This window comes from Pollicipes pollicipes, unplaced genomic scaffold, assembly GCF_011947565.3.
Source record: "Pollicipes pollicipes isolate AB1234 unplaced genomic scaffold, Ppol_2.1 Scaffold_7261;HRSCAF=8764_pilon_pilon_pilon, whole genome shotgun sequence".
NCBI lineage: Eukaryota > Metazoa > Arthropoda > Thecostraca > Pollicipedomorpha > Pollicipedidae > Pollicipes > Pollicipes pollicipes.
The window spans coordinates 57,399,311-57,543,489 of NW_023597054.1; the positions used below are offsets into that span (position 1 = coordinate 57,399,311).

Genomic DNA, 144,179 nt, shown 5'->3' on the forward strand with positions numbered 1-144,179 from the left:
CTATCACTAGCTGAGTCTGCATGAGGAGTCAAGGGACTTGACAGCGTTCGTCAGACACGGCGGACTGCAGCGCTACATCGGGTGTCCGTACGGTCTCAAGTCGCGCTCCAGTGTTCTCAAAAGATAATGCAAACGCTGCCTCGGGGTCTGGAGGAGACCCACGTGTACCTGGATGGCGTAGTAATCGAGGGGAGAGCCAGAGCAAAGCACGACGCCATAGTAGGGGCGCTGTTGGCACGATTCCAGGGGCACCAGGTAACTCATAACAGAGACAACGGTCGCTTTTGGAGTCGACTCAGTGGAGCTCTTGAGATTCTAAATCTCTCAGAAGGGCACTTCCGTAAACCCAGCTCGTGTTCAGAGCGTCAGATATCTGACGGCGCCATAGATGGCGAAGGAGCTGCGATCTGTTCTGCGGATGTTCGATTTCTATAGCCGTTTTATCAGAGCCCACAGATCCGGATGGAGGTGCTGCGACGTCAGCTGCAGAGGAATGCTGGACCATGCCGCGCACCTGCAGAGATGGAGTCCGCCTTCCAAGATCTTTCCGGGGCTATCTTATCGATTTCAGCGCGCGCCATGTTCGACCTAGCCCTCTCGGCGTTCGTTAACACCGACGCGAGCAACGTCGGATTCGAAGCTGTGCTCACTCAGCGTCACCCAGACAGTGAGCGCGTGGTGTCTCGTGCCTCCGGCACACTCACATCTTCTCAACGGAGGTACAGCGTCACAGAGCGCGAGGCCTTGGCCCGCGTGTGGGCTGTGGAGTGTTGGCACGAGCGCCTGTGGGGAAGGGCTTTTGGGCTGCGAACCGATCACCAGGCACTGTTCTCACTTCTCACCACCAGGGGCGTCGGACGCGGCGGTGTGCTCTCGCTGGGCATCCAGGCTCATGGTCACGGTGGAGCACATGGGGGGGGGGGGGGCGCTACGCCTCCACATGCAGTGAAGGCGTCCGACGGCGAAGGCCTGACCGTGGCGGCGGTGATGGCCCGCCTGCAGGTGGTTGCGAAGAAGGAGGTGATGGAAGCAACACGGTCAGACCCTCAGCTGCAGCCGTTAGCCGAGCGATTTCTCGACCCTGTACACGTCAACACCACAGCCTCCGGTGATGCTCAAACCGTTCTACCGATGCAGGAAGGAATTGAAAGTAGCAGACGGTGTCGTCGTTCTGGGAGAGAGGCTGCTGGTTCCGGCCAGTCGACGGCCGCGTTGGATGACAGCAACTAGCGACGGACGCCAAGGTGATTTAACAGCGGACCTGACAACAATTCTGGTGGCCGGATCTGGACGCCGCAGTGAATAAGCACGTGAAAGCCTGCAAGATTTGTACGCCTTATGGCAAGTCGGCAACCCAAAGAAGACTCCTCTCCACCCTGTGCCACTACCTGAGGGCCCGTGGGAAAAGGTAGGGATGGAAGTCATCATCGATTTCGAGCAGAGGACAGCGGCGGTGCTTCACAATCGTCCTCGTTGGCTATTTTTCCAAGTGGCCCGAAGTCCAATTTTGCTCAAGCCTCCCGTGGCAGGCAGTTATTGGGCTCCTGAAATTTGCGGCTAGCAGGGAATGCAATCCGTTGCAGTTGGTTCCTGATAACGAGAGTCTCTTCGTCTCCTCCGAGCGCACGGCGTCTTTGCGGGGGGGGGGGGGTCGGTATCCGGCGGGTACGAGTAACAATCATCACAGGGGCTCCGGAGCTGTGGAGCGGATGAAACGGGTGGTTAAGGCTGCACTGCAGACGGCCTCCACGGGGAGGAGGGTTGGACGCAAGCCATGGGTCAGTTCATCATAACGTACCGTTCGACCCCTCGTGCTACCACAGGCCGTAGCCGAACAGAGCTGCTGCATGGTCGGTGGCTCGGAAAGGTGCTGCACGCGGCGTTGCGTCCACCAAAGAAGGTGGAAATCGACCACAGTCGCACCAGGAAGTGTGTAATCAAGCAGCAGCGCCGTCAGAACGCCTGCTGGGACAGGATAACGGAAGTCCCTTCGCCTCTGCCGAGATCACGGCGTACCCGCGGCGGTCGCTATTCAGCGCGTTCGGGTAACGTTCATCCGAACGGGCAGTCCAGCCGACCCACTGAGTCGGCGAGTCGGCGAGACCCTCAGAGTGAGGTATGGGATCATGCCTCGTCCCAGACAAGGTAGAAATCAGCATTCTTTAACCCACAGTATCATCGAGCTCAGCGGTCCGGTGGCGGATCGGCTGGACTGCGGTACGCCGGTTCACGACGGGAGGCTGAACAGATGGGCTAGGCCACACCCGGCTGGACCGGGAGCTGACGGGAGGCCGGGAGTGGGCATCTCGAAGGATCGGACCGTCCTCCAGTTGCCGCTCGAGGCCCCCACGAGTCGCTGGTTGATCGGATGCTAGCGTCGTCACCAGAGCCTTCTCGTCGGAGCGAAATACCGGACCCGCCTGCTGCAGACGGCGTGCTGGACGGGGCGGCGGCTGCGGACTCGTTTGCTAGTGAACGGAGCGGCACGGAGGCCGAGAGCACTGTTCGTAATATGTACCGCAGCCGGGCTGGGAAAGGTGGTGCGTGCCCTTCCTGCTTTTTTGTAGGCGAGAGTGTAGTGTCCGAGAATGTACAGAGTTTGGAGCCCGTATTGTGTTCCACGAGACGCGGCCGGGCTCTGCAGATGTGCTCGGCGATGCAGCGTGCTGCAGGGTGGCTCTGTCACGATAAAGGGAGTGATCTACCTTTATATGGATTTTTCAACTGAAACAGCCATCTTGAACACCTTCCGGTGCTGCTCATAGCCCAGCCCTTCATAAGACCCAGTCCCTTTAGTTTCTGCGCTACACGCCCGTGAAATTAGGGAAAGTGTTTCGGGGAGAGCATTTCAAAGACACCATGGCATTCATGACGTCATAATAACGTCATTCAAATCCTGTCATTCCATAAGCCATGCGGCAATCAAGGCCAAGAAATAAGAATTTGTCGGGTCATTAATATTTGGCGTTCGTGAGCACAATTTCCACATAGAACGGCCATTAAATGACTCTCAATCAATTTTGTGCAGGGTATGATGACATTATCAAACCATGACGCATTGGGGAGCATTTTTACTGAACAGAGAGTTTTTCTGTCTAGAGCCGTGTTTCCTACTTAAAAAGTATACCAAAAGCTCAAGTGAGCTTGCTTCATCACATCTGATGCTTGCTCCAATATCTTGAAAGGTGGAGTATTCTCTTTCAAGCCAATGTACGACCGCCAGGGCACGGTCACCAGCAGGGCGGTGGGGACCGGGTCGCTGGGCCCGGTCGGGGAGTCGAGTGTGGACAGTGGGCCGAGACGGTGCAAGATCTACTGAGTGATGCTGCGTTTTTTCGTATTTGTTGACCTCGAATTTTCACGCACTATATCGAGCTGCTGCGTTTGGCTGAGACATGAGCGGACGCGGAGCAGAACGAGGTAACAGCTCACGCACGCAGGACACGATTCACCTGATAAAACATGACATAAGTTTCCTTGACCTTGAACTCTACTCGACCAGTGAGATGCAATTAATTGCTTGATGTTTCTTTGGCGTCATGCAAGCCTGGGTGGCCTTGAAGTAGTCTGCACGAAAAGTCTGAACAAGTTGGCGTGCGTCAAGCTCAGAAACCAGGGAGTTTACAATCTAAAAATAGGACAGATTTGTTGACTGCACTGAATGAACTTGGAAATGGCTATCTCAGTTCGAAATACCATGCAAATGTGGAAAGCACGCTCTAAGAGCATACCAAGACCATTATTCAGTGCACTCCAGATATAACTGTGTAAGTTGTGCTGCGTTGGGTGGGAAAACACACAACTGTTACGTTCTTTTGATATACCATGTGGCACGCATGCATTTTAGAATTACATATTATTCTGACTTAGACGACCATCTGCGTAGAATGCAATGCCATTAGTTGAAAAAGTACACTCAAAAGTACAAATTTTCATGCCAACATATCTGAACCCCAGAACATTCATTACCCAAGAATGCATGACAAATATCCCTTGAAGTTACGAGAAAACACACGCGGCGCATAACAATAAAATAGTTTTCGTTTTATGCGTGTGCATAACCATCACGAAGAGGTTTAGATCACATATGAGATATTTCACGTGGTCTGAGAGAAATTTCGGCAATTTTTCGGTAGGAAAACAACGAAAGCACTGTTTTCAGAATGTCAGAAATTATGTCATTGGCCACATCTTCGTTAGAAATGGCGCAGTGCGCGCTGGTTGCCGCAGCTAGCGCTAGGCGGCCGGCGGCAGGTTGTCGAAAAGTTCCTGCGTCGGGAAATGATTGTTTCGAATATTTTATAAAACCGGTTCGTACTGGCTTGGGTACTCTGAGTGGTATTGGTTTCACCTGTGCCATTTTTAAGTTAAGCCCCGCAACCGATTAGTGATTACATACATCAACAAGAGCAAACAGGATTCCAGCATTCCGTCAGTGCTTATCAGCCAATGTAAAGAGGCGGTTCGGCGTAATCTCAGGGGACGCCATTCCGATCGTGGCCGGTACCCCACTCACCCGTTACGGAGAACCCCAAATGGCATGGCTAAACAAGCCACCACAACTGCGACCTTATTAAGTACGAATCATGAAATACTGCGGAAGTGACGTAAAACTGAACATAACGCATGTGTTTTCTCCAATCATTAAACAAATCAAGACATGTAGCTGTGGTTAGGCCGGTACAAAACAATGAATTGTTGAAATAAAAAACGATCTCTCTCAAATCAACTGATCATAAACCACAGTGATGAGCATAAAGGCACAAAAAACATGCAATCAAATCGAATACATAATTCGGTTACATCAGTTTCTGACCTCCACCCGTGCCAGGTCCCGTGTGACACGCGGACGAGTATATTGGGCGTCTACAGGTGGTGCCGCCATCTGCCGCGCAGATTACAGTGCTGCTGTCAGCGTTCTGTTTTGGAAAAGTTTCGTTTTGATCAGGAAATCTTATAACAAATCGCTTGCTTTGCCTCCATCCAAAGCACTTCAATCACTACCATGGAGCAGCATTGTCAGTATAGCGAGAGAAACGTGGCACGATTTGAATAACTTTTCCGAAAAGCTCCCAGCGAAGCATTTCAAAAGGGAAACAATTCAGAACGAAATGTGTTGCGTCCTCGCTCAGGTTGTCACACCCACAACTAACGGTAGGGCTTTTCATTTTGCATAGACAAGAACTGATTATTGCGATAGATAAGAATTGATAATTTTGCATAGATAAGAATTGATTATTGCGTTTTTTGCTTCATTAGGGAAGGTAGCTGCATCGAATTTGGGAAGCCATTCCTTTTCAAAAAATTTGGAGCAGAGCCCGGTTTTTGGCCGCTCTAATAGGTGGCTTTATGTGCGCGACAGAGAAACATATGCATACACCTAACGAATACGATTAAGGCTAATTTGGTCCTCTTGACAGCAAAGCATGGGCTTGCATCCTCCTTATTTCATTTTTGGCGCATTTCGGGTTTGTTACTAATTGGGATTCACGCATAACTTCTATCGGGAAAAGGGTCGTGGTTGGTTAGACCTAGACATTTCCTACTCTGCCTGTCACAAACATTGACATCCCGAAAGCTCAGAGAAGCCGAGGGTCTTTCGGGCTGGACATTAGTAGCATGGCATTTGAGGCTGTCATACGCCACTGCCAGTGTGACGGCAGTGTGGTGCCCAGGGACTGCTCTGCAGGTGATGCCCGATGCTGACGGTGATGTAAAATACAAATACAAAAATGTCGCTGGTGGATTGCACATACAGCATCGTACGCCTGCAAATTTTATAGGTAAGGCCCGTTGGGTTATGCGCTCTATTTCAAGGGAATAAAGGTTGCAGCATGGGCAAACAGATTATGGTGCCTAGTGTAAATGTCATCTTGTTCCGGAAAGCTATTGCATTAAAGATGGTATCGCTAGCACAGCCCGTGCCGGCCGTTTCGCGGCGTCGAAATGTTGGACTAGCCGTTGTCCGAGGGATTACGGTGCAAAACTTTTTTAAAGGCAATTCAGTCTTTAATTGCTAACCACACACCCTTTGTCAGAAATTTTCGGCTATAAATGTTGCGCAGAGATATAAAACATGTTTGTAAAGACACGTAATTTGATAAAATTGCAGTTAACCGGCTCTAGGCAGGATCATGCTTTTATGGACAGGGATTAGGTCAGACACCTCCCAATCGAAACTTTTCAACACTTATTAAAAACATTCGTTGTTATCTCGAACGCAGACGTAACAAAACAAACTCCGATATCCTTGTAGCGTACCTGTTCATAGATAAGTAGTTCTAGCAGAGCTGAGTTCCAGTACTTGAAGAACCTTCTTACATTGCGTACAGAGCTTACAGGGCTTACAAACCTTAACATGCTCCAAGATATGCAATCCTTGCGCAAGATAATCCTCAAATCCGCCTTGCTCAACACAGCACTGATGTAAACTACAATGGTGCAGCCGGCATGCAACACCCTCGACGGATGCGCATCGCTGACTGTCGGGCCTGGTATTTTGCTAGAATGAGGGTGAACTAAAGGCACGGGTTGAAGAAATGTCTACGAAGGGTATCCTGATATCCAAACCTTGTTCTTAGTTTGATACATGAGGATTGCCTATTGCATGTACATAGGGTTGCATGAAAATATGTTTTTGATTGTCAGTGTTTATTAGATACTAGGCATTCATAGAGCATTTCCTAAATGCACCGAAAAGTTTTTAAAAAGACTTTCAGTGCATTAACCCATCGTGAAAACGGCTTGAAATTTTGACGTTTACCTTCTGAACTAATTAGCAGTCCCACCATTACGTAGTATAGTGGGACTCTTAATTGGCAATTGTCTGGGCAATTAGCACTTCGAACAATGCAACAAGTTTATATCCTTGATCGTGATTAGATCATTAGACATGAACCTACATCGGTACGAAACCTTAACAGATACCTTATCAGACCTGAACCATGAACTGGCGAGTGAGTGACAAAAAACATAACATGACACGTGTACTGTCTGAGCCAGCGGATTTACGACACGCAATCGTGGTAAGATCGGTGCGAAACGTCGGTCCCCTCGCGGACTTTTTCTCGCAAGCTAAAAAATTGTTGACCTGTTTGTTGGACAGCTCAAGTCCACGCTGCGGCGCGCGATGTGTGACCACGCATCAGCGACGCGCGACCCGTACTGGCACATGACCCTATCGATCCCGTCCAAAGCGGGCCAGGTGCAACTACAGGACCGCTTTGGCCTTTTCGGAGGCGTTTGGTGGGAAAGGAAGGTCGTGTGCTCCATACGCCAGATGCCTTAAAGACTTCCTGAATTAGGGCTGATGATAATGGGAGCCGTCGTCTTTGCAGTACAGCTGAAGCGGTTCTCACTGCGAGCAGGACCAGTACTACCGTGGACTTCTCCGCCAGTGGTTTGTACCTGTCGCCACACTCTGCCGTGTTGGTACACTGCAAGTACAACCTGTACAGCGCGACCAGCCATTCTTGGGCGGGGCAATCAGGCCACAACACGGCCCACGGTAAACATCCCCATTTTAACAGTCTGGTACGAGTATGATTCCAGAGTCCAGCCCATTCGCATGCGCGCGCTAACGGCTGCGTGGCATGCCTGCTGTTTTCCGAGCTGGCCAGTGACTGACGCAGTGCTGACCTGACTGCCTTATCTGGGGGGTGCTCCGAGAGGGCTGTTCCTCCTCTAGTACCGCCGGCCGATGGTTTTTGCAATGATGATTTAATTAGTGTTTTGCGACTAAATAAGATAAAAGATTGTCGTTGTTGTTGTTAATTCCTTTAAGGCAAGACAACTCTCGATATCAGCCATGTCCGTTATCTTGTGTCTGTCGTGGCCCCAGGCCCGTCATTTGTCATCTGGCCTGAAGTTCGAGAGTGGCCTGGCATCGTGTCTTTTTGTTGGCGCGCGCTGTACACCGGCTAGTAAGGCTCTGGAGATATCTCGCGTGGGGGCCTTTCCACATCGCATCTCCTCATTATTTTTTCCTTTTCTTTCTTCCCTCATACCACACGCCTCTTCTCCATACCTTCTCTTCCTTTTCTTTTCCTCTCTTCTATTTTTTTATTATTTTCTTTTCTTCTCTTCTTTTTTTCTTTCTTCTCTTTTATTCCCTTCCTTCCCTCTCGCTCCCCTTTCTCTTGCTCCAGGCGTAACGATGTCACTATCATTGTTTTCTTCTATCATTATTATTGTCAGCATTATCTCAGTTACCCACGATAATCTTCGTCCAGCCTATGGCTTTTGTTTTTGTATCAGTTTGTTTTTGTATAGGCTTTTATTTCATTTTTTAGCTCATTTTAGTTCTTTTTTATTTTTCCCCTTCCTTCTTCTTTCTTCTTCCCTTTCTAAAATGAAAATGATTTTTTCGCCCTTTTGTTCGGCCTTCTCTTTGCTTTAGGATGTTCAGGTTTTACACAACTGCTTAGGTCAGTTGGTAATAAGCCTATCGCTTCAAAATTTTAAGAATTTACCATAGTTTTGTTCTCGTTTTACTTATATGTATGTTTTATTAGCTGAGCAGGTGGGTGGAATGTCAACCACAGCCGCAAAGATGACGGTTTCTGCCTGCGTATGAGATGTTGGCCATAGCGCAAAGATTACAACCCCGAGAAAGCTTATAACTTCGGCGAATATGCTAATAATTTTGCTTCATATGATATGCTAGTAATTGCGGTGAATATATGCATGATATGGTGGATGTAATTTACATGTAGCTGCATAAACTACCGCAGTGCGCGCAATGCGCCCAAATGCGCTTAAAACCCCCAATGCATATGTCGAATAATGGAAATACGATACAAACATGCAGCACAACAAAGAACAATACATTTACAAAATTCCGTAGGCGGGGAAAGCATCAGTAATACCAAACGGGTCGATAGCAGTGAACAAGCAAAGTGTCAGCATTGACCTGTTTGATGGACAGCTCAAGCCACCGCTAAGGTGCACGGCGTGTGACCAGGTGTTCGTGACCTTCGACCCGTACTGGCACATGAGCTTCACTCGATGCTGTCCTCTTCGAGATGCACAGAGCTGCCTTTCGAGCCTGTGTGTTCAAACCAATTGATAGACTCACGATGCAGTCAGGAAGGCGTCTCGTTTACGCACTAGAACTAGGCTTCCGAGAAACGTGCTCATCAGCTCCGGGAAGCGTGCCGGGACCTGGAACTTGATCATGCCCCTCCCCCCTCCCCCCGCATCCAACCAGCGCAACGATGAGTAGCTGGCTCGTTCAGTCCAAAACTGTTACCACCGGTTAAATGTGTCCACGTGAACTAAGCGGTGACGGTGCTTCTATGAAAAGAAGCGTTCCACATTTGTCTGGGGTCTCTAACCGAAATAGCCCCGTTGAAGATCATTCGGTCCAGTTCACAGCCCCGCCTCTCTTACAACATTCCCGCCTCTCGTTTGTGAGCGACACGCCCGCGAACATGTGCAGACTATTTCGTGCTGGTACACAAACGCGGCGCTCGTTTCATTCTGAGCATATTTATATGTAGTTTGGTGTGTTTCCGACCTGTATGTACATTAAGGGGCTCAATCAACAAAGCAGTTGATATCCCGCTGCCCACGATCGGCGGGTTTGCCGGTCGCCGTCCGCCGCCGGCGCCGGCCCGAGATCGTCGTGCAGTGTTCCTAAACATGGTCACTTCAAAAGCCAGAGGCTACACACGTGTCGGTGTCAAAACACGCGCAATGATTACCCCAGAGATGCAAAAAAACTTAGGCACGATGGCATGACATGCCGGAAAAATATCCTCGGAAGCCCTCAAGGAGGGAGGGGGCGGGCGCCGCGACAGTAATCTCCACCTCTATGACCCTCCTGCAAGGAGAGGCGTTATTGGCTTGAGAGCACGTGAAAGGGAAACGAGCGTAAGCCACAGCCATGCATCAGCCTCGATGATCACCTCCCACTTCTAAGCTGCTACAGGGCCTGGTGCCGCCGCTGAAACTACTTCCTTTGGAGGAAGACGAAATGGCCGGCCAAACCTGTTGACAGCCTCATGCTCCGAGCCTATGGTACATATCGACACCAAACCCTCACCATGTCGCTTACCATGTCGCTCGATGTCGCTTAGTCAATAGCATGCCCTCTCCAGAACATGGTGACCTTGGGTCAGGTCAAAGGCCCCCCAAAATACAAAAAAACTAAAAAGTAGGTTTGCAGACAACCCAATGCTCCGCGCCTGTGCGACCGACTAGCATAAAACCTGAATCAATCCATGTATCATGGTCGATATCCTATCCTTTTCAGAACATGGTAACCTTGGGTTAGGTCAAAGGTAAAAAACGTCCATGGCGCGGAGCATGGGCCTCCGTGCAGTAAACTTTGGAGTTCGGATTTGTCGGGATTATCGGATTTGGGTTTATCCCGATGTCGGATTTGTCCTACCCTGTCGGGGCTAGATAAAAATATCTGCAATCTCTTTACGTGCGATCTAATCACTGACCCTTTGTGTTGATTAAGACTGCCTGACTGCTTTCAAACAGATCCAAACAAACCATGCAGCTGCGTTAACAATAGTTATGAGTTGATGTGTGTGACATTAGGATTCCTGAACATTATACATTCTAGAACTAGCCATGTGAACTAATACCAGATTAATATACTGGACAATTTTGCAGTTAAAATATACTGATTTTATGGTCGTCGAACATGGTCTTACAATTACTTGTCAAGGACAAAATGAGATCAGTGATCTGTTACATCTAAATGACACTTTAAGAACAGCTGCTACCCCTTTTAATAACTGACGGGACTTTTTGGTACCACACATAAATGTATCGTTCTTGCTGCTCAGTACTTGTATCTCTTCATTGCTCTGCATTTTTACAAACACGTCCCATCATTTTTTAAAGCATTCTGTGCACAACAGCAACAATTGTCTGCTCGCATCTGCCCATGTTTTGACGAATATCGACGCACTAACACACGTACGGAACAGCACGAAACCGGAGCGCAGTGTCATACGACATCGCATTGGCGTCTACAAAACACGAAATGTTTAGAATAGAAAATGAGTAAGAATCCCATTTCCCAGTCTCCAGTTCCATCCTCTGCGTATCTCACGTAATTCGGACTTTTTAACAGGCCCTCTTGACATTTCGTGGATGCTCAGGTGCATTTGATCAAATGGAACGCACCCGATGTGCTGTTGTGTACTGTCAAATACACGATTGCATGAGTGTATCTTCTCCTTTGAAGGGGGTGTACCACACATGGGGTTTGGGTTTTGAACTGAAGAAGCCAGCTTGGAGATCATTCAGTGGAGCTCACAACCATGTCCTTCTAAGACCGAAAACCCTTTAGTTTCTGAGCTACACGCCTGCGAACATGTGCAGAATGCTTTGTGCCGACCATTGCAGGGTTACCCAGTCATCCACCGCGGCATAATAACGTCATTCAAATCCTGCCATTCCACTGCTCTAGCGGCGCTCAAGCCCAATACAAATATATCATCAAATATATCATATCAACAAATGCATCACAAAGATAATCATCTATTCGTTCTTGTCTGGCGTTTGTGAGCACAATTTCCAGATAAGCCGGCCTCCAATTGGTTCCCAGCCGATGTTGCGGAGGCTATGGAAGATTGCAAGCTTACACAGTTGGTTGTTTGGATCAGAGCCCTTTTGACTAGACACGATAAGTCCAGGGTCATGGGATGAAGGAAAGTGGAGAACGGTGGGGCAGGACTACATGCGCTTGGGGTGCCAACCGCCAAGCCTTAACCCGCGCAGGGACCTTCAGGGACACCCCTGTGCGGGGTGTGCGCTGGGCACCCGGTCGGGGTCCCCTTCCAGGGGGCCTCTCGGCCCACCCGTGGCTGACGCATGCAGACTGCCCGGACAAGCGGGGAGGAGGGGGGGGGGGGGAGGAATCAGGATATGGCAGGAAGGAAGATAAGAGGGTCGGAAGGCTAGCATGAATGACGTTTTGAGCTTCATAACACACGAAGTTGTACATTCTCCCTAATTGTTACGGAACTAAAACCTGTAATCAACAACTTAAGAATACCGCTATACCTGTGTATGTGAATACAAGAAAACATTTTAGATTTACAGATAAGTATTCAAGAACACCACGAGAAGTGGCCAAAGACGACCACATAATTTTATTTGGCTCAGCGAACACTTCCAGCACGTGCTTCCATCTTTTTGGAGATTGAGGAACTACAAATGATGTTTGTTTTGTTCGATGTTTGTTGTTTTATGTTATATGTTTGACATTTATATGTTATATGTATGTTGACATATATGTTATATGTATGACAGTTTTATGCTAAATGTTTTACGAACGTCCCATGGCGCAATTAATCAGTGCGTATTGAGCAGCATGCTTGCTAAATATATAAATTTTGTCGACAGAGCCGTTTGTCCACCTGAAGGAAAACCAATGGTTTGAAGTGAGCTTATTTCGCGACATGCAATATTTGTTTCAATATATTTGTAATGTGCAGTTTTCCCTTAAAGTTGTTCCTTGTCTCAGGCAAGACAGCATCAGCCCGCCCTGAAGGAAAACCAATGGTTCGAAGTGAGCTTATTTCGCGACATGCAATATTTGTTTCAATATATTTTTAATGTGCAGTTTTCCCTTAAAGTTGTTCCTTGTCTCAGGCAAGACAGCATCAGCCCGCGAAAGTAAATATTTTGCAAAGGATTCCCACACAACAGGCCTAAACTCCTCACCTCCAGACAGTTTTGACGATCGACTGAGGTAAAGAAGACAAAAATATCCCGGGGTCAAATCAGCATTAAAACGATTCCGGATGAGATGGCGTTTGGTACTCAACTATGGAGATGAGCAAGAAATAGCCTTGGACAAATTTAAGCGTAATTCCAGCTTGCAGGTCGACTGGCATGGCTACTACATTTCTTAAGTTCGATCTCACACAAATCATTCCACTTTGCTATTCCTCGACAAATTTTGGTAATTCTTTTATGGAAAAACAGGGCTATCTGAAAAAATAGCTGGCTAAGATAGTGCAATGGGATTTGTGTTCTAGCTTTTTGCCTGGGCTTTACTTTTCGTTTCTTTATATCACGCTCTCATCCCGAAGACGACTGTAGGCCGCTTAAAATGGCTACATTGCGATGTGTCAAGCCCCTGATTGCCAAACCACGTTGTGATGTCATGTTTCGGATTACGACCGTTTTGAAACAGCCACATTGTGCTCTGGCAATTTACGAAATGATGCACGGCGATGTAGAGCTCTATTTGCAGTGTGGCTGACTCTCAAATGATCATTTTGTAGCAAATCTCAAACGATGCGTATGTGAAAAATTGCACCTGCTTTATCACTCTCGGGCCATTTATTCACCTCGCTTTTTTCGCCTTACCTTAAAGTATGTTGGCTGGCACAAATAGCTCACTGTTCATTTTACTTAAATCAAAGAGCATGACGGAAGTTGAATTAAATCTGTGGGCGCATTGTTCCATCTTTACAAATAATGATCCAGATCATACTAACAGCAACGCACTTTTACCCCAGCTTCAAGTTCTGACACATCTGGATGTCATTGCAAACACCGGGCTGGGTTAGTTTTTCTCCCTTTCAAATTTATGTTTAAGAATGGCTTTAGAACAACCGAAATGTGGTACGAGGACAAAGAACAGGTGAAATGCGGCATGGGAACAAACAATCTTGGTAATATTTGTCTAGGAACACCATCCTGAATCGTCTTACATCATTATACGTCATGGTTCATACCTTGCACCCCCAACCCCGACCTAACCATCCCCAATCACAGCCCAACCCAAAGCAATTCAAGGCACAGGTCACAGCAATATCAAGTGAGAGCGCCGCAGGCTATGGTCCTCTACACATGTGTCAACTACGTCAGGTAGTGACGCGTTTACAAACGACCACGTCGCAAGGTGGCAAAACACACACCGCATCGTGATGCGATCTTTGAGAGTCGGCCAAGCCCGAAAACGGATCTTTGTCTCCGTTTGCCTTTTGGGAAGCATCTAAATCGCGATCCGACCGTCACAAAACAAGAAGAAATATGACGTCACGTTCGGAGTTTGCCACATCGTGATGTGGCCTTTTTAACGGTCAGTGGCCGTTTCCGTGGATGAAGGTTATAGATAAACATTTAGAAATTAAGTCCCGTGGGTGCAGAATATGGCCCAAATTTGTACAGAAAAGGCCATTAGAGATTTTGAGCCAATTAAGTATTCAAATGCGCACATTTATATACATTGTATATGGTTTTTCGACGAGTAATGCACGAAGCGCAGGCGAGTGAACCGAAGAGTTGCAATGACCCGTACCAAGTGGCGTCCTGGACTTCCATAGTGTGCGTAATGTTAGTGTGATATTCCTGGTAAGTAAGCTTTTAGCTTTATGCTCGTTATAGGTCATTGTATCCTTTCACCTATCCGCCTGCGTTTCGTGTCGTCCTCAGCATAATGTCGTGAATCGGGTTTTAGGATGTGGGAGCTCAAGGACTTGATAGTTTTTAGATATGTCTGATAACATTGCCATCACCGATTTGGAGTTCTTTTGTTCAGCGGTCTTTGGTTTTAAATGTCTCTTATTTATTTAACCACGTTCGTGCAAAATAGCGAGCAGGGCTTTAAACATTGCCTGTGGTCAATATAGCCAATGTTTGCTTGATATTATTTAACCAGTACGTTCTGACAAATGGAAAATCAGCCATCGCGAACATAGGAAGTCCTAACTGAGGGCCCAAAAATTGAGCATCGTAACTTGATTAGCACACATTAAAAGCTTTCATTACAACGGCCTACATTTCATAAAATTGATAGAGCTTTGTGCATGCAAAACTTGGGAACACCATCAAACAAAACAGTCAGAAACGTATGTGTTTGAAGTTCCGTAAAGTCCCGTAGACTGACCACTGCCTATATAACGATACACAATAGGAGCCAGATACCCAACGACATTATTAGTGGTTTATATGCGCTCGGGTTGGCAGGCGTTAATTTGGTCCGCTAAGCAGGGTTTTCAATAATGCTTTCTGAACGGCACAGTGTAGCCGCGCCAAATTTTGCCTGACTGTAGACCATTGAATAACGGATCGTTTGGCATCAAAAATTTATAATTACTTTAAAAGGTCACTGACCTACAGCGGGTCAAAGTCAGACCATGGATTCAGCGGAGACTATTTCTAAGGAAATGTTCAATCTGATACAACAACGAAGTGTTACACAAAGCCATACATGTCTAAGATAGTTTGTTAGGCACCATATTAATTGAATAAACAAACTGCATTGACCTAGGGCCAGCCATGGAAGTCCGACCAAGGCCAAAACCAACTTGCTTTAGTACTCTGGAGATCGTTGTATGAGGTAGTTTCTGACGCTCATTTAAATTTGTTGGTAACAGCAATCACATTATGCAATGCGTTCGTATTTCACCATAGGTCAAACGAGGATCAAGATTCGGCCATGACCATCGTCCCCGGCCCTGCTGGGCCGCCGTCGAACTAGGCCCACCTCGTATGCCGTGTTGGTGCTGGTTCACGAGCGACTTGCGTGGGGGCACCCGTAGTCCAGCTGATTTCACAATCCCAGCGACCGAACGGTGCCGCATGGGGGTACCCTGCCTCCCCGCGCGAGTCGCGCAGGCCCCGCACCCGGAGCCGGTCTTCGCCGCGTCAGACCGGGGTGCGTTCCTAGTCCAGTTGCGTTTTGCCCGTGGCAGACCGACGTGCACCACGGAAAAAAAACACCGGACTGCAGTCGAGTACCCAGGATCTCATTCTGCAGACGCCGTTGCGGACCGTGTGTCAGACCGGTCTGCGCCACGGACTCGGCTCGGCGCAGCCCGCACGACTGTCACAGGACATAGTCGCCTGGGTAGACGGCGTGCTGTCAGCCACTGGAGCCTAAGGTCAAGTTGGGCAAGTGACCTATGACGACCACACCATGTCATTGGAAGGTCGAGGAGGAGCTTGGTTATGGTAAACAAATTATGAAGATCACAGGAAGGCCAATGGAAAATCAAGAGGGTTGATAGATTTATGGGCCCCTTCGGCCCATAACCTCAGAAGAAACCCACAACCGGCCGAACGGGAACCAGGTTCCAGGGGACTATGAGCAGCCGCTGGCAAAAGCGAAGGGCCTATGAGCAAAACAAACTAATTATTTGCTGATTGAGGCAGTATTATTGGAGATGTGTTGAGGCTTATTGCGCTGACCAGGTACCCCTACGCTGCTACCGATTGCCGGAATTAATTCGATCCCTGAACAGCATTTTAGGCAGCTGCTCTTGATTTTTTAACCTTTATTCGCAGGCCTCTACTCTGTTGTCGGGGTCCTAAATGCTAACGTGCCGGGACACTGAATCGATAATTTACGCGCAAGGTAGTAGCGTAGGTAGAAACCACAAGGGGTCTTCTCCCTCTCTTTGCTCGTGAGGGGCCCTTTGGGCCCGCCGGGGCAGACGATCAAGGGCCCGAAGGGGTGGCTCGAGATCTATTAAGAGGTCCCAGCCCGCAGGGCCAGGCCCTCAAATGCCGGTCAGATGGCCTTCTGCGCTGATGGGGCCCCTGAATCAATGAGGGCCCCTATCGGTCAGACACCACCAGTACCGAACAGTCCGTTCCGTGTCACTTTTGAGCCTGATAGACTATTTCCTTAACAGTTGCAAGAGCGGGGCCCGCGATTTGCTTGGTCGGGGCCCCGAGTCATTGAGGGCCTCCTGTGTTGGCCAGGGGCACGCAGTGCTCAAGTGCCTAACAGTGCCTAATCCTGTGTTTGCAAGGGGCCCGGAGAAGCCAGGGGCAATGCCCCAGGGGGTTCGAAGAAGACTCGAAGATCCCCTCAGAACTGAGGGTTAAGGGCCAGAGACCGCCACCACCGAACAGTCCGCTCCGTATCGGTCTGAGCGCTGAGGTTCCATTTCCCAAGCAGTGACAGGGTCTGACTCACGATTTGTATTTGTCAGAGCCCCTTCACAGGGGGCTCTGACAAATGACAATGGCAATCAGTTAATGGAAGGGCCCTGTGTCAGACAAGCATCCCAGCACTGAACAGAGCCCCTCCATCCCATTTCAGCCGAGGGCCTGTTAGGCCGAACTGGAGGCTCCGTGCAAATTTTTGGATCAACGGCGGGGATAAGTGAATTCTTGCGTCAATGAGGGCATGCGTGTCGATTTGGGGTCACCGGATCGGACCAGAGGGCCTCTTACGACTGGAGGGGACAAATTCATGATGCATCCTTCTAAGAGACCCCGTATCGCCGGAATGCCACCTGACTTGAGCCCCCAATGCTGACTTGAGCCCCCCTCGTCAATGCTCTTCTCGGCCCCTCAATTGACATGAGCAGAGGGAATACTGGGCCAAATAAACACAGATCAGCTGTTGGTGCATTAGGTGGTAAGTATTTAAACACATCACTGCTAGTCTCGTGCTGATCTTGTAGAGAATGTTATCCTGGAGGTGCCTTGTGTTTTTGCCATACTAACTTTATACATTTTAAGCAAGTCTGCAAATGCATAACATTTTTTTTTAAATGAGGATGCCTGGATCTGAACATAGAACGTGTATTTGCCGCATAATTGTGCGTGTGGTGGTTATACAGCGCGATCAGTGACAACGGTAGCATTAGTGATCTCTTACTAAGACTTTCAACAAAAAGGCAGCTCACATGGAGTTGAACTACTGAAAGGTCATTCCATCGCAGGAAGGCAGCTTTAGTGTACAAAACATTAAAAAGTCTTGTTAATGTGAATTTCCTCAATGTCAAAATTAGCACCGAGGAGGCAAATTCATGTGGCCAATACCCGGGGAAAAACAGGTTTTGGAGTAGGTTACGTCAACCTCTCAGGCCGAGGCCCTAAGCGGTTTTAAAAAACGACACTCTTGCTTCAGACATTTTGAATGGTAGCACATTATTTACTGCTTTAACACACTCAATTAAAAAACTCTGCATTGGCCATTAACCATTAAATGATCACGTCGACTAGCCGGGTAGCCACCCGGAAACCTGTTAGCCATAACCAACCTTGGAATCAAATGTCTTGGTCGATTTTCATGGTCTTTAGCAGCCAACCTTAACTCATTTTGCCAAATCCTCTCCGAAATGCTTAGCCTCAAAATGGCACAATCTTCCATGATCTGGAGAAAGAGAGAATCGCGCTGCGCGTATGTACATATCTCTCCTGGCAGAAAGTTTTCTAGGGCTGGCGGGAGGTCGCATATATAGGTCACGTGAGGTCACAATAGGTCACACGAGGACGTGTGCGGTAACATGAGGCCATCTAACACCAATATTACTTACATTACCCGTAGCAGAGCCACATGAACGAGTACGACGTATGAAGCCACCTCTTTATTGTGCTTGTGAAGCTGATAACGTATAATTTCACGCACCAACGTAAATGGTCTTTCTCGCAAATGGGGCGCAAATGGTAAGTGGTAATTTTTTTTACACATACATTGCCAAGCGTCGAGAGGACTATGTGTTATGTAGACGGCCAGCCATGCAATTTTCAGTAACTGTATATGTACAGTACACTATTTCTGACCACAGGAAATCATTGTACTGGTCACATATACCCGGGGAGCATTTCATTTTTTGTTTGGATGGCTCATGAATTTGGCATGAGTTGGGCTCGGATGACATCGAGGTCAGCCTAAACAGTATGTTTGTGTCTGAAATACTTTTGTCCCACAGCTGCACCCGACAAAATAAACCTAGTCAGGAGCACGTTGTGGAAGCGCATCGTTCTTGTGGGCTACTGGTAGACCAATCTGGAAGGGTGACCTGACCTGACCTGACCGATGTAGAAGAACAGAAATGGTTGGAATGGACTCCCCGCAGTCTTAACGCTTTTTTGCGCCCTGAATATCCGCCTTCACGTGTTAACAAAGATTTTAACTGCATCTATAGGAATAACTGTTTTTGACCTTACGGCGACCTTTAGTGATCTAACGTTTGACGCAAGGCTAAAATTTGGTGCGCATTCTTCATGATTCGACGAGGCCTTCACAGCGGTATCTAAACAACTTCAAAGTCTACGTGGAATTGGTTGCAAAAGAAGGCATGACAACTGCAGGAAACTATCGCAAGTCGTTCGCCAGCTACTCCCAAATGTAAGGTCATGGTGAGCTAAGAGCTAGCGGATAATGGGATTTTAACACTGTGCCCGTTCGGCCAGTTATAGTCCCAGTTGGGGGGCCGGGAAAAGTGGGAGGGGGGAGGGGGGGCATAGCATCGTGCATTCCTTCCCTGGACCCGCCCCTGATTCGTCACCACACTGTACATCTGATGTTTCCTCTCGATCACAATGTGCGGAAACGTAACATAAGCTCAGAGCAATCATAACTGCTTGGACTTTCCTCGATATGAAGCACAAGTATTTCCCAAACATTCTACAGTTGTTTTTTTTTTCTTGTCGTGACTTATGTTATCGCACGAACGTTCCGTCTCTATCTTGCTCAGGTGATTGGGAACAACAAAGCTACTTTATAGATAAGGAGGTCTTTCTTTTTATTCAAATAAAAATTTAACTAAATCCATAGAAATGTTGTATTTAAGACCAATTATGAAAAAATAACCAGAGGCTTAGTTCGGTATATTAAATAAGTGGTTGCAAACTTGTAAATGTAATGGTGCGCCGCTATTTCTCTTGGGTGCGCCGCGCAAGTTTACGTATCGATTTCTTGTCCGCCCGCTTCCTCCGCTGGAGTCTCATGCTGTAATGACAGATGATGGCTATAGGAAGCGAATTGATTAGTTTTTCATCGGTCCTTTAATCCGGATTAGCCTACAGTTTCAGGATGAAGGACAGGCTTGCAGCCTTAAAAGCGGTGAGCTCCTCACTTTCATTGTGGGAACTGCATTTGAAGTGCAACATGTTTTGTATTTTTACTGTTGGTGATGGTAGTTGTTGGCAAATAGCATAAATCACCAAACTTTATTGTATGCATCATGCCCAGGAGATAGTGATAATGCTGCATTGTTCGTGGACTTGAGGGATGAAGGGTAGAATGTGATATCTGTTATCTGCATGTCAGCCCCAATGTGCAAAACTGGGGGTAGAATGTAAATGTATGGTTCTATGGTGGCCTCAATTATCCTCTGATTGGGGTGGCAAACCATCCAGGTTGGGGCTAGTTTTTGATGTGCTCAAGCATGCATATGGATTTCTTGTTGGATCTGGGTCATTTATTTTTCAAAGCTGTCACCAACATCTATTATTCTATATTTGTGATAATATGCAGGCTTTTCTTGATAATATGAGTGAAATATGGAAGCAACAGAAGTGGTAAATTGTTTTAAAATGATTCAATATATTTGAACTGACCAATTTCAGCAATGCCACATCACAGTGAAAACTTTGGTTGCATGTATTCTAAATCTAAATGCTCAGATTTTGGTATGGGGTTAACACAGATTTCAGCATATGAAACAGTGCCTGTATGAGAGAACTCTTTGTTTGGTGGTTTAGTAGATTCAAATCATTTTTTGAGAAAAAAAAATATAAAAACTAAACAGTTTGGCCTGGCCCGAGTGTGGTACACATTGTGGCATTAAGAGCACTGATGTCATGTATGTTTTTGGCCCAGTAGACCATTTTTTTTTCAGACTGGCTCATGAGTAAAGCTGGTAAGAATATAATTTGGGAATTAGTTTAGATGTTTCAATGATAAGGCAGGGTCTATAATGCCAGTCTACAAAAAATCTATGCACTACACCAGATGCCTAAGTCGTAATGGTTTGTTTAACCTCATGTTTGCTTGCACTGAACTCTGGGCAGACTAGAGCCTGGTGAATTTTCCTCCTTTTTAGTCAAAATTCCTAGCATGTTATTGCCAAGATTACCTTTACCACATTACAATACCTTACTGCATTAGCTCCCCATGCACTGGCATTGGTGAGAACCATATGCTAAACTCGGAGACCTTAGATTTATTGGTGCACATGAGCTGAAACTTTTAGGACATGTTCAGTGCAACATAATTTCTTCCAATCTGGCCCAATATGACTCAGCCCTGTCATAGAAGTAGCAGTGTGAATGAGAGCAAATGAACATGCAGGCCAATTAACATTAATAAGGTGAAGGTGAAGAGTTTGGGCAAGTGATGAAACTATGATTATGACATTGATTTTGGTGAAACGGCTATTAAGGAAATCAGTGGCACAGTGAAACTCACTGGACAACCAAAATATGAGATAATGTAGTTGCTCAGGGCCCCCAGAGATACATAGTTGCACACTCCTGAGCCACTTCCTATGTCAAATACCCTGGCTGCAATTGTTTAAAGGGGATTTTTTTCAAAAGGGTCAGCTTGAGACTGCTAAATCAGAATAGTTAGTCATACCTTAGATTGCCATGATTTGGAAATAATTCCAGTCAAGCACACTGATAGCTGATAATTTTTTTCTGGTAGACTGTGGTGCAATCTTTCAACTTGATGGGCACAGACTATGGCTATGTGGGGCCTAGGCTTTGCCTGCAGTATAAACAATGCTGCCCCAAGCCTGGTCATTCAGCTGCTCCATGGGTGTAGAAGGGAGTAGTATGATGTCAAGCAATGACCTTTTTGGATCAGCTGAGAATGTTGCATTTTGGTGCAAGAAAATGCTTAGGAATATTGCTGCTTCAAGACTCCATATTTCCCCTTACATATCCCATTGTATCTTATCCCATATTTCCTTTTTGTGGCAGAGTGAGTGGCAATTTTTTAATTTAGCAGTGAAGCCATTACTTGATCAGATAAGATGATTCATGAGATGGCTGATGAGATGGTTGCTATAGAAGGATTGAGGAGTAAAGGCTTCAGATGAATAGCAAATGACCTGAGCCTAGGTAAAGGAAGAGGAAAGTCAAGAGCATAATGTCTCTGACATTCAAACTTGCAGCCCTTGAAGAACATCACTACTGGACCAAGGTGCTAACTGCTTGGTCTTGGCCACAGCCATGCTGTTAAAGATGCTGTTCATCTAGCTTCAGATAACATCTGTGTTGACAGGGGGAAAATGCAAATTCATTTATGTGCATAACAAATTCAGCTCTGTGTTTGGCATCCCCATTAAAATAATTGCACAGTATGACAGCTATCCATACAGCTCTGTTACATTTTCATTGGAAGCTAATAGTGTGCTACAGTCATTCAAAAATAAGGAGCGGTGTCGTTTTAGCACCCTTCAGATTCAGTTTGTCATTAAAAAACGTGAAGGCACTGACTTTGACTTCACAGTTCCAAATTTTGAGGCCACTGGCATCAGCTTCGGAAAGTGGTCTGTGCATGCTGAGAATGCTCAAGCATGACTTAATTGAACCTCCTTATTTGCAGGATACTTACCATTGTGCCAATAAATTGATTGGTTAGAGTCAAATTCCCAGCCTAAACATACTAGACTCCCTTTAGGAGATGTAACAGGCCAATTGGTTTGTGCATAGTGCACTGAATTTTGAGGTTGTGTGTTCATTGCCTGCTACAGGAGCCTTTCACTCTGCTTTTATTGGGGGTGTGGGGAGGCTTATACCACTAGCACAGTGGTTGATCTGTGAACATTGTGAAATGTGTGCTGCAAAAATTTTATGGAACCTGCAAAGAAACGTCTTTATTTTGTACCACTCTCTGATATGCTCCAAGCTGTATGTTGTCTTTTGTATATGACGGTGCTCCAATTTCTATTAAAAATACCTTAAACACGGTAAGTCATGCTGCGCTGAAAATCATCACTGGTGCTTTTCGGACGTGTCCAGCAGCCTAGCTTACTCGTTGAAGCCGCTGAACCCCCGTTAGCGATCTGAAGGAAGCTGTTAGCATTGAGCTAGTGCGCTAGTAAACCGGCGCAATTCCCCAATCACCCAGCACAGTGCTGTATCTTTACGTCAAATGTGATATGTCTTCCCGAACGCGAAGCGCCGCGTCTTTGTGCCAGCGTCTCTTTGCGTCGTCTTCGCCAGCCATCGACGTGTTTCTGGTGCACACTCGAAAACAAGATATGCTGCTGTGTGTTGCTAGAGCTACAGCCTGACAACGTATCGAAGCGTATCAGGGACGCAAAACCACGTATACGGACGGTTCTAAAACTGATGTGGGCGTTGGCTGTGCCTTTGTGTGCGGCCAAGACACACAGTCATTCACGCTAGCAACGTATTCGTCTTTATATATGAGGTCGTCGCGATTAGTAAGGCACTCAGTCCGATTTATACAGGATGAGGAAGATGCCTTGTACGTGATTCTGTCAGACTCACCAAGTAGTGTTTTGGCATTAAAAACGTGTTATTCCCACAAATCCTCTTATGCAGAACATTTTATGTCTTCACTTCATATACCAGGCCGGAAGACCATATTACTGCGCTGGATTCCAAGCCACTCAGAGTCGCAGGAAATGTGCTTGCCGTCGCCGCAGCAAAGCGCACTACGATTCGTTCATGCGCAAGAGCATAGCCATAGCCGCGCGCGGACCCATGCCCAGATGTTTCGTCTTAACGAGGCCGGTGGTGGAGCACATGAGATGTGATGAGCACCAACCAGCTGAAAATAATTAGCTGGCGATTCAGGACTGGCAGTCATCGTATCGGGCGTGAAGGCGAGAGGAAGTCGTTCTAAGTCGCTTGCGGATCGACCATACTTCGCCAGCCGAAACTACCTTTTGTGTCGTGATGAACCGTCTCGGTGCCGCCAATGTAACGCAACGCTTACTGTGCGCCATGTGCTCGTTTCCTGTCCCGTATTACTTGCTGAACTTCCGTGGTACTTCGGCCCGACTGCACCGTCTCTCACGCTCTCTGATTTACTCGGTAACGACTCAATGCTCATTGAACGTCTCCTTAAATTCCTGCCGTGTGTTAACTTCTGCTCTATATATATATACACTGACTCAGACCGTTCGCAGCACATGATAGGTCACTTTGAACGTTTCGATTAACCTTGATTAGGACATACGCTGTGGACGCTAAATGACCGCGCCGTCGGAGCGCCCCTGAGCCCCAATTACTGCCACAGTGACTGTCATCGATAAGTGCCCTCAAACGCCGGTGGGCTTTCCGTGCGCAAGGAGCCGGAGCGGGGTGTCGGTGCTGGGGAGAACGTGGGCTTCGGCAGATCGGTTGTCCCATAGGCACCGATCTTAAAAGGATTTCAGACGGGACTAGATGGATATCTCGGCAATCATGCACGTAGAATAGCTAAAGGGGGGGGTAAATATGAGACAGGTGTGAAGTGGATAATACTGGGTGACCATGGCCAAGTTTTAGTTGGTGGGCTTCAGGTTCGTTGACGCAGTTGTGACGGAACAGTTTGGGCACAGGTACGGGAGTTTTTTCCCTGAAGAGCTGTCAAGCACAGCTGGTAAATTTTTGATGTGATGGTCACACCTGAACCATTTTTCTTGTCTCGTCTCTGGTTGGCTGCTATTTCTGTCTTCCATATAGCTTATACCTCAGTAAAAGGCTTGTGCCTGGTATCACGGAGATGCTCTATTCGGGCGGCTCCAGGCTGCCACGCCACATGCCCGACACCTGGGCCGACTCCTTCTGACCATTGAGGGCTCTAGGGCTTGACGGCCTCTGCAAGTGTCCAACGATAGTGGCCAGTAGGGTCCTGGGAGGACCATCACAGGGAAGGCATCGGCCCCTTGTTCGGCCTCATGCATGTATTGGCGATGGTATCGGGCATGAGCATGCCCCATATTCATACAGATGGAGCATGATCTTTAATAGATCACTTGATATAGATATTTATATTGTCATCCCAGAGATGACAGCCAGGCAAATGAGCCTATCCTTGTGCTGCAGCGAACGAAGATGCTGACGTAGCTTGGCTGGTTGCCTCCCAATCCTTTTGATCAGTTTCTGGTATCGCTTTTAGAAGAAAGCGCTTATACCACAATTAAACTACTGGAGTAGGCACCAGAAGAAGACAAGACCGCCACAACGGAACGAATGGTGCTAAGCCATGTTTCCCGTTGCGCTAAGCAATTTTTCTCCCAACCGTATGAAATGTCCGTCGGTTCGACCCAGATCGTGAAAATTTTGACTGTATTTCACAAACTTTTCCGGTTGGAACATTCGAGTGAGCTTGACTGAAGACAACCTATTTTCCAGCTCGACTTTGTAGGTAGTCTCACAGAGATTGCACGTGTGCTTGCAGGCCCAGAGCGACGACGACGATGGCCCGGATGACGTCACGGTCAACGTCGACAACCGCGAGGGCTTTATGGATGACTTCTTTGCGGAGGTAAGTCTTATTTTGCTCACGGTTTGTATAGTCATGGTGTTTTCAGGTTTCAGCTGTGGCTGTAAAGCGTGCTTGGCTTCCACGTGGGAGGGCCGAGTTCGAATCCTGACTGACGCTTTGACGTTTGGGCGCTTAAGTGGTCATTGTAGCACGCGCTTCGTTCAATGCTGCATGACGACGTGCACCGCGTTTCTTTTGTGGAAAAATTATGTTGAGGCAACGCAGGACTGTTAGGTTGCATGTTTTTAGTGGAAGCTAAAATGGACATAGTCTATTATGGCATTCATTTCTGAACATTCGCACTCCAACTTTGGGTTATTCGTCTGTTTTGGGCGGGTTGCCGAAACCCCTATGGAAGTGTGGTATGGTAGTTGTTTTGCTGCTGGTGCTATTGTCCGCCAACTGCGTATGTTTGCCCAATGCCACTTAACTCTGAAAGTGGTGCATCTTTTTCACAAGTGCATCGAATGGTAATGGTTTCATGGTGGCTGGCTCCATATGGGTCGGGAGAATGGGTTGATCAACGTCTTTTACGTCACTAAGTTCAAGCCACGGTCGTAAAGCCGGATCACGTCCAACTTCAGGTTATGACTCAGTTGTGGACCATTTTGCTATTTCGATCCGGTTGTCTTTGTGGTCGAGGTTTTAAAGGCCCCGGATGAGCAGTGTTTACAGCCGTGCAGGCTGTTGGCTGCCGGATTTTGGAGCTTTCAGGGGCTCGTATCAATCAGAGATCCATGGGCTGAGTGCAGAACTGTCTGCAGAGGATGACTGCGCTGTTGACTTTCCACGTCGTTTTTAAGCCTAACAAAGCGCAGATTAATGTAACGGCTCACCATGAAGCAATGCTCTGCGAATTATACATCTCCCGTTGTTACCGTAATCAGTTATTCATTTCGCTGCCCTGAAAGCGAAGTCGCGTGGGAAATGTGAAGCATGAAATTTGGCGCTGTCTGGAATAGAGAAGAGACTACTGCTGCGGCGAATTGCTAAATGCTTTTGAATGCTTTTTTTCTCAGGTGGAAGAAATACGCGAAAACATAGACAAAATTCAGGCCAATGTGGACGAAGTTAAGAAAAAGCACAGCGCCATCCTTGCATCGCCTACAACAGATGAGAGTAAGTATGCCCTGGTCATTGGCACGTGCCGTTGCCATTAAGACTAGCAAGCTAGTTGAGTTGTCATGAACATACCATCACGCGCCCTGGCTGGACTTTGCGGTAACAGATGCCAAGGGACTTGAAATCTTCAAGATGTGCTGCTCAGATAAGTGAGAGAAGGTGATGTGAGTAAACCCTTTATTATCGTTAGTCATTGATCTCTCCATCATTGGGGGTATAGAGATATAAGGCATGGAGAGTGCTGTGCATTGAGACATGAGTCATCATGCATCCGGTCGGTTGCGTGCTTGCAAATGTTGCACTTCGTCAGTTGCCTTCGCGTTCCGTCAGGTGTCTTCGTCGTGTACCTAAAGGAGTTGATATGTTTAAAATGGCATTTGACTTTCCAGAGGTTAAGCAAGAGCTGGAGGACCTGATGGCGGACATAAAGAAAACAGCGAACAGAGTGCGAGGAAAGTTAAAAGGTAAGAAATTGTGTGAGTTAGTATAGCTATGGATGTGTAGCCTGTTGAATACCATTACAGACGATATGAGGTGATATGCTGGGGCGCTTTCAGAACATTTGATTTTTCCTGGTGCATGGGACGACCCGTGGCATCATTTTGTTTTTACGCCAGCTCGGGGTCGAACTGTGGACTAACTGCAGAGATGGCGCATTTGGTCTGGCGCGTGTTGACCTTGCGCAATCGGGACCGGCCAAAATTATTGCGAAGGACTTCACGTCAAGCCAGCATTGGGTCACCGACTGGCCTTCTGGGATATAATGGGGCCCGCCTAGGCTATGATCCATCGTGCGTTTTGATCAGTTTGGGCATGATCCCCTCGTGTGCATCGATTTGGACGAGGATCGTCCGGATCGATAGCGCATAGAAATAGCATCCCAAAATCGGGTACGTGGTCGGTGCGACGCCGAACCCCGGTACACATTTTAGAATTTAATGGCTGGATCCAAAACCTGGCATGCAATACCGTGATGACTAAACAATATGTAACTCGCACTGAGACTCCGAGCTGGTTTGTTTTCCGCTTGTGAAACATGATGGTGATGTTCTAGAAGTAAAAAAAAAAATAAGCACGAGCATGCAGGTCTTTGACTGTGGTTGGATTTCATCCGTACCGTACGCGCCGTCGCATCAGCTTTTGGCACAACTTTCAGCTTGCTAGAATGTTAAGTGCGCATAGTTTTTCTTATTCCAGGTTATCCTGAGACCCGCGGGTAGGGAACCCGCATCACAATTGACATTGTTTTTTGGACACCTCACTATTTGTGGGGTGATATTATGTCATGTAGCTACATATAATGTTATATATGTATATCATGTACTATAAGTAGGCAAAATTAAAATGCATTGTGCTTGCATGTAAATGCACGCACAAGTAGTGTGTGCATTTATTTGCGAGATAGTTACTTGCGAGTATCGTTGCGCTTTGTCGGCCAGAGCTCAGCTTGTTGAACGCAGTCATCGCTCTTCGCCTGATTGCAGGTGGGTTTTCGTTTGCTGATGGTAGTCACACACACTAAAGCCCAGGCTTGTTTGGCAGGCATTGAGCAGGGGATCGAGCAGGAAGAACACACCAACAAGTCGTCTGCCGACCTGCGGATAAGGAAAACGCAGCACGCCACGCTGTCGCGGAAGTTCGTGGAGGTGATGACCGAGTACAACCGGACGCAGACCGACTACAGAGAGCGCTGCAAGGGCCGGATCAAGCGGCATATGGACATCAGTGAGTGCGGGGTCGGCGTCCAGACGGCGGCTGCGGCTGCGGCTGGAGGCTGGAGGCTGGCGCCCCGTTCAGCAGTACAGATGAGGCGCTGTCCCAGCTCTCGCGAAACTCGCAGTGATAACTGTGATTGTTTTGAAGCTTGAGCCCCGGGTTATGCGCTTGTTATCGTGCGCATGGCAAGCGTTACGTGAGCGAGTTAGCAAGGCTTTGCAGAAGGGAGGCCGGGTGGTGAAGGAAGTCCATTTGTAGTGTACTTCAACACTCCCGTATCCTACCCACTTGTTTTGTTCAGAGCGGATCAGTTGGCAGATTCGTGACTTCAGTCGCCTGTTCTGACCAATGGCCTCATGTTTTTTTTTTTTTGCTTTTTCAGCTGGAAAAAATACAACAGACAAGGAGCTTGAGGACATGCTTGAACAGGGCAATCCTGCCGTTTTTACACAAGGGGTGAGTACATGCCTGCCAGGGAAATATTCAGACCTATTTCGCGGTGGTGTAGCTTTGCGCATAAAGGAGAATATATGCGTCCTTTATGTGTTATCATTTAAAACATAGCTCAGTTACAACAAAAATAACAAAACGTTGCTTTGTGCTGAACTATATATGTGTCGTACAACCATTCCACCTCTAATTTCCTTATATGGCACAAGGAGATGAAGTAATCAAAAATCCTCCGATTATGGGCTGATTGATCGGTGCACACCGTTTGCTTGGGGTAGCATCCCGGGCGCTTTTCAACTCCAGTGCGAAAATTTAGCATCTCGTGGAGGCAGGTCGCTGTTGTTTCGCGCTTCCCATATTTGCATCAGCTTTCTACCGTAAGCATGAATCAGAATGTTGGTACGCAACTGGTAGGGGTGCCAAGTATAACTTTTGCAGCTACAACATACTTAAAGATAAATGCAGCTGACAAGCCATCGTGGTTGCGTCCACCACGTCTTCACTTCCACCTCCTCGCTCCTCGCTCGAAATCATGTATGCTCAGTACGTCGGGGAACGGGCTGCATAGCTGGCTGGGGCCGCCCGCGGTGGGCTCGGCTGGGAAGGTGGCAGGTATTTTAGGCCTACCGATGATGAATGCTTTTCGGTTGTAACCCCATTTTCATGGCACGTTTGTGACGTTGGGGCTGACGTTCGGACGCGTGCTGCTCCCCCAAATCAGGGGATGCAACCCCTACAAATTTGTGTCCGAAGCAGCCGGAGGCAACTTCGAGGGCGGCGTTGGGAGTCTGTCAGCGTTAATCTTGGGCTCTTCACAGCCCCGGCCGATGTCTGAAAAGAGTTAAAACACGGTATTTTACATCAGGGTTTGGAACATTTAGATGATACGTGATGCATGCGAACTGCCAGGATCCAGCCCAGGAGTATTGGGAGTAAATGAGTATTTAGCTGTCGACATGAGCCAGGCAAACCACTCCGTGAAACAATGTTATTCTGATCGTAAATGCTATGGAAGATGTTCGTAATACATGACGTGCAGCAATCCCATCATGACGCACAGATGACAAAGTTGCGTGTACAGAGGCGACGCCAGACCATTAGGCTGATGGGGCTGGAGTGGGCATTGTTTTGAGATTTGTCAATGAGCAAAATGGTTACGAATGCGTTCTTTTCGGACCGCTGACATGTGTATCGACGATAGTTGTACTCAGTAGGTCTAGTAAATCTGGCTCAGTAGATCGTAAGGGTCGAAGTCCCCCCTCCCCCCCCCCCACCTCACGCAGTGCGGTGCGTGGGGTACTGCGCAAAGCCTTCCCCCCCCCCCCCTGTATGTGGTATACTCATCGTTCCTAAATGACCTTTTTCGCGGTGGCATTATCGCCAGACACTATGCCGATCCGTTGCTTGGGCTCATTCTCGTGTGCACGTATATGGACGTGCTATCGAATTCTTAGCGCCCGGCTCTTTTTAATTTGACCTGGACACTAGTTAACAGGCAAAACACGACGTATGGATGGGTAGGCAGACCATCCCCATGCATAGTTGACGTAACAGATTGAAACACTCATAATGTCCTGACCGAAAAGCGTGGGCTGGTGCCGTCTTATGAAGCCTCAGCTTACAACACGTTTTCTGTTGTAGATAATCATGGAGACACAACAGGCCAAGCAAACGTTGGCGGACATTGAGGCGCGTCACGCTGACATCATGAAGTTGGAGAACTCGATCCGAGAGTTGCACGACATGTTCATGGACATGGCCATGCTGGTGGAGAGCCAGGTAGGTCCACCGCGCCGGCGCTGCGTTGCATGGGCGGGTGTCGTGCTCAAATGCTTCCGTTTCGTTCTTTTGTTGGCGTGCTTGATTATGAAAACAGCGCACTAGATGCTTTGGTTTCCTGGTTGGTCGCGTGGTGTATTTATTTCATTAAACGTTCATCTTGCTGAGCATCCAGGGACACGGTGGCGAAGCAAGCGTTTTTGGGCATCGCGGCTCGGCGAAGGACAGGATGGAGATCGGCACGTCGGTTGGGGAGCGGCACTGAGCGCACGGGTTTATTATGATTTTCTGTCGTTGGGCGGGAGTCGTGTTGTGACGTATCGTCCACCGGGAACCTTTGTCGGTTGATACGCATGTCGGCTGACCGGGGCGGAGACGTGTGCGTGTCGGCCGGCGACCGTTTGACACTGGGTGCTGAGGTCAGCTGGGAGAGCGCTGCCCGACGCGCACGTCTGCGGCTCTGTGTGGGTGTGCGTGTTGGGGAGGCCGGCGGTTGCGTGCGGCGGCACCATCGCGCGTGCTGACATGCCGTCTGTCCGTTCTGCCAGGGAGAGATGATCGACCGTATTGAGTATCATGTAGATCAGTCGGTCGACTATGTGGGCAAGGCCATGGAGGACACGAAGAAGGCACTGAAGTACCAGCGTGGAGCACGAAGGGTGAGTACGGCGCCGCCGCTGCCGCCGCCGCTGCTGCTAACCGACCTGTGTCTCTGTCTCCTCTCTCCGCTCCCGCGTGGCTGCTGGCTCGGCCAACTTCCGCTGGCTCGGCGCTGCGCCTGACCGCGTCCCGTCGGATCGAATCGGCGCTGCTCGGCGGCCGCAGGGCGAGATGATCGATCAGGTCCTGTTCAATGTCGAACACTCGGTGGAATGGATAGAGGAGGCGAAGAAGGACACGAAAAAGGCACTTAAGTACCAGAGTAAGGCGCGGAGGGTAAGTGGATGCGTTTGCGGGTGGGGCGTGGTTGTCCCGGTCAGGTGTTGGTGGCGCCGGGACGCGACGGGCGCTCCTCCCTCTCCGCTTGCCCGCACTCTTCTGCCGCCGTCCGCGTGCTCCCAGTTAGGCGACGGTCTCCACCCCTCGCTGATTCGCTGGCGGGCCTGACCCGTGCTGGGCTAGTTTCGTCGGTCGGAGGCTGCTTGCGTTTTGTTTATTTCTCAACATGCTTCCATCCTATCTTTCCTGGTTTGTGCGTTTACTCACGATTTATTTGTTGTGCTGGGGTTTCTAGGCTTGTGCGGTTCCTTTGTGTAGTTTTAAATCATTTGTGTCATACATGCTGTGGTGACAAGATTGTTTCCATTCTTAAACATTTTGTGCACGAGTTGTACCGCATAATTGGCAAATCACGTCACGTTCAGTGCGCACGCTTAGTATCGGAAGGTATGCTCGAAGATTGTATACCGCTACCACCCGCTTTTATTTGTGTTTAGTAAATCGCTAGTGCTTGATTGGTTGCTTCACTGATCCTGTTTTCGTAAAGTTTATTCGGTTCTCCCTTCTGTTTCAGAAAAAAATAGCGATCATCATTTGTTTGTTAATCGTGCTGGTGATCATCGCCATAGTATTAATAGTCCAGTTCACGTAGAGTGATCGGCGTCGGCGGCGAGCCGGCTGGCCGGCGCGCGGTGTGACCGGTGGGGAGGAGGCACACCGGAATGACTGCTGGGCACTGTACTGCCGTCGATGTCCACCGGCGCCTGGCTCTTGCGCCGCCCAGAGCGCGCGACGGCGAATTGTGGGCTATCTTGTATCGTCGCTATGAAATTACTGTGTCCAAAGACGAGGAACTCCTTGATACATTGTATTGTGATACTCTGGGGTAATTTGATGCGTTTGCGGTGCTTGTACCTTTGTACCTGTATATTTGCATCCATTAGATTGTTGGGGGGAGGTAGTTCGTGGTAGTGCCGTAGTCCATCACTCGCCTTGCTTTAGTCTGTGTCCACACACAAACACACAAACACACGCTTGTCCGTCAGTCTCGCCCTGGCGACGGCAGTGGTCACTCACTGAAACCAACGACATGTTCCTCCGCTTTCGGTCCGTGCCCGGGCGCCGGCGTCCCGGACTTCTGGTGGCAGGCAGACGTGTCTGCGCCTTCAAGTCATCTACATCGTTGTTTGGGCTTGGTTGAGCGTATGTGCGCCTGCGTGAAGTGTATCCGTTACCAGAGTCGGCCCACGAGACATCTCCCGGGGCTGGCGGCCTGGGTGTAGTTCCCGCTACACTGGCGGCCCGGCCCGTGACGTGCCCGCCGCCCGGCCGGCCGGCATTTGCCAGCAGCCAGATTGTACTGCGATGGCTCGTTACCGGGAGATGCTGTGTGTGATGAGCGCCCGGAAGAAGTGTGCTCTGGAGCGTTGTTGAGTTTTATTTTTGGATACTTTTGGGCGAGAAAAGCTAGCAGGTATACATATATTAGCTACTAGTAACACGGACAGCGATTGGGGAGGGGTGCCACAGCATCTGTTGTCGAACTAGGATTCAGCTAATCTTGGACGGGCATTGCCGATCGCAGAAGGTGCTTTTTTTAAACCACTTAATTCGAAGAAAGTTGCAGATCTCATATTTGAAACGAAGTCTTCCTCTCAGCTTGCCTCTGAATGCATGGCGGAAAAGCACCGTATTACGTCGTTTGTGGTATTCCATGCCGTCTGCCATTGCCACTGTGGATCTGATGAGGACTTACATGAAACACGAAAGGCCGAAGCGTAGGCAAAACGACATGCTGTCAAAGCGACAGGTTACCTCATGTAAGCGAGAGAGGACAATGCGACTTAAGACCCGTGCACATCATACCAGTTATTTCCTAAGCGACATTGAATTAGAGCGTGGAGTCGTCATCGTTAGACAAGCAGGCGGGCGTGAATCCGTGCTTGCTACACCGGGCTACAGTGCGGCGCTGCGTCAGTCCGGTTGGCCCTGGCCCTTTCGACCCAGGCGGGGACGGGCTGTGGCGAACTCCAACATGTGGTCGCGACCTGCGACGAGCGCCCCGTGGTGGTGGAGCACTTGTTCGTCTATATTTGGCCTGCCTTGCGGTTTCAAACGCTGTGGTTGGAACAGAGGCTCACGGTCGGCATTTGGCGGCGTGCTGGTCCGCCGACTGTGCCATGCCTCCGTGCGAGGGTGTGACCATCCTGTGCGGGGTATGGAGGACTCCAGCCCCATACGCGTTCGCGGAGGGATCTTGCGTTTTCTGTCGTACTCTTGTCCTGTGCTCCGGGCGCTCTGTACTGGTGCGGGCCGTCGACTTCCTGTACCCTAGAAGGAATGCGTGGGTCTCCTGTGTGCAGGAATGTTCCGGCTCCCTGCAATGTGCAGGATTTGTGTCATGTCCTGCGTGTGGGCCTGCCCTATCCTTTCCGTGTGTCGGGGTCTGTGGGTTCCCGTGCATTCCGTCGTGACAGTATCGTCCGTTACGCCAGGCGGCCAGGCAATGCGTCTTCCCAAGTTTCGGGACCCAACTCTGCGACCATGGCTACTGGCTCAAAGCAAAAAAAGCAAAACTGACATCGAACATGACATTTTTAAGAGATGCCGTGGATTGATAAAGATCTTAAAAATCCCATGCCTAATTTCCCCGTAAATGGACACGATTGGTGTGTGTCACCACAGAGGACCGTGACCAATCAGAATTGACCTTGTGTCGGCGCGCTCTTGCGGTCTCGGACTGGGGGGGGGGGGGGGAGCGGGGAGGGGCGAGAGATCTGACTTCCATGCCGCTGATCTTGCCTGGTGCTCTGCAGACGGCCGAATAGCTGGAATATGGCGCTCGTGAAATAATGGCTACACGGGTAAAGATGATCCAGTCTTTGGTTGTGGCCAGGCTTGTGTGACAGCAAAAAGTTTGAGGGATTTTTCTTGCCAAAAGTCATTTTTGCGGAATAAGTAGAAATTTGTCATCTACTGCCCTGATTAACACGGCCTCTCCCTGGTCCTGGGTATTTCCCCTACGCCTGACATTACACCCGAACACAAGGCGCGAACATGACATGATCTCGGAATTTACTGGTTTAAAGACCGTTCTGAAGTCAGAATTGTCCGCTTGTTTTTTGAAAAATAAAGTTGAATCCCTTTTATTGACCCATTCTTCAGTAGTAGTGTAGCATAGCAGTGCAGTAGGGGCAGCAGACACGCGTGTGTGTGCGTAGTGTCTTGAGGATGAATGGAAATGGACCCTATGAAGTAACAACTATTGAGCTGCATCTATGTGATCCTTACGAAGCAAGCATGGGACATTTGTGTTAGTTCAATGTAAGTAGCTAAAATGGCTTCCTTTTTGAGGACATGTAAATATGACAGGGGCGCCGCTCAGGGGTCGATGTCGCGCGCGCTATGCAAGCAGTGGTCCAGCCATGGTCTATCACATTGGTGTTGCGCAGTTGATGAACTGGAGAGCCAGGCGCTCGAAGAACGATCTCGCGCGGCCACCAACAAAGCCCAGTTAGCAGAAAGTAATGCAGTTGATGAGCGTTTCACATTGCTTGCAAAAGACATGCAGCCGGCTCATTCACGAGGGCACGGATGTCCGAGATCACCGAAATCCCGGACGGGGCAATATTGAGTGGAAATACATGAGGTATGTCCAGCAATGCATGCCTCCCACGGTGGTAAATGATGCTGTAAAATACAGGGAACCGATCGCAGAATGACTGGTGCGTGGCTAATTCGTGTTTGTGGTGTCCGAATGAGCGCAAATCGTAAGAGTAATACGTACAGCTCCATTGTAATCCATACGCTGGGAACACTTGCAACACGTGCGATGCTGATGTCATTTTCTAATCTATAACTCTTGCTGTGTGATCAAATTGATCTCTGGTCTATTCCATTATTCATTCCCCTTTCCCCAAAATTTCTTAACATCTCTTGCTCCGTTTGTACGTGTTTCGGAACGAGAGGGAGACGCGCCCCGCGTGAGAATGACTTGGTTGACATCCGCCATAAGCTCGCTCTGAAGGACTGAAAGACAGACGGAAGGAAGGACGGTTCTCGCTCACTCTATGCAGTTGATGATAGTTATGTCCATCTTTCGAAATGTTTCCACGAAAACGTTAAGCGTTTAACGTGCTGTTTTGGAGAGTTAATTGAAGATCTGCCAGTTAACGGTGGTTCGCTGAACTCAAAGCTAGCACTTGTGCCCGGCTTTTGACGCGGGACGTCCCTTTCTTTGGAGCTTCTATCCGTCAACACGAGGTGGCTTGGACGATCAGCCCGGCACAGGGGGTACTCGGCTGATCATAATGCCCGTTTAGAGTGGACTTTCCGTCGTTTTCTGTGGTCTATAGATGATAACCAGATATACCGAACACTTGTCAACCAGCGCTGGAAAGCCCGGTGGCACACGTGGTTAGCAAAAGTCGTTTTTCACCATGACATCAGAATGCATACAAAAGTTCGGATCCGCTGCGCCCGCCTTTCATGCCACGGTGGGGAGGCAGGCGACTCCGTTTAGCCGAAGCAGCTGAGTGTGTCGGAATCCCACCCCACCCCCGCCCCCTTTAAAGGCAGAATGAAATGTGTTTTTCAACGACCAGCAAACTTTCGCATGAGGCCGTACGAATCCTATATTTCACTTGTACGAGGTTTGGCTCAACCGACGCCCAGTTGCTTGCTGACTCTCTGGACCCTGCCAGAAACGATGCTGCAGGTCTGTGGCAAAACGCATTCACCAACGCAAGCTCCATACACGTGTGTGTATATATGCCTACGTACATTGTTGTACCGCGCAAATAGAAAACCATTCTTCAGGGGCGGCGCTCGTGCTAACCCGGCCAATCAAACCCAGCTCGTGTTGTTCCTGCCAATCGGGCTCAGGTCGTGCTGACCCAACCAATCGAACCCAGTTCTTTCTGTCCCGGCTAATCAAACCCTACCCATGCTGACCTGGTCAATCAAACCCGGCTCGTGCTGACCCGGCCAATTGAACCCAATTGTGCTGACACGGCTAATGGAACCTGGCCTGTGCTGACCCGGTCAATCGATCCAGGACCGATTTCATGTCAGTCATGAGGCCCTCAGCCAAATGTTGTATTTATGCAATACGATTTGATCATATCCCAACCTGGCTACGAATGTGGACTGGAAAAAAATTTGCAATATTTCCGTACACCTTGTCCGCCAGCCTTGAATATCGTCACTGATGCGGCCCCAGTCAGGTTTGCCAACGCCGAATCTGTTATGACACGGGTTTATTAAACCGCCGCTGTCTAGTGTGTCGGATGTTCTTATTCGATGAATGAGCCTACGTTGCGTAGCGCGAGGCAGTTGTCACAGTAAGCCGATTACCTGCGTGATTTGAATCGCGCCGACGTGCTCCGTACCACCTCCGACATTCCGTTCCTGCCTGACCTGTCCTGACCTGTGCCGCCCTTGTCCTGGCCAGCACAACGTCTGGTGTTACGTGTGCCTGGGCGTCGCCGCAGCCGCCGCGGTCCTCGCCGTCCTCGTCTTTATCTTCGTGGACGTCGATTGGGATCCTTAGCGAAATCCTGGCCAGGCGCCGGCCGCCCGAGCCACCCGCCTAAAACCGTCTCCTGACTCAGCGCCGCCACTGGGACCGTCTCCTGCCCCAGCGCCCCGCCTGGGACCGTCTCCTGACCCAGCGCCCCGCCTGGTGCCGTCCCCCGGCCTCGGCACATGGCGCCAGGTGGCCAGAGCCTGCACCGGGTGGCCGCCGTTGGGCTGTGTGTGCCCGCGATCGACCCCGTTGCCTCGTCAGTAGTGATGGCAGCGCTGGCCAGGTGCGGCTGTTGTGCGCTGCTGAATGGACCGTGACGTGGTACGTTTATTGCTGCAGTGTACTAGCAGGGCTACCCGCTTGTTGTGGTTCGCCAAGCACAATGGTTGGGCGATTATTATCCGCCATTGTTGGAACCGGCTTCGCGGTTTTCTTTTGTTTTTCGTTTTGTTTTGTGTTCGGAGACACGTCGGCAGATTTGGGGAAGCGTTTGGTTTCTAGCCTTTTGCGATACTTACCACGTCCCTCAAAGTTTTCCTTTGTCAGATTGTCGCCCTTGCGACCGCCTGCCGTACGCACTTCGGCTGTGGCGGTGTTCGACCACGCTTGTCGGAAAATGTGAAACCAAAGCACGTCGTATGCGTGGTCGGCTTTGCGAAGCGCCGTGCTGACGACACGGTTGAAACGCCCGAAGTAGTTCAAAGTGCTTTGTTGTGGAAGACCGAAACTGATTTGGGCAGAAATCTAATCGCAGATAACGGCTCGTGCCTGCGGTCATGATGCATACGATGAAATCATGAGGAGGTTTGAGGCGTTAGATCCGGATTATTTTGTCGTCTACGCAGTGCTATTCCTACTGTGTATGTACTGTATTTATTCCGTATATCGTTTTGTTGGTTGTGGTGATAATGTAATTGTATCTTTTGTGACCACCTCATCGAAAATACACAATATAGTCTCTCATATCAGTATTTTTGCGTTTATCCCATTTCTTGTGGAAACTGACTTACAAACGGGCTATGTTCGTGCTGCGGCATTTCAGCCGTACGGGCCGCTTTTCCATCGAACTCCTTTTCAGAAGCGCCCTTAGTCCCGTGCGGGCGTGCCGTTTTGTGCTTTCACCGCTCTGCCCATCACAGCTGGACGCCAGCGTCTGAGTCGTCCTGTTCTCGGCTGTCGCCCAGAGCCGCCTGAGTTAAGAGTCGTCGGTCTCTGCCACGGGAGGACTTAGCCGCAGAACGGCCCCAAGCGGCCCCAAACGGCCCCAACGGCCCCAAGCGGCCCCAACGGCCCCAAACGCACAGAGGCGTTTGGTGCGGGGTGCCCGCTCGTTTGGATTGGTACTGATTGTAGCGGAGACATAAATAAGCACTGGTTGAAGCGGAAATATAAATATGCTTTGTAGTTGAAGCGCTTGCACTTACATGTTTATGAACGGAGCATCAGGATATAGGAAAACAAATGCTCTTAAGAGCGCGCCGAGCGTTTTCAAACTAAGAACGCAGTCAACTAATGGTAGTGCACTAGCGTAGGTATTGCGCATCGCAATGCGACGTCGTCGATGTCAATCCTGTCATTTTTCTCGTTCAATGCCTGAACTTCGCAAGCGTCATATGGCTGCCGACATAATACCCCACCGCTGTGTGTATTATGTCGACAGCCATCGAAGCACGCAATGCCCATAGCTATTGCTGTTGTCAACGTCATTGCCGACGCATCACAAACATGGCCTAATTGGTCGGAAGCATTTGAATAATGTTTATGTAAAGCATGGTAGCACACATCAAATCATAAACCTCATTAACCGGCTTAGTATCGAACGGTTAAGGCTGTAAAGCGGCCTGTCCCATCATCTTATTTTTGGTAGATATGTATGTTCAAGCACTACCTGGAATGAAATGAAGACTGGTTTCGGGATGGCGGTGCTGCAGGTGTATCGATCGGGACTTATATTAACTCTGTTTAAAGGGAGTGTTCCACATTTCTATGATGTTTTGAACTGAAAAAGCCATCTTGGAGATCAGCTGGTGCAGTTCACAGGCTTGCCCTCTGAAGGTCTGAAGCTCTCTAGTTTCTTAGCTACGCGCCCGCGAAAATGGCGAGATTGTTTCGGGAGAGTATGTCAGGGTCACCCCTTTAACACGCGCCGGGTGGCCGGCTAGATATCCTTCGCTCGGGTGGGGGTCAATTTGACCCCCTGAGATCTCGGAAAGTAAGAGAGCTAGAGACACCAACTTTACAGGGTGTGCTGACCTGTACGTGAACTCACTTAAATGAAAGTTCAAGGTTCCTAGGTCATGACCTTCGGGTCAAATAAGGTTAAACTAGGTAAAATTCTAGGTTGGGCTCTTAAAGTGCCCCAGAACATATCATCTAGCTGTTTCTAGGCAAAATATCGCATGCTCATTCAAGGCCAGTGACCTTGCTTGACCTATTGAAGGCCATGGTGACAGATCATTCTAGACTGCTGGGTTTTGCTTTTGAACAAGCGAAAAGGATTACACCAGGTAGTATGTCTAAAACAAGATGTTGACCTGGGCCATTTTAGGCCAATGGCCTATTCTGACCTCTAAGAAGTCCATGGAAGATATATAATGCGGGTCCTGCCATCAATAAATTCGAAATGAGCACCAGCAACTACCCCATACAGCAAGCCCTAGAGTAATAAAACAGGTTGGTTGTGACCTTGGTCTGACCTTTATATCTGACCATAGGTCAACGTTATTTGCTCATTCAATATTTGTGTTGCCTAAGAAAGCATCCTCAGAGGTGTATGGCTTCGTCCAACACTCCGTTGCTGCATCAGACTAAACGATTCCCTGGAGGTTGAGGTCAGCAACCTTACAAGGTACACCTAAATGTTTATACCAAACGATCCGCTATTCAATTGTCTACAGCTATGCAAAATTTGGTGCGGCTGCGCCGCGCAGTTCGGAAAGCATTCTGGAAAAACCTTCGGAGCGGGGTTAATTTGACCCCCTCCCCCCCCCCCCAACCCAAGCATGTGTTAAAGATTTTATCCAAACCTTTTGAATGGATGGATTTCTGGGAGCAAACTTCACGCTAAGCAGGGTGAGCATCTGCTGCACCGCGCAATCTGCTGTGTGAGCCCTGGACCCCCAACATTCGATCGAGCAATTCCAGGCAACGTCCTAATTATGTGAAGCGTCCCTGTGATCAAGACAGAAACATATCTAACAAGGTCATTGTCAGCCGCACGTGATGACGGTCATTGAATATGTCCGGTCTGTGTACGCTTGTGGGCACACTCCGTTTGGCAGATCGTAAACGTTTTGCTCCCGCTGTGTGCACCTTCACCTCCGTCCAGGTCAAGCTGTTGTACTGTAATGCGGAGACTGTGACAGTCGACAGATGCCGTCCAGTTGTGGTCGGACTGTTTTCCGAAATCGTGGCAGACCGTGCCCTTAGTTCCGAAATTTATGTTGAGCAAAATTTTTCACGACTGCCGGAAAGCGACAAAGCAAGATATTTGACACCGACAGCGCTCCCCGTGCCATGCAGGACCGTGCGATGCCGTATCCTCCTGGGCACTCCTACTGGCGGCCCTGCCAAAAATTGTGGCCGCCGTATTGATCGGGGCCCAATTGGACCGGACGCACGCGGGGCGGGGCGGCTGGCTAGAGGGCGAACACGAGCCGCGGCGCGCCGCGCCCGGCCAGCGCGCGCGGCGCGGCGGCGGACGGCCCCGCGGCCAGCCGGCTCGCCGCCGCCCCGCCGCCCCAGCTGCCGGCCGTCAACTCTCGGCTTTGGTTGAGTGCCGGCGCCGACCCTGCCGGAAATAGCCGATCGTTGTGCCTAGATGAGTGTAACTGCGCGGTGAACTGATGATGTCTGCTTGTGCATATTCGGGCACAACGTCCCTCGTGACTTTGTTCATGTGATGTAGTTATCGTGAACTATCTTACAGACAACGATCATTCACACACCTACACAACACAACACAACGCACAACAAGCACGCACACGCCACGCACGCGCGCACGCACGCACGCACGCACGCACGCACGCACGCACGCACGCACGCACGCACAAACATAAGATATTCGTGATATAACGTTTCGGGCACATCGTCTATCCATTCTCAAAAGAAATGTCCGGCTCTTCAATTCGTATCGGCAACTGGCACCATAGATATGTTATACCACTAGGTCGGCAGCATCCATGCTAAATTACTAGCAAGCATGTGTAATCGTAATGGCATAGATTCGCTGGCACACTGGACAGACTAATGTAAACCGGACGGGGTACGAGTGGTTCAACGTTCGGAAGGGAAATCACTAGAATATAGGACACCTGACATGTGTTGGGGACAAATCCGTTGAAGGTGTGTTTTAATGTCCTGTAATATTTCATAATACAGCACATCTTCGACGGATTTGCTTTCGACCCATGACAGGTATTGTGTAACGCCTGTGGAACTATTACAGGACATTAAAACACCATGATTTGGTTTGCACGCAGCCCTCCGCCCGTCACCTACCAACAGCTATGCGGAAGTGCAGCTGCAGTGCATGCTCTTAGTCGTATTTAAAGCACATGCAAATGCAAGGCCCCGTATACCTGTATGCCTTTAATATGATGAGGCCCTGTAATATCTGGGGTATCGGGATCTTAAGTTCCGGGCGACAACGGCCACGGTAAAAATCGGAACACAAAACACGAGCATAAAAACAACAATGAACCATCTTAGTGCCAATCTGCACCACCTCAGAGTTATTGAGCCGGACAATGAACTGCTAACTGGATAACACTCACTGCCGTTGGCAAAAGGGGCAACCCGGCAACTGTTGCACAGCTCGCCTCGGTATATACGAGTTACACTGGCCGGTGTGATATAGCATACAGGTGAGTCGTATGACTTCAGTTCATATGCAAACCCATCAGTCAGAAGCCTTTGTCAAAGAAACCAAGACTAACAGCCGGCTAGGGGATTTAAACCAGGCCCCCCTGGCTGTTGGGGATTTTCCGTAGGATGTGGATCTTTTTTATCGGACGGGCATCTGTACATCTGACATTTGTACGGACGGACATCTCGTTATTCATGTACAAAACGCACGGGCTATGGGATAAGTCGGTTATTATGATGCGATAATGTCGGATGAGGCCTTAACACCATCCCACACATAGTGTCGTATTTTCGCGCCACGCATCACACATTCCACGGAGAGGGAGCTGGAAGTGCCGCGCCGTTCTGCGCGCGTGTCCCGCGCCGTTCTGCACGCGCGTTTGTGGTGTCCGTGAGAGCGGCCTAATAAGGCTTCGGGGTGGGGCGCGTGCTCATTGTCCGCCACTCCGTCCGCGGACGCTAGCATCGCCAACCGATGACATGTCATTGGCACAGAATCAGAAGCAGAATAGGCCGTCGTGCGTTGTTAGATCGTCAGCCTTGCAGCCCACTGCATTGTCGGGGAGGTTGCAAATACAGAACCACATACGCTGACGGTTCGGATACCGGTACGGTCGTTGGTTGTGCCTGTGCGCGCAACCAAGACGCCCAGTTATTCACACTGCCAACGAGTGCGCCCATATACGCGGCGGAGCGGGGAGTCATAAGTAAAGTACCGCGTTTTAGGGAGGTGGCCGAAGATATTTTGCACTAGATCCCTGTCGCCCCTTCAGCGGCCTCAGGGCCACGTATTCCACGGACGTCATTAGCTTGTGTCCAATCAGACGGCTCCTGCGCACCTCATGGCGCAGTTCCCAACCCAACATTACGGGCAAACGATGGCGCCACGGGACCGCGCAACGTAACGTTCAGATCGCCAGATGCTCGCGCCTGGTAATTGGTTTAAAGGGCCTTGGTTTGCACATCATTGCATAGGATCCTGAAATCAGGGAGGGACTAAGAAAGCGGTTTTTCCGATTGCTTTGGAACCATCATCACTAGGTCAGCGTAATGAATTGGGTATGGGGTGGCATGCCGTGATGTGACCAAGGGTCAGACACCTTGACGCGAAGCGAAAATTTGACATGCGGAAGCAGGCAAGTGGTATCTCGAAGCCTATTGCTCCAATGGTCACGAAATTTTCACCGGTCACCGGACATTACTTGATTCCAATTTGTAGTTACGAATATGCTGACCGTAGGTTAGGTAAAAAAGCATCCAATTTCATGAAGTCCCAAATTTTTGCTCGTTGGCAACTCAAACATCAGAACGGATTGCTCCGATCGCTGTGAATTAGGTGTCATCCAGTGCGCCTTATCTTATTTTAATTTGCACATGCCCATATGGTGGCCTTGGGTCAGGTCAGAAGTCGTCAGTTTTCACAGATCCATCGCTGCGAAACTTTCACCATTTGATGCGCCATACCTGATCCGTATTGCATTGAATGGTAAGGCCTGGCGGTGATCGGAGCAATAGGTCATGAGAACTGAGTTGTGCACGAACAAAAATTTGGCAATGTAAAAAAGTCGATGACTTCCTGGACCAGGGTCACCATATTCGCAACTGCAATAGGGAATGGGGTGGGCATGGCGCGTCGACTGGCGATGGCTGAGTGGCGACCAGAGCAAAAGGTTCGGAGATCTTCATTGTCTGCAAGCAATAATTTTATTACGTAGAAATTTGGTGGCTTGACCTGACCCAGGATCGCCATATTTGCAACTGCGTGAGGAAATCGGGTGTGGCGCATCGAATGGTGAAGGTTTCGCAGTGATTGGAGCAATTGGTTCTTAGATCTGCATTGTCTGTTCTGCAAGTGAGTTCTCCCTTTGCGTTGTTAACGTCTCTGTCAAATCTTGGTATTCCCACCGGCATACCTCACTATGCTGAATCGACTGGTAACGGTCCTAGACCGATCCCATGACCGCTTTCGGAGAACGAGCATGTTTGTTCTTAATATGGCGGTTCTTGAGCCCCTCCCATGCGATGTCTGCAAATCCCTCATACAAACTGTATCACGTCATGATACCCGCTACCAGGCTGGCAAGACCTACGCGGTCATATGCTGGATTCTAAGCCACGTAGGAATGGCTGGGAATGGGCTGGCCGACGACGTCCCAGAGCGTGCTTCACTCCGTCCATGCGCAAGGGCGTTTTAGTGCCCGCCACGGACTTAAATCCAGCTATCTCCGGCTTTCTGCGAGGCAGATAGCAGAATGTATGGGACGTGATGGGCACCAGGAAACGGAAAAGCTGAACCCGGCTATCCAGGAATGGCAGTCATCCTATCGAAAGGCAAGGCGGAGGAAGTTATCTCAAGTCGCTTGCGGATTGTACATGCTTTCGTCACCCAGCGATACCTTTTGTATCGCGGCGAACAACCTCGGGTGTCTTTACCGTAAAGCAACTCGTACTGTGCGCCATGTTCTCGCCTGCTGTGTCTGCCGACTATCTCAAGTTACCTGCTTAACGTTACCAGTGTTTTTGCCCTATTGCGCCGCATCTCACGCTTTTGGAATTACTCGGTAACGGCTTACTACGTTTCAAACAGCTCATTCGATATATTTTGCATCCAAATTTTCTTCATTTACACCAAGAGAAACATTTTGCGCGGCGTAATAAACATTTTGACCGCTCTGTCGAAATGTCCAAAACTCTAACAGCTAACTAGAGATGCATGGCGCCAGGATGAATAGAAGTCACCCATTGAATCGAACAGTTCTGGTTGACTGCTGTGGGCGGATAGACAACCTGAAGAAGTATACATGATACCCGAGTTTCTACGAAATCTGTGAGTGTGATCGCTGCTTCACGTTATCATTTGACTCGCATCACCGTGTGGCCGGTTGAGTACCCTTCGCTCGGGCGGGGTCAGTTTGACCCACCTGAGATCTCAGAAAGCAGGAAAGCTGGACACACAAAATTCACGGGGTGTGTTGACCTGTGCGTTAACTCACTTCCGCCAAAATTTCAGGCTCCTAGATCATGACATTTGGCTGAAATAAGGTCAAACAAAGTCAAAGTCCAGATTAGTGTCAAGTGCCCCAGACCCTCTCCTGCAGCTGCCGTAAACCTAGATATCCGTTCTAAACATAAGATCACTGGTGCTCATTTAAGGCTAGTGAACTTTATGATACGGTTCCTAAGGCTACAATAAGGTTATGATACCGTTCCTGTCCTTGATAAATTAAAAAAACACCCGAAACCGCCCCATACGGCAAGCTCTCGAGTCGAAAAAACAGACTACTTTTGACCCTGGTCTGACCTCCATACCTGGCCCTATGCCAATGAAATTGGCTAATTTAATTGTTGTGTTGCTTAATACATTAACTGAGAGATGTATGGCTTCGTCTAACACTCCGTTGTTGCATTAAATTGAACAGTTCCCTAGAAATTGCCTCCGCTGAAATTAAGGCCTGACTGACCTGCTGTAGGCTAGCGGCCTTACAAAGTTCATCTGAATTTTTGACACCACACAATCCGCTGTCCAATTGTCTACAGCTATGCAAAATTTGGCGCGGCTATGCCGTGCTATTCGAAAATCACTCGGAAAAAACCCTTGGGGTGGGTCAATTTGACCTCCACCCAAGCGCGTGGTAAAGGGCATACAAATTTAATATTAACGAATTTGATGTCTAAAGACAGCTGTAGATTTAATTTAAGCAATGTTTCGGTATTTGTTATTGACGTCCAGAAATCCCTGGTCATTATTTCCTAGGAATAATGTCACCTTTCGTATTGGTATTACATGGACTCTATTATTACCTGGAAAGCCAGCCGACGTGTCACCGAACTTGCTCTGTCCGTGTCACCTTACTTCGGCGGAGCATGGAGGACTTCATCAGACCGGCGCAGGTGGCAAGAAGTTATACCTCAACACCCCAGCCAGTCAGATGTCGGAATTAACAACTATTCAGGCAATTGGCGGGTGGTATGGTAGACTGACGCCAAGTTCACCCAGCGAAACACAAATTGTGTTCGCGCCATTCCAATCGTCAAAAAGGGTTCTTGGAGCTTCTTACAGCACGACGGCAGGGCAGTGAGTGCGGCGCGGCGAGAGATGTCTTTAACGACGCGGATGCGGCGAAAGTGGTCGCAAAACAGCTAACAGTCACAAATTATGCAGAATGTGGAGTCGTTTTCCTGGTGGCTTTGGATGGAAGCGGGCCACATTTGATTGTCTGGATGGATATGGGCCACTGCAGGCCTCGCCCAAAGGCCCTTAAGGGACCCCGGCGAGGATGGCGCAAGCCCCCCCAGTGCACCGCCACGTCTCGGATTCAGTCGTCCCCGAAGCCGTTGATATAAACCCCTATATGTGGATACAATATCAAACCCAGTCAATGACCGATAGAATGTGAGGTTCATCGGCGACGTCGATGACGTTGCTTCGAAAGTGGCCCTCATGTTTGCGTGCTTGCACGCTGAGCTCGAAGGGTGAGTCGCCCGAGGTCAAGGTGCAGTTATGTGCAAGCATTTGCATACAGTGGTGAATGATATGACTCGATGCACCTCCATGATATGGTTTTTTGCCGTCTTTGTGTTCACGACATCTGAGGTTCCTGTTTATGGTCAAGGATTGCTACATTGACTTGTTGCGACAATATGTAGGGCAGGGGGCAGTGAAGACGCGTGCTGCAAATCACCGGACACAAATGTATGGTTTTTGCTTATACCTCGACACGATTGGTATTTTCCGTGGTGACCCATTAAGCAAATTGACAAGGATCAGGGTCAAATGAGTTCGACCCGTTGTGGGATCTCACGGCCGATGCCGTCCAAGACGCCGTGCGATTGCGGGCCTGTGTCGGCTTTTCACTAAGGAGATGGTTGACGAAGTCGAAAAGTTAACGTGCCCCATGTGCCAAAAGTGTCAAAGGTCCTCCAAGATTCCTCCCGATTCGGAAGTTCCTACGCATTCATGTGGTGCACCTGAAACGGTTCTTGCCGCAACAGAAACGGCATAGACAACTCAGCTTCGGTTCCAAATTACGTAAGTTGTTAGTGCATTTGCGAGGAACATTATTCACGTTGATAAGACAGTGGTAATAGCCTTGTTGACAAGTGAACAGACATAAGACAGTGGTAATAGCCTCCTTGAAAAAGGAGGAGGATGGAGATATTAGACGCGCTGATGTTTCGATACCATGCCCTTTCGAAACAAAACAAAAAACGAAAGCAATTAGCAGTAGGGAATTCAAAATGACCTGCCGGCGATCATATTCCGGCCATTTTTTAAAACAGCGAGCCACAGTTTTTACAGGGCACCAGCATTTGGGGGCTTAAACTAGGAGCAATCGCCAATTATTATACGATGCAGTGCATATCTAAGAATTAGAGCACGCGATTAAGAAGCAGAATACGCAAACACGCATAAAAAATCGCGTCACACATCGCGCATAAAAAACCTGAAAATCGAGTAAGATCATCAGCAGGCAATTTTGAATTCACTTCTGCTATTCGTTTCGATAAAGGCATGTTGCCTAAATATCAACGCATCTATATCTACATTCTCGTTTGTGGCCGGGGAATAAGGCTACTGCTGTTGACCTACCAAAGTTCAGCTTCACTGTGGACTTCTCCGCCAGTCATATAGGCTTCCCGCCTTGCTCTGTGGTACTGGGAGACTGCAGGTACAACCTGTGCGGTGTGCGGTGTGACCAACCATTCTGAAGGGGCGCACGCAGGCCTCGACACGACCGCCCGCCACATCTGCATCTTGGAGGCCGGTGCGAGTATAACGACTCTAGAGTCTGTCCCATCCCTATGCACCACACCAACAGCTGCGAAGCGCACTGTTCTCCGGCCTGGCTAGTTGCTGACCGGGTGCTGACCGGAGCGCCAGAACTCGAGGGGATTCGAGAGGTCGTCCCAGCTCTAGCACCGTCGGCTGACCGTCATGTGGGCCATGTTGGAAGTGTAGGTAGCACTCGCGAATGAAAACCAAAGTATCCAACTTATCCATAGACGTTCCTCACGTAAGCTTAAGAGCTCAAAGTGGACAAGGCTCGCATACCCCACTCATTCGTCTGCACCAATAACCTTTATCCTAACATTTGTCTACTTCACTTCCTGCCATTGCTAATTGGTCATACTCATAGTCATGTACACAATATTAGCCATGATGTGGGGTTCATGTGTCTAGTAGTCAAATACAACGACAAGGCTCATTCTATACACAGATGAAGCTTTTTTAAAGGCTCTACAGACCACTCCAGCCACATACGCATGGGACGTTTGCTATGCTGGTGGTGTCGCGGTCTGCTTCCTCCTCCTCCCCGTCCCTTCTGACCTCTTCTGTTTTTCTGCAACCGAAGGCGGCGACCGACAAGACTGCTGAGGAGTTTTTTTAAATGTTTTTGGTTTATTTTACCGCATGCTCATCCAGTACCAGACGTGCACAAGCGTGCACACAGATTCTTTCAAATCTGGAGACGCCCAGAATGCGGCGTTGTCTAATAACTGGGTGAAGTTGCCGTCGCCGTGGCACGGAGGAAAGATGCTGGACCACAGTTATCGAGCGGCACTGGGCACGAGGCCCAGGTCGGGCGCCTGGTCTGGTCGGACTGACAGATCAGCTGCCAGCTGGCCTGCCAGTGTCAGCCGAGGCCCCGAGTGGCCGTGCCGCAGCGTTGTATGTTGTGTAACGCCCTCCGCAGTCCCCTGTGGCGGAAGGGTGGAGCGAGGAGGTCAAATGATTCGTCGAACCGGGCGCTATAATTTTGGTGTGTTCGGGGAAAGAGTGTAGGTTCAGGGTGTGCGCGACAACCTCGCAGTGCGCGCAACACCCATGTACACTTTGAACCCGAAGCCGGCCGTGTGAGCCATCCGGAATACATGTATAAACAAGTGTTTCACACGGTCCCACCACTGCTAACCTTTGCTGCCGAACCGTGTGCAATCGGGCAGGCGCTGTCCCACACAGGAGAACACTGAGCTGAGCCGTCTTTGTTGGGTTATATCAGGCTTCCTGGACAGCATGCTAGCTACCCAATATCCGCAAACCGAGCCTGTCTCAGTCGATCACAGTCTACGGCTGGTAGTGTTTTGTGAGCGAGTGCGCAGGCGGATGGTCTTTGTATGGGTGCTCGAACCCATCGAGCAGGCTGGAAATGAGCGACCCGTTATCGATGCTGTGAGGGAGAAGCGGGCCCTCGACCCCTTTCTGCTCAAACGTGCGAATCGTGGTGCAAGGAGCTGCTCTTCACCCGCCTGAAGTCAAGCTGGGAGTGGCATGGAACCAGATGGGTACGGTGCCCGCGGTAACGCAAGAGCAAGCTCGGGCGGAGCGCCATTGGCACCCGCAGCGCGGACACCCAGTCCCATTAGGCGTCCTCGCGCCAAGACGGCTGAAGGGAAGAGGTCAATACCTGTCGCCTCCACACAGGCCACACTTCCGGAACGCGCGGTCTCACCGTCACGAGGCACCAGACACCTTCCTGCCCCCGTCGCGGTTACGCTTTCAGCTTCTGCTGTCAGCTGTTCGCGCGTGTGGTGCTCATGCCTTGTCATACAGCTCGATCTAAGTCAGTCGCTGTACGCGGCGCACGCTGCGCTACTGTACTGGCGCGGCGGCTTTCACTGATGCCAGTCATTGCAGCGTTTTTAAACGACGCCGATCTCAAGGTCATACGCTCATTGATACGGTACTGTCCGAAGACTCGACGGTCGTAGAAGCAGGGGCGGATCCAGAACGCGTTCTTAGGAAGGAGGGGGCTGTGCCCCCCCCCCCCCCCTCTGGTCTAGGGCCCAAAGTAGAAAAGAAGTTATGATTTTCGAAAACGCATTGCATCTCATGTCTTTCTACCCATATGAGCAGCGGCGTAGCCGGAGAGGTCGCAGTGACTTCTGCATTCTGGGGTACGTCAAGCCTTGGTGCTTTGTGAATGCCGTCAGCCCGCCTGTGCAATAGATGCTTTACCTTCCTATGTGATCTTCAACACTTAATCACGTGTTTTTGTCTCTTTGCATTTTTTGGCTAAGAACAGATATTATGATGGCACAAGGTCTCGACTTCGGTTGTAGGGCAAAAGTACTATGAAAGAAGTACGTGCGCGTAAAGCGCGTACGCAATTGTACGTAAGGTGTCAAGTTCGTATGGTAGAAGTACATACGCTTAAGTTCGTAAACGAATGATCGTCTGGAATAAGATTCGTACTGATAAAAATTCGTCTGGGAAAAGATCGTCTCCATAAAGGCACGCCATGGTTCGTAGGCAATTGAACGTACATTTAGATGCATGGAGGAAATTAACTTCCGGATGGTCGATGTTGCGCTTGTGGGGAAGTGGTCCAGGCTGGACGGACCACCAGGGTACCACATTGTGCACCGACATCTCTTGAATTTCGTCGTGATGTGGTGTCGGGTATGATCTGAGTTATGAATGGGAGCGAATAATTTCTGGGTTTAGGCGGCGTCCGGTTTAAAAATAATCTTCTCAGACGGTACTGGGGTCCTTTCAAACAGCGCGCATCAAAATTGGTCAAGCCAGTGCATCATTCTCTCTAGAATTTTGTTGCCTTTATATTAGCGAGCGTACAGCTGGTGTCATTGACACGTCTTCCCAGCGTATTCCACAAGCCAGGTGATGCGCCGCGTCAGTCAGCTGGCAACAGATGCGCGCTCAAGGGCGTCAGGCGAAGTAGTCGACGGAGACGTCGCCATGGTGAGGGATAATGGCCGAGCACAACAAACTCGGCGGGTGATCTGCAGTGGACGTGTTCTTTCACCCCCAGTCCCTTCCATCCCTGGGTGATCTGCAGTGGACGTGTTTTTTCACTCCCAGTCCCTTCCATCCCTGGGTGATCTGCAGGGGACGTGTTTTTTCACCTGCAGTCCCTTCCATCCCAGGGTGACCTTGCACAGTCCCAATTGATTCGAGTTCATTTACTGATCGTCTTAAAGGGTAAGTTTCAAGTCGTGAGGAGTTCAGTTAGTCACAGCTGTCACCGTCCACGACCGTCTCTCGCCCGCTCCTCTCCCCAGTCGACGTGTCGTGGGCCCCCGCAGTGGCCACTCACCCGTCCACGACCGTCTCCCGCCCGCTCCTCTCCCCAGTCGACGTGTCGTGGGCCCCCGCAGTGGCCACTCAACCGGCACGTGACACGGAGGGTAAATACCTGCATTCAAACGTTCAGTGCATACGTCCATACGAAGTGTTGCGCACGTACTGTCGTCAAACGAACTTAATCCCTAACGAACAAGCTGGGTGTGCTGACATCAGATATTTCAATGTGAACCTTTGTTTACGTTATGTTGTGAAACGAACGTTGCGTCTAGCTGACATGCGCGCCTGAACGTTTGAGCACTAATGATCGCTTCGTTCCTTCCTTCCATGCGAATTTTTGCCCATGCGAGAAGTTTTGTCACGAAATTTTCTTGACGGCATTCCAACCATAGCATTTTTATTCATACGTACTTTGTCAGTACGAGCTGTTGTCGTCACGAACTCTACATTCTAGGTTCTTTATCCAGACTAACATTTGATATACACACTTGATGCTGCGAAAAACTGCCTTGCGTACATTTATACACGTATATACGCAACCCCGAAACTACGTCTGGAATGCGTACCCCTCGGTCCTGCGCGGTAAATAGGTGGCGCCACTGTACGCCGAGCACGGCGGAATCCGAGGCCGACACCCAGGATAACGCTGTTTGAAGTCTAGGAGGGACGGTGCTGACCCTCTTAAAATTTTGGGAGGACCCATCATGCCGGCAGGAGGCCCTAGATGACTGAAATATCCCGTCACCTGCATTGGGCCGAGTCCTACACTTTTTGGAACCTGAATAGCACGACACGGATCGGATGCATGTACAAATGCAGGAGGCGTTATTACGAGATGCGAGATGCAGAAGAATGCATCGACCAGCGAGCTTGCACTCAGAGGCTGGAGGTGTGCCAGGGTGGAAAAATATGCGTTCTTGGTGTCAAGATTTCGGCGTATGATGTGTTCGGCGATTAGTTTTGAGAATGCGGGATAGATCACTCCCGTGTTCAGTGCTCTATCCCTTGTCCACTTACATGCTCTATAATGGGGACCATGGATGCATATGACAAGTGGACAGCTTGTCACGACGAATCACTGACAATGGCTGGTTTGTACGGCTATCCATGGGCTGTAGTGAATTTTGCTCTTTTGGTCTGTTGCCATTTGGTCCTCGGCCAAACTGTGACAATGTAGTGTGACCTTCTGTACCTCTTGTGATGGCTTGCTGTGGTTGAAGTGTATGATGGTAACATGCCTTCCTGAATCTGATCTAATGTAGGACTGGCGATTGCTGTGGTGTGCCATGTGATTCATCGTTCGTTCTTGCAGCTGGTGTCCATCACACATGTACTAAATCGGATCCATTTACCTTTTCCACGCTGCAGAAGAAAATCATGATCATGGTATGTGTCACAGTACTGGTGGTAATTTTAGTAACGACGATTGGAGGATACTTCGGACTTTTCTGAGGTGAGTCAGCTTTTTCTATAATGGTCTCTGTGATTGTGGTGTCGTGGGGCGGATCCAGGGAGGGGGGGGGGGGGCAATGCCTACTTGAGCCAACATATGGTGTCCCTTTGGGAGCATCAAAATTTAATGTGGAGGGGTCACCAAAGCTTTCAGTTCGGAACCATTAAAGTTTGTTTTTAGGAGATTCCAAATGCCAGGGATATCGCAATTGGCCTCGGGCCGAGCAAATAGCCTGTTTTTGTATTTAATGGCAAACTCAACAAAAGGAAACTTTACTATATGGATATACAAAAATACGATGAGCAAATTAGCCGTTCCGCTTCGACATTAGGAAAAAAGTTGTTCTTCGAAATGGTTATCATGTTTTCCAATTCACTGGCGAAAATATGAAAGTCTGAACAAGAGGTAAATAACTAGTTGGATACAGTTCACTTTGGTGACCTTGGCTGGTAAAGTTGAACCCAGGTGACCTTTTTGAAATATGTGAAACAACGCCTGTCTTCTGATATTTGGCTGGTCACTGGCGTGACCAATCAAAACCGAAAGCCGGGGACTTTTGTAAGGAGGAGGCACCAAGTCGTAGGAAGCATCATAGTGAAGCGTGGTCCCTCCCTCAACGAAGTCCTGGATCCGCCCCTAGGTGTTGTTCATCGAACACCGCTGCAGACGCTGCTGCGCGTTTGAAATGTGATGTGTGGCAGCGAGAGTAGACAAGAACACAGCTGATGCGGTGTTCTGTTCGCCGCATATCTGCCGCTTCGCATGCTCCTCAACCGTGTGCAATTTCGTCCCTCTGTGCTTAGAAGTAGTTGAGAGATTTTGTTTGTGAAAATTGTTACACATTGCCGTGGATATCGTGGTCCAGAAGCACGTTGTGGTGACTTCGAGGCCTCCAGTCATAGTTTATGTCGGATGAAAATTACTCATTACGTTTCCAATCGCATGGGATTCGCGTGCCATAACCAGTTGGATTGTTCGAAGCAAAGGTTGCTGCTACGAGGTGGGACTGCGTTTCACAAGTAAGCTGTGTATAGTTAGGTAAACAGTGCTCCGCTGGTGAGAGGTGACTGGTTTTCACGCCTAGGCATAAAGTAAATATTGGTATGGTATCTGCAGTGTTACCAAGACGTCGGATATCGGCGAAATTTTCAAATTGTTCAACAGCAAAGATTCTTTGATCAGAAACCAGACGAAGCCTAAAAGACACGAGATCAAATTTCTCGCAGGGGGAAAAACATCAAGTTAGGGCTGTCCCTATCAAATAGGATGATGTGTAATCATGCTTATTTATGTGCTTAGTATGGTAACCAGTCATTATCTACATCACTGAACCCCTGGCCTAGCATTGCTGGGTACATATGTGTTAGCTTGGTTCCATCGGCATCGTAACACTAAAAATAATGCGGCAATTCATTTTCGGTCATATGTTTGCGGCATTTAAGGCGGCGTTCCACTTTTATATGGGGTTTTGAACTGAAATAGCCATTTTCAGTATCAGTCATTGCAGTTTACAGCCCTGCCCTTCTTAAGACCTAAAACCGTCTAGTTTCCAATCTGCATGCCCACAAAGATGTGCAGACTATTTCAAGGTCGTTCAGGCATGCATGACGTCATAGCGACATCATTGAAATCCTGCTATCCCATAGTTCATATGGCGATCAAGGTCAGAAAAAAAACATTCGAGTCATTCAAATCTGTCGTTCATAATCACGTCAATTGGCTCTTAATGAATGGTAAAGGGCGTGTTCCACATTTGTATTGGTTTTCAAGTAAGATAGCCATTTTGAAGATTATTCGATGCAGTTCACAGCTCTGCTCCTCGTGGAACCTAAACCCAGTTAGATCCTGAGCTGCACGCCCGCGAAGATGTGCAGACTATTCGGGAGGACTATTTCAAGGCTACCCAGTCATCCATGACGTCATAAAACGTCATTTCAATCTTGTCATTTAATTAGTCATGCGACGATGAAGGCTAGGAAAAGTGTAATTGTCGAGTCTTTGATATCTGGTACGCGTGAGCACGATTTCCAGATATAACGGATGGCAATAACCTCTTGATCAATGTGCAAGGTGCGATGAGATGATCAAGCAATAACGTTGAAGAGCATATTTAGTTAACAAAGAAACTGTGCTGTCTAAAGCAGTCTTCCGCACTTTAAATTAAATAATGGTTATAAGTGAGCTTATTTCAGCTCATCGGATGCTTGCTTCATTATCTTCAAATTCAGAACATACCCCTTGAAGGGAATTATAGTTCTCCCTAAAATAACTTAAGATTTACTTGCTCATATATATATATATATATATATATATATATATATATATATATATATATATATTTATATGTATATATATATATATATATATATATATAAGACCGTGCCCCTCATGGACACGGAATCTAAACAGGCGTGTTCTTTGTTCACTTTTGAGTACAATGGCTTATAGTTGTATTTGTTTTCAGCATACATGTATGATGTATGGCTTCATTGATGTAACAAAGTCGGCCCACCGCGGGCAGTCTGCCAAGCCGTCGGTGGTCGTCCGCCGCCCGTGCCGGCCGTGGATCGCCGTGCACTGATCTCTAAAAAGCCACCGCTGCTCTCGAACCAAAGCTAATAGGGGCACGCTTAATACACGCCCAATGGATGCCCCATGGGCTGTTGAAAATTGGGGCACGATTGCACGACGTACCATAGAGGTATGCTCAGAATATTCTGGGTGGTGCTCTGCCCCTCCCCCCGCCGTGCCTATCAGGGCGGGGGTTTATGAGGTCCCAGCTTCGACACATAACTCACTGGTGACTTACACCTACCGACATTGAGCCATAAAGTCAACAAGGGTAAGGGCGACTGGCGATATCTGACGAGGCTCCTTAGCCTTGGGTGACCAGTGTAGATGGGGAGATGGACAGTCCCCCTCACACCCACCGCTCGAGGTTGTTTGCCTTAAGACCTCTCGGCAGCATTCTCAAGACAACTGCCCACAAAAGCAATCCACCATGTGTGCGCACTGACGTTTGGCTCCAGGACGCCAGGATCGGTGTAAACGCAGTATATCCCCGACCTACGTAACCAAGATTATTTCGTGTGTCGTTATGAGATGTGCAATAGCCAGGTTTCCTACCAACAATAACGAGCGGGCCAACCAGCTAAGTTGGACAGGAAGATGTCAAACTCAGCGGTAGATCACAGGGCATGCACATGCTTCATAGTTCATGCCTACAGTTTGAACTGCGCTCTCATCGTGTGTGCGTATTTGTTGCTAAATTATTGGCTATGTAATTGCTCTCCGGTGACATTTCTCCACTAAATTTAAATCGCTAAGTGATATTTACGAACTGAATAAGGTTGTTCCGTTCTAAAAAATATGACTAGGTTGGATTCCAAGTTACGACCAAGTAAAGGGATCAGGCTGCTTGGCTGCTCAGGGTACCAAGTTAAGAAAACACTAAGGTCTGATTTCTGCTCGTGTACTGTTTTGAGATTGCTCCCAAATTGCCCGATGGCGACTGTGCCGAGGTCTCAAAACGGTACACGAGCAGAGGTCAGACCTTAATGTTTTTTGTTTTAACTTGCTAACCTTAGTGCTAACGTAACTTAGTGATAACCGTAGTGGTTTTCTCCCGGGGTTAGGGGTTCGGAGAGACCATGCAATCTGAACCGGGCTTCGAACTAAAGATAATTACCGAACTCACTGTTCTTAGACGCGGTCCGGCCAGGCACGCCAGTGCGTGGCCTTTGCGATAGCCTGTTGATCGTTAGTTACATTTTATTGACTGCAGCACTCTTGGTGCTGAGAAAACAGCTTACTTCGAGCTCGAACGACAACTGGGCTGAGCTTCGCGATCAGTAGACATGCCTTGCGTCGATTTGCGAAGCATTTGCTTTTAAGTGTGCAGCATTTAAAACTACAAATTTTTCTGCAGTTGCAAACGTTCTGAGGCCTGTTGCTACAGAGCGAGACTGCTGGGCGCCACCGTTCAGTAGCCGCTGGACGCCGAGCTGGCCGTCACGCCCGTCACCTGTTGTTACAGAGCGAGGCTGCTGGGTGCCGCCGTTCAGTAGCCGCTGGACGCCGAGCTGGCCGTCACGCCCGTCACCTGTTGTTACAGAGCGAGACTGCTGCCGTTCAGTAGCCGCTGGACGCCGAGCTGGCCGTCACGCCTGTCACCTGTTGTTACAGAGCGAGGCTGCTGCCATTCAGTAGCCGCTGGACGCCGAGCTGGCCGTCACGTCTGTCACCTGTTGTTACAGAGCGAGGCTGCTGCCGTTCAGTAGCCACTGGACGCCGAGCTGGCCGTCACGCCTGTTACCTGATTGGCGTGACGCTAGTTACATTGGCGTAACGTTAGTTGACGTTGTTACAGAGCGGGGTCGCCGGCCACCGCCGCCGCCCGACATCGGCGCGCGCCATGAGCCTCGTCCCGCCCTGTGTTCACAACCGACTCGCCGCCATACCTCCACGCCGTCGGACTGGGCAAGCGGCGGACCCACGGCCAAGGTCCCTTGCGGCAGTTGCGTCTCTCTGGGACGCTTCCTCCGCCAGGTGCGTCTCTCTGGGGATCTGTCTCCGGTAGGCGCGTCTGTCTGGGAAGCTCCCTCCAACGAGCGCATCTGTCTGGGAAGCTCCCTCCGGCGGGCACAACTGTCTGGGAAGCTCCCTCCGGTGGGTACGTCTGTCAGGGACGCTCCCTCTCAGGTGCATCTGTCTTGGAAGCTCCCTCCGGCAGATGCGTCTGTTCAGGAAGTCCCTTGGGTCGGGTGCAGTCCATCAGAGGCCTCCTTTGGCTGATGCCGCTAGATGCATAGTGCATTATTGATGTTCCATTTTCTTTAGGGTAGATAGTTACAACATGCGTGTGCTAGGGTTGATAGGTTCAATAAGGTCTGGCGACATGATCTCACCCAGGATACTCTCTCGGAGCTTCTAGCCGCGTGTCGAGAGGCGGGACAGCGGTGGCTAGTTGGTAAAGAAGCTGGTGACACACCACATATCCCTGCCCCGTGCGCGCCTCTCCAAGCCGCCGCCGCGACTCCTCGGTCAGTTGGCCCGCTCGCTCCTGTCCGCGTTGTGATTGTTGTTACCGTTCGTTCGTCTCAGTACGCGAGTGCTACAGTTGCAGAACGTATACACACAATTGCATATACAGATAAGCACACGGATATCGGTTGTATGACGTATCCAACGAATGTCTGCTCGGTTAGATGAGTCGCTTGCGTTTATATCTCAGTGTGGTCCTGTGCACGTGGCGGGGAGGGCGGGGGCCCGGCGCGACGCGGCCACGCCCGGCTGCTCGCCTCGCAGGCAGAGTCGTAATATCGTAGCAATAACGTGACTGGGGCCGGCCGACGTGGCGGCGCGGTCAACGCGGCGGCGCGGCCGGTGCTGTGTGGCCGCGTGTGGCGTGGTGCCGCACCACCCTGCCGGGGGGCCGGCCCCGCGGCCACCGTGGCTGGCACGTGTCCGTTCGCCGGCGCTGTCCGCCTCCTCGTCACACACGTTACGTCGCTTGAAAGTCGTGTGACGCATGAGTTCTACATTTAATCCACATTCTTGTTTATAAGAGAGCAGTACGCGAACGCTGTACTTGTTAGGGAAAACCCGTTGCGTAAAAGGTGCTAGGCCCTGTGGCAGCGTTAGTACCGTGGTGAGCATTTTCTTATCATTGTCGATGTAATTGCGGTGTAGATACATCCAAATGTGAGAAGTGAAAATATTACGGAACAATCAGCACGCCGTAGTTTTATTGCGGCACCATCCCGTGTGGTTTGCTGCGTGGAGGCCAGCGCCGCTGAACCCGGGAGAGACGGACGGACCAGCGGGCCGCAGCACGCGCTCCACGAAGTTGCCGCGTAGCGGAACTCGCTCATTGAACCCGAACTGAACCCTCTCATGAAGCAACTCAGAAAGTGCCGGTCCGTGTCCCGGCGGTTGCATTTCGTACAAAGAACGATGATACCGAGTCCATAAAACACTTATAAGAACACCAAAAATGTGGAGGAATCTTACCATGTCTTCATTATTATGAATATCCCAAATTTCATGTGTCTGTGCACTTCTGCGTATGTGCTGTCACAAGCCCAGAATAAGTGCGGCATAGTATAGTTCTCTAACCCCGGTAGGTTGAAATGACCGCATTGAAGCACCACTGAGGTCATGATACCTCACTGGGGTCGCAAACATTGGACTATCTTTTAGCATGTCACCCACTACATATAAGCGAAGAGGGAGGCAAATGACAAAGAAGCCGATGGATACAAGAAATTCGAAGATTCGAATTCGGAGCCCTACAAGCCTAAGCCGTCCGCGGCCGTGTCAGTCGGGGAGGCAGACATGAGAGACGGAAGGCGGACATGGCAGCCGGGAGACGGACATGGCAGCCGGGGAGCGGACATGGCGGCCGGGAGGTGGCCATGGCGGCCGGAAGACGGACATAGCAGATGGGAGGCAGACATGGTGGCCGGGAGGCGGAAATGGCGGCCGGGAGGCGGACATGGCGGCCGGGAGGCGGACATGGCGGCCGAGAGGCGACCATGGTGGCCGGGAGGCAGACATGGCGGCCGGAAGATGGACATAGCAGATGGGAGGCAGACATGGTGGCCGGGAGACGGACATGGCGACCGGGAGGCGGGCATGGCGACCGGGGAGCGACCATGGTGGCCGGGAGGCGGACATGGCGGCCGGGAGGCGGCCAGGCACCCGGTTCCAGATGACGGCCACGTGCTGCTCCGGAGTCCCAGCACAAGACCAGGACATGGTGCATTGTCAGAGGCTCCAACGACGCGAACACGACGGTGGCTCTTCTCCACAGAACGGGACAGGTAGGTGGACAGCGAGTAGCGTAGCCATTCCTTTGGGCGAATCTAATGTATGCAGAATCTGCTAAGGCTATTGTAGCTCTGCTGATGTGACGCGCGGGCTGGCTGAGTGTCGACGACATGACGCTGATCGGAATCAGCGTCTCAAATCAAATCCGGTTCCCCGCGCCTGTCGGCCGGGTGATCCGCCGTCGATCGACCCTCGAGCAATGCTTACCTGTCTGGGAGACAGCGGGTTCAAACTGTTATGCTCACCGGCATAGACAGCTCAGGAGGCACATCCCACATGGTCTGATCATGTGTTGGGTTTTTGTTTACACCATGTTGTTCCGGCATGCTGTCGAAACTGTCCTGAGGGGTTAAAAACCGCTCCTCAGGTGTCCATATTCGAGGTACTGAACATGGTTTCAAAAAAGGTACAATAACTACTGCGGTCGACGCGCTCTTCAAATCCAATAACTAACTACCTAACCCATTTTGTCCGTCAGCTCAGGCATGCCGCATTGTACGGGCCCGAGCGCACACGCGTGGCAAAGCGGCGCTATGGCTTGATCCGGATGGCCGATTGGCACGATCCGTATTTCTCTCTCTCTCTCTCATCATCGCTCGTAACCGGGAAGCATCGAGGCAGCGTGCTCACCATCAACACGCTTAAGTCCTCCCGATCGCAGTAGATGGAGCTGCTTACGCTACGTGGGGCCGGGTCACCATCATTCTCGGGCCCGTCTCCTTTGACACGGGTACCGCCTCTGGGCCGGATTGCGGCGTGCGGCGACGAGCCTGCTTGGGGCGCCGCGTCCATGGCCTTGCCGGCAGCATCAGGTACATGCAGACGGGAGTCGATCTCCTCGGCTTCGTCGTGGCCTCGAAGAACCTGGATCTCCTGCTGCGCCTTGTGCACGTGGTGGGATAGATCGTCACCTACCTGTCGCTGGCCTTAACGTGATGCGCGAGACCGAGGATTCGGCCAGGTAGCGCCCAGAATTGAGACCGAACGTTCTCTCGAAAGTCCTGCAGATCCCGCGCCAGACCTGCTATGACAATTGTCTAACGTCTCGTACACGCGTCAAGACCGTCTGTCGTGTCCTGAGGTCCGGGCCCGTCAGCGGGTTGGCCCATGGCGGCCACGCGACGGCGCCCTTGCGACAGGCAGCGCTGTGTCGTTCGACTCCGACCGTTGACTTTGACCGAACTGCTTCCGTCTCTCATATGCCGTGGTGGAGTCGTCGGTACTTCACAGCCGAGCGGTGAGCCCATAGCACGCAGCGCCCCGCCTGTCGCTTCATCGCCTCAGCTACCGGGCATTACCGCCGCAAGGAGGCTGGCGAGGTCGGCGCATCGGAATTGGCGCGATCACATCAGGCCACAGACTGATGTGATACAGACGCTTGTGACGCAGATATTGCGCGATGCAGCTACTTGTGACACGGATACTTGACAAGGGTCTGTGTTAGGACAAGTTATGTTGTCTGTGTTATGACAAGGGTACTTTTATGATACGGATACACGGATATTCGTGCTATGGATGCTTGTTATGATACTGATATATGATACAGACAACGCGCCGCTCATTCCGCGGCCATCATTCCATAATAGTAGAAATTAACGCACAATGTCGGTTTCTGAGTCAGCATCCCGCACCTGGTCCCGCTCTCAGCTCCGCCCGTGAATCCTCCATCCGCGATCGTCCATCCATCGCCCGTAAATCCATCGTAAATCGTGGCTGAGCGGTAAGCGGGGAGCGCACGGCCGTCCTGCACCATGGTCAGACAAGGCCACGGTTCGGCAGCGGACCCCGCTGCGTTCTGGGAGTCCGTCTCAGCGTACTCGGCACTGCAGTCTCCGGTGACAGAACACGGAACACAGAACACAGAACACCCGCGGGACAACACTCCTCGGGGGCAAACACGCAGACGAGTGAATGCTACCGAACATGACTGCAGAGATGTTTATTCACCTGAAATGCTTGGCCTAATGGTCTATACACGCAGGGCAGATGCAGGCAGGGTCCATGCATAGAAAAACTGACGAAGAACTTTGGTTTGCAACTGCACGCTTACGAAATGATAGTGAAAAAACAGATCTACTTCTCATGCGAACAATGACGTTCCGTTCCGGTCTATATGAGGCGTACGCAAAAACAACATAAATCGCGGATGCCATCAATTGATGGCGTCCACGAACGACTCAGGGCGCAGACAAGTCACATGGTAATTTGCCTTTATTACAAATGTTATGATGGGTGGATGCCAGGAAATATCCACAGCTGGCGATGCGACCGAGCACGTTGTCTACCTCACAGCACATATGCCAGCAGAACGCTCGGAACCAGGTGAGCATGTAAGAGCCTCACAGCTCACGCCCGCCCCAGGCTGCCACGGCGCGTGAGAGCACACGAGTCCCGCGAATCACTTGGCACCGAGTAACAATGACAATACCCGCTCGTCCAGGCAGCCTGTGTGCACACTAGCTACGTGGACATTAGCTCAGTCAAACGTGAACAATAGTCGCGACAGGAATGGCAACGGCATCGGCCGGAAGGCACGAGATTGCACGCAAACTCCGCAGGCGTTCGCACGGCCCCGGATCACACAGACTCACCGGCTGCGGCCGGGCAGGGCTGGCCCGGTCCGGCCCGCTGCACTGGACTCCGGACCGACCTTCGCGACCGCCCCGCGAGCGCCAGGTGGCGGCCGCCTCCCAGCCAGCGCCCGCATCCTCCACTGCCGCGCCGGCAGTCAGACTCGGTCAAAAGCGCTTGCCCCGACCTAGACCTCGACCTCGACCCCGACCGCGACCTCGACCTCGACCTTGACCGCGACCGCGACCTCGAACGCGGCGGCGACCGCGTGCGCTGCGCCACCAGTCACGCCGCGTCGCGCCGGCCGCACCACCGGCGCCCACCGCGAACTGGTTGTGGTAGTCGATGTAGGAGTCGGTCTGAGCGCTGATGCGCTGGAAGGCGGGCGACAGCGGCGCGGCGTCTGTGGGCGACGGTCACAGCCCGTAACCGACGGCGGCCCGGCAGCCCACGCGCCAGTGTTATTGGGCGCTGCATGACCTGCAGTCGATGCGCCCGAAAACCCCAAATCACACCCGCACACCAAATGGCCAACAGACGAGCCGACGCACAAGCAGCGATGCTATGAGATGTCTGTGGCAGCGAAACAGATGGAGAACACGGGGTAGCGAACACCATCGATATCCGCGGCGTTAACTGCTGCGGCACATCTCGTCATGACACAACCGTCCGCAGCGTCCGTCTGCAGTCGCATGCAAGCGGGTGCTCAGACTGCGAAATCGGCGAATACCGCACGGCCGCGGTGACCGTCCGCACCTGCGGAGGAGGTCGAGGCCAGATGGTCGCTGGGGAAGCTGTTTGAACGTGGTTCGGTCGGCGCGTGGGCGCCCGACGTCCGTGTCGGTGACAGGTCTCTATCTGCAACGAGAATCACGGGGCCCTTCGTCTGGCGGCCGTTTCCGTAACGCGTCATCGGTACATGAGTGGCAGCGGTTGTACTTTTTTCTGGATTCGGTCCGAACCTTTCGATCACATGAATTTCCCAACATCAGCACAAGCGCCAAGTCGTGCTTGTGCGGGCCCAGATTCCAACATCCGGTGATCCAACATCCGTGAAATCTCGGGTCAACGGTGCAATGTCGCGGCAAGAGCTGAACGTACCGCAATGCCCGGCCCGTCCGTCCTGCCTCTGACGTCACCTGGCCTTTAAGGGCGGTAGCCGCCACCAAATGCAGGTCGTCCCAATCACGAGCACATCGCGAGCGCCTTAAGCGACCCCGACCCACCTCGCCACGGGCGGGCGAGTCGAAAGGTAGGCGCCCCCTGACCCACCCAACTACCGGGGCGCTCGATGTCGGACGGTCACATACGTGGTGGATTGTGGCAGAGACTGTACAATAAGCTCCTGCGAGCAAGCGACAAATGAGCCACAATTTTTTAACGTGGATTCGCACGAACAACGATTTATCTTGAGTAATTTTCCGCTGCAACAGTTTATCCCACCTTACATAGTTATGAGGGAGTTTCCCCGCTACGTAGTTCTTCCGACACGTTAAGAACACATTACGTTACTAATAGCCCGTAGCACCGCACAAGCGGCGGGCTGATGCCGCCAGACGACGGGGAGGGAACGGCCCCGATACTTACGGCGGCAGCTTACCGGCCGTGTCCCGTATGCAAGTCTCCACGTGCTCCAGGTAGTCGGGACCCTCGGGCACCAGCTGCAGGCTGATGCCGCCAGACAACGGGGAGGGAACGGTCCCGATACTTACGGCGGCAGCTTACCGGCCGTGTCCCGCCGCTCCCGTATGCAAGTCTCCACGTGCTCCAGGTAGTCGGGACCCTCGGGCACCAGCTGCAGGCTGATGCCGCCAGACAACGCGGATGGAACGGTCCCGATACTTACGGCGGCAGCTTACCGGCCGTGTCCCGCCGCTCCCGTATGCAAGTCTCCACGTGCTCCAGGTAGTCGGGACCCTCGGGCACCAGCTGCAGGCAGACTCGACAGCGCTGGACGCCGGTGGGTGTCCTGCGATGACGGCCGACAGCGGTTCAGCACCGACACTCGTCTCACTCAGGCCCGGTCTCAGCCCACGCAACCAGTGCCCCCTCCCCCCCCCTCGAGCAATTGTACAGTTATACAACTGGTTAGCAGATGCCTCGTTTCGGGTGTAAATCGCGGCTTACATGATAAATAATGACAACACATCTCATCTAACCAAAAGCTTCTTCCGGTTTTTCGTACAATGAGCACGTACCAATAACGCGCAGCAGAATACACACAAAAAAGGTAAAATCTAATCAGCCAGATGTGCCGGCAGTGCACAGGGTGGCGACCATTCCCATAACTCATCACACCCCGAGCCACCTGACTTACATCTTCATGTTTTTCCCGCATCTTCCGAATATGACCTTATTCTCGCCGACATCACAACACGGGACCGATTAGTGTCACAGCGCTTCCCCGACGTGTCGATACCGGGCGGGAACTGTTCAGTTCCGGCCACCACTCCCCGATCTAATCACACAGAGCCACGGGCACCGCCCACGGACCGCTCTCAGTGCGGCTCCGCAGTGCGCGGGCTGATCGCCGTCCGGCGGCTCACCGGGCGCGGGTTCTGAGCAGTGGGGCGGGGTCCGGTCTCGGCTCTGGCGACGGGCTCTCCCGAATCTCCACCACCTCGTCAATGGTGCAGCCGCTTGCGTGACCCTGACGAAGATAGGTGTGGTTGGGTTCCGGTAACAGTCGCATGATGCGTGCGGAAGACGGTTCGCGTGGTAGCTGCACCTGACGTTGATATGCTGTTATAAATACCTCCCTACGGAACAAACATGGTTACATGTTTGTCACCGACTCAGACGTTGATAGTTCTTTGCTGTTCCCAGAACACTTATATTCAAATACATTGGTGCTTAACGAAGTATCAGGGACGCATCCTGTATCTCCTGCCCACATTCTCCATAACTTTACCTCAATTCTATCCTGCGGAAAGTAGATGCCACAGAGAGGACATTCCACCTGGCCGGGAGCGCCGCCCGCTGCGTCAGCCGGCGGCGAGCCGCGCGCGCCGTCACCGCGCCCCGTCTCCGTCCGGTTGGCAGACGATGAGGCGGCGGCGTCTCGCCCCACCGACAGCCGGCTGGTGACAGGCCGCGGACCTGCAGGCGACCCGGCTGCTGGACCGGCAGCTGCAGACGGTCCGGCTACTGGATCGGCAGCTGTAGATGGTCCGGCCGCTGCACCGGCAGCTGTAGATGGTCCGGCTGCTGGACCGGCAGCTGTAGATGGTCCGGCTGCTGGATCGGCAGCTGTAGATGGTCCGGCTGCTGGACCGGCAGCTGCAGACCGTACCACTGAGATCTTCCCGGCTGCAGGCCAGTCAGCTGGTGTGCGAGCGCCTGCGGACGGCCCCGCCGACGTCCGACCAGCTGCAGAAGTTCCCGTCGCTGTCCCGACCGCCGCATGCGTCCGTGCCGCTGGCGAGACTACGCCGGCTCGTGAGGATGCCGCACGCTCCTCATCATCTGACGATGACGACACGACGGCGGCGGACGTCGAGCCCACCGCTGATGGCGGCTTGGAAGAGCCGTTGGGCATTTTCTGCGGCAAGCAGTAACATGGCCGGTTCAATTGCGGAGCCCAACGCCCAATTCACAGCAGCCGATTCTAGTGCACAATGCCTGACTTTCTTTCAGGCTTTCGCGTGGCACAACAAATCATAATTCATGGGACGTTAATTTATTATTGGTTGGAAAGTTAAGAATGGCACACTGAACCGCAAAGCACGCAACTTATGCAGGATTGTTGCAAAAGACGCTCTTCTGGCTGTTTATCGCCCACGAATACATCCTTTTGGCCACATGATTGAAGAAAATGTCGATGAAACGTGTTACAACACAAAAAACGACGTAGACATCCGTCTGAAGACAACAGCTAAGGGAGACAATACAAATGCACCTAGCGGGGATCTGATCAGCTATCAGTGGGCCAGCCGAGCACCAGATGAGCACTTGACCCCAAGCGTATGCGTTCTGCGGCCACCGTGCCGGGCCTAGCTTCTCACCCGAACGCGTGTCGTCAGCGGCACCATGGAGCGGGCAGGCGGCCGGTCCGACTGTGAGCGCGGCGCCGCCGGAACCCGCAGCACACCGGGCCTGATGTCGGCCGCCGCTTCCACGCGCCGGCGCTTGCCCGCGGCCGGGCCGCCTCCGGGACTCGGCCTGCGCCGGCGCACGGGCGGCGACGCGGCGTCAGCCGGCGGCGGCTCCCCAGCCTCCCAGGCCGGCGCGGCCGGATGCTCGGGCAGACGCGGTAGACGCGGCGGCGCCTCCCGCTGCCGACCGGACGGCGGCGCGCCCTCAGGCAGCTCGGGCGGCGCCTCCTTGTTGCGGAGCTTCAGCGCGAGCCTGGCCGCTGGCGTCTTCCTCGCCCTGGCGCCTAGTGACTGCAGCAGCAGGCGTTGGCCGCGCGAGTGCCGGCGGCCCTCGTCAGCCGGAGCAACTGGCGACGCGGCTCTGGCCGGCACCGCCACCGGCTCGGAGTCGTCCTCCGGCTCACTCCCAGCCTCTCCGGCGACGACTGGCCCCGGCGGCGCGCTCGGGAAGCGTCTGGCGGCGCTGGCGACGGGCGGCAGCGACGCCTCCTGGAAGCCGCGCGTTGGCACGACGTCCTCGCCCTCCGTATCGGACGGAGGCTGAAGCAGCAGCTCACGCTCCTCCCGCTGCAGATACTCGAGGACGCGCTGCAGCTCGGCCTCGTGCGCAGCCTCGCCGCTCAGCCGGCCCGCCAGCAGACGCTCCGCCTTCACGGAGCGCTCCACCCGCTCGCGTTCTCCCGCGTGGCTCACGTACCAACGCGGCGGCGAGACGGAACACTCACGAGACGGCCGCCGGTTCGGCGACGGCTGGGTCGGCGGCTGCGGCTGGTCTCCGTCGGCGGCAGGCGCAGACCTGTTCAAATCGCACGAGGACTCCGACGCACCCAGATGCTCCCGCGGGTCCCCGACGGGAGAGGCCGCCGCACGGCCCAGGCTCTCGGGCGTGTCCGGTGCGCGTGCGCTGCTTGGCGGCGAGTTGGGAGCGTGGCTGGGTGCGTGCAGCGGCCGCCGCCGCAGGAGGCCGATCAGCGGCGAGGCGTCTGCTGACTCCGAACCGGCCGCCGACGGCGCCCTGCTCGCGGTGTCCGGCGGCGTTGGAGAGCTCTGCATGACACAACCAGTGACATCTGCTCACCAGCTGATGGACTGTGGCAGACAGGTCTGGGGTGCTGCATGAGGTCACAAGGAGGCAATCTGTGGGAAGCAGGCCCATCAGTAGGACACCTTACTGACAGCCTCAGCTCATTAGAACAAACCTTAGGCAATCACAAAACAAACAAAAAAAACTTCAGTTTCATAACAATCACACTTATCTTTGATATTATATGACTTATGCATCACAGCACCTGGAAAATAGTAGTTAACTTTTAGATGCTATCACTTGAGCCTGCTCCAGACAAAAAAGACTGGTAAAAACCATGGGCTCTAAACAAGTTTACTTGACAAAATATGGCTAATCATTACTGTAAGTATGGCGAGATCACTATTTTGGCTGTTGAGTCTCTCTTCCTTTTGTGCTGATATTTTTGATAACTGTAGCACAGTTATCATCTCCCTTTTTTCTCTGGTGTCCATGCCATCTTCCAACAGGCCACAATCTGAAACAGAAAGCACCACATGCAATCTACATGCTGCATGTTTTCCTCCAAGTGCAAAAGCTCAGTGGAAAATCATATTTGTAGCAATGCTTACTGTTTCCCTATTATGTGACACCCATGGTTAAAATGAAATAGCAAAACACAAATGAATGGTGGAATATGAACCAGTCATAATGTTTATAACAAAGCACATTCAAAACAACAAGGAGTTCTGACAGACTGGGGACTAGTGGGCACAACATCCTGATGGCTCTTCCAAGTTGAAGCTTGCACAATACATCATAATCAGTCATGTCATGTCACTGGGGCTTTACAACGCACTCAGCTGCTGAGGCCATCTGGGGTTGCCTGCCTCTCACCCTGGCAGGAAGGGCAGGCACCGAGGGGAATCAAACCGTACCTCTGGTTTCCCAGATGTGCAGTGGCTATCACAGACATGTGAACCACTACACTACTGGCACCCCCACATTGTTATCAGCCTGGGTCCAGCACCCTGCCTCTGTCCACAGTGGCTGATGCAAAAAAGCACACCAACAATCATCCAGAACAAACCAACCAGCCTTGATTATGTGATGGGAATATACATGTGGGCATATGGGTATTTTGTACAGAACATTTGGATACAAACAGTATGGGATGCTTGACAAATTATTCAACTGGAGAGGAATGCTCTAATTAAATGACAGGGGTCAGCCAATTATTCAGTTTAGTGTTAAGGATGCATGGACTGCATTGGCTATTAGTGCCTAGATGAGAAAAGTACCAAAATATGGCTATGTTCATAACTGGATATGGTGCGAGCATTACCTTCAAGAATTGCATCCATTTCATGGTCTGTCATTTGCTCACTGGTTGTTGGCACTGCCATTATTGCGGTGCTGTCAGCACAATGTCTGAAACACATTTCAGAAATACCATGCATTACCCAAAGTTCGTACATTGGCTCACGGACACCAATAAAAGTTGCCACGATTTAAATAGATGCAAAAAATTATGTTCTTCCCATAAAATTTGGCGATTGCTGCAGGTTAGGACAAACTGAACTGGCCGTCTGTCAAGAAGCCCATACAGTATTGATCAGTATATGCACCAGATATGTGAATTTTTCTGACACCCTCAGGCTTCGTATCGTTGTCACACATAATACCAATAAATGGCGTTTTTCCCACACCCACCACCAACCCAGTTTCCATCAACCCGGCGTACGACCGGTGGCACGGCCGTCAGCCCCTTAGTCAGGGGGTCAGGGCCTCTCAGTGTATCTGGCAGCTCGCCCATCTCCCCCCCCCCCCCCATGACGTCACCGCGGGGCCCCTGTGCAAGTCACAGCATTGTATCTATAGCAAAGGGTCTTTTTCAGAGGCAGGTTTGGGGCAGAGTCACCAGGTACAGATAGACTTAACGCTACCAGTAGCAGAAAAAATGTGTTTTTTCCCCTACACGAAGAGTCGTTTCGGCATTCAACGCCTGAACTTTAACACAACTTATTTTGCACGGCGATTGCAGCGTTGACACAGGTGGCGATACTAGAACCAAACCTACGCGTATGGATGACACTAGCGTTGGCCATGGGTTTACGTTGTTCATCCCGTTGTCTCAGATATTTGTCTCATGTTATCCTAAACGTCCTCCACGTCTGCATGTAAGCTGTACTTGATGGATCTCATGACTGGTAAATATTTATTTCTTCTCATGTTTTGGTCATCGAGACATACCCCATCTAAAATGTCTGTCGTTCCATTGCAGATGAAGTTCTCACTGCATTGTTTACTCACATGTGTGCGGCTGTAAAATTGGATATTTAAGTCAGGGCTTAGCACCTATTTTGTGATGAAATTTAAGCTTGCGATTTTTTGGAATATTGAATGGGCTTAATTGCAAGTTTTTTCATGTTCTCCCAGTAATAGTGGACCTCAGACATGTGCTCTTGTCCGCTCAAGATACTGATGGCATTGGTTGTTATAGCTGAGCTGTTCGTGTCAGAGGATTTTATAGATATTAATTGTAGCACGTTAGCATACCATTATTATCAGCATATCAATGAAACAAGTACCAGCATGTTTTGCACTCAACCGCCTCAACTCTGTGCAGGTATTAATGTGGAAGGGTGTAGCAGGATCACAAAACCTGACTTTTCCGTATTTGCCCAACATCACAGGCTACCTGTAAATGGCATGGTAAAGACCACAGTCTGTTGAGAAATGACGGAATGCGCCGCCACATTAGAAAAAGAGTAGGACACATGCCCAACATGCCTACAAAAGCTGTTTATTCTTACGTTGGTCATGTCGGGTGGTCGCGGCATGACGATGACGTGCATTGACGTAGCTTAGGCGGATAAACGTACGTAGACGCGTTGACTGATAATGACTTGGTGGTCGGCATTCGGTTGGTTGTGCCTGAACACAACTTCAAGTCCCTCATAGCCCGTGGCTGGCGAGAAATGCCGTCAGGTTCATTGTGGTGTTTTGGGCAAATCGTTCGGTGGATCGGTTTGTAGATGTCCAACCAGCTTTGGGATGGAATTGTCAGGCCACCAACGCTCGTCAGCTGTGAAGGATCTGCAGAGGAGCACGCTCGTCTGTGAGCGCTGAGGGAGCACCCAGGGTATAGTGGACAGTTCTCATCTTGGCTGCCACATGTCCGGAACGGTGTGCCCAGGCGTTTTTTTTCAGCAGGTACACCGGTCGTTCGGTCAGCTGGGCTGGGAGCCAGTGACATTCGTCTTGAGCTGCCACTCTCCAGTTCAAGCAGCTTTTCCATCTCTTGTAAGTCCTGTTCAGCCCGCAGATCCTCAGTTGTTTTGTCTTCGTAGAGATCGCACATCTCTTCCGGTGAGCTAGGAACGATAATGTGTCCGTGGTTGTTTTCTTTAGACAGTGGGTTGATGTCCAGCTTGAGAAGGCACTGCGGAGTCAGGTTTTTCATCACGCATTTTACTTCTGTTGGGCTTGGATGTAGGCTTGCACCTTCTTCCCACGAGCAAGACCGAACAATGGGTCCAGGAGATCCTGGATGACATGTCCGGTAAGTGTGTGAGTTGTTGGCCAAGTGCCCGCTTCATGTCTACCATGAGCTCTCACATAGGCCCTTTGGTGAGGAGAAAGCCCTGCCGGAAAGAGAGTTGTGAAAGTCGGTGACCGAATCGCGTATGAGCGATGACATCTTCGAACTTTGCCAGGACGTCCAGTTGTTTGACGTCTCGGTCCGAGCCACAGCGCAGCGGCTCTGCATCGGACGGCGTGCGCGCATCCAAGACGTCAGTCGCCTGGTTGCACGCTTGTATGAACTGGCTGACAGCCACCTTGTCTGGCAAAGGTCGCCTCACGGCAGTGGTAACGGGAGCGCTCAGGAGCTGGGCAGCCGGACGGACCTTTTGACGCGCCTGGTTTGTCACATGTGGGACAGACAGCGCATATTAGAGAAAAGCACATGATCTGCGGCATGGAACAACACGTCGTAGCATGCATTTCTGCATGTGACTCCAGCTTGCGCTTTGACCATTTCGCTCTCGAGCTCAATAACATTTGTAACAATTCCATGCAGGTAAAGAGTGCATTCAGCGACTGACGAAACGCGGCGCAACGCGCGTTTTTCTCAGTGCGGGCTGATAAGAGGGTTGATGTGATCCCTGGCGTTTCCAAAAAGTTGGGGTTAGAGTTTAGCGAAAAGCACTAGCTGGTTGATCTCAACAGAACTTGGCGATGGGTAAAATATTGTTAGGTAAAAAAAAAATACGCCGCTATGGCAGGTTAAAGGCTGAATTTTCCAGAAAATCGCGCTTTTCCAGCTTTGCATGAACAAGACCCACGAGACCATTGCAGCGAAATAAAACGCCAGGTGTGTTTCTTGTCCAATCTTAGTACAATGGTGCATATCTTGACGTGTTTTGGGCATATCTTTATAACGTACGGCTCCGTTGATGAAGCAATGTCGGCTCGCCGCGCATGCTCCGTTGCATCGTCGGTTGCCACCCGCCGCCAGCGCCGGCCGTAGATCACCGCGCAGCGCTCCCAAAAACCAAGAACTGGACAGTTGAACTTTAAGGTCATAAATGATATTCGTTTTGCAAATGGCTCACTGAATGACGCATTTGGTAGGCAATTTCTCAGTACTATGTGCCTGCGTTGTCCTGACCTCCAAATGAGAACTGATCCCCAGTCGAGGGAGCAGCTTGAACTCCAGGCTATCGTCAGTTGCCAGTATCTGCCGAAACAGAGACTTATCAACTACTGTGTCATCTTGTAGACGTGCGCCGCACCATCGTCGAGCAGATGGTCGCAGAGAAGCTTCAGAAAACGGGCAATGTCAGCGAAGAACCAGATTCGCCAGGAAATAAACCAAAACGGTGTTTTAACGGTGTTTGTAAGGAACGTTTTTCCTACGTACCAGCGGTGGATTCTGGTTACGACATTAATCAAGAAGAAATATGCAAACAAATTCGTGTTATAAAGCACAAGTTGCAATTTATTTCAATAGTGTACCTTCAGGTGACATTCCCTGTCACCACTGAGAGCGCTCAGTGTTTTAAACACGCACTGACAAGCATGACACCATAGACGCTGCGAAGCCCTGAACGAAGAAAAAGCATGTGTCTGACCAAGTAATGGACGAAAAATTGTGAAAGCGAGAGCCAGTGTGAGAGTGAGTGCCAGAAGCCATCCGTTACGTTACCTGTTGCGGTCAACGGGTTTCCGAATGGTTGCAGTATCTGGAAAGTCGTGAGTGATGCCCAGGCCCTTCCAGAGGCCACAGTTTTTGCCTCCCGTGTATGAGACCATAGCTGCCACCTTGTCGCCAATTCCCTCTATCTCGGCGATAGAGGGAATTGGCGACAGCTTCAGCTTCATCAATGTTTCTTTGGTGACCGCATCGTCGAATTAAAGCCAATGAGTTTTAATTCTCAGCACATATTACCAAATTAATGATGTTATCTCGATTATATTTTGATATGTGTCAGTCACACATTCATGCGAGATATCAGACGGCCATGCCATACCAATATTCCTGGCCACTAAATTGCAACGATATCGTGGCGCTCTTGAAAGCATTCACTGTCACACATATGACGATTTCATACAGATGTGGGCACTTGTGAGCACCGACCGGGCATCTACTTTCATTAATGTTAGCCTCATTCAACACTTAACCTCCGCCAGAGTTGTTCCGTTGCCTGTGCTGAGAAAAGCATCCGACTTTCGTCACCCGCAACAGTCCATGAAATAAGCGAGCATGCGACACCAGAGCATGCGTAACAACTACACTAAATCGTAAGCTATGAGACTGCTGCGTGGAACGAGAATTTCGTGCGACTTACCTGATAGTATACCGGTGCTTTCCAGCTACCGAAAATGGACAACACCATAACCACATGAAGCTGCGAAAAAAGCCCCAGCATTTGGTCCTTTTGACTGTCATGAGAAGCGATGGGCGACATAGCCATCCCATCAACAGAACCAATCTCTATCAGAGACCGTCTGCAGGTGTTCCGAAAGCATTCTTAGTGCATAGACTGAACTTCCTGGCTTCACATCGAAACCACGCAGCCATGTCTGCAGCGTCGGAACAGATAGTCGCGGAAGCTGGATCCGCCGTAGCCACTGCTGCTTCACGCTGAGATTGCAGCGGAACGGCAGCGATCGCATCGCAAAACGGTCATCTCATCCCACGGGCAAGGTCGGACTGCGGCAGTCGAGAACTCGGCCTGAAAATGCAATAAACGCGTCACAGAGCTACTTGGTACGTCACATATTGCAGCGTGTAGAATAGTAGATGTCGGCAAGCGCACGTTGTAATGATTGTACGTTGGAAGCATAGGTTGTGATGACACGTTGAAAGTGGACAGCGCTGAGCTCCCTTTCATATCGGAAATTGGAGGAACAAATATGACGGCAAAATGCTGGAAAGCTCATTATCTTCTTCCAATGCATTTCGTGTAATCGTCTATGCTATTTGGTTCAGTCCTTGCTCTGCTGTTTTTCAGTGCATTGCGAAGTGCAAAACGCAGCGAAGTCGTGTTTTTTAGTGCCAGCATTACAGCGCGGCAGTTGTTTTAACATAGGACTCACACAGTTCGTTGACGAACATAAAATCAACATCTACCAAAGAAATGTCAGAATATAAACAAAACCAACAAGAACCCCTGTATGTCAACTCACCAACAGATACCTATAGATGTTGTTCAAGCAATCGAACAAATGAATGAATGCATGAATAAATGACCGGATGGATAAATGAGCGAGTGAATGAATGAGTGAATGAGTGAATGGACGGACGGACAGATGGATGATGAACGGACGTACGAACGAACCAGCGTGTAAAGGAAATATTTTTTTTTTAGTATGTGGGGTGCGTTCTGAAACCCCGGCGCTGATCAATCCCTCCTGCTGAGTGCCGAACATTCCGTTAAGGCGGTCCTCCATCGCAGTGACCTGTTTTTCTTTTTCTAGTAGTGCCACCTGCCTTGGTCCGCCATGTATTGAGCTCGGGTGCCATCAGCATGCAGTCTGTGCACCCCTTCTCAGACGGACCTGGGACGGTGGTGGGAGGACGCTTCTCAGCAGAGTCATGGTCCAAAGGGCCGCTGAACAAAGGGAAGCCGTACAAACCGGCGGCATTAGAGGTCGGACAGTCAGACACAGAAATTCATATATTCAAAAACGCCATATTGTGTTGAGTTACATCATGGCTATGATGCCGTTACTGGCAACTGTGGATGTGGATAACTGTGAAAGGAACTTTTCATGCCTCGACTTTTCCTAACAATCAATGAAACCAAAAACACCATGTGGATACCAAATGATTCATGCTAATATTTTCGCGCTTCAGTACAGCAAATTAGGGACGTCGTTCAAAAAGTGCTGATCAAGATGCAAACAATACCATTGCATATCCCCGATCGCTTGAGCAATAAAATCCCGCCGATTTTTCACTTCATCATGATGGCTGATCAGTCTGGGTTTGTGGCTGTACATCAACCATATCAAATTAGGAACGATGACTTCATGCCCAGATTTGTGCTAGAACAGTCGGAGAGCACAAATCATTGCTACGGATGTTCAGTTGCGTTCGTAGTTCGTGCAAACATCGGCCACATGTGACTTTGACAAGATTGCCATGCATTTGCTCCAAAAGGTCATTATTACCTTATGATGAAACGTATCAAAAGAATCGCCTCAGACAGGTTAAAAGACTACAATTTATAACACTAAATGACCCTTGCCCAATATTCTCAGTCATTCAGTTATGCGGTCAACCCTGCACCGAAAATAAGTTTTAAATCTGCAGGCTGTGCCATGTCACGTCGGAAAACAGCGGCACAGTTTGCCCAACTCATATAAAAAACCAATGGATGCAAAGTTATGCGCACTATCGTGAGAAAACAGAGGACAGAGAGTCATGGCCCATGGTTTTTGAGGATGTTCAACATGAGCCTTTAGGCGGTGCATGAAATAAAATGACCAGATCTGCAGTGGCACCCCATTTTATAACAAGATCTTTCACTAACGATGAGTATATGTGTCATCAACGGAAGAAACTCTGTAAATGTGGGTGGTGCGGGGCTAATGTTAAATTTTGCCGGCAGTTAAGGAGAGTTGATACCCAGCTTCTACCCGACATATGAAGAAAATGGCTTTAAATAAAATATAGCTTTCCGTGATTCATCGTGCCTTCCAGGGATATGCCTTGACGGCACAGCGGAGGCACGCAGCTTTCGCCCAGGGTTTGATGCTGGGACCAACTCAGGATAGACCAACTCAAATCTCAAATCACATTGATAATCTCTTGGAGGAAAAATGTGTTGATCAAACTCTGGCGCTCACGTCTTGAGGAGGGGTTTTATGACGGCAGGCACAAATCCATGCATTTTTGCGCGCCTTGTCCGAGGGAATTCTACGAAAAATATCACGATGTTGGCTGTCGTGTTCCGGTTTCGCAGCACACCCCGGCACAAGACGGCGCACCATATCTGAAGAAATGCAAACCGGTCAATAAGAGAACTTCATGCGTTCTAAACTGCTCTCTGGATACTTGCACCAAGCCGTATTGTTTCTAAAACCTTGCACCGAGCCGTGAGCTGGCAGACACTCGTAACCATGACAACAACTACAACCCAACGCATTTTGAACAGGTATTTCATTTTGCACAACGAATTTTTTTTAGCGCGCGATGTTAATCTCTACTAAATCGCTCAGTTTTGCTTCGTTATTCATGTAAATAGCGAAATCCCATGAGCTGTTCCAGCATAAGCTATATGTTAAAGTTATATGGCATTCATTTCCCATGAAAATCCATTTTATCATGATGTTATGTTGTATAAACCCAGCAACCTAGTCCACAATAACTCGTATTTACTAAGAAATCCAGTCCCCGCGAGTACGGCACTGTTCGCCAGGTTCACATAACTTGTAGATCTAGTAGCCGTGGTTAAAATGAGCTTCGCTATTCCTTCCAGCTAATAGCGCCAGGCTGGGTTACGCGTTTACACGTGATCTCAAATATTAGAAGGAGGACCTCTTTCACCGATGTGGACCGCTGAGATGTAGCGTTCCTTTATGTCGGCCAGAGATCACCAACAACGAACAGTCGGCTCCGTGTTGGTCTGAGCTCTGGGGCCCATTTCTCAAGCAGTTACATGGTCGGGCCCGCAACTGACATTGGTCAGGGCTCTTGTATCGTTCAAGGGCCTACAGTGCCTAACAGGGCATGCTGTGTCAACAACGGGCCTCGAATCGGTCAGGGTAAGATGTGCTCATCAGAGACGGGGATATGAGTCTGAATGACAGAGGACCTCTTGCGTTGGTTGGGGAGTTCTGACAATGAAAGGAAACATGAGAACTTGTGGTGGGTGCCCACATTGAAGCAGTAGAAGGGTCCTACGCCAGTCAGGGCTCCCAGTACCGTACAGAGGGGCTTCTAGCCCAGTTTTAGCAAGGACCCGTTACGCCGAACTGGAGTCTATGTGCCAATTACTTGGCCACCTGCGGCGATCAGGAATGTTGCTGTGCCAATGCGGGTTTCTGTGTCGATCCGGGGTCAACTGCGTGTGTCAGAGGGCCTTCTGTGTCAGGGAGCACAACAACGTGGCATAATATATCCCTCTAAGGGCCTCTGGATCGACCAGGGGATCCCGCCCCGTGCCGCCAGAATGACGACAGGAAAACACACTACGGAGGGATAGAATGGTCCTTCAGCCTTTGACCGGGAACAATAATGTGCTCCGCAGTGTTCTGCTTAAGGGGCCCCTTTCCTGGGGAGATATAAAGGGTCTCATAAGTTGAGTAGAGTGGGTCGAAATGAGTTCAAAAACGTATAAGGCCATCCAATGTTTTCGCTGAGGGGCCCGTCGTGCAGGTGAGTCAAGGCGCATTCCAACACTCCAAGGCGCACCCCACACTTCGGCCGGGATATCCGGGGGCGCGGGGTACATGGAGCCCCACAGGGGCCTAGCGGCTTGTTGCTCGCGCTGTGGCTGGGTGCTCTGTGCGGGCCTCCGCTTGGGGTGGCCGGCTGTGCGCAGCGGTCCAAGGGGTCCAGGGGCGGCGGCGATGAACCATGTTCAGGACAGGGAGGAATCTCCCCAGCCACACCTGGCTGTGCACGACGCGTCGTTTGTCCCGTATACCACCGGCGTGCACCCGGCGGTGACCACCTCCAGAGTGTTGGGCAGTCCCCCGGGTATTCCGAGGTGGGTGGGCGGTCCCGGTGCCAAATGCCTGCTAAAAGTCGCATAGCGTCGCAAAACTTAACATACACCTGGCACCCAAATGGAGGCCAGTCGGCGCTGAGGCCTGGGTGCAAGGGGGATTCGGACCCCCCTCGACCTCGAATTTCGATCTCCAGCGGAGATGTATTGTCTTGCACCCTTTCACTGTTCCAACGACGGAGCGGCTACAAGTTCGTAAACATCGCGAGATATGACGAGCTCGGGGATGATAACATGGAGGCAGAGTTTGCCGGCAGTCTGGAGGCGAAGCGTAAATTAGAAGTAAACAGGCTGCGTCTGCACATCGGTGGCGGCTTTCACGCACTTTATTCAAAGGAAGGCATAGACACCCAGTCCACGTGCACACACATGCAAAAACCTGACGAATAGACATGGACACCGATGATGTCCGATCGCAGGAACACACATCATTCAACAATTGAATGAACATGTTCTGGTTGCATTCATAGCCGGCTATCAAAAATATATTTCGTGCGCAACAGCATATCGACGAAAAACAATACTCGCACGCATTGAGCAGCCGGGGACCACCACAGCATGTCACGGCTATAACGTGCCACGTCGGTCCATCTCGACCCAGCCCGCCAGCCTAGAGACAGCAGGCCACAATCGGCGCATCCGCCGCCGGCGTTCACCCTTCCCACCGGTTCGCGCGGTCACCGAGGCGGCGCCCCGCCCCGCCAGCCCCAGTCACCGGACACGGGCCACGGCAGACGTCACGTTCGAGCGGGGCGGGCAGCGCACCGCGGCCCAGTGATGCTGCCTTCCCAGCGCTTGCTGGATGCTGCACCGACCGTGTCGAGATTCATAGGCGGTGGCGGCCCGGCCGCCGGCCGCGGGCCGGTCGGCAGCCGTTGTCCAGTGCGGCCGGGCTGTTTCGCCGAGCGCCCCACTGGCCCAGCGCTCCGGCGGCCGCGCGGCGTGTGCCGCAAGCGCCGGTGGCTTCGGACGGCAAGTCTGGTGGAAAGCCGATTATACGGGGCCATCGTGGGCGTAACGGCCAGCAGCGGCGTCACCGTCGAGTGTCTGGACACTACTGGTCCAGCAGCGACGTCACCGTCGAGTGTCTGGACACTACTGGCCCAGTAGCGACATCACCGTCGAGTGTCTGGACACTACTGGCCCAGCAGCGACGCCACCACCGAGAGTCCAGACGCTATTGGCCCAGCAGCATCGGCGTCTCGGCCGGCTCGTCCCCGTTCGATCCCTCCTCTGCCGTCATGTCCAGCACGTGTGCGTACACGTGGTCCTCGAATTCGGCGCGCGTGGTGGGCGGGCCGAAGCGGGCGCCACAGAGCGGGCAGATGGGCGGCGTCGGGTCGGCCGGCCAGCGGCCTGACGGCGCGTCCGTGGCGCCGTCCCGCCGCGTGGGCCCGGCCGGCGGGCTGCCCGACAGGGGGATCTCCTGCAGCGGCGGCAGCGAGCCGTGCGGCGCCATCGCCAGCGCGGCACCTGCCGGCACAGCGAGCGGCCGACGGTGACGGTGACGGTGACGTGGCGGCAAAGCGGGCCCACCCGCACCCACATAGTACGCGCCGACACAGCGGCCGGATGGGAACTGGGGTCAGCCGGCCGATAACCGGCACACACACAGGCGCGTACACTGCTCAGGCCTGTTCTAGCCGACACGGCCTACATACAAGGCATGGGCACGCGTCAGAAACCTGACCACCTAACAATGAAACTAGACTTGCAGGCCCAGCACTTATGAACACAAACCGTAGGATACACTTAGCATTATCAAATCTCGTACAATCGTGCCATAACCTAGCAGCACCTTATGCTGTTGACGTCTTGGGCTGGTGTCCGATCATGCCCAGCCATGGAACTTGCTGGACCGCGCCTTTTCAAAAAGGATCACGAACGATTTAAACGGAATGGCAGTCAACGCCTCGCGCTCCACGACGTTTTCTCTTAAAGCCCTTTCGACAAGTTCTGTCATTATCGTTCAAATGGAAGCCAAACTTGATGACATACCGGCGCGATGGGATGTCAAGGCAGTCATTGTACAGCGCACTTATGCGGGTATCTACTGCAAAACGCAATACTCATTTTTCTTTGTGAAATGGATTCTTAGCGATGCAGGAAGATAATGGTGTCGACCATAAAGGAATATATAGGCCGCACTGGCTGCGACACAACAAATCAACACACGTTTTGCCATGCCATCACGTTGAGGACACAGGACATATGCTGTCAACTCGTGCTAGAAAAGCTGGAACTGGCTGTTGTCCTAACCCTTGACAGTCTCCTTCATTTCCCCATTTTTGTGAATGTTGCAGGACAACATGTCAAAGGTAAAAAATGAAGTGGAAAAAGCGAAAAAAGATCAAGGCGAAAAAGTTTAAAACAACATCAAAGGATAAAGAGTTAAGTGATGCAATGCAAAATTTCAATTGAACATTTAAAAACGTAAAAAGTCAAAAGCAGGTCAACACAACACTCCCATGCTGCTTCCAAAACAGATACGGTATCACGGACATTATTCCGTAACCAAGCAACGGTTGTCGGACTTCCTCCGCTCGACAGGTGTACGAATGGGGCTTCAGATTGGCAACAAATATGCTGATGGAGCTTCAGATTGGCAACAAACATACTGATGGAGCCTCAGATTGGCAACAAACACACTGATGGAGCTTCAGACTGGCAATAAGCATACTGCGCTAGCACGCCATTTCATTTACATACTCACTTAACCCGGAAATGCCTCCTCGTCCGACGGGTCCATTTTACATCGTCGCCCAACCAGGAGGGGAGGGGGGACTGTGAGATCACTGATAATTAGCTTTTGAGCTGACATAGATACGACAATTCGGAAAAACCAGAGCATTGTTCGTCCCCTGAAGTATTCGAATAAACGCATTTAAAAAAAATAAGATCAATAGGTCGCCTGTCAAGTAACAAAAGCGATCTTAAATGGGCCATGCCATCAATAAGACAGAACGCTCTCGCAGGTGTTATGTCCAAACAAAGGACTGAAAAGAAGCGCTCCTCGCTGTCGTGAAGTTAGAGAGGATTTTCCCCACCCGATACGAGATGGGTGCAGCCTTATGCCATACCGCCTTTGTGCCGTGCCGGTTCCGCATCAAAATGATAACGGTCACTGCACAAATGTACCGAATCTACTCTTAATTGCATGACACCATATAAAACTTGTACTATCAGCGTTGGTAAAGCCGTCTCACCCTAGAATTTCTTCAACCCTCCGTACGATGTAACCGATATCAGCGTAGTACTTTTGGAGAGGATTTTCCCTACCCGACACTAGAGATACCAGCACTTTCGATGTACCGCATCTATAGCGTCGTGCCACCTGGTGGCTGTGACATCAGTGATAACTCTGGAGCAGGCCGCAACGCGACCCAACGCTTCACTTCACAACGTGTGCACAGCTGCATGCTATGCTACAGGAAAACGTGAGTCACAGGATCGATCTTTCTGGCCAGAAGGCGGCGTACATTGCTATGGTTGTGTGCCGGCCTTCGGCAGCGTGGTGCGGGACGGACATGCCCGCGGACAAGCGGACTTGGTGGTCAGGTGCGCTGCTGGTCGGCTGAGAACAGGTCCCCCGCCGCAGGTCACCCCCGCGTGCGGGAGGACAGCGGTGGATACGCACCCCGCTCCTTGAGCCGCAGCAGGGTGGTCACGGTGTCCCGGAGAGCTTGGTTGCAGCGGCGTATCTTGTCGGCAAGTTGTCGCTCTTCGCGGCCGATGGCGCCGCCGTCCCGCTCCAGGTCGGCAGCCGCTGCACGCTGGACCCCGGCCATCTGCGTCAGCAAACACCCCGTCAGCGGGCGGGGCGGAGACCGACACCTCGTCAGCGGCCCAGGGACGACCGACACCCCGTCAGCGGCCCAGGGACGATCGACAAACGACACGCGGGCAGCGACCGAGGCGGGGACCGATACCGGTCCGCGGCCCAGAGGAGACCGGCACCCGGTCAGCGGCAGAAACGGGGACCGATGTCCGGACAGCGGCGCAGGGGAGACCGACACTCGGTCAGCGGCCGGAAAGTGACTGAGGTCAGTCTGTGATGGATATTAAGGCCACCCTGTGATGCCAAGTAAAGCCAGCCTGTCACGGCATCAGGGGCCATTCAGTACCACACGATCGCCACAGGACAGATCTTACGCATATGCATCGAACCACACGGATCGTGTGTTTAGTTCCGCAATGAGCGGGCGCTGCCCCGGAGCCCAGCCTCGGGAGCGGCCGACCTCTCCGCCAGCCGGAACGCCCGGTCTGGCCGGCGTCGACGCGACACCCACCACGTCGTCGAAGGAGTCCTGCAGAGAGCGTCGCCCAGCCCGCTGCAGCTCCAGCAGTCGGCGCGCGATCTCCTCCTCCGTCATCGAGCTGATATCCTCGGAAGACGACGAGTCCCGCGGCGGCACCACGGCCAGCTGCGATGCAAACAACAGGGGGTCAGAACTGCGGCGGCAGGGAGTGAGTCAGAACTGCGGCAGCAGCGAGCGGGAATCAGAACTACCACCGCAGGCAGATGGGGCATCGTCACGACTGCGACAAAGGGCTATGAGCGCCGTAACCCAATATGAAACAATTGAACAGACAGGTGCTCACAAGGGAAGAAACCACGAATGAGAAGACGAAAAAGACAATTATGTTCACCCCTCAATCCGTCAGTCTATTCCTGACAGACACAGAAGTGACCAATGTCTATCTCAAACAGGGTATGCAACAGAACGCAGCTCGTACCCACAAAGACCGAGTCAGCCCGCGCGGCGGCCGGGCCACGGGTCAGGCAGCGTGTGCAACTTGTCACCAGCCAACCGACCTGGACGTGCAGCTCGTCCGTGCCACGGTTGGCCTGCTCGATGGAGGCGGGCGCTAGGTCAGCGACCTCCAGGCCTGCCGCCTCCAGCCGGCGGCGGGCCGTCAGCAGCTGACGCGACTGCAGCGCCACCTGCTCGCGTAGGGCGCTACACTCGCGGTGGCTGGTGGCCAGCTGGCGGTGCAGCTGGCCGGCTCTGTCGCGCTGCCGACCGACGGTGTCGCGCAGCTGCTCAATCTCGGCATGCAGGCCGCTCTTGTCAGCCAACAGCTGGCGTGTTTCGTCATCCAGCTGGCGCAGCTGCTCTGTCTGCTTCTGACACTTGTCGCGGGTCGATTTCAGCGCCACCTGCCACATGCCAGAGCATGCTGCCTGATCAGATCACAGGCTCAATGTGGTGAGAATGGTTGACATGGAGGATGAGGCCTTCCAGCACTTTGCACACTGTAGTGTGAATGAAGAATCCAGAGATATTATGCTTCATACATTAATTCACAATGTTCTACCCCTATGCGTCAAACTAAGCGAATGGGTAACAGAAAAACACATTACCTCATAGGCATGAAGAGCACTCCGGCTTGTGTCAGCAGTATTGTTAACAGCATGGCTGGTGATTAGGCGGGAAATATCTGCACTTTCACGCAGAATTGGGCCCTTTCCTTCTGCCATTGCCAGTCCAGAAGTACTGGAACCAGTGTGCATCACCTGCAGAATGGAGAATGGTTGCATACATTGTTATGAAACAGTATGGAGAATACAGAATAGTCATGATGAGAAGGAATATGTCATGTCAGTAGTCAATAGGAAAATACAAGCCCTAGATGATTGAGCAATACACTATCAGGCCACTTTAGCACTGGAAAAATAGATTGCATCTCCAGCTAGCCTGAGAAAATAATTGTTGTTTTATCTACTTGATGGTGAATCAGCACTGTTTTACAACTAGAAAATAAGAAATGCATCAATAAAAGTTTATGATATTTTGTATTTGTACCACCTTTTCCTTTTTGGCTTGTGCAGTACACAGCTGAATAGCAATACAAATAACCCCCATGGATCTAGCTTATAAGCACATCATAATCAATGCATACACACTCCTTATAAAAACATTTTCAACAGAAGTACATTGCTAATAAGTGTAATTATATGGCAAAGTGATCATACCCTTACATTTATATATCATGGGTATTGTACAGGATGATAACAAGCAAGAAGGTACATTATTATATTTTGACTGCTTTGAGGCTGGGGAGAGGGAAAATGTTGGCTGGTCTGTTACTTGGGCTTTCAGACCCTTGACTGCTCAGTCATGTAGCAAAAAGAATAGGGACGGAGTGCCACATTGTCCCCCTGTGTCAATGCCTGTGGCCTGCCATCAAGTCTATTCTGATTGCCAATCATAAAATGATGTCCTAAACAAATGCAAAAATCAGAATCAGGCAAAACTTGGTTATTAATTTATGATTATATCAGTGTTCAAATAAGCCAAAGGCAGCCAGATGGAACATCTAAAATTGGGTGGCAAAGAGTGGTGACTGAGGAATTAATTTTATGATCACATATAAATAAAGCCCACAATTCACGGCTAATAAATATTCATAGCAAAGCCTAGATGACCATGTAATATCCACAGACTGCTCTAAGCATTCAACAGCTAAAAATCAGCGTGACATTTCATTGACACTGCTTCACAACCTTTGTCCCTTGTGCTTGCTATAGCACAAACTGGGGGTAAATCATAGTTTCATTCCAGGTCAAATTTGAAAAGTGGGTTTCCAATCTTCAGGCCAAGAAAATTTTGTCTCCAAAAGGGCCAAAAGGTATCTCAATTTCATATGCTTCCTAGAAGATGACAGATCACCACCCATCAGCACAAAGTTTTATCTTGAGTGCACAAAAGCCACTGCAATTGTTGCAACATTTAACAACCAATCAACCACAGCATTTCATGTGGCAAATTGTCAATGTCCATTCAGATCAATGTAAATCACAGCTTGGACACAACATACTGTCCATAAATGACATTACAGAGCTTACACATAGAGAGAGAGAGAGGGATGTTATTTGGTACAGCATGACTGATGCCTGGCAAGGGGAGGGCACTTTGAGCAGTGTAATGTTGCACTCAAATCTGATTGCAAACTGTGAAGTATGTTTCAAAGAGTCTGAGAACGTACCATGGGGAAGGAATGAAAAATGTGTAGAACGCATCATACAATTTTTAAATGGGTGTTATCGAGATGATTGGTCCAGCCACAGCACCTGAGGCCACAGTAGCAGTGCAAGGGATCTACAACCCTGCCACAATTTCTAGCCGAGATCGGCGGGGATGTTGGTGAACCGTGGGGAATCACCTAGCACCTACCTGGAACAATTATTTTGTTTGCAACTAAAGGCAATTGATAATTGCATCACACCATTTGAGACAAGATTATCCCTTCTGGCTCTACACCTTTGCACACAATACAATAAAATAGCATACGCACGGACCAAGCCAGCTCAATATTATACACCACAATTAATACGGATCCCACAATTATTGTTTCACTGATGGCACTCACCTAGAGCTTTCGTTCCCCGTAATTTGAGCTTCTGATTGGTGAAATGTTATAACTCGACTGTTGATTGGTCAAAAAACTTACATTCGCTGACATCTGCGTTCGTAAACGTTCATCGTTCAGCGATGAATGGAAGACATAACAGACGCGTCACAGACAACAAGACATAGTTCACGGGTTTGCTGACGGGCATGGCAGACATGTGAAATATGTGAGGTGTTGGGTGCTCAGCTCCTGGTGAGTACTTTTTGCATGTTTTTAAAACCCTCAGAATCCCCGAAAGCTTGGAGAGAAGGTTTTGCGTGGATTGCATTGTGTTCTTTCGAGCACCTACGCTCCGTGTGGTGCGGTGACCGGGCTGGTCTGCAAAAGGTGGCAAGGTCGGTCCACGAGATGTTTGGGAGCTGGAGCCGCGCTCCCTCCCTTTCTCTCCCCCCCCCCCCTCCCCTCCCACAACTGAAAAGGAAGGTACACCCCTAACCCGCAGTGGTAGGGCTTATCCCTAATTGCGGAAGGTTGGTTCTTACTCCATGTGCCTTTCCAAGTATCTTTTGGATCCCCTTCAAGCAATTCACCTTACTTTTTAGAAGATGAAAAATTATCACCCTGAACATTGTATGTGCTGGCACACATCAAACACAATCATCTTCCATTATACTCTGGCAATATGTAAACCCAATGCAATGTGTGGGAGCTAAAACCCCCAGCAACGTGTGGGGGTTTTAGCCTAGCCACAATGTTGAAAAGAAGGTGCAGAAAATACAAGTGAACCAGTCTGGCATAAACTTCAGGAGGAATGACATTAAAGCTCACAATTTATTGATTGGTTACTTTAGGGCAATGAGATTTTAAATCTTAACTAACAGTGGAGAGTGTATCATGAGAGAGGGGGGCACTAAATTACTACTGCTGTCTTTGCACTCCAAAACTCATACAAACTACAGCAGCAAGGCTGTATCATAGCCATCAACTGGGCCTTCAGTGATGTGGGAGCAATGTCTTTCTCTGCCATTGGAAAAAATGAAATGTGCCCATACTCAGGTACATACTAATGGAACTGCATACCTGGGAGGTTCCAACTCAATAGTAACTAAGGGTGTAGCTGCTACAATTGCTACCTAACATTAGAATAAATCATTGTACACCATTCATTGTGTTTAAGGCAGAACATATTGTAAATGATCTTAAGACAGGTGGATTCATGCTCCTACCTTCAAATTGTAATATTTACGATGGCGAGCTCCCGAGCACCGCACACAATGAAAATGAAAAACATTTCTTATCACGTCTAGGTACATTTATGAAACAAACAGGTCAGAATAGTCCAGAACATGTAACCTAACCTAACCTAACCTGACCTAACCTAACCTTACTGCCACCCTATCCCCTTCAGCCCAGTGTCCCATTGGCATCCATGTTCCATGCCATATACATGTACCATATTAAGAAGTTTTGTTTACCTGCCATGTTCTCATTTTGCTCTTCATTCCTACACAAAAACGTCATATTTCCCCACCATGCTGACCAATCTACAAACAATATGGAAGACTGCTTGGATGCGCAAGAAACACATTTTGTTGAGCTCTTGTTACCTTGGCCTCGTACATTTTTATGGTTCTTGATGCGCAGTAATGTTGTGATCACGCAGTAATGTTGCGATCACGCGTAGAAATGGTGGTAGAAATGGCGCCGGGTTCATGGCTGCCGCGTGTTTGCGCTCGGGTGTTCGCTATCGTAGTTATTTAAGTTCCAAGGCAAGAGCTTAGATGACCTGTTTTACGATTCATTACAATATGTTCTGCCTTCAAAACAACGATTGATGTACAATGCTCTTTCTTAACATGAGGTAGCAGTGTATACCCTGACCTAACTAAGCACAAGGAAAAGACAAAAGCACTTAAATATGAAGAAAAGGCTGGAGTCTTTCTTACATTGACCGAGATGGCCTGTCGCTGATGGCAGTAGCTATTCAGGGTCAGATGAGTCATAGTGTGCAGCTGACCATATTGAGCATTGTGGCATGCTGAAATTTCCTATCATGTTCTGCCGTGGAACTGAAATTGTGATGAAATGGTGTGGGGGCGGTGGGGGTCATTTCATACAACCACAGGCTTGCATAGGCTCTGATTTTAGAAATCCTTGCAATCAAAATGCTAGAAGTTTGGAATAAAACCTAGTACCAACCAATAATAATATATCAACAACCTTGAAAAGTTTTCCTCACACCTGGAAAAGAACAGATAGAGAGCAGAGCAGAGAAAAGAACAGAGCAGGCTGATAATGCATTATGTCATTGTCTTCCAGTATTCACAAGTCAGAGTTGTCTCACTGCATTTGTACTTAGTGTGGGTTGTTTATCACCAGTGGTGCAGTGGATATAAGGCTGCGAATCATTCAAAATTTATTGCCAGGGCACAATGTATGACTACTCTTTTGCTTCTCCACATGGGCAAGATGTCATTGGATTAAAGATGAGTAGTTATTTGGTAAGCAGGTAGCTCTAACTATGTTCCTATATTTGCTTGGCTTTTGACCAGTCATGTGTGCATTTATTGTGTTGCAGATGTTATGATGGCTGATGCCGATGAGTCACAGAACAGGGATCAAGTTAATCAAGGAAAGGATCAAGAAAGGTTTGATCGGGAGGAATACCAGCTAAGAAAACGCCTACCAAGAAAGCTTCCGAGACGACCCAATGATGTTTACGTGAACAAGAAAACTAACTTCAAGGTTTGCCATTTTTACATTATCACCACATAACTGTCATTAGCTGTCAAAATGACCAGCATGCAATATAGCTGACATCTGCTTGGATCCTCAAAGATCATGGATGAAAACAGATCCTTTGACAAAATTATGAAAAAAGTTTAAAAAGCCTATAAAAAATTACAGAAAATCCAGGGCTCACAGGGCTTGGGCAAGATGTGGCGATGGTTCCCGAAGTGCAGAGATTTCGATAACATTTCAAAAAGGATGACGATTTGATGGCAAAAAATGAAAAGGCGAGATCCAAGATAACATCCGGGATCTGGTCCTGAGATCCATTTATAGGAACTAGATAAGTCGCTAGCTGGTATTAAATGCAGTAGATGACTGGCATACCGAGTATGTTAAGGGGGAGAGTTAATTTTGGGCGCAAAATGACCTCGGTCGTTGGCGCGCCTGGACGCCTCAATAATGATGACGATTATTTTAGTTTTAGGGCGTGTCGACAGCACAGGTAATTTTGCACCCATAACGTAACTCAGGAAGTGGGATGTTTTTTAACTAAACGGGAGAGAAAAATACTGGAAACTTGATGTCTGCAAGAAATGAAAACAACTGACTAGAGTTCAGCAAGGCAGAATCGTTCCCTAGATGTCCGAAGAGCTTAGATCCTGAGGTTGTCGTTCAAAGTGGCGTAGGCGCTCTTCCGTGAAATGTGAACAAGAGTGGAGAATGTGGCGAACAGCCAGAGGCATGCTGCGTCTGGGGCATTCAGGTCTATCCCCACGGCACAAGAGATAGCTGTGCGTTGCATATGTGTGGCCGATTCGCAGGCGACGTGTGATGACCTCTTCGTGTCTTAACGCATGTGTGCTAGAAAGCCAAAGGCCCAACTGTGGCTTGATGGCCCATAGCTTGTTATTTTGCTCCGCATCCCATCATCATCACATCGTCACATTATCATCACATCAGCATCATCACATCCCATCAGTCATCATCATCATCGCTGCCATTTGCTTTTTACATAAGCAGCTATCGCTGCATTAAAGTTCGCGGACGGCAGAGGTAGAGGTCGTCCACATGGTGCGTGGGCTGCGCGTTGCGCTGCGCGTCTGCGGGCTCATCACCTATGATACCAACGTGGCTGGGGATCCAGCAGAGTGCAATGCTTTTCCAGCGCGGTTAAGGTCAGATTTTGTTGCGCTACACGCGCGTTACATAATTACACCACCTGTGTTGCAGGCCCAACTGGTCCGCTGTGAGCGATTGTTCGAGAAGGGGTACAACGAGCTTTTCATCCACGGCTTGGGCGCTGCCAGTCCGCGGGCCATCAATCTGGCCCTGCAGTTGAATGTCAACCACCGCGACACGCTCTCGCTGGCCGTCAACACGTCCACACAGCGCGTGGTGGACGATCTGATCCCGCACGACGAGACGCGGCCGGCTCGTGCTCAGGTGCGCGGCGTCAGCGCCATACACATCCGCCTGGCCAAGACACTGCTGGTGTGAGCCCCGCCTGGACCGCGGAGGCGGTGTGCTGCCGGCGCTCGCCGTCGGCATCTCGGGTGTGCGGCCGGAGCCGCGGAGTGTCCGGCCCGCTGCGCTCAGGCGGCAGCGCGGCGCCATGATCCTCTCCGTGAAGGAGCTGACGCAGTGGCTGGGCCTGACGCCGTTCGAGATCTGGCTGCACCTGGCCGCCGCGCTGGTGTTCTGCGTGCTGGTGGTGCTGCGCGACCTGTTCCCCGACACCATCACCTGGTGGCACGCCATGGCGCCGCTAGTTTGTGTGTGATGCGCTCTCGGCCTACTTCTGCGTCATCATGCTGATCCGCACGTACATCGACGGATGGTACAAGCCGGCCGCCATGCGCGCCCTCTGGAGCTTCTTCGTGCTGGCGCTGGTAAGGATGAACGGCTGCTTGCACCGGCAGGTCAATGTGCGCTGAAAAATACCGCCTTACCAGACCACCCACCCGCTTACTCGAGAAGTGATGTCCTCTGGCCGGGTGCCAGCCGACGGCCCAGTATATGTCATACCGAGCAATGCGCCCGTTCTGGGGCAGGTGCCCAGCGTCGCCGGAATCAGTTCACCTCCGTTACCAAACCACGGGCATATGCGAAATTGCAGTGCATGCTCTTTTGCAAGAACGATCAACGATTGCGGGTGCTCGCGGCTTACCTCCCGCGTTTCCGACGTGAGAGGTAATACTTTCGAATGGGCTCGAAGGATTCTTGCATACAGCCCCTGTTTCCATTTCAACATTTGCCTTACGAGCTGCCAATATTGCACAGCTGTGTGATCCTGTATGAAATGTTGCGAGTGGCTAAATGGCATGGCGCCAAATTCACGGCATCCGCTCTGACCATTTCAGATGTTCACGTTCAAGTACTTGTTGGTGCGCAAGTTGACGGACAACATCGGGTTCGAGTATTCTGAGGTGATGGCTCCGCTGTTTGTGATCCTGAACATGGTCATGGTGCGAGCATGCCAGCTGTGAACTCGTTACGACATATTGTGCGCATTGATCGCTGATGCGCAATGATCGATGACGCCGGCATGCCGTGTGCGATCTCGGAGTGACCAGTGGGTGGCGATGAGGTGGCGCCCGCCGGTCCGGCGCCGAGGCGAGACTGGCGGAGCTGGCGGGGTCGGCGCGCGCGGCCCGTGACCGCGCCGTCGGCGACGGGGCCGGGACTGGGACGCAGGCGCGGCTCGGGCACGGGCTCGCCGCCAGTGTGATCCGCCGATGCGAAGGTTGTGCCCGCCGCAGCGCCGCGTGTGAGTGCGGCTTTCTAGTGGGACGAACTCCCTACGTCAGGAATCGGGGACGATTGCGTGCGGCGAACACGAATCATTGGGGAGATCAGATGTCGAATGATGGCTGCACGATTGAATGGATTGCTGTGACGTGGTATGTCCAGCTCCCAGCCCAGCTGGCTTACTACACAGGTTCCATGTGCGTCGCACGGGTGGAGATGCGCGTGATGTATGGTTTGGTACTAACAGCGACATCTTGAGAAAGTGCGTGCACCATCTCGCAACGCACACGTCATATTTTTGTTGCGCTGACGTGTTTTGTCCTCATGTGATACTTTGGTTCTAAGTCGTCCACTCAAGAATAGGTAACCAGGGGTGCAAAGCATTTGGTGTGCACAAAACATGAGTGAAACACATGTTGCCCTGCCTAGAACCGCTCTGTCCAATGTAATGTGTGACGAAATGCATTATACACCATACAGTGCGTTTGTCATCAGCTAAATCTGCGATTTGTCGCATGCTCCAGCGAGACAACTTGCATATTTGTGCTCTGTTACCAAGGCACCATATTCTCAGAAACCATAGATCCGATTTTTGCCAAACCTTTATCGTTCGATAAAACTTGGTCGATCTATCGCCTATAAACAGTTAAGTGACCTTGACATACGCCACAGGTGACCAAATGACGCAGGCGCTTTGAAGCCTCTCGACTCCCACTCTTCGAAGCTAATCAGCCAATTTTCATGGAGCTTTCACCACTGGATTCAGTAAGGCGGAGTTTTTACATTCGATGACATAGGCATTTGCCGCCAGTCACTAAATGACCGATTCGTTGGTTGCAAGTGTCTTAGGTAATCCGTGCTTCGAAACTGGTTTGTCGATTTTGGCAAACTTTAAGGCTTTTAGAGCTTGTCCACACCCATGCTGAGCCCAGTTGCACTCCATATCGGTGTGCCATTTTATCTTCATCATCATGTCTAAATGTATCATAGCTTTTCTACGAGCCGATGTTGTATCGATGACCCACGTGGCGTCGTTGCTGGTAACTGGCCGGTGCGCAACTCAGCGCGTGAACATGAACATCGCCCTTTTGTATTGCCCAAACGTTACTGTTTGGCTGCCCCACTTTACAATATTGCTGAAAGCACCGTAAGGTACACACACCCGGCTAATTAGCGTATACCAAAGATATAGCTATATTGCATAATGCAGGCTCTGCATCAAATGAGCAGCGTATAGCGTGTTGTCTGTCCTGCAAGACTGTCAGGACATCTGTACACCCGGCACTTTTATTGGTTTTACTTTGCTGCCTTTGGTCGACATAATCACAAGTACAGCGCAAGATTTGAGGTTATTCAGAAACCAGAGGCGATCACCAGCTTAACTAAATAACCCACGCTTTTGTGTTGCTGCTCTCGATCAGTTGCGCGCGCGAACTTCAACAAATGCACACTCGGCTAAGGCATAGGGACGAAGCCGTCTTGCTGGGGTGTCGGCCTCGCGAACCCACAACTTTTCTACGATGGGTTCTGGCTCGGCCTCGCTTTGAGCCGTATTTTACTGTTTGTTCGTTTTCGGTTTTGGCACCATGCCATTTGAAATAGCTGGCCTCGGCTTCGGTTTTGTCTTGCTGACTTACGTGTCGATTTCAGCGTCGAGCATGGGGTCTGTATTATGACTTTGTTCTCATGCCGTGCTGACCTGCTGGCCGCGGCTCTTTCGTGGTGATTTTTTACTGCATTTGAAATTGTACTCTGCAAATAGGCCTTGCCCATCCTTTCACTCCAATATCCTTTCACTCTTATCGAAGCTGGGACGCACGTTTGGCTTAAATTGAGTGTTCCACATTTCTATGTGGTTTCGAACTGAAAAAGCCATCTTGAAGATTATCCGGCGCAGTTCACCGTCCTACCCTTAAGACCTAAACCCCTCCAGCTTCCGGCTCGCAAAGCCCGCGAAGATATGCGAACTATTTCGAGGAGACTATTTCCAGGTCACCCATGCATCTATGACGCCCTAATAATGTCATTCAAATCCTTTCAATCCATCGGCCATGCGGCGATCAAGGCCAAGAAGCATATAAATGTCGAGTACGACTTTCAGATATAACTGCTGTCAGTTGGATCGCGATCAATGTTGTGCAAGGTACGATGACGTCATCAAACAATGACGCATGGAAGAGCATATTTATTCAACAGAAATTGTGTCAAGCAAGCGCGAATTTCACTTGACAATTTTTTTGAAGATATTTTAATAAATTTATTTTACATTTATTTTACCTCAAAATCAAAATCATCGCCTTCAAAGGAAAAACCAACGAGTCGTTCTCCGGACCATCAATAACCCGACGAGGGCCGGAGAGTTTAACCGAAGCGCTGTGTATCTGTGTGCTAACACAAGACGAGGACGACAGCCTGAAAAACTTCCATCCGTAGTGCTTACACTCCGTCTCAATTACTTGCAGAATCATGGTGATATTTTGTGACCCCATGTTTCTACAGGCGGCAAAAGTTGTTTTAGATTCCCAAAACAACGTCGCATGCTTGATTCGGCCACGGCCCAGGTCTCGTCATTTAAACGGCGCCTAACAGGCCGGTTACTGGCGTGCGGAGTAGTCGAGACGGCGCACCCACAAGTGGGCAAATTCAGGCCAAATGAGAGTGTGGTTGGTCGCCAAGACTGACCCACAAGGCGGTCACCTCAGCAACCATGACCCGTCTCACATCGCTCCTGTGGGGCACAGCGGGGCGCGACAACCCTGATAAGACTGAAAGTTGGGGCGAGGAATCGGTAATCCCTGCCCTGGCCGACGTCAGTGCCCTTGCGGGAGGCACGTTTAGTCTGGCTCCTCCTTCTGGCCAGAAGGGGCGCTTTACAAACCTCCCCAACCGTCCACAGGATTACTGGAGCACACAATCCCCATCCACGGAAAGGTGGTGCCTTACCGGGGGCTGGGGTGTGGGGGGGGGGGGGACGACGCATCATTTTCATGAGGTTCATGCGCCTGAGACACTTGACCTTTATCATCTGCAGTTGTTGCTTAAATGTGAGGCCCAGAAAAAGGCATCATTACAAAGGGGAATAGTGACATTATAAAGTCGCAACTCTGGGTCTCTACAGTCTTGATTCCGTGGGCAGACCCGAAGGGACGCTAGTTTCCTACATCGGCCGAAACCGGTGTCCCTGCAGGGCATCCGGGGCGTCTGGCTGCGCCTACGCTGAGCGCGCTGTGGGACGAGGCCGCCTCTGGTCTGCCGGATCGCCGCGAACGCCAGCTGCGCCGACGCCACGCGCGCCGGAAGGAGGACGTCGGCGTGCCCAGGGGGCTCTCCACCATGTCCAGGCCGGGCAGGCGCATGTGCAAGCCTGAGTCCTCCTACGCATGCGTCCGCGATGACAGCCCCGGCCGCCGTCCTGAGCGGTGCGTACAGGAACCAGACGGGCCAGTCAGGCCGGATGAACCTGCCATCGATGGCGTGTCCTCGGAACCTATAATACTGGATACGTCGTCCGTGTGTAGCCCTCCGGACAGCCGAGAACCAAACCCAGGGACGCGGGAGGGCAATGAGCACGGAGAAAAGCATGATGGACGCACTCAGCGTATATTGGAGGTCGGGCAAGATCGTCTCCAATACGGACCAATGCTGACGCTGTGGATGCGAATGCAGTGAAAATGATTTCTTTACAGAAAATCTGCAGTCTCGGTCTAAAGCCTTGCCCCAACATCTCCTAATGTTATGCCTTTCCCCCTGTTATTCCTCCGGTATTTTGCATTATATCCTTAAGATCCTAGCCGGGCCCTAAGACTCCCGCTAAGAAACTGGAGCAGCCCCCTGTTATGACTCCTCAATTCTGTATTATGCTCCGGGGCATTTCAGTGTTTCATACAATTGACATTCTCTATTCTCCACAGATACCTATATCATGCTAATACCATGGAATACGTATTCTGGGCACCCCATGGCCTTATAAGGCAGAAGGCAATTCTATTCTGGGCACCCCGTGCAGCACCCTCCAAGGGCGGATCCAGGGCAACGGTGGGGAGGAGCGTGTACGGAGACACCACACCCTGCCACTCTTCTCCACACCACACCCTTCCTTGCCGCTCCATTGATACGCTGGAAATTCCCCGACTATGCCAGTCACAGGTTTATGCGTATTTCACTTACAGCAGCCAATCGATGCCCCCACCAAAAAACAAGGTCAAAAGCCTTCAGGTCCGTGTATTACTGAAAAAGACAACGCAAAGAACATCAATTGTGGATGGTGAGAGCCAGGTCAAGCCAAATGTCGTTTGGCCACGAGATATGAAGGCAAAGACTACTGACAACGCGACTATGTTAAAAATGCGTGTAGCAACGAGGTCAAATCACAGATTGCAGCAACGTAACGATGACGCGAGTGATAAAGTAGCAAAACGTTTTCTTCTATCCCAATGCGGAAACCCCATCGACACCACCGTAGCGGCTACTGAACGTGTCCTGTCTTGCACCTCGAGGCACACAGCAACGGCGATGGAACGTCCCTTCATGTCCTCCTGTCTTGCACCTCGAGGCACACAGCAACGGCGGTGGGGCGTCCCTTTCACGTGCAGCTCAACCAGGTTTTTGTGGGGTCGACCGTGGATGTGACCTCTGCCGCTTGGCCCATCATTTCGCAAGCGAAAAACCACGCGGTCGAACGACTAGCCCGAGACACCTTCTGTCTGCACGCTTTGTGTGTCATGGCTAACAGCAGGAGTGCCCCTTCCAGTGTGGCGCCCCGACTACCGGGCAGTCCTCGATGCTGACGACGCAGTTACATGATGAATCCCGAATTTCCTTCCGAATGGCAGCACACGTTGGAACTGTTTCTACCGCGTTGATCACCGATTCCTCTCCCTCGAGCAGCTGGAGGAGTATGACAGCAGCCCCCCGTGGCGAAGTCCCTGGTCCTTCACGTCCTGGCCTTTGATCTGACGAATTAACCTGAGAATGTAAGCGAAATAAGCCACGTATGTCATACAGACAGGAGTCGTGCACAGTGACTGAAAACAAGAAGAAGATAAAATTACTGGGAAAACAATAAAGCTGGTTACAGCAAAGCTGGTTTTGCTGCTTGTGTCAGAGTACCACGATATCAGAAAATGCTTCCGACGTAAAACGTGTTCTACCCTCAGAGTCCCCAGTCACTGCGGCTGCACCGCCAACACTCACAAGTCCGGTCAGGAGCTATATTCAGAAACGCCGCTGGTTAGAATTACACGCACACACGCACCGCATGCTGGCCACAAGCCGAGCCATGCTACTCCGCGTCGGCTTCTGCGCGTGCATGATCCTCCAAGGGCGGATCCAGGGCAACGGTGGGGAGGGGCGTGTACGGGGACACCACACCCTACCACTCTTCTCTTAAGTAGGAAAGGTACACGTGTCTTATTTGACACGGCGAAACTATTTACAGTTTCAAAACTAAAGCAAGACATGACATCTCAACTACACATTTTCATGTCAACACGTCTTTCACATTTCGGCTATAAGCTGACGCGGCGCTTTCAGGCGCCCGCCGGACCGACGTTGGTCTGACCTGACGCTGGTCTGACGAGGACGACCGGCGACCCCTCCAGCGCCGCCGCCGCCAGGGACCAATCCACCGCCGCCGCCAGCGACCGCCTCCGTGACGGCGCCGCCGCCGCCCGCGGTCGCTCCACCACCGTCATTGTTGGGAGCATCCGCGTCGCCGTCGTCGCCGCCGCCATCGGCGATGGTCCCTGTGCCGTCGCCCCCGCCAGCGGTAGTCCATGCTCCACCGCCGCCGCAAGACCCTCGACGCGCCTCCTGCTGGTGGTCACGGACATCGGGCCGCACCGGCCGCTGACGGATCGTGATTGGATCAGAACCCTAAGTGTCGTGACGTTACGGTCCCCGTGTGCCGCATGCAGTCGGCACGGACACTTCAGAACGCGCTAGACAAGCACGCATCGGTTTTTAGAGAGGAGCTGGGGCACGTCCCGATCCAGGTCGGTCTCCGACTGAAGCCGGACCCAAACCCGTATATCTTCGGGCGCAGCCGGTGCTATTCGCACTGCAGCGGACAAAGAGCTGGACAAGTGAGAGGAACAAGAAGTGGCGGAGAAGGTGCTGCCAGTGAGCGGGTGGGGGACCCCGTTAGTGGTCATCCCAATGCAGAGAGGTGTTCACATCTGCGCGGACTACCGCCTGACCGTTGACCTGCGGCTCGAGCCGCTACAGTACCCGGTGCGAACGTCGGAGGAGCTGTTTTCCGGCATCCGGTCGGTTCGCGAAGCTGGACTGCAGGAGCGCCTACCTGCAAGTCGAGCTGGATGAAGACAGCAAGAGTGCAACGACGGTGACGGCGCACCAAGGAGACTGCCGGATGAATCGGCATCTACCCTACGGCCACCTTACAGCATCTCTACCCCACGGCATCTCCGTCTGCGGAGCACCTCGAGCACAGGGACCCTCCAGCCGCTGGTGAAGAAGACGGAGGCTATCCTGAGAGCTCCAGACTCGGGAAGCAGGCAGGTGTTGAAGTCGCTGCTCGGCACTGTCAGATACTACCACTGAATCCTGCCGAACCTCTCCACAGTGCTCTCGCCGCTGCACACACACTGTTGAAGAAAGGCGAGAAGTAGCGCTGGACCCATCAATGCGCTGCAGCAGTGACGAAGGTGAAGAAGATGTTAACATCAGCGCCTGTACTAATGCGGTTCGACCCCGCTCGATCAGTGAAACTGGTGGCGGACGCCAGTGAGACGGGACTGCGCGCGGTGCCCAGGCAGGTGACCGCTGGAGGCCTGGAGGGACCGGCACAGTACGCATCGCAGTCTCTGACTCAAACGGAGCGCAAATACGCGCAAGTGAAAAAAGGGACAGCTGCCATGTCGTTCGAAGCGCGATGCTTCCACCAGTTTCTGACTGGCCGGCGTTTCACCCTGGTGGTGTACAATCGCACGCTGTCGCGGCACTTTGTCGCGCATCATCAGCCTGGACAAAGGGCTTCCCACGCCCGCCGCGGCGCGTATGCAGCGCTATGCTCTTCGGCTAGCAACTTACCAGCATGACGTAAAGCCGTGGCGCACTCCGGTATCGAGGATTTCGTTGCCAAGATTTGCGAGCGCGCATGCTCAAAACTTCGTTACATAATGGGTATCACTATCGATTCTGACCGAGTGTTGAACATTTCCGGACAAGCAGGGCTTGCATATCAAGCATGCTAATATAAATTGTTGGCACATTTTGATCTGCATTCACGGAGTCCTTAATATCTCGAAAATGGCAAAAAGCAAATAAATGCACGCCCTTAGTACTAACAGGGCCATGTCCGCCATTTTTTCGGAGGGGGGAGGAGGGGGCTCTACTACCAAGGTGCCCTTTGTTAATCCTGTGCCCCCCTTGCCAAGGGTCTGGTTGCGTGCCCGTTTATGCATGTACGTTCCAGATGCATGATTAGTTGTATCATTATTTTATCTGGAACCTGCTGCTCGTAGAGGCAGCCCGTCTTCTGGTCCCGCAGTATTGCCCAATCATGTCGTGTCTCCTGGTCCCGCCGAACAATCTCCGGAGCAGTCACCAAAGCTAGTCACCTTGCCTGATCCTCCGCGTCCGTCAGCATCATGCGCCACATCGACATCGGTCGACAGAGGGGAAAGCAGAAGTCATACAGCTCAGACTGAAACCAGGCGGCAATCCTATGGTGTAATTTAGTCGTATCCGGCCATTCAGTGCAGCTATGTAAAGCTTCCCTTTAGTTAATATGTACGAATGTGTATATGCATCTTCTCGTTCGGATCCATCACTCAGACAAAACGCATGGCTGGTGGCCAGGATTCACAAATGTCCATATAATGGATAGGTGCACCATGTTTTTAGACATGTATTTCGAATGTTTAAAGCGGACGCCATTGAGATCGAGTCTGTTCGATCTGGAGTCGCAGTCCCCGCGTGCGTGCCACGCGCTGCTTAAGTGGTGCATCGACAAGGCGTCCCTAGCAGCGATAAACCGCACTTTTTGTCTATTTTCCGCGAGTATTTTTATTATTATAGAGTGTTTCCGTGAAGTTTACTTTCAAGCTTACTGAATAGATCATCAGCAGCTTGGTATATACATAAACCTTACGCATCAGTACACGGGTAAGCAGGACCAGTATGAAAGGCCTTACGCATCGGTGCACGGGTCAACGGAATCAGTAGGGGGGCCTGCTCTGCATACTGAGCTGCTGGTGAGTGATGATCTGATAACTTGTGAACCCAGAAGGTTGTTAAGGTTTGTTTTGTCGGAGAGTTTTTGACCTGGGCGGTATCGCTCTTCAGTGCGATCCTACGGGACATCACAAAGCTGTACTGAACACGCCTGCTTGACTGTCACTCCAGTTCGAAATAGCCTCACAGGGTACCTCACGAAACTGTCCGGGGCTACAATCCCAAATCGTCTTTTTGACCAAACTCAAACTTAAACAGACAGATTTTAGATGTCAAAATCCCCATAGTATTATTTCCGTGAAATAAAGATAGCGTTATGCCACCCAGCGGTCCAACTATCCTGGAATACACCTGCTGTCAGTCAGGACCCGACAGACTACCGCATATCAACAGGATTGAGGAGCCTGCGAGTGGAGACAGCGGCTTCAGTTTGAATTGAGCACGTAGCTTGTTGCTCAGGCCATAGCACTACCGCCCCAGCGTTCCCACGTACGGAGTCATTTTTTTCCGCGGGCCTTTAGCCAAATAGCTGTGCGATATCCGGATAGTGTCCTCAAGTTCACGACACTACCTCTTGTTCTAAAGATTGAACCAGAGACTTCGTAGAAGTTAAAAATAATGTATGGGCGGACATTAAGTTGAAAACATGTCAATGCAAAGAACGACCGCCGCCGCAGACCAGGACCAACCATCCGGCAGACCAAAATAGCAGACCATGCCGGCTGTGTTCCCCCCAGCGCCGCGGACACTCCAGGCTCGCCTCCACGCATACGGAGGACAGTGATACGACACCACACACGATTTCGTCCGATACCGTGCCGTGTAGCCGCCCCTCGCCCGGCCATACTACGGGCCGTGGCTCGTCCTGGCTCGCGGTCTGAGAACGGTGGCTGTGGACCGTGGTCACCGTCTCGACGTCGCATCGATCCACCGGGTCCAGTCCGCCTGCCTCGACGACTCACTGCTCCCACCGCGTGAGACGCCGTGCGCTGGGTTCTAGGACCGCCGCCGCCAGCGGACCTGTAGGCTCCGCGCCAGCCGCGGCCGAGCATCACGCCAAAAATCCGTCATGTAAAAACGTCAACAGTCTGCTGGAGGACGAACATCTTTCATGCGAAGTTCATGAATACTTAACGTGCATTTGCTTACGTGCCACTGTGCACGTACTTAACGCATGCGTGTTTCTCTGATGAGCCTAAGTCCTGAGACCTGCCGCGCCTGCTACCGGGGAGCACGCCAGCGTCTCCGGCCAGGAGCCGCAGCGAGTCGCGCGGCCGCCGAGGTGTGCCCCGCCCCAGCCGCTTGCAACCGCCGCTGCGCCGCGGCTCGTGCTCGGTACTCACGCAGGCCGCGTGTGGGATCGAAGCCCTCCTCTTCACATCATACAGAGGGATCACACGTCAGGAAGGGTCTGTGTTAAAACGTTCCTCCGGTTACGGCCCCCAGTCGCTCCGAGGCGCCGGACCCTCGCTCAGCTGACGGTCGGATATTTAGGGAGCCAGCCGCACCGGCGGCTTCCTCCGCCTGCCACGAACGCTGCGCGAGACTGGAGGCTTGGAATACAACTCTGGGACCCTTTGGACCTGTCGGGACCTACAGTTAAGAGCCCGATTTGGGGGAGCGCCCCTTATCGCCTTAAGAACGTGCATCACGTGGTGACCTCTCCTGTCGGCGCCTCCGATCGCTCCGCGGACGTGTGTCAGGTGATGGCCTTTGATGGCGGCACCTCTGATCGCTCCGCGGACGTGTGTCAGGTGGTGGCCTTTGCTGGCGGCGCCTCTGATCGCTCCGCGGACGTGTGTCGAGTGGTGCCCTCTACTAGCGGCGCCTGTGATCGTTCCGCGGACGTGCGTCACGTGGTGATCTTTGTTGGCGGTGTCCTTGATCGCGGTGCGAACTGCGTCAGCGGCACGACGCGATGTGGCGACAGGATGCGGTATTTCACCATTGTCTACAGGAGGTGTGAAGAGGTGCAACTTAATAAAAAGGCTCCTGCCCCCGCAAGTTTTTGTAAGTTCCTACGCCTGCGATCCATTGTTAGTGGTGACTGGTGATTTGTGATTTATATTGGGAGCAAAACGTCAACCTGGCCCTTAATGGCAGAGGACGGAAAAACCTTGTCTGCACTTATTTCGAACATTTCCAATATGTGCTGAACTACGCCACCAAAAAAAAACGAGATACACTCACGTGCAGAAAAGCGGGCGCGTTGGCAACTACTAAATCATGCCTTATTTCATGGCAGCTGCTCTATCTTCCAGCTGCGATGTTTCTGCGGAGGTTTGCCTGCGAAATAGGTTCAGCAGGCTGCATATTGGAGTAAAGTTTCCATGACGCAGCTCCGCACGATTGTGCCATGTTACGGCACAGTGAGCCGCAGTGCTCGTATGGAAAATTGCGCCGTTATTGTCGCTTTTTGGTTTTAGGTTTGTGGAAAAAGTGCGTAGGAATCATATCTCTCCTCACGCTGTACAGCTACGGGATGGTAAATACGTTTCGGCTGGTGAATCCGAGGGCGCAGCCTCTTTGTTTAGGTTATTTTGAGATCGGCCTAATGAGATAATAACTAAAATGACAATTTATTGCTGGGTTGTATTTCTTTCTCGCGGCATCGTCATGAACAGCAAACACCTCGCGTTGGCCGAGTTGTTTCTTGATGAAGTCATGTCTCATCTTAATTGCCTTGAGGGGTGCAGTTCTTCTCACCTTAAACCCCAGACTTGCGTCATTTCTAGTGGCGTCGGCAAGTCAGCAACCGGCATCGCACGCAAGACTTAATGACAACGAGCTTCATAATTTGAAAGTTACTATGTGACACGACAGAAAGCTTCACAGGGGTGTAACACTTATCCTGACATAACTGTAGAATCTGTAATGCTCTATGTTGGAAGGAATTAAGAGCATGCTGAACCACGAAGCCATGTTTAATATTATGACATCACTGACCAAATTACCACTGTTGGAAGTAATCGTTATTTGCTAGCCGATGGTATAGTCGCCCTCCACAAGCGTCCCTCCAAGGCCTTGGAGGATAAAGCAGCGCGGCTCGCAGTCCAGGAATCGACGTTTTCACGGAGTTAAGGGTGATCGGCGACGCCACGGTGAACTCGGCTGACCTTTCTGTGTCGCAGAGGCCCAGCTTGCGGCAGTCGTCCGCCGTCAGTTCGTTGACAATGGTGTGGTCGGGGGTGAAACCCATGACTAGCCCATCAGGCAGGCACATCAATGGATTCCTTGGCTCCGGAGGAGGATATGGACACGGACTTATCATGCTCGCAGGCTTCTGAAAGTTAGCAATGTAATCGCAGCGCGGCAAGCACGAATTGCGAGAAAAATCCCGGGAGACTGTTTGGAATCCAGGATCACCCGCTGATTCTAGATAAGCCGACAGGTTCATTCCATGCGGGAGGCTTGCGGGAAATTGTCCTATGATATTTCCGCACACAGGAGCAATGCTTGCTGGCAGAGGTGTGTATGTTGGTTTGAATCGTAGTTGCATTGGAGCACATTGCTGCTGGGAACTTGGCTGCGTCTGCACGAAATTTGGCTGATTGTGATAGTACGAAGGTGCACATCTGGTATACGGTAGAGGAGAAACTGGTCCACCAAAACAGCTTGGTCTCCGCGGGTCGATAGGATATCCAAGTGATTGGCGGAGTTCCTGTTGAAACAAGATTTGACGTATAGTTCTTGCACGGCGCTGTGCTTCATACAAGCATTGTTGTTCCGGCATTGCCAGTTGGTCTGGGGTATTTGCAAGCGGCTTATAGGTTGCGATCTGATTCAGTTCATTGTGCTGGTTTTGTTGCTAGGGATTTCTGACAGAATATGGGTGATACGCCGAACAAAAATGGGTTATGCTTCACTAGAATTTTGACGTTTTCTGGCTTTCTGGCTTTGAGAACTGTGGCAGATGGTTTTACTCGCAAATTCCATTTTTACTCTTGGTCCTCGTGCGCTGTGTTTGAGATCTTCCGACTGCTATGTTGCTATGTGGTTCTGTATCATATCTACAAGTTATCACTATTGACATGATAAAAGGAGCGCTGCGCAAAATAGAAAGTAGGTATCAGCAAATTTTATGTTAAAGTGGGATCAACTGAAAATCTGAAATTGGGCATATCGCGGAGCTAGATATGTTCAATCCCAGATAGGTACGTTGTAGATGTGTTTTACAATTACAGGTGCAAAAGTTTGTAGAGTATGCGTAATAAAAGATATAACTAAGACTATAAAAAACAATACACAACAGGCACAACAGGTACAGGTACAAACCATGAATATAGACAAAAAATGGATAGAACATTCTGGTTCGTAAAATACCACAGCGTATGCGCTGCGACGGACCTGACTCCACGGCAAGATCTCCGGCATTTGCCAGAGCTCTGAGGTCCAGTAAGCTTGCATCGCGTTTCTGAACTGTTGGCTCCTATTGATCCACGCTGTAAATCCCTGAATCAAACATGAGAACCAACTTTAAATATTCTTCACACTCACCATCCATCGCTGGACCTACATCTTATGCTGTCATACGCTCCCACGCTTGCAATAGTCGTGTTATGCATTGAGATATACCCCTAAGCATTTGTTGTGAGCGGTTTGCAATATGTACTTCTGGAACGTTGGCACTGTTTTACAAGCGCGGACATCGACCTTTTGCTCTGTTGCGTCTCGTCCTGTGGCTAATGTCACCATGTACCATACTTTCTCAGCATTTTCCTTCGTTCTAATGATCATTGGTGGCATGTCATGGCTGTCGTACTGGCAGTTCTTATGTGGAACGCTTGGCCATCATCAAAGATTGTGGGAAAGATTGAATTAGAAATATTTGTAATGCGTGCAGAACCAATTTTCTGCGCACTTTTGAGCCTCTCATTATTTGCATGTGAAAGAACGTAGTCTGAAACTCATACCTCCGAAGTAAAAAAGTGATGATCGACTTGGAGAGATTTCAAAACAGTGTCATAATAAAGGATTACGCTTTATTTACGTCATTCGTCGTCGGCTGCCGGCGCAGTATATCCCACACGTCCCTCCGCACATGCAACGGAAAGTGAGTGCATTGCGATAAAACGCTAAGGTTAACAGCACGATGGCTCGCATGCACGTAGACGTCAAGCCAGTGCGCCTGTGACTCAGTCTAACTCACTCTACCTCATCAAAATTCTTTAAACCAAGCGAACGCTTCTTCCTCCCCCCCCCCCCCCCCCCACCATCCTCAGCGCCTGAATCTAACTCCCGGACAATGACAGCCTGAGCGCGAACTGAGGTTACTCTATGAACCTTAAGTGTCCTTTTGACCGTCTTGGCCGTGGCCAATATGATGCCAAGCTCCTCCTCGGCCCAAAGGACTTCTTTTAATACGAGGAAACCTAATGTCTGCACGTTAGCCTTGCCCTGCAGGAACTGGCATAGCTTCTCAGCGGAGAGAATATGATCGGAATGGAGGTGCGTCAGGCTGGCGTCGGCAGCAAGCAGGCCTTTTGAAGGTCCCTTAGCCTTGTCGCAAGAATTTTTCGCATAGATGAACGTAAAGAGACTCTAGCATCACGCCAAAGTCTTCCCCATGAAAGCCAATATTTAAAAGTCAAGCCTGTTTTTGTGCTGCGCAGCTGGTTCATCTGAAATCGGCTTTCCACTTCCCTAAAAGGCACTTTACAAACTATTGGCCGCAGTAGCATCACGCTGCTGCTGCTTATGTTGCATCACGTCTGACAGCGTGCAATGGCTTTTATGCGTAATTTGTCCAAGTTCCGATCAGTATACCAGGAAAGGAAGCAGCGTGCATTGCGGTGCAGCCCTTTGGAACTGCTGAACTTCGTCATAAACGACGATAGTGCAGTTTTCTGAAATGTCTAAAATAGTCAAAAGCTTCGTTTTCGGGCGGTCGTTTCAAAGGTCACCGAAAAATTTACCCTGGAGCTGGGCCGTAAAGCGATGTGTGCTCACTGCGCAAATGGCTTCACATAATTTTCTTAAAAACTCACCCATTGGCAGAGTCTGACCAGTTAAGGTACAACGGTTGGCGCTTACCCACTGGCTAAATCTGGTTTCATTGACCGAATCGAAAACGTCCTCTGCTTGCGTATTGACCGCGTCAATGAAAAAACGATTGCACGCCATCCTAAGCCCGGACAATTCTCACGCGCCTATATCATACAGGATTCCCTATGCACATTACACACCTCGTGACTTAGAAGGACCTTTTAAGTAACATCTCACATGCCGAGAGGTCTCACCATCAGCTTCGCGTGCTGGTGATACAGCATATGCGAACGGTTTGAGTGTCGCTGTTTCTCATCAGGACGCAGTGTTTGCGACATAATAGTCTCAGGTTTGCATGTACTGATCTTTTAACCGAGTGTTTCAAGCTTTCGTAGCGCTTATCATGCAAGCGTTCTGATAAATGAATGTGCTGCAAACATTACGGAACACACCCGTTGGAAAAACAATGCAAATGAAAGGTATTACTTTCGTAGTGGTGAGCAGGGAATCCAATAAAATTTGTCCCGCAGGAGCTGCTACGTCAAATCGAGATTCAAGGCTATCAGAAGATTTTCGAGAAAACTGGCACGATCGATCTAATCGGACGTGTGTGGTGTAACAATCGGTAAAAGTACCAAAAGGGTCGCGCTTCCTTTCAAACCTTGCCGCGCTCTCATTTTGTGCTTCCCAGATGGATCGGCGCAGCTGCGGTTGTTTGAGCGTTTCATTGCCACAACACACTGCTAATGCGACCCCGCGCCCCAGCGACACAGCAAACACTGGCTCAATGCCCTATCACTAGACCTTCGTCTGACTTTTGAGTCACTTCACATGAACAAGAGTTGACAACTCCACGACGCCACCCTCGCAGTACGCACTCCACTCCTGCTTCAATTTCCCCGGCTCCGACAGCACATGAGAGGGGCGGGGGGGGGGGGGGGGGGCAGCCGGCTCCGGCGATGCGCCGCGCACCCAGCCTTCGTGCGTTAAACATGATTCTTTGGTGCATAGACCATATCTTTCCAAGCAGAAAACCACCTTCTAATTTTGCACTACAGGGACTAAACTACGCCTTTTACCGTGCAAATGAGAGAAAAGGCAATATGACATAGGACAATTACTTTGTGGCTTGCAAGTGATTATTTGCTTTGTAATGACGATTTCAAGATTTGCATACAGATATTGAGGACAGTTATATGATCATGTTAACGTTAAGGTTTGCCAAGTCATCTTTCAAGGAAGTGGAAAAAATACCACCAAATGTAGATCTGCAACCACGCAGCTCGAAATTGACAAAGACTATAGCTCCGAAACGGAGCAACTGCGAGATTCAAAAATGTCACCGGTGATATCAACGCTGATGAAAACCTTTGAGAAACAATTCAATCAAAATCCAAAGGATGAGGTAATAAGGCACTTTTCGATTTGTCGTGGAATGCCCCATGTGCTCTTGGATTGCTTTGGATTTTGAACATTGGGAAATTACCGTATTAGCCAGAAGGAAAACGGCTTATAGGAGGCTAGGTCGGACATCCCTCTCTCAGAACGGCTTGCTGTTACTGTGTTCTAGCCCTAATACCTTGTCTATATGCCTATAGCAATAGACTTTAATTCCCCGCAGATGGCCTATACAGCGGTGTCATTCTGGGCAGGTGGCAGCACTGCATGCCACTACGGGGAAGTCACATTGTCTTGACTGAATGCCTCCTTCGCCTCTCGAACCTCCAGGGACGCAAGAGACGGAGAAGGGGGGGGGGGGGCAGGGATGCTGAACCCCCCAACTTTCTGGCAAGTTATGGTTGGTTCTATGGGCGCGGACTGGAAACTGATCCAAGGACAACCACGCTCGCAGCCTTAACGCACGTGGTAGAAACGAGATCGGGACGGCAAAAATGCGAAGCTTTAACACATGCCAGTGGTTACAGATATCAGGTTACACAAAACGGTGGTGTATTTAAGGGAGCCCTCCAAAGCCCTTCTCCATACCTCAGCATTCCAATCTGAATTAACCGCTCGTGCGGGAGAAATCTCATTTAACTCCCTGCTCACCACCATGAAAGCAATGCTTTTCATTTGCCCAGCTTTTTCCAACGTGTGTGCTCTGAAATGTTTGTAATATACACTAATTGGCCAAAATGTTTGTGTCCTAAAACTTAATTTCCACTTTGTTTTTTTTACAGCGCCGCAGTGGTACTGCCAACTGCTATTATCAGATACAACTCGTCCTGAGATTTTGCTTTAGTATATCTTTGAAATATATCCTAAATGTGGCACTTTTCTCTCAAAAACTGCTCCACATCAGCAAGGGGTTTTAAAACGGGATAGCAATTTTCAGGATCATCCCCTGCAGTTCACCTTTATGCATTTTTAAGGCTTTGAATCCTCTCGTTTTTTCAGCTACACACACAAGAAGTTGCGCTGACTATTTCGCGCCACTTCTTTTGAAATCGCTCAGAGGTGTATGATCTCATGGAGACGTAGGACGAATTCCGCATTTTCAACGGCTGCACTATTTCCAATGCCAAGAACGGTTTGACCAATTGCTCATTTGTGTCTAGAGAGTATCAGCCCGAATCGCCTCATCAATAGAGGGCAGTTAGCTATCGACCAGTGTATTACGTTAAATGCAAGTGTCTCTCGCGACTTAATTATTCGGTTATTTGTATAGGAGCCCTTTCGGCCAATAATGACAATTTCAAGAGTATAAGATGAAGAAGAAGGGATACTGATGGCGTAGGACTACGCGCACCTGGGAACCCAGCCACCGGGACTTAGCCCATACAGGGACCCCTCCGTGGGTGCGTGCTTGGCGCTCAAACGGGGCCCCCACAAGAGGGCACTTCGAACCATTCGTGGTTAGCTCACGCAGCCTGCCCCGGACAAGCGGGTTGTGCGATAATGTAGGATGGAGCGATAAAGAGGAGAAAGGGTGGATCCTCTCTAACGAATTGCGTTCAATGATACATAATGCAGACATTTGGGCAGTTCTGCTAATTATGACGGGCATGAGACTGGGAATCCATAAACTTAAGAATAGCGCCGTAAGCGAGAAATAAAATGAAAGTTTAAAAAAATCACGGACACATATGGAGCAATACCACAAGAAAGGGCCAAAAGGCACGCTCATGTCGCTCGAAACATAAATTCATGCGCATAGGCCACCAACGCTATCTTGCGGCAAGTAGAAATGCCACAAGTGAGGCAGCCTGTCCGCTGCAGTGGCAATTGTGAAATGAAGGGTATGACACCGACTATCACGTCGTAAAACTGTTCCATGTCGTAATCAAACTTTGACGAACTGAAGACCGTGCTGATGAGACAGTGTTGAGAGCCTTATTTGTCGTAAAAACCAGGAGAATGGAGAGATAGATGCGTTTCTATTTCGACAGCATGCCTTAATCAAAACGAGCATCAATAATGATACTGTTATTTGTTTCGCTAAAGGCCTGTTGCCGAAATATAAGCGCATCGATCTCTCCATTCTCCTGATTTTTTTAGACGATGAATAACGTTATTATTACTGTTTTATCTATATGCATGATGGACCTCGCAGACGCACTTAACAATTTACGCAATTGCGAAGCGCTTATTCGTCAAATAGAGAAACGATGTTGTCGAGAACAGTCTTTTGCGCTTTGAACGACATGTGGAGCAGGCCAGATGACGCTGCATGCACTGGAGGGGGGGGGGGATCTATTTCGGGTCTATACAGCGTACTTTACCTATCGAACATGGGCTATGCGTGTGCTGTGCATGCTGCTGACTGTGATTCGTTCAGGAATATTTTCATTTGATCATTTGACATCGTTGCCCGCCATGAATTGCAAGCTTGCTTGTTTGCAAATTGTTTTATTCCGAGCCTGTTTATTGACATGAACGGGCCGCTCCCGACGTTGAGACGTTGGCTACTGACCACGCTGCGTGCGATGAAAATTCGTCAATCAGCTCGCACCCGCACCTAGCCCGACCTCCTCCGAAGATCTGATCCGGTACAGCCCTGATGTTGGCACAGTGCGTGCGAAGGAAGACTCAGCTGCTAGGCATGCGTGGGAATGAGGGGTTAGGGGATACCGGAGTCAACATTGACCAAATATAGCCCTAGACACACTCGGCCACTGAGCCCTGGCTTGCTCAGGGTTCAGGAAGTGAAGCAAGGAGTAAAGTCAGTGGTGAAGCCCTGGCTTCGCCCCTGGCTTCCGCCATGCGACGGTGCACCGACCCGGCAATCGAAAAATGATACCAAGTTTGGCTTTTGAGAAAGTCAGGGTGATCAAGGACTGTCATATCGAACACAGAAAGGCTGGGCATTCTGTTCATTTTTATACTGAGCAGTCCAAAGCCTCACAGGGCGCTGGGCATGCCTACAAAGCGTCTCGGGACTCTGGACAGTTTGCGGTGCTCCCCGCCTGTACCTGTTTTTATCACTTAAGTGTGCGCTGTCTTAGAATGGTTTGCCTATTTCTAGCTTCACGCCTTCATATTCTGCAATGTTTACTAACTTTAAGCTCAGCTCGCTCTCTCCCCTGCCCAGAAACTAGTCGTTTTTTGGTCTGAGTCCCCAGTCACTGCAAATGAATCGGCTGACGGGACCACGAGACCTGCAAGACTTCAATGAGACAGTGCAAATTCCTGTCATCTTTCAAGGCCTCAGTGCGCTACATGCTGGATGAGTGGCACGAGCATGTAGGAACAGGCTGCTTACTGGCCCCCGGGCTACTGGTGGTCCCTGGACGTGACCGTTGACCGTGACCGCATGGCGTGGATGCCATGACCGTTGGCAGCCTTGATCGTTGTCATGGACACCATGGTGGATACCATGTTGGAAAAACGCGAAATGACTTGAATGCTTGAAAAACAGAAATCAACCCCAAAACGCTCTGATAAGCAAGCATGTTCTAAAGCCTGAAAGCAAAACGCGTTGAAACAAAACGATCGTGACCTTCACTGACATTGAAACGAACCGCGGTAGCTTTGGGCTCGTATGGGGATGGGCCCTACTAATGGGCTCAGAGTCAATATTTGGCTCTCCTGACTCCATCGGAAAGCCCAGGATCCCTTACTGTCCCGTGTCTTGCGTGAAAATAGGTCATGACGGCCTTAGACACCGCGGTAACGCAAGGAGGACGAGACCTACAACGAACGAAGGAGCCTCATGTTGTGCATACGTGCTGGAATGCAACAGCGAGAGGAGTCGGTCGGAGGCAGGACAGGCCGATGTGGGCTAGACGGAGAAGCCTCGGAATGAGGAACATTGCACGGTCGGTGGTGGCGATCCTGTTCTCCTCATCGCTTTTATCACAAAGCCTTGGTTCGCAGTTTAAGAGGTCGCAGTGGCGAGGCGGAGCGGCGGTGTCAGAGCTTCGACGGCTGCTGGTGCGCTCTACGCCGCCGGGGTCGTCATCAGCGTCGGAACGATGCTGCTGGCGTGTCGATGCGCAAGTGGCAGCGGCTTTCAATTTATGGTACTGGCTGGCGCTGTTCCATCACCTGCCGCGCGCCCTCCGCCCCCCCCCCCCCCCCCCCGCCTCCCCGCGGCCACCACCGCCACCGACCGAAGCGCCTGTATGCATGCGAATTTGGTCAGGGAGGCTCGGAAATAGCTGCACACTTTAGAAACATGCAGATCATCTGGTGCAATCAGTACTTAGTGGATACTGAAATTTCCGCATACAGTTATAGATTAACGGATTTTTAGTATCCTACTGGAATTTGTGTGCTGACACACGTTTTCCAATGCCTCTAAAGTAGTCTGGGGATTGACGAACAAGTACAGTGATCGTTTCACTGGCTGGTTACAATGGCGTTAGGGACTAGGTGATTGCTCATTTAATCGCGGTCCACGAACACGCCAGCTCTCTGCACAATGATACTACACTTCAGTAAAACACAGATGTCAGCGGACAGAAACTAGGTACTTGTGCTGGCAACAGACTAGTGCGTACTGGGTACACTGCGTAGGCTGGTAAAGTGGCCAGAACTGGGTATAGAACTTATGAAAAGCTGAGGAAGGACGGAAAGTGCTCAATGAATTTTTCGTTTTCTGTTTGGTCGAGTATCGTGGCGTCTTTTTTGTCAGTTTTCATAAGGCAACCTCACAGAAAATCTTTGTTGAATAGCGACTTGGTTGACTTGGTTGGCCTTTAACGAGGCACGAGGTATCCTGCGTCACAGTACACACAGTAAATAACTACACCACAACGGCAAGCGAAAGAAGAAATGCTTCCTCTTTAGATGCAAGCTTGCCGATTATCCACATCAGCCAGATTCGAACTACATACAGGACGTAATCACGTGACGACGAGCCTGCACATTCCATGAGGCCTTCACTTTACTGCAGTGGTGCCACAGGCGGCGCGTGCCATTCTCGGCGCCCCTCGGCCGGAGACGGGGAGAGACCGGTCTCCTCCACCGATGACCGGAGGAGATCTGACGTTCATCGATCTCGCCGATGACACGGCTGCCTCGGTCTCGGACACGCATTAGTCTAATGGTCGGTCGCCCGCCGAGACGTAATTTAACACCATCTCCTTTTACAGAATTCAAACAATCAGCTGGAGAGCATTCATGAGAAACAATTAGTGAAAGGCAGGAGTTTACATCATTAGAATGTAATATGCGCTGCTATCTTGGCGCGCGACTCCCGCCGCGCGCGCTGATTGGCTCCCCGCCGCGCGCCAGCTGTAATTATCGGCCGCACGCGCCCCCGCCCGCGCGCCGCCGCCGCGCCGTGCGCCATTACTGCCGCAGCCGCACAGCGCGCTAACGGCGCCGGCAGCGGCACGCCGCTCCTACCGGCCGGTTATGGTCCGGTCAGGTCAGGTAAACAGAGGGTGCGCACCCACTCACCGACCGCCGCCGTTTGTGGCGATCTGGGAGAGCACCGCGGAGGGTGGGCGGTTAGAGCTGCTGCAAGCCCTGCCCTGGGCGGGCTGGATGACCCGCCGGCCAATGATACAGCATGGAGACAACTGAACTTCGGGACTGCGAGGATGTTCCAGGAGCAGTAAAGAACAGCCTTCAGTTGGGCTGCGATTCAATACTATAGCGGTAGTTAGAGGTGCGAGTGGCGTAACTAAGGGGCTTGTGCTCATGCCCTGGATGTGGCATGAGCACAAAGCTCACGCCACACCCCAAGCACCCCATGCCCAGGCGAGCCCTGGATCCCCATTGACCCTGGAGGTGGAGGGGGCGTCGTTGGGCCGGGGGTTCAGCTTAAAAACTAAAAAACTGACACTCGAGGTATCAAAATAAGATTTCAAGCAAAAAATCCCGAATACAAAAAAGCTCCCTATGGCGACTCAGGCCCCCTTGGCTGAAAAGGCCCCATGTGCCTCGATTTGGCTCTCTCTTAGGTGAAACCCTGGCTGCGCGACTCTAAGATGGTGGATGGCAAGAAACTAACGATGTGCTTAATGCGTACGTACAGTGATGACGGCCCTGTAGTTGTCGGCAATATCAACTGCGCTTAGAGCGGCTGTTGCTGTCTGGTGTAACTCACCCTCCGTCATGTCCCCGGGCTTCGGTGTCAGGAGTTTGATTTGACCCGGTCCGAGCTACCTACCCCGCCGCTGCCGCGGTGGCGCACGCCGGCGTCGGCCGCCGCCTTTGCATCCGGCACGCGTCCGCGACGCCTCCCCCAGCGGCGGACAGAGGCGTCGCCAGCGGCGGGCCGAGGCGTCGCCAGCGGGCCGCCCTAATCGCCGCACAATGGTCGGACAAACAATGGCCGAGCGGGCGCCAGTTTTTCGGCCACAGATGCGTATCGGAGCCGGGCGGAGCGCCGCCGCCGCCGCCGCCGCCGCCGCCGCCGGCGAGCGCGATCAGAGCCGATAGCCGCCAGCCGGCGATGTATTCAATTACGGCTCCATTGCGGCGCCGGCGGCGCGGCTAACGTGGCGCGCTGAAGAGTGGTCAGTGGGGAGCTGCAGGGCCGGGTCGGTATGGCGGCCGGTGCTACGCGGACGGTCCGTGACATGTTGCCAAGTGTTACAGTTTGCTTGTTGAAAGGCATGGGTTTGGGAGCAAATGTCATCACGACTGGCGCTTTAGTTTGTTTTTTTATAGCTTTTTTATAGATTGTTTAGCTGTTGAGACAGACTGATTTGAACAAAGGCATCAGTCATGCAAATGATAGCCCATTCATACCGCCGAACAAATAATCGACCTGAGCAAAAATTTCACGATACCACAGAGCTATTGCCACTATCATGGCAGACAATTAGTGTTTTTTTTTTAGCTATTCTGAAAAGATAGACGAAGTCTTGCATCTATTAGAATGAGCCTTGGCTATCCAGCTTTTGTCCCGGCCGTCAATGTGTTCCCAGGATAATAAAAATCACCGAAGACAGCCCATAGCGGTGAAAGCGCTGTTTGGAGCAAATTTGGTCATCGGTTGCTTCCTAAATCAATTGTACTAGGTTCAGCTCATGCGTGAACTCAGATCAAAATCGTGATCAATGAGCGCTTCAGGGTAAATTATTTGGAGCACTGTTTCCGATCCCAAGCATAGGTTTACCGGTGACGCGTGTTTCCTTGCTGGTCAGGGAAATCGACGCAGTCAACGCCTTGAAGCTGCTAGAACAGGCAGAACACGCTTCGTGCGATGCAACGCTTCCATTACTCCTTAGAAAGATGAGCTACCGCGGGTGTCTGGGTTAAACGCATGCGGTGCGTTACCACCTGTCGTCCGTGATCACGTCACGTCAGCTGTGTGGTGTTTGGCAGGATGCACGGCGCGACGAAACTCAGTCACTTGCTGCCATAAGGTTGTTTGGAGGATATATTCCCAACCACACAAGATAAGCGCCAGTCGAAGACGCATCGACTTTACGGGCAAGCGATGTTTCAAGTTGCCATATTCCCCCCTACAAGAACTTGGGTGTGAGACAAATCGAATAACTGTGTCGTACTGGCCACATTGTTGCTGATCGATTACTTTTACACGTGGGCCACGGACTATTGAAGAGTATCTTGGCGTCGTAGAGCATACCAACCTATTGGGGTTAGCGAAGGCTGGATCATGTTTCAGCGCACAGTATGGAATTACTCTTGCCTTAGTAGTTAGTGCTCACAGGTACGTTTCGAGGCACCGGGTGCCACTAGGATCACATTGTAAACATAAATTCATTATCTTTTTGTCACTGAAAATTCGTATTCGTCGCGGCATGAATTTGGTGGTCGGAGTTTGATCATAGGTTATATGTCGCGTTCGCTAAATGCAACGTGGGTGGGGTTTTCGAAAAAAAACAAGTTTTGGCGAACACATAGCTTCGTTTACATGAACGATTATTTTTGGTGGACAAAAACGCTTCGACATTCAAGTTACGTTACACTGTGTACTGTCTTCCTATCACCACTGGCTACCAACTTGATACTTGATCTGTTCGTGATATGACATTTCGTGTTAACATTTTAGGAGGGTAGAGAAGCAAATGTATCATGCTGACATTTATAAAGTGCCTATTGCATAGCGCGTTCACTGTGTCCTTGTCTTGGTGAGCTTGCTCACATTATTGGCATTTGCTTAACCCTACGACACCTGGACTGTTGGACGTTTTATTTGTTATGCAGCCGTCTCTTGCAATCAGACTTGTGCTCGAATCCCAACAGTGGATCCAGGATCCCCTAGGACGTCATGCTAATGGGATCCTGGGATCTTTTGGGGGGCACCGGGTCTGCTTGCAATAATGCTCCATTAACTGGCATCACTAGCACATTTTACGGATTGGGCCAGTTGCCGCATTGAAGGATGAATCATACCTGGACTAGACTGGATCTCAGCATGTTGAAGCGCACCTTTTCGGGAGGAGCCGTTCAAAAGGTATCAGAGTGAATTGATGACATGGGTTATGATAACGCATCAGAGAGGCCACAACAGCCGCACGACAAAAGCGTGAGTACCCACGTGTTTGGTTGTCAGCTGAAGACGAAACAAATGGTCCAGTTTCTTACCTTGCACTATGCTTGTTACGATGGTCTGAGATGATCATTCATGCCACAAATTACTAGGTGAAATACTTATGCATACCAGACAACACCAAACTGAAACAACTTCGGACATTATGACACATAATTTGAAGGGTGGCTGTGTTCTAAATGATCTATCCCCTTGAGCCGAATCGTGAACATTACATCCACGAAGAGCGTTGCTGAGAAACCTCATCGAAAAAGTTTCACTTCGTTCATGTCATGCGACAGAACAGGCAACCAGATCTGCGAACGCTGCAACTCCTGTGCAGCTTAGTTGGGATTTCGTTATTGTCTTGTGGTGGACGTGTCTCCTCCGCAGCTATCCCGATCTCATTAAGTGCACTCGGCAGAAGGCATCCATTATCATGTGTCTCACCTCATCAACACGTGTCCATCACCACATTTCTAATTAACCATTATCCGGATTATGTCTGCTTTTTGTTTTCTATTATCTCGGACGTTTCTGGAGGGGTTCGATGTTAATGTGTGATTGACAAGTCATGATGCCTCACAGCGGGATACAGGTGAATTAGATCACACAGCGACCTAATAAGACGCTTGCTAGGCCTCAGCCCACGGGTGAACGATCTGAAAACGTCGCTCAGGAGCACTTACACAGGCGGGTACAAAACCCGTATATTCTTTTCAGAAAAATCTGACGGAACGTTTGGCAAGAGTGGCTTTGAGATCAGAGCCATTGCGAAGCATGACACGTTGCGAACACCCTGATCCCACCACTCTTGTGAAGGACCTCCTGTACGATGTGTGGTTCTGGCCGGCATACCAAAAGTTGTTTTTTGCGAAAAAAAAGTGTGAGATCGAGCGCGTTTTTTGAGGCATAGAACGTATTCTGCCGCCGTCAGGAAAGTATTCTCCTATTCAGTGTGTAGGGAAGGGCTGCAACCCCCCACCCCCAGCTTTCAGAGGAAATGGGCCAAATCCGGCAAAAAAAAGTTTGTTGGCGTATTTGGGAAGGTTTCGTCTATTTTCACTATTCAGCCTCTCGCCAACTCATTTTGCGAAACTATGCTTCTGACTGTTCTAGAGGTCGGATGTTCATCGTCCTAACGGTTAAACTAAGGAAGGTGCGAGCTCACACAACAACGTAAGCATATGGTAAATATTGTTAAATGCTTACGTACACCATACAATGCCATACTGCTTTGCGCCTTTAGCATGGGGGTGGAACACGGGCTTCGCACTATCAGAATAGCCCATATCTCCCACTCTCAACTCATCCATCACAGTCCTTCTCTTGCAGAGAGCCGTGCGAATTTTGGTAGTGGCGTAAACAAAGCCTCCCCCTGACGGGACAATGGTAGTATCCGTCCGATCGCAGTCAGTTACGTCCTGGCGTCTCCTGATGTTAAGCATGTACACACATTGAAAGCGCGGTTATTTCCTCAAACCAGCACCAACCTACATGCATAGGTTCTGGCCTAAGTCGGCCAGGTTTTGCCCGTGCAGCCACTCATTCCGGCTTAGGACGGATCTAACGCAGCGAGCGCTCCCCGGCCCCGGCAAAATCTCGATATTGGCAGCCCAGAGCATCGCGCCCGCAAAATCCCGGTATTGGCGGCCTAAGCATCGGGCCGGCAAAATCCCGGTATTGATAGCCCCCCCGTATTGCGCCCGCAAAATCCCGGCGCCCGCAGCCCCAGCATCTCGCTGGCACACATTTCGCCTGGACTTTGCGGGCCCGCCGAGGGTGAGCGTGCCGTGTGACGTCACCAGCCGGTCGGCGGCGAACGGGGGCCTCTGCTTCAGCACGCCCGCGGAGGTGGCGGTCACCTGACCCTGGCGTCAGCCCTACCGCCACCACCTGCTGGCCTCTGCAGGAGCTGATGCGGAAGCCAAGCCCGTGCCTACTGCAGGAGGACAGGGCTGACCCGGTCAGGCTCCACTGCAAGAGGACAGAGCTGACCCGGTCAGGCTCCACTACAAGAGGACAGAGCTGACCCGGTCTGGCTCCGCTGCAGGAGGACAGAGCTGACCCGGTCAGGTTCGACTGCAAGAGGACAGAGCTGACTCAGTCAGTCTCCGCTGCAAGAGGACAGAGCTGACCCGGATGGGCTTCGCTGCAAGAGGACAGAGCTGACCCGGTCGGACAAAGCTGATCCGGTCGGGCTTCGCTGACGCAGAGAGAAGCAGGTCGCTGAGCGGCGTGCGGTGCGCCTGTAATTCCAACGCGGTCGCCGTCGGCACGCTGTAAAACTAAAAGCCCGTGTGCTTTTGCACTCCATTAGACGCGGCCCATGAGAAGGAGCTCAACGAGCGCCGTTGTGTGGAAATTGCCGCGCGCCGGCCGGTCGTAAAGGCCGGACGAGGGCGGCGGCCCCTTTGATCGACACGCGAGCGTGCCCCTGTGATTCCCGCCAAATTAATCGGCGGGAATCTCATTAGACGGCGGCTCAGGTGATTCACACCTGGGTCACGAGTGGTAGCGGCACGCGGCCCAAAGAGGCCGATGCCGTCGATACCGCTGAGACGCGCCACCCGCTCCGAATGAGCCCTGTAGGGGCTGTTTCAGGTCCCGCGGCCGAGCTGAGGTCTCTCTTTCTCTCTGTCTCTGTCTGTGGTCTGCGGAAGCCCAAGAATGCTCGCTCCGGGAATCCGACGGTGGGATTTAAACCGATAGTATGGTGAGTTAGCGCTCGCTGTAGTTCAGCTCAGCAGTGCGTCATCTCAGCACACAACCGAATCGGTTCATGTCCAACAGTCACTCCTACGGTCACCGTACCCACATGAGAAGCTCGGTTATTAGGCAGCTGCCTTCATCACATTTATATTTCATCATCGTTTCAAGAGATAGACGAGTGAATGCAAAGGCAACTGCCAACATGGCAACACCAGGGAGAAAGTAGGAGGGTTACAGGAGAAAGCGGAACGTCAAGTGGGATGGAATAGGGATTGGCGCGAAGCCTCACAAAAACGGGCGGGGTACTTGCATCAAGATGGTACAGGAGCTTCTCAATCATCTTATGGCCATCCTGATCTGAAGTCATACATCCCGTTGTCTTGTTGCTCTGATTGTCGTAACCTCCGCATATGAATAAACATATCAAGATGCGAAATATGCAATATCAGTCATAAGAGCTGGGACTTTGAGGTCTGAGAAGTTGCAAAACATGGAAGTGCTCTAACATGGCTTTTGGCTGCGTCACTGTGTGACTTAGCAATCTGGGAACCCTTAACGGTCTCTTGGCTCAATATTGTCTCCAGATTCCTTGCCTTAGGGGGGGAGGGGGTTGATACGCAGTGCCTGTCACCCCCAGCCTCTTCCCTCTCCCTGCAGCCTGCGCAGTGCCCGTCACTCCCAGCCTCTTCATCCTCCCTGCAGCCTGCCCAGTGCCCGTCATCCCCAGCCTCTTCCCTGTACCTGCAGCCTGCGCAGTAGGGTGTCATCGAGGGGGTGAGTTTCTTGGAATCAACCGAGACAAAGTTTTTCCTTGGCATATATATTAATAATAAACTTTCAGGCCTGTCGCATTGCACCAATGCTGATATTCGTGAAGCGAAGGCGGTCTTTCTTCGACAAGCCAAGAAAATCGTATTCGATATTAGTGCCACCTATATGAAGCGCTGGATCATCCTCCAACAAGTCCCAATCTTGCCACTTTCCGCACTACTGGTGCCTGGTGGATTAATTATGAAATGTATATCGGGAAGAACACCAGCAAAGCGTTGCCAAACAGCTATTATGCCAAACAGCAGCTCGTACGACGGGTTCATAATCGACCACATGAAAAGTTTTTGCCACATGGTAATCAATCGGGAAGCGCCTGATCCGCATATTTGACCTTAGGTGAGAACATTTTCGTACGACGGCTTAAGAAGCGCTCAGTAACGCTGTTTCCACACGCGAAGCTATTTTGTATCTCTCACCGCCTGCGGATGGGTGTTACCTGCGGCGGCCGACGACGCCCAGCACACAGTGACTGCAACGCCGCGCGTCGGTTTAAGGCGATATTTCGATCGCCTCGTGCTTCGGTTTAAGGCGATATTTCGATCGCCTCGTGCGTCGGTTTAAGGCGATATTTCGATCGCCTCGTGCGTCGGTTTAAGGCGATATTTCGATCGCCTCGTGCGTCGGTTTAAGGTGATATTTCGATCGCGTCGTGCGTCGGTTTAAGGCGATATTTCGATCGCCTCGTGCGTCGGTTTAAGGCGATATTTCGATCGCCTTGTGCGTCGGTTTAAGGCGATATTTCGATCGCCTCGTGCGTCGGTTTAAGGCGATATTTCGATCGCCTCGCGCGTCACAAATTTAACTTTTTGGGAAGAACTTTTGCTATGCCGCATACTTTTGGGCTCCATCACCAAAGGACATCTTTGTCTCACTTGGTTTTGCTACTTATGCCACACCCTACTGCGCAGTGTCTGTCATCCCTAGCCTGCCCAGTGACTGTCATCCCCAGCCTATTATCGTTTTCTGTAGCCTGTGTGGTGCCTGCCATCCCAAGCCTCTTTCCTCTCCTTGCAGCCCCAGCAATCGTCAGGAAACAATAACAATTTTGGGACTTTCATCGCTTCCGGGGTCCTCTGCATTTGGGATAAATTTTCACCATCATGATACCCTGACTGATTTGAGTTACGCATGGCTTACGGCCGCTCGGCCAATGGGAAAGGAAGGTGGGTCCCATTGGTCCATGGCCATGAGCGTTGCTGTGCTCAGGCGCGCTTTGAGTCACTAGGAGATAATATCATGACCTGTATAAGATTGTCAGTGAACATTTTTTTCATGTACATTTCTGGATTCCTTTGGACATAATTTTGTGATAAGCAGTCTAGAGTTCCTTCCGGCCACATGCCACTGATCACTGATCTCTTAATCATCTAAGATACGTGTGTAAATGTCTGTGGAACAGGCTTCCCGTGGAACTAAATTGTACGCAATCGTGCTGTACAGGAGTTGGTATCAGTTCTCTTAGTGATACCAGCCGTCCCACTGTAAAGTCGGGTGAACAGAAGGGAAAACCAATAGACGTGTGATAAATTGCGCCGGCCTACCAGAGCGTACCCGATATTGAACCGCTACACAATGTGTTGACATCCCCAACGAGGTTTGCCAGCTCCATCGTTTAAGGGAACTGTCCGTGACCAATAACGTTGACTGGTTATCACCCGCGTCGGGGAACGTTGAAAAGAACACTCGTCCCAGCGACAACCCATTATTCATTTTGCTGGAAACACCACGTGCCATGTATATAAACAGCACAGTGAGGGGAATGCCGGTAGCAAAAATCAGGACGCATGGCTTCCGGGCATCCACGCTGTCGGTTTGAATCGCATCACTGGTGAAGTCAATTATATTTAGTTCATTCACATGCATTGTTACTGCATGAGTATATACCGTGCCAATTGCAAATTTCAGTCGCCATGCATCGAACTCACGTGGACTGCGCTTGGATATGAACCTTAACATATACCATACTTTAACCTTTAAGCTACAACAGACAGCAAAAAGCTGCGCTGCCGGACACGCCAAGAGCACGTGCGTGACCACGGGTGGGGACTTCATCCGCACGTGCGGTGGCACGCAGCGGTTCCGTCGCCACGTTCTACAGCGCGGACTACGGCGGCCAGTCAGCTCATCGCAGCACCAGTGTCTGTCGTCCGGCACGAGCCGCTGTCCCTAACCGGCGCCGCGGCCGGCTGACGGTGGGCGCGTCGCACGTGCCTCTGAGCGATGGCCTCGCGCCCCGCCGCGCGGTGCAGCACGCGCGGCCTGGTGGGACTTCCTGCCGCTGGTGGCCGATTGTTTTCTTGAAAGCTGTCTAATTACATGATGAATGGCCGTCGGAGGGATGCCACAGGTAATGGATATTAATGAATAAACACGGCAAGAATTCAACTTAATAAATTGTTTGAATTGCTGCTGCGAGGCGGAGGACGGTCAGCGCATTCTCGTGCCACCGCGCGGGTCCGCTGCCCGCTGACTGGATAATCAGGAAGCTGCGGAAGCGATGCTGGCTCCCACGGCGCGTGAATTGATTTTGAACGAGCTGAATCGGTTTAAGTGGTTGGAGCCGACCTCACTGTATCGCCCGGACAGCGGCAATTACGGCTGGTATATTGGCGAGCGTCAGATCGACTGCGCTTCCAGGTCCTTGATTAGTCATGGACTTCGGTACATTTACCGAGAACAGAAACTTATCCAAAAATGGCAGCCTCAAGGAAAGCGTAGAAATCCACCGAACGGAAGATCGCTGAAACAGTGACTACACAGAGGAGTAAAATAACGCATTAGCCAGGAGAGCATTAGAGAGTATCGGTATTTTGCTGCGGTTCCGACCATACACTGCCATCAGCCAGCATGCGTTCTGATTTCTGCCTACTAAAATGACCAGTTTGCGCGATGGACAGCTGTGATTTGTGATGCATGCTGTTGAAATTAACAGGGATTCATGAACGTTAACTGCCCATATTGCCAGTGCGTGTGCAGTCTGCTCTTGTAAGCTATGCGCCACTAGTGATAGCCTTTCCTTCATGTCGGTGCGAGCATTTCCCTGATGTGTGGTATACTGCTGGTATAACGGGATCGAAGTGGTGCACCCCTTGATGTTTGCATGACGATGTATGACGGCGATGTGTGATTTTGTATGAATTTGTTATTGATGTCACAACTGTGTATGGTATGTGGGTAAAGTATTGTGTGAAAGAAACAGACCTTTAGTGTTGCATATGCGTATGCGTATTATGCGTACTATATAAACATCCGACCCTATGACTGATCAAGTAGCCCCTTACTAGACAACTCATATGCTAATGGCTTTAGTTACATTTCTGTGGAAGTCTTGGGTGGCAGCATTACTTGTGCCATATTGTCTGCATAATATTGCGCTGCATGCACTGTTTTGCCATTGGGAATTATGCGGCCGGATATCCCGCCTGTGATTACGCATTGGAATCTTCTGGCAAGGCGTCCAGGGTATTAATACTTCAGATAAGATATAATGGTGTTTTTACATGCGAACAGGATTAGCATAACTTTATTAGGAATTTAGTGGTACGATATTCTGGTACACGGCACACTGGGTAAGTTACTGCAATGGAATGTTTTCTTTCTTCTTTTTCTGCACGGTAATTGCTGCGACAGCAAACACTTTGTTGGCATCTTCTGCGAGTTTTGGTGTCTTGTTTTATCTGTCCATGCACAGGGTGCGCAGTCACGTCTTGTATCTTCGCATACTATTAGTCAATAATTGATGTGCTTTGAGATAATGCGTACCCGGGCGACAAGTTCAGTAATCTGTGGGATTAGTTTTGATGTGTGCTAGCCATTTGCACCTGGGATTTCATACTTAAGCTAGGCGTTTGCTCAATGGTTTGTGAGTGCAATGGCAAAGGGTGGAATGATGTGTCCAAAGGCTCCTCAAGTTTCATGTGTTTTCGAATATTTCTGGAACGGTCACCGGTAGTTCACCGTCACGTTGGCTAAGATTTTGTTTCCAACGCCATGAATTCCTTCGACCAGAGGCACCAGGCGGAGAGAGCGAATTCACTTGCTGGGGAGCAAAGTCCGACACGGACTTGACGAAATATATTGTTTTGCCGGATAAACTTGAACTATAGCAGTGCTTTACATATGTGATGATTGATGGCAAATGCTTTAATAAACCTAATAATTCAGGGTCGCATATTAGTCACAGTGAATTGCGCTTCAAAAGCGCAGAGCTGTCATGGCCCAACCTCTCTTAGCTCATGCCCCAGCGTGTTTCAGTTGAGAGCAGCCCTTAACCGGGTGGCATTACCAACTCCCGGCCAAATACTAGTGGCCCTGCGGGTCACAGGGCGCAGAGCCAGCTAAATGAAAACCGCTGCCTGCCCAGGTTACCGAGATCCGACATAAATCCTGAGAAACATCCGAGACCTGGCGGATCCGTGATGTTTGCCCGAGCGTGCATGATCAGTGGAACGCATGAGTGGAAACCGGTGGCTATTTCATAGAAAACCGTGAATATTAACATTACGAGTCGAATAAAAACTGCTGTGAAAAGGGCTTATATGACCGTGGCATCGGTTTTTAACAATAATCTAAGTAAAATTGTTCAAAACTATGTAAGCAGTCGTAGGACGCTTCATTTTTTCTCTCCATTCTCACGAGAGACAGAGGGGGGGGGGGGGGGAGGAAGGTACATATCCCATCCCTTCCCCCCAGTTCCAATTTAGTTAAGATTCCTGTCTGAGCCAGGCTTAAATGAACCTTGAGGAATCCCCAACAAACTGGCTTGTCATTTATTTTGTCAGCACTGGCAGAAAGCCGTGCTTTAAAACAAAAGCTTCCAGCTCCAGCAAGCCCTGAACACCTGAAATATTGCCTCTTTCCTTTTCATTCTTGGCCGTGAAAGTATGGCTTAAAACAATGCCGTCAGTGTTTTGTCAGTGAGCGTCTCCCAGTGGGTCATGAGCCCGAACTTTACAGGATGATAACAGTGTGAACAGAACTCTTTTAAAAAGGCACCAAATAAATCAGGAGTGTATTCCGCGACTTTTTCTATGTGTCGCCCAAAAACCATGTCGGTCAGGCCCTTCTGAAAAACCTATGGTCATGACTGCCAGACCGTTTCATTCCAGACTGAGAACCGTCCCGCGTACCACATAGCAAACAAACGGTAACCCTATCGCCCGATCGTTCATCGGCCAATCAGCACTAATAACCGCCGTCGCCAGACGCGAACAAGCCGTGACCGGCGGCGTCCCGGCCGGCCCCGCCCCTGCGGCCGGCGGTCCTCCCGATTGGCATCGGCGGCGGCGGCCGGCGGCGGCGACCTGTCCCCGCGGCGGCGGCGGCGGCGGCGGCGGCGGCGACCTGTCCCCGCGGCGGCGGCAGCGGCGACCTGCCCCGCGGCGGCGGCGGCGGCGACCTGTCCCCTCGGCGGCGGCGGCGGCGGCGGCGGCGGCGGCGGCGGCAGCGACCTGTCCCCGCGGCGGCGGCGGCGGCGACCTGTCCCCCGCGGCGGCGGGCGGCGGCGACCTGTCCCCGCGGCGGCAGCGACCTGTCCCCGCGGCGGCGCGGCGGCGGCGGTCTGTCCCCGGCGGCGGCGGCGGCGGCGGTCTGGTCCCCGCGGCGGCGGCGACCTGTCCCCGCGGCGGCGGCGACCTTTCCCCGCGGCGGCGGCGGCGGCGGCGGCGGCTGGCGGCGGCGACCTGTCCCCGCGGCGGCCGGCGGCGGCGGTCTGTCGCACCGGCCGTGTCGCGCAGTCCATTAGGGCGGCGACAAGGCCGTCTATACCGTGTCGCTGTGCGGGAGGCGACGCTGCCGATGCCGGGCGCTGATGGCCGCCTGGCCGGCGCGACTCTAATTGAGTCTGGCCCGCCCCCGGTGGCGACAGGTGGCGCGGCGTGGCGGGGCGGACGAACTGGGACGTGGGGACGGGTCTTGCCGTGTTTAGGGTCTGACGACGCCGGAGGCGGGGGGGCCGGGTCAACAGAGCGGTCAGCCATGTTTCCAAGGGGCGGTACGGTGACAAGGCGGCGGCAGGGGATGGAGCGCTTGGGGGGGGGGGGGGGGGCTGTTATCGCAGGGTGGTTTAGGGACATAGCGGTGAGTGTGCGGATGTCTCCCTGGCACTCCCTAGCATACATTTACTCTGTTGTGATCATCAATGTCGATGCCACGCCCGACAGCACTTCGTGTTTCAACATGTTTCGACACTTCATTGCGCGGGCTGCATCCCAATCCCGTCCCATCGCCGCGGCGCACAAAAAGCCGTTGGGTCTGTGCGTTGCCGAAGCCACGCACACGTCGGTGGGCTCTTTCAGAGCTGTCTCACTTCCAATCGCGTTATGTCAAGTTCAGTCCGATTCACAACACAATATCGCGAGTGCGTTTGCGACACGTTAATGACACCGCGCTTGTCTTTGTCGTGTCGTTTCGTCAACCGATCACTGGGATTTGTCGGTAAACCGTGTGGGGAAGGAAGAAAGGGGGTGTGGAAGGGTCCACCAGCGGCCTGGCCATCTCAGGTGACCACCAATCCAAACGACCACACGGATTATTGACTTTTGGTGACGCCCCCGTGACCGAGGAGGGCTTCAGAATTTTACAGCTGGGTAGGAGCCGATGACCTGGCATACACGCTGGTGCTCTGGGGGCCAAACTGTTGAAATAAACGGCTCATCTTTGTCGCCAAGGGGTTAAGCACGGGCCACGGTGGACATGTTTATTCATTTCCGCTTTTGGTGGCCCCTGGCTTTCATGACACTACAAAAATTCCCTGTTATTTTGGACCCATCAGGGATCCAAGCAGCTCAGGTTTAAAACTTATGAGCGTTAGGAAACATGGTGATGACGTGTGTAAGGGATTTGTGACCTGTCACCACGAGGAAAGTCATGTATTGATGGCTTCAAACTCCTGATAACAGGGATGCAAAATGCTCAGAAATTGTTGTGAGGCGAATGCACCTTACTAACATTTCTGTTAGTGTTGCGCAGACCTCACCAAGAGAGGGTGCCGCCTCGCCAACCAGTACGCGATCATCTCTCAAAGGTCAGTTTATGAAGTCATGATCATTCGAATAAAAGCTGGTTTGGTCGCACCTGTCATAGCACATTCTGTGTCCATCTCTATCAATATCTGCACAAAGTTCGCAGGGCAGTAGGGCAGCGTAACCCGACACGGACGAACCGCATCTCGGCAGTCTTCTGCCCCCTCATGTCTCCTGCTGACCAACGTCGCCGGGCCAGGTCTCGTGCGTCGGCCCTGCAGCAACGTTGGAGGAAGTCAGCCGCGGGCCGACAGCGCTCGGATATCTGTCACCATGGCGGTAGCGTGCAGGGCTGAAACCAGAACCCTTCCCACAGGGATAAACGGCCGCGGCGTTCCCCGCTCCGCCGCTGGGCCGTGCAAAAACTGGGCGTGCAGTCAGCTGACGGGCGGCGGCGCCCCGGCGACGGACACGGCGCGCGAGCGCATTGTCTCACCGCCAGTCTCGGGTTCCGACGGAAGTATTCGGTGTGCTCCGTGTTGTTCGCGACTGCACCCGGCGCTGGCCCGTCCATCCATCAGTTTGAAGACCGCTTCGGATGCGGCTGGCGTGGTCAAACCAGGGATGCAGGAACAGGGTGGGAGGTGGGTAAGGGAAGCGTGCACCCACCCACTTTTCAATAGAAGGCGGGCAGCATTAAAGGCGTGTTCCACATTTGTATCCTGAACTAGCCATCTTGAAGATAATTCGCTGGAGTGCACGGTCAAAGGTTTAACAACGCGTTCGGGTGACGGTAAAAGGTTTTCCCGGAATGATTTCCGGACGCCACGGCGTGGCCATGCCAAATTTTGCATAGCTATAGACAATTGAATAGCGGATCGCTTTATATTAAGCATTTAGATGTACCTTGCAAGGTCGCTGACCACGGCAGGTCAAAGTCAGGCCATGGATTCTGCGAAGTCATTTTCTAGGGAATCGTTCAACCTGATGCAGCAACGGAGTGTTAGACGAAGTCATACATCTCTCAGATACTTTCTTCCGCAACATAGCAATTGAATGAGCAAATTCCATTGACCTAAGGTTAGTTTCAAAGGTTAGACCGACGTCAAAACCAATCTGCCTTATTACTCTAAGGCTTGCTGTATGAGGTAGCTTCTGATGCCCATTTCGAATTTATTGATGACAGGAGCCACATTTTTCATCTTACATGAGCGTCTCAAAGGTCAAAATAGGTCCCCGACTTAAAATGACCCGGGTCAACACTTTCATTTTAAAAAGATGCTACCTAGCGTAATCTTTGTCGCTTCTTCAACTGCAATACTCAAAGCAGCCTTGTTTGATTTGGGTCACCATGACCTTCGAAATATCACACCAGGACGATGACCTCAAATGAGCATGTGGTGCTTTGCTTACGACAGGTATCCAGGTTCCGGGAACACTGGTGATCAGGTTGAAAATTTACTTTGTTTGAAAATTATCTAACCCGAAGGTCATGGCCTAGAAATTTCAAACTTTGACCTAAGTGATTTCAGGTACAGGCCAACACAGCCCTACAAATTTGGTGTATCTAACTTTCTTAGTTCCTGAGATTTCAGGGGGTCAAATTGGCCCCTACCCGAGCAAAGGGTGTCCAACCGGCCGCCCGGCCGTGTGCTAAGACTTTTTCCGCTCTAGTTTCTGAGCTAGACGCCAGTGAAGATGTGCAGACTATTTCGGGGAGACTATTCTAAGGTCACCCGGGCAACTATGACAGGATTTAAATGATGTCATAATAACGTCATTCAAATCCTGCCATTCCATTAGCCATGTGGCGATCAAGGCCAAGGAAAAGCTTATTGCCGAGTCGACCACGTATGGCGTTGGTGAGCACAATTTCCAGATATATCGGCCGTCAACTGGCCCTCTATCCGGGCTGCCGGCTGGGGGTGTGGCTGACTGTCCCGCCCAGCGACCTGGCGGAGTCTACAGCTGGCCGTCTCGCGCGCTCGCACGGGCGGCGGACGGCGGAATGTTGCTCCGCGGTGGTTGATGCGGTGGCTCGCGGGGCGGCGCCCGCGGCGGGAGGTGGCGTTGTCGCGATCTGGTACCGCGTGTATGACATTTTGTTGCATTGTTCGAACACAAACAAGTACAGATTTAAACGTCAGGATGCTCGGGAATTAACCAAATGTGATCAAACTAAAAAAACTGGCGTTCTACCAATGTTGTTTAAGGTACGATCACGTAACCAAACAATCACGTCATTAGGGGCAGATTTACTGAACAGAGAAATTTCGTAGCCTAGAGCAGTCTTTTCCGCTGTAAATTAGGCTAGCTTATCGTTATTAGTGAGTTTATTTCATCGCATCTGATGCCTGCTTCATTGTCCTCAATTGTGGGACATTCCCTTAAACTGCCATCCCCCCACTTTTTTCAGATTTAAGTTGTGTTCAGCTTACTTTTGTGCCATCTTGAACATGACTGCCGATTTACATAGCTCATCAGCCATCTTTCTCAAACCACACTGGACAAAGGTGTCTCATATGGTAAATGACAGTATCTTATTCTACCATGTTCGGAGAACGGCGACATTTGGGGGTGAAATCCACATTACTCGAAAACAAAAGACTCCGTTCTGTCTTTTCCTATAGTCTCGGTTCTTTTGCCTGACTGCTAGTCCCTCAGCATAGGTTTAAGGAGTTTAAGATGATCTGTCATAGGCTTTTGGCGTAGTCCAGTGTGTCAGGTAAAAACTAGGTTTTTATTTAATGCCGAGGTTTCACTAACTTCCGGCAAAATTACCGCTATTACGCTATCTGGTTGAAGTTTTAGGCACCACTTGAAATGCCCCGATTTTGCGATTTCGCTCGAAGTGAAAGACTAGAAAAGCATTGGGCATTTCAAGAAAAGCCTGATTAAACCAAGAACAAATTGCGGTGTGTGGTTGCGTTGTGTTTGTGCCTTACACGAATCACCCGTATTGTTCACTGTGCTGTCGCCTTACAGGATATCATGAACTGCGCTAGCTCCTCATGCGTTAGCCATATCGTACTCAAAAGTTTCAAATCCAAATTTTACTTACAGTTAGTCTTCAAGACGGTGCCGGCACTTTCGATCACCACTTAACCACGTTCGATTTCCAGATTGGCGGGCAGTGTTTTAAGCTTCCAAATTTGTGCCTGCCTAAAATACTGTGACAGAAACCTTTCTCTTGAAAAACGGTCGGCGAGATCCAAACGCACTAAAACTCTAGCGTTCTATGAGCCATTGATTTGAATTCGACATTGTGACCAGCCTGTACCCAGGTCGTATACCCAGTACACCTGAACTGTGGAGGTAGACGCTTCTTCATTAAGCCAAATTCCTTCCACGCCATGGAATTTCGCTTCCCCAGGGGAAAGGATGTTGAAATGGAGGAATAATCTTCATAAGCTAGGTAGTCCTATTTATCGAATGGTATAGATGAGTCGAGCAGAAAGATTGTGCACCAGAAATACAACACGTATTCCCATGCTACAGAAAATAGTTGTAGGTGTGTATAAAGTGTGGTAACCAGAACATTTACATGTCTCCAAAATGTGTTATATGAATTAAGCGCATATAACGTCCTCCATCCCTACCCCTCCCCCTCTCCGCGGTCAGCGGGTTTGCTTCCCAGATGAAGGACCCTGAGCCTGGCCCCCAATTTTTGAAACGTTCCTGCACCTATGGAAAAATGGATGGAACCAACTTTTAGCTGCTGCTGTGGGCATATTGTGCACAGGTAGCCGCCAAACGTCATCAGGAGATAATTCTGTTGTTATATCGAACTCAAAGTGCCCTTCCGTGCGTATGTATGTTAGCTGTCCGCTGCACTGCGACGGCTCGCCAGTGCATTCAGGGGCTGAGCCGCGGAGCTGATTTGTTAACACAAAATTAAGCCAGAAGTAAACTCATATCTGATGAGAATTTCAGGCGCGTGCGCCCGCACCTGGCGTGCCCTCGGGGCCCAAAAATGCCCGGTCGTCATCGTTGAGTTACCCTCGCTCTTCGACGAGGCCTCGGACCTTGATGTAAATTGTTTGGTTCTTGTCATAGCGGCATGGGGCAATTCAACAGTACAAATGCAACTTCATCTCTGCTGACCCGACGCGATATTTCACAGATCACATGTATCGATGTTCGCAAGTGCCTATCGGATAGTTTGCTTCGAGCTATTCAAAGCCGTCTGTAGTGAGGTGGTTTTTGGCGGTCTTGATGGAGCCAGTTGATCTGGACTTTAGCATTTGCTGTTTTTTTAAGTGTATGACCATCTTTTAAATATGTCTCCTATGTAATGTACTCAAACAATGAAATACAGCAGTAAAACATTTATACGAATGCAAGAAACAATATGGGCGAGCATCTGGAGCGAAAATAGAACTGATGTTACCATTTTGGACCTATTTCCTTGTCTTAAGACGGTAGACTTAGGCTGCTTAATGATCATCTCTTTTAACATAACGCTGCCAGCCATCATTCTCAGTCAAGAGATAAATGATTCAAAATGTCTGCTACCTGCTCTTTTTTGCTGAGTGCCTTCCCGCAATGCGTCGAAATTAATATCGCTTAGTACATTAGTAGAAGAGACTCCCTTTCTCTGTCTCCATTCCTACAGCCTTCCGTTCCGCCGCCATCCGCCAAACTCTGTTTCTCTGCCCGCTATGCTGAGCTCTTGCACTGGTTCAGGGGCGTCCGCTTCTGATTGGATATCTCAGCGGGGTGGGACATCCCTACCCCGCTTCAAATTAGCATGAGCAGTAGACTGGAAAATTCGACCGGCGCTGTATCCCCGAGATTCCGAAGATTCCGTTGGTTTATCCTGACGGAAAATGTGCATGGACAGCTTGGCTAGGCCTGATAACCCTTGATGTACTAAAGGCCGTGTACTATATATTCTAGGTAAGGATACATGTCCCTCTATGCCTTTTGTACTACCTGTATGAACTGCATGTACACATGTGTGTATCGAATATTCCTGGAGTATAAGTTAAGGGGCTCCGCTTCCCCGTTCGTCCTCAGCACCAGGAGAGAATCATGATGGTCAGCATTGCCTGGGCTCATATCAACATCAGGAAAAGGGGAGGGGAAAGGACCCCCAAATTTGTCAGTGGCGCCCCTGACCTGGGCTGTTTTGCCTTTTTCCGTCTGTGTTCCTTCCTAACTTCAGACGATCGGCGTGCTTCTTTCGTTTGTGACCCAACTGGCGTTCCGGCGTCATACCTGATCCTCGCTAAGCTAAACTAAGTCAGGCACCAGATCATTCAGTGAAGTGGCTGCGATTTGTCTCGTTTCGGTGTGGCCGGGTACCAGGAATTTGCGGTTAAATATTTGACAGACTCCGACAAAGCGCCACTTGGGACAACAATTCGGTCAGTGGCTGGGACACCGCCGAATCCCATCAGCCGGCTGCCGGGCGGACAGATATGCAGCCGGCTCACTTTGCCGGTCGACCGCTCCGGCCAATCGCCGACCAACAGTGGACTGGGCCGGCCGGACCGGCCGAGCCCCGGCCAATCTCGGTATGCAGAAATCCCGGTGACAAACACGGCCGCTGAATGCAGCGCCACGTCAATGTTGTGACCGCAGATTTTCCGCCGCGTGCGCCCGTGTAATGAACACCGAACCGTCTAATTGTCCGCGCGGTCCGCGCGGCGCGCCGTCCATTGACGAAGTCACATTCCACGCCGCGGCGCTCCGCATTCTGAGCCCGGATTAGTCGTGTTTTTTTTTTTGTCGGCCGCCGGCCGGCGCGCGACGAGCTGCCTTTGTTCGGCGCCCGACCGCTGGGCGGCAGCACCGGCGATAATTCCATAGACATTTGTCCACAAATCTAATCTAGTTGACATGATGACAAAAGCGGGCCGGCCAATATCGCTGCATTCGGCGGGCCGGTGACGGTTCATAATCGGCCGACGATGCTGCCGACTGCCGCTTATTGGGCTCATACGTCGGCGCCGACAAAGGCCCGACGTCGAGGGGAGATTGTTTGCTGTTCATGCACCTGTTACGAGCGCCGCCCGCCCGCGGAACCGCTTCAGCAAGATAAACGGCCGATGATATGAGATGATACGGCTGCTCTCTCGGGCTGGAGTGGCTACTGCAGGGCCCAGCTGGACGCCAGGGGTAACGTCCGAGATGAGCCAGGACGGCGTGGTGTCTCGACCTGGGACGGTGCCGTGCAGCCCGGCACCGAACGGTGGCAAGAACGAATGCTACCTTTTAAAAAGTGCATCGTCCGTGCGCATATTTTTGAGTGATAACGCAGGTGGATTGAAGAGTCTCCACCTAATAGCGAGTGTTCCATATTTGTATGGGGTTTGAATTGAAATAGCCATCTTGAAGCTAATTCGGTGCAGCTCACAGCCCTGACCTTCTTAAGACCTAAACCCTTCTGGTTTCTCAGCTACTCACCCGCGAAGATGTGCAGACTATCTCGTGCCGACTATTTCAAGGTTATCTAGACTCTCATGAGGCCGTAATAACGTCATGCAAATCCGGCGATTTCATTGGCCATGCCGCGATCAAAGCCAAGAAAATGCTCATATCGCGTCGTTCATACCTGGCGTTCGTGAGCACGATTTCCAAATATATTGGACGTCAACTGGCGCTCAGTTAGTGTTGTGCAGAGTATGATGACGTAATCAGACAATGAAGTATTGAGCAGCAGAATTTAATAAACAAGGAAACTGTGCTGTCTAGGGCAGTCTCCTTCACTTAAAAGTATGCCCACAGTTATAAGCGAACTTATTTCAGCATGCCTGATGCTTGCTTCAGTATCTTCAAATGCGCAACATTGCCTTTAATGATGACAAGTGTAGTGTAGAAATCGCTGTTCTAAATGCAGCACCCTCTGCTTTCCGACAGCGTAATTACATAATCTTCGCAGTGGTGTTTCTGGCAGCACATCATCACACTCATCATCATTAGTTCAACCATGAATTCAACAGTAGCACATTCAATCACAATCTGTGGAAAAGTGCTGCACACGCAAATCTAGCCGCCTCTTGCTATAATCACGATAATATGGAGTCCGCCACAGCTGTCAATATCAGGGAGGCCGACCCGCGCCTCCGAAATGTCTGAACGCCGGTCACCTCGTGTCCCCTTCGGCATTGCTTAAATTTTCGCAGTGCAGACATGTGGGCATGTTTAGGCGAAACATTTGAGAACAGGAAGCCATTCCGCCGCCATCGCCACTGGATGTGCCGTGCGATGATACGCCGAGTTGATGCAGCTGACGGTTGGGCAGCTGAGGTGTATGATTTCTGCTAGACTTTGGATAAAAATTCTGAGTTTGTCCATGTGAAGCGGACAGAAACCAATCGAGTGTGCTCAATTTCTTTGGCCATGGCCGCAGACAGACGGAAGAATCCGATGTCTAAATTTAAAGCTCATGACTGCTATGGTCAGAAATACTTAATTCTTATGAATTATGGATTATGGATTTATGGACTTATGTCTAAATTCCTATGGGGGGCATTGTTGCGGTTAGTACCGAACTGTTGAAATGCCTATCCCACGACTGGGTAGGTATTTAAGGCGAATAGGCAGGCATTTGTCTCTCCCATCAACATACTACAATATGGCCTACAAAGATTCAGCCTAAGTGACTAAAAACAACCTGGTGCAATGCACCGAAATAGCATCACCAAAGCCGGCTATGATCTTAAAATAGGCGCGGCAAATGCGGCGCTCTGAGCAGCAGATAGTGGATTTAAACTGTAAACTACAAACTGGACATCAAACATTGTGCACGTTCCATTGAGCGGTTTGCACAGGTGACAATTCCTAAGGGAAATGGAACCGGCCGTTTAAAAAGATGTTTGTGAAGACATGGAAAATATACCTTTTGGCAAGCTTTGACAACTTAAACATTAAAATGCAGGCTTGGAGAACAAATACACAGTTTTCCCCGTGTTGCCCCCAAGGGCAAAGGCACATTTACATTTAGTATGCGCGCGGCAAATGCCAGCGTTAGGAGGTCTGAGAAGGCATGTAAAAATAAGTAGATCAAGAACAGCGCAATGATGTTTTACGCAATGCAATAAATTTGGCAGGCCTGCGTCACGCTAAACTGGATTTCAACGAAAAATTGAGCTGTGCCCCACCCATCGCAAAGTCCTGGATGTGCTCCTGTTGCCCCCTTCTTCTAGATCCACTCCTGCATGAGTACCTATGCGATTGTCAATTACGATGAATCCGCGTCTATAATCAGTTGGACAGACAAGGCCTTTTCCGTCTTTACCACGAAGAACTCTCTAATTTGGCAAGTGCACGTCCCACATGTTGGAACTTCTTTGTAAATGCTTGAGCTCTGCATGGGGTTACATTATAGCGACATGGAATTACATCATCCTCTCGATATCTATCCTTTGTTGACAATTATATATATGGTAACTCAAATAACAACTGGCGGACTGCACCAGAAAGCAGCTTAAACATGTTCCCCTGAAATAAACTAAGCTGCGGGTACCACACGTTTTGACTTATCATTACCGAGCGAACATCATGTTTATGGTTTGGTTTTGGCCTGCCATGTGCTGAAGTGACCTTTTCTTACCTACGATGAGCTGCTCCATACAGAAGTTCTGTGCTCTTGAGCGAACACTCGGTGATTGCCGTTCAACAAAGCTCTGCTCTTGGAAAAATGCGTCACTCGGGGGATAACATTTCTTTGATATCCTTGCACGAAAGATTTATCTGGTTAGGAAGCACGATCTGATCTGAAAGCTTCCTTAGAGTGTAGGAGCGCTGCTATCAGCGTCGGTTAGCACGGTAAGCGCCCGTGCATGAAGGTTAATTAGCAATCCATCTGCAGCCTTACGCGAGAGTATTCGAAGACACGCGAGGCAAATTTGCCTGCAGAAGTGTCAGGACGCATGCAATACAGCAAGTCATTCTTTGACCACACCGCACTCTGGTACGATAAAATGGCGCGTTGAAATCCTAAAATGCATGCTGACATGCTTCAAGACAAGTTCTGGACTTCAACTTCACCATCATGAACGTGAACATGACATGAACATGATGAACATGCCCAGACAATGTTAAGCCGCAAGTATCTTTCAAACAAAAACAAGTCACAAACAAATCACTTCCCTTTAGCATATCATAAACGTAGCGCTGGCAAATAAAGCTTTGTATTTGTCATGTCACTTTCTCCAAGTCATCGTGCCTCGCTCCCATAACTTAACTCCAAACCAAGATGGAATAGCAGTTCCTTTAACACTTGTAATGTTCACTTCGACCAATGGTCAGTTTTGACAATCTGCAGCGTCAGCAAGACAGCAGTGCCCTACACCGACCGCTTCTCGCCGACAGGCTGCGCAAATGCGGCAAGATATTTTCCATAACAGCAGCATCTTTACAAAGGCTACAGCTGCTTTTGACGTCGCAAACTTTCTCATTTGCATGAATGGCGCTTGCTCTTCGAGACCAAGTAGAGCTAACAAGCTTGGTTGCCGACGCCTATGCCTTGCCATCGTACTTAGCCAATAGCAACAAAATGGCTTGGCAGGAATACACTGCAAGAGATACGTGCACAATGTTCAGGACTGGCAATGAAATATAACTTTTAATACAACTTTTTAGCCTAACTTCTTTAACATTTTTTATATAACTTCTTTTAACAATTCCATTGTACGATATCAGCATCGAAATCAAGGACTGGTCACTAAAAAATACAACTGAAGCAAGCGTCCCTTGTTGAGGAAACAGAAAACCACAAGAACCTTTCTAGGCACGTTCAGCAAAGCTGAGTACCCTCGGTCGAGCTTGGCCGCACTCTGTGTCTAACATTCTTCAAATTTTGGGCACACCTGCTGAGGTACAGAGCGAGTTAAACTCACACTCGCGGTATCGATCTGCTTTGTTCAAGGATCTTTAGCTATCACTGTACTCTTTGTTGTTCAAGACATACCAAACGACGCATTTGATGTGTCGTAGGTCGGGAACTGCTTGTGAATTATCTTTCCCAACAAGTAACATTCTGTTGTTGTTTTTAGTTCGTACAAAGCGTTCTGCACATAATGTGCCGATGCGAGGCCCGGTCAGGAATTAATTTTCTTGGGAGCGTCGCGTTATTGTATGAAGTATACGAATAAAGGTAAGTAGAAGACACGCACCTATATGCACATTTCGATCCATAGCGTTCGTTTGGAGGAAGAACGGCTTGTTGTTCCTTTCTCGGAACAAGCGGTCTATATGAAGACCATTGGTGACAACTTCTGCCTTGTGGAATGTGATGCATCGCACTGAGATTTCAATATTCGTTTCAGCGCAGTTTCATTTGTTCTTGTTGAACCTGTCATGCTTTAAACGGAGATAGGCTTAATCGTCCATAATTCCAGTCGAGTTAAGTGGTAGATTTGACGCACCATTCCTCAGACGCCTACAGTGACATTTTTGTGCACTTTTTTTCTCCGTAGCGTGAAGTTTTGTTTCTCCCTTGTGGCAACGGAAAGCTAACCTTCCATGATCCCTTGTGAACATAAATCTACCTGATTTCGAACTTCTCTGCAGCACTGCGCTGAGATGGCCGAATATTCTCATGGATGTACCGTTCCAGCTCCTTTTCTTTTCGTTAGGTCTTCTTGGTACGAGTTCCACCGCTTCCAGCCCTTCTTTGAGCTCTTGGGCCCTCGTCACACTGAGTTCTTGCTCTTTATACGGCAGCTTTGGCAAACTTTATCACTACTACATAATGTCAGGCATAATTTTTCCCGCGCCATTGTTTCTGCTAAAAATCGCCGACGAGCAGTCGACGGCGATCCTGGTTGAGTGCACTGATGGTCACCAACAAGGTAATGGAAATACTAGGCAGAGCTGAACCAAAGTTACAGCACAAACGGACGACATTTGCCCACTGTTAAATTTCGGATTACCATTTTTCAAATGAACAGCCTACAGTAAATTACATAGCCTTGACAAAGCGCTAGATGCAACGATTTTTAGAACACAACGAGAATGACCATCTGAAACGCGAAATGATTTTGAAAAAGTGGCACCTATGGCACTTGGCCATGAAAGCTGATGCTTTGAAAGCCTCTGCGAATCGTGCTTTGTCGGCTGACAGTTCGGTCCACGGAAGCATTCACAAGGGCTCTGTATCCACGCGCTTTATGAAGTGGCTTTTAACTATTGGTTGACGTTGAGTGTCGCCCAGAAATATCAAGATGCGTTTTCATGTCAGAGGCCGCGGTGCCAGGCAGTAACTTCCTGTAAGTCATGCAAGTGAGAATGATTTAAGGTATTTATTTCTCATGCTTTGATGAGCCGTGTAAGGACCTTGTTTTAAGAAGTGGGATGCAGTGACACTTCTCAAAAGCATTCTCGCTTGTCGGTATGGCCTTGCTGCATCTGAAAACATTTTATGTGTTCGTATTTGGACAGCTCGAAGACATACAGTGACATTCTACAACAATGAGTATAGGGTGGTACTTGGTGAGCTTCTCTGTTACAAGGCCAAAGAGGTTGACTTGCCACTCACTGATTCTGTCGCCCAGTTATGCACGTCCTACTTCGAGGAATGTGAGATCAAAGGCTTCAAGAAGCGTTTGTTCGAGCTTCGTGGAGATACCAATATATCACGTTCCATTGGACATCAAGGACCCAAAACATATCAATAGAACATCGAAGACATGCCTAAGCTGATGCAAGAGAAGGGTGAGGACATTCCTACGTTTGTGGCTGTCAATCTTTCCAGACTCCCTACCCCGAAGGTTTTCGGAGGATACCTCTCCGGCAAGTCGCACAATTGCTCCCAAACTTTTGGTATCACCTGGGCATCCATTGCGCGTGTTTTGAAATGTTCCTGGCAATTTTGCTTTCTGAGTAGCTACTGCCATTTAGGAACACTGCACGGCGATCCGCTGGCTGGCACGCGCCACAAACCGACGATGCCGCAGAAAGCGCGCGATGTGCCGACACCGTTACATTAAAGGATTCCTAAATCATGAAGATGTAAAGAAACATGGTTGCTTAAACTCCGTGTAGCTACAGGGCATGACATGATGCATAATGACATGATAAATGAAAAAAACACGATTTTCAGGACATTTTACCTTTGATCTGGCTTAGCAGGATCAATTATTGGCTTAACAGCATGCAACTTATAACTAATCGCAAGCTGTTGTTAAGGCCTATCCGCTGAATTTTCCGCGAAACCTTTCTTAGTTCCGCGAGTTTCTTAGTTGCGCTTAGTTCCTAGTTTCCGCGAGGATCTTTCTTCGTTCGGAAACGGCAGGGGGTTCGGATCAACCTTCCGAATCCACCAGCGGTACCACTGGCTAGTCCATTGCCCCCACCACCATCAGTCCGCGCTATGAATAACGCCAATTAGGACGAGGATTAAACGTTCCGCAGCCGACCGCCAACGCTTTCCAGCCCTGCCTCGGACACGCGGCCTTTCCTGTGCCCGACAAGCTCGAACGTGCGCTAGTACCGGACACGCACCCGCTCCAGCGCTGTACACGCGGCCTTATCTGTGCCGGACTTACGGCTTCGCCTGTACCGTACACGCTGCCTCTCCTGCGCTGAACACGCGACAGCTCCACTGCCGAACGTGCGCCCACTCCAGTGCTGGACGGCTGTTCCTGTACCAGCACGCGGCCCCTCCGTGACGGACACACGCTCGCCCTAGTGCACGATGGCTGCTCCTGTGCCTGGCATGCGGCCTCTCCTCTGCCGGACACGCCGCCGGTCCAGTGCCGGACACGCAGCGGGCTCCTGTGCCGGAGAGCGGCTCCTGTCTGACAAGCTGCGCCGGACACCCGGCCGCTTCTGTGCCGCACGTCCGACAGTCCCAGGATTCGAAGTAGCGACGCATCAGTGAGCGGCCCACCGCCGCCGCAATGAGACACTGGCGCCGCACGCTCTGTTAAAACGCAGGACATCATAATGGTGCAGTGCGGATCGATGGAAGGAGTATTTCACGCCTTGCTCTCTTTTACGATTCCGTGACATGTGAACATTAGGTCCTAGGTCCACAGCTGGGCTGGGCTAGGTCCACATGTGATGGGCTGGACGTGAATATGCCCATAACAGGATAGCGGACAAAGGCTGTGGCCGGTCACGATATGTACGCTGCCCAAATGCTGCTTTACAAAGTTTTGATTTTGTTCCACGAACAGCGCTCGGATCGGAGTTGTTGAAAAACACTTAACAAGGTCGTCATATCGTCATGATAGTCTCAGCGCCTCAAATCCAAAATAATCAATCCCGCTATGCAGGACTTCCAGTGTCAGCATTGACCCGCCAGCCAGGTAACCCCGGCCCTCGAAAAAAAAACAACGCAGTATTGAATTTCTGCTTAGTGGTTCTGGATTGAGGAACAGATATTTCCAAAGTGCCCATTATAACTACGCAGAAATCTGCATTTTAGGAACTATGGAAAACTATGAAGCTCCATTTCAGACACCGTAGGTATAACGCAGACCATAACTGTGGCTGTAACAGCGCAGCGATGCTTAAATTACCATGACGTAGTTTGTGACATTGAGTGTACAGTTTGATGGAAAATTGGTGGAAAACTATTTTTGATGGAAAGACTAAGCTCAGCAAAACTGACGTGCTCATCGGCCTTAGGCCTGTCCCTCCACTCCCTAATGTACTAGGACCTGTGTCCTTACCCCCGGCATTTTCAGCATGTCCAGCGAATGATACCTGAGTGCCAATAAAACTCTGGATACGAAAATGTTTGATATTCATGACACATTGCATTTCATTTCTCGTTGTTTTGTGCGGTTTATCGCGTTTAAAGTCACATTGCAACGGCTTCTGTTAGATTTGGCTCCAGGTGACAAGGTAGATTGTTCCAAATTTTGTCGGTGACAGAAAACACACTTTTTCATCACTAATGATTGTCATGACTTAAAGTCATCCAGAAAGCAACTGGACATACACATCACCCACGTAGACCCCTGATTTCTACCTTAACAACCGAAACCGAGATGGTAGAAGTCATAACACACACACACTTATTGATAAAAATGGCAAACATTTGTCATGTCGCAATCACGACGAATTACGAAATAGCACAGGCGAGTGCACTTTGTCTACACGGCGTAACGCATTCAGCCTGCTTGCGGGGCAGCTTACTCTATGATAAAAAGCATGACCACAACTTTCCCCACCGCGTGATACAAGCTACCCCAGGGTAGGGCAAATTATCTCGTTTGAAAGGAGGTCATTCAGAAGTCCTTTATCAAAAAAAGTGTTTCCAAACCTTTACTCCTTAATGTGAAGCTGAATGTTAAAGTGGTCTGAATAGCTAAGAATCTCAATCCTATCTTCGCTCGTGATAGCAGGAGAAAGCTCAGAGTAAAAACTGATGCAGCTCTCCGTTCTCTCCCCGATTGGTCCACAAGTGCTCGTGCCCCTCCCCATTATCAAATATGCAACGTGTAATGCATGCATTAATGTACATTAACACTCAAAATTTGGTGTCACACACGTCCAAGTAAGTAGATAGAGAAAAGCCACGTTGCTCTTTGCATGCAACTTAGTAAAATATTTCTATGTACCCAGCCCCATCCAGCATCGCGACATTCTGTATCCGCACCTGCCTGGGGGCATCATTTATGATTATCTGGTAATGATAGTCCAAACTTGCCCGTCGGTTACCGATTACATGTTTGCCAACAGATCCAAAGGAAGAAAGTGAGATAGTTGTCGGAAATAAGCTCCGTATGTTGCTCGCTTGCGTAAAGTCATTGGTTCCTAGCACGTCAATAGCAAAAAAGCGGAGGTGGCAAATCCATCTCCGAACTCCCTTAGCAAACGCATCGAAAATTACATTGGGACGAACAATTTAGGCACAACGATTTGCGTGTTTTAAAATTGTTTATGACTCATCATGCCGCAAAGCTCAATAGATATTCAAAGAGATGATGACAATTATTTGAAATAATTTTACCTCCGTTGCCCTCTCACCGAAATTAAACCATCCAGTCGCCAAGCAAGCAGAACACCATCAAACAATTCAGCAGAAAATGATTACCGGGATCTTCTTTTGTCTTTACAAAGCATCTGCGCACATCTACATTACAGCTTTTTATGAAGCAATCTCCCTGGGGCGCATTCACAAGACTGAGAAGCAGACCAAGCGTGGTGTGCATTGGATTTTATTGAACATTCTTTTTACACTTGGTGATTTTTATTGCTCGAGAGTTGCTCGTAAACACGACATTGATAAGCAAAATGTCTACGGCGCTGGAGGCTCTTCTATGCTGCCGAGCCACTGCGCCGCAGCGCGCGTCCCGCCGTCAGCGCTCTGTAAAGGTATATTGAAAAGTTTTAGTGGCGACGATCCATTGCGGGCCCTAATTACGGCGATATATCTGCGCCGCGCCGGGGCGGCGAGCCTTTTTAGCGTCGCCCGCCGGCCCCAACTTCATCGCATAATGAATTCGTTTGCTCATCGGACGTCTCATCGCGTGGGGACGGGAGAGTGAACACACTTGCCGGGTGAATTTATTGGATCAAATTAAAGCCGGTAACAAGCCGGCCGTGGAAAAAGTCTCTGATCTGGGGATTAATTGGAATTCCGCGGATTCCGGCGGGCGGCCAGTCCACATGATGAGCTGAAATACCGCCAGTTTACTGGCCGGGCTCAGGGCTCGGTCTCGGCGCCCGTCGCCGACTCCCGGGGCGCCCGCTGACGAGCCGGGGCCCCGAGCAGGGACCCCGAGAGGGCGCCGCCGCGGGCGCATTCCCCGGCCGGCGGGGCGGGGGGCCGCGCCGGCCGCCGCCTGAATGGAGCGGCGCTGACTGGCGGCCGGTCCGCCCTCCCATGTGCTGCCCCGACGGGCGCGGTGCGGCCGGCCCGGCTCCGGTAGCGGCCGCGCACCTGTGGGCACGCAGGCCGCCGTGCTGGGTGGCCGCTCGGCCCCGGGCGCCGGGCCGAGACGGCAGCGGAGGAGACGGCAGGGCATGCCGGCGCGGAAGCCGGCACACGTCAGAAGCCGCGGCTTGATTCGACGCCGAGGGTTCGAATTATTAAACCAGCACTGAATGGCATGCAATATGCAGTTACGACGTCGATGTGGACCTGCGGGTGTAAGGTTCAGGCCGTTCGTCGCTAGCACGCGTTTGGAAAAGATGTGTGATTAAGGCATCTACCAAAAAGTGTCGTATCTCTTTTTTCTAGAGCGTTTAGACCTTTACGGCTCCCAAACGCATCTTTGCAACACCGACGACGTGAGGTTTTACCACTTCTGCGCTTTGTTTTCGGCCATGACGCCATTCTAAAACGCCGTCATAATGGAAACATCAGCAGACGGTACCCTTCTCCTGCATGTTAAGGTCACACTTGGCAGAGTTATTTAAGCGCAAAGGCGAAATCCCTGACAAAGAGAACTATAGCATAGGAATCAAGAGGAATGTCGCAATCTTCCAATCGGAACTAAAAACTATTCGTGGCAATTACGTTCAATTTAAGGTGGTGGTCAGTCAAGTTTTCGTCTTGCAGATGAATTTACTGCACCGACCATATTCGTTCTATTTACGATACCAGCAACAGGGTGTTTCGTTAACAATATCACACTTTGTTGATAGATGCTCATAGCATCAGGGGCTCGGCGCAGCGGCAGCAAGGTCACGTATGACACCGCAACATTCACAACATTCCAACGGAAAATAGTTTGTGGCACCTGTTTCTGACCTCTCCTAGTGCATCAGCGGTGTTCGTCACACACGTAAAATAAAAACAGCGATGAACATAGATATTGTCAGTTTTGATGAAGGGTGCCTACCGATTTACGACGATAGACGCTGTCTTACTGAGCGGCGATATTCCGTATACATGCCTTCTGTCTTCGCCAATGACAGGTGTTTCTGTTGACTGCCAAGAGCGATTCACGCCATGTGTGATCAACTGAAGCGTAGCAATACCATTGTGACTGGCTTGATTAGGCGAAGTGGTGAAGCGGCATTAATGTGATATGCACGCTTGTTTGTACATGTTTAGGCATCGCTCGATGAATGTTTTTCTCATGATGTAAGCCAGCTGACTTTGCACAGGTCAGTTCCGAAGCGAAGTCCCGCAAGTGTTGCGTGTACTTCTCAGTGTATATTTGGTATGCCATCATCGTAAAACGGCATGAACAAGTGGCCGGCGGTCAGTCCACCTGACATACTGAAATGAAATGCTCAGTTGACCTGAACAGTTTTAATTCCAAAGGAAGACAGTAGTAATAGTCTTATTGTTCGGAGAAAAAAACAGGAGAATGAAGATATAAACGCACGTATATCTCCATGCTCCTGATCTTTCTCCGAGGAATAAGGTTATTGCTACTGTGCTATCTATATGCATAATGGTTCCCGCAAATGCACTTAACAGCTTACTCCGAAGGAAATGATGAAATCTGTCGATTTAGTTTTTACTGAGTTTTGTAAAGCATGGTTGCCCCTTCGGTGGCGCAGTTAGATTTAGGTCGAAAAAGACTGTAGATAACTGACCAGGGACGAGCTGCACTGGCAGCCAGGTAATGTGAATGTGCTGCGTCTGTGCCAACAAGCATACAGATTGGCGACACCACATCAGTCATGGAGCAATAATAGACAACCTTAGCCACGAGGAAGTACACACCGTGAATGTCAGGTGATTTATCTTGCGGTCTTGGCAGTCCTAAATGAGCCAACACGCATCCTTTCCAGGAATCCTTATTCTGGTAGTCGCAAGAATGCGAGAGTGGTAGGTGCCATGAGGTCTGGACAAGAGCCCTCTCCAGCGCGGCCATCCGCCTGTCATCTGGCGCAGGTATGGCGCCCGGTCCGTGCGAGGGCTCCTGTGTGCCTCTGTCTGCTCGCCCACGAGGTGACAAAGGGACCCGGCCGGGCCCCGGAAGTCGGCAGTCATCGACCCAGGACAGTGGACAGGTCACATTGTGCCGGCCAGCGGGGAGCGGGCGGGGCGGCCAGACGGCGCGGCACCGGCACCGGTCAATTACCGCCACCGCAGAGCCCGAGCCCGCCCCGACAGGCAAACACCACCCGCTGTCGCACCTCCACACCGGCCAGGGTGGCCCTGCCCGTGCCATCACGAAGTAGCCTTCGTGCCGTCTGTGGAACCATGCGAAGACGCGTGGCTGGGACTGGACGTATGCAGAAGGCCCCTGTGTGTAAGTGCGGTGACTGGGACTGGACGTAAACAGAAGACCCCGTGTGGGAGTACGGTGACTGTGACTGGACGTGTACAGAAGGCCCCTGTGTGGTGGTGCGGTGGCTGGGACTGGACGTATACAGAAGGCCTCTGTGTGGGGGTGCGGTGGCCGGGACTATACGTGTACAGAAGGCCCCTGTGTGTAAGTGCGGCGGCCGGGACTGGACGTATACAGAAGGCCCCTGTGTGGGAGTGCAGTGACTGGGACTGGACGTATACAGTAGGCCTCTGTATGGGAGTGCGGCGGCCGGGACTAGACGTGTACAGAAGGCCCCTGTGTGGGAGTACGGTGACTGGAACCAGACGTGTACAGAAGGCCCCTGTGTGGGAGTGCGTTGGCCGGGACTGGACGCGTACAGAAGGCCTCTGTATGGGAGTGCGGCGGCCGGGACTAGACGTGTACAGAAGGCCCCTGTGTGTGTAAGCGCGGCGGTCGAGACTAGACGTGTACAGAAGGCCCCTGTAGTACGGTGACTAGGACCTGACGTGTACAGAAGGCCCCTGTGTGGGAGTACGGTGACTAGGACCTGACGTGTACAGAAGGCCTCTGTGTGGGAGTACGGTGACTAGGACCTGACGTGTACAGAAGGCCCCTGTGTGGGAGTACGGTGGTTTCCGCTCGGTCTCTTCAAATGCTGCGTCCATCGATGCAGCTAGCGGTGGTTTCTGGGAAGCATGTGATATGGGCCCTGGAACGGGAATGGACCCAGCCGTGTCTACTGGACGCTGCAGGGATCCCTGCCGGCAGGCCCCAGCCTGATCGCTCGATAGCCCGGCCTGCCTCGTTCCAGCGGAAGACTGGAAGCGAAAACACGCGGACTGGGTGGTGATGTCCATTTGGTCTCCGATCGTTGACCGCTGTATTGGCGTTTAAGCTCCCAGCCCTAGAATTTCGTAGCCAGGGCTAAAAAGTACGAATGTCATGAGTATCGTTTATATGCCGAGATATGCTGAGAATGCGAGCACAACTCGGCATTGTTATCGCTCCAATCCTTCTCTCTACCTTGAGCAACTTTATCCGAACAACTTTTTTCGCACCCAGGTTACGGGGTGTCCACAGTTTCCAGAGGTTTCTATTGGTTGCTCCATCATGTAACGATCAGCTTTAAAGGTGCAGCATAGATGTGCCTCTCACTCGAAGGTGTCGTTTTCAGTGGTGCACTGCCGTGGATCTGGTTAAAGCAGGAATGCGGCCGATGATGAGGGTGCGGTAAGCATCAGCATTTGGCCGACTTATTTATAGGGTTTTCTTTTATGCGCTTGTCCTTTGTCGAACCAACAACATCGCAGTTCATTTACCCATCTCTACATGCATAATTTTATTCAAGGGCGGATCCAGGGGAGGGGACTAAGGAGCCACGGCCCCCAAAAGGTCGTGAAACCGTGATTTTCCCCTCCCTGAAAAAAACACCCAGATTCTTGTTGTTACGTGCATGCTACATCATGTTTCCGACAGTTAACTGCGTAGGTTTCTAGTTTTACTACTGTTGGGGCAGTCAAATGTGCCGACAGTCAACGCGTGCCCATAGTTTACGACGCTTACGGGTCTAACACAGCAGGTGGATGGTTCATAGCGGTAGTTCACAGCAGGTGGATGGTTAAACCGCTATCACGTTGACATTTCGAGACGTGACTTAACCCGCTGTTCTGTTGACTGAATCACTGGTGACCTGTTAACTTCATCACACCCAGCCTACCGGTCACAGATCGCCCTGTTCCCCGCACGCAGGCGCTCCACGACAGGCGCGACACAGTGACCCAGGTCCAGGCAACCACCCCGGGGTGTGTC

The 144,179-nt window shown here is 50.7% G+C and overlaps 5 protein-coding genes across 6 annotated transcripts; 3 read left to right on the forward strand and 2 right to left on the reverse strand.

Moving 5' to 3' along the window:
- The first annotated feature begins 19,690 nt into the window (after window positions 1-19,690).
- Window positions 19,691-57,805, forward strand: LOC119112388 (syntaxin-1A-like). 2 transcript variants are annotated; one of them, XM_037236556.1, is made up of 10 exons: window positions 19,691-19,786; window positions 25,088-25,174; window positions 26,194-26,293; window positions 26,686-26,760; window positions 27,839-28,021; window positions 28,395-28,468; window positions 30,104-30,241; window positions 30,790-30,900; window positions 51,985-52,069; window positions 56,439-57,805. In XM_037236556.1, the coding sequence occupies exons 1-9, from the start codon at window positions 19,757-19,759 to the stop codon at window positions 52,066-52,068; spliced, it is 882 nt and encodes a 293-aa protein (XP_037092451.1). In that variant the 5' UTR covers window positions 19,691-19,756; the 3' UTR covers window position 52,069; window positions 56,439-57,805. The 2 variants fall into 2 exon arrangements, with proteins under 2 accessions (XP_037092451.1, XP_037092452.1); XM_037236557.1 differs by lacking the exons at window positions 51,985-52,069; window positions 56,439-57,805 and adding an exon at window positions 31,755-33,920.
- Window positions 57,806-61,096: 3,291 nt separating this feature from the next.
- On the reverse strand, window positions 61,097-65,600 carry LOC119112326 (translation initiation factor IF-2). The gene is made up of 6 exons (XM_037236450.1): window positions 65,476-65,600; window positions 64,383-65,012; window positions 64,018-64,121; window positions 63,331-63,440; window positions 62,228-62,329; window positions 61,097-61,874 (listed from the first exon to the last, which is right to left on the reverse strand). Exons 1-6 carry the CDS (start codon window positions 65,500-65,502, stop codon window positions 61,639-61,641), a joined length of 1,209 nt encoding a protein of 402 aa, XP_037092345.1. The 5' UTR covers window positions 65,503-65,600; the 3' UTR covers window positions 61,097-61,638.
- A 12,389-nt stretch (window positions 65,601-77,989) lies between these two features.
- LOC119111660 (uncharacterized) lies at window positions 77,990-83,890 on the reverse strand. The gene is made up of 7 exons (XM_037235468.1): window positions 83,803-83,890; window positions 82,178-82,330; window positions 81,629-81,973; window positions 81,102-81,236; window positions 80,450-80,600; window positions 78,212-78,285; window positions 77,990-78,082 (listed from the first exon to the last, which is right to left on the reverse strand). Exons 1-7 carry the CDS (start codon window positions 83,803-83,805, stop codon window positions 77,990-77,992), a joined length of 954 nt encoding a protein of 317 aa, XP_037091363.1. The 5' UTR covers window positions 83,806-83,890.
- Window positions 83,891-84,333: 443 nt separating this feature from the next.
- On the forward strand, window positions 84,334-88,416 carry Rpp20 (ribonuclease P protein subunit p20). The gene is made up of 3 exons (XM_037237515.1): window positions 84,334-84,420; window positions 86,747-86,913; window positions 88,132-88,416. Exons 2-3 carry the CDS (start codon window positions 86,752-86,754, stop codon window positions 88,396-88,398), a joined length of 429 nt encoding a protein of 142 aa, XP_037093410.1. The 5' UTR covers window positions 84,334-84,420; window positions 86,747-86,751; the 3' UTR covers window positions 88,399-88,416.
- An 89-nt stretch (window positions 88,417-88,505) lies between these two features.
- LOC119113164 (transmembrane protein 203) lies at window positions 88,506-90,128 on the forward strand. Its single transcript, XM_037237516.1, is given in 3 exon segments — window positions 88,506-88,669; window positions 88,671-88,790; window positions 89,262-90,128. Coding segments are annotated over 3 exon segments (402 nt in total). The 5' UTR covers window positions 88,506-88,513; the 3' UTR covers window positions 89,388-90,128.
- The last annotated feature ends 54,051 nt before the right edge of the window (window positions 90,129-144,179 follow it).

Bases quoted from the DNA above. Each gene is read 5' to 3' on its own strand.
- LOC119112388 (XM_037236556.1), top strand. From the start codon at position 19,757: ATGAAGGACAGGCTTGCAGCCTTAAAAGCG. The intron at 19,787-25,087 runs GTGAGCTCCTCA...GTGTGCTTGCAG, and splicing joins GGCTTGCAGCCTTAAAAGCG to GCCCAGAGCGACGACGACGA. The intron at 25,175-26,193 runs GTAAGTCTTATT...TTTTTTTCTCAG, and splicing joins TGGATGACTTCTTTGCGGAG to GTGGAAGAAATACGCGAAAA.
- LOC119112326 (XM_037236450.1), bottom strand. From the start codon at position 65,502: ATGGTGCCGCTGACGACACGCGTTCGG. The intron at 63,441-64,017 runs GTGAGCCGCCGG...CCGTCATCGCAG, and splicing joins CTGCTCAGAACCCGCGCCCG to GACACCCACCGGCGTCCAGC. The intron at 61,875-62,227 runs GTGCGGACGGTC...CGTCGCCCACAG, and splicing joins GGCCTCGACCTCCTCCGCAG to ACGCCGCGCCGCTGTCGCCC.
- LOC119111660 (XM_037235468.1), bottom strand. The intron at 81,974-82,177 runs GTAATGTGTTTT...GGCATGTGGCAG, and splicing joins GTGCTCTTCATGCCTATGAG to GTGGCGCTGAAATCGACCCG. The intron at 78,083-78,211 runs GCCGGGCCCACG...GCCGAATTCGAG, and splicing joins CCCTGTCGGGCAGCCCGCCG to GACCACGTGTACGCACACGT.
- Rpp20 (XM_037237515.1), top strand. From the start codon at position 86,752: ATGATGGCTGATGCCGATGAGTCACAGAACAGGGATCAAGTTAATCAA. The intron at 86,914-88,131 runs GTTTGCCATTTT...CCTGTGTTGCAG, and splicing joins ACAAGAAAACTAACTTCAAG to GCCCAACTGGTCCGCTGTGA.